Source organism: Centruroides vittatus, unplaced genomic scaffold, assembly GCF_030686945.1.
Source record: "Centruroides vittatus isolate TY-2023 unplaced genomic scaffold, ASM3068694v2 contig_806, whole genome shotgun sequence".
Classification (NCBI taxonomy): Eukaryota; Metazoa; Arthropoda; class Arachnida; order Scorpiones; family Buthidae; genus Centruroides; species Centruroides vittatus.
The window spans coordinates 139,194-272,819 of record NW_027122524.1 but is presented as its reverse complement, the minus strand read 5'-3'; the positions used below and the strand labels follow the sequence as shown (position 1 = coordinate 272,819).

Below are 133,626 nucleotides of genomic sequence, written 5' to 3'. Positions count from 1 at the left end.
AAAAACTCTTTTATAGACAAATCAATAACAAAGCAAACACTGTTACAAAGCACAGTGGCACACCAACAGAAGAAGAACTCACAACATATTGGTCTTCTCTTTGGTCCAGTGCTGTCACGCATAATGCTGATGCAGGCTGGATCGAGGAGGAAAACAGAAACTTGCACAACATACCAACTATGCCCTGTGTTGAAATAAGCATACATGATTTCCAATACACTGTTAACAGAACACACAACTGGAAGACACCTGGTGTAGACAACATTCACAATTTCTGGTACAAAAAGTTTACATCACTGCACCAGGAACTAGCTAAACATCTAACACACATCATCATCAATCCACAAGACATGCCAAATTTTCTTACCCAGGGCATCACCTACATGAAACCTAAAAACAACAATACCACAGACCCCACACAATACAGACCAATTACATGTCTTCCAACACTCTACAAATTATTGACATCCTGTATTGCAAACAAAATATACAAACACGTTGAAGAACACAATATTCTAACAGAACAGCAAAAAGGTTGTCGTAGAAACCACAGGGGATGCAAAGAACAGTTACTCATAGATTCAGTCATTCTACGGCAAGCACACAAACAACACAGAAACATACACATGGCATATATAGACTACAGAAAAGCATTCGACAGTGTTCCACACAGTTGGCTGCTACATATTCTACACATGTACAAAATACATCCATCACTCATTGCATTCTTTCAAAACACTATGCAGCACTGGAGAACAACACTACATCTCAGGGTTAGTAACACTTCCATACAAACAAACCAAATTTTTATTAGGCGAGGAATATTTCAAGGAGATTCCTTGAGTCCTCTCTGGTTCTGCTTAGCCCTGAACCCATTATCCAACATGTTAAACAACACGCAATATGGTTACAATATCAGACACGAAAAAACAACACAGTTTACACTGTCACATCTCATGTACATGGATGACATAAAACTTTATGCATCCACACAAAAACAACTTCATCAACTCCTACAAATCACACATTCATACACCAAGGACATACAAATGGAATTTGGCCTAGATAAATGCAAAACAGTTCACATAGAAAAAGGAATCCTGAAGAAAGAAGATTTTGCACTTGGAAATGGAGACGTTATTGAATCCATGGAAGAGGGCGAGTTCTACAAGTATTTAGGATTCCAACAGGCCAAACTAACAGAACATACACAAATAAAGCAAAGATTAATTAAAGAATACCAAAGTAGGTTAAATGCTATTCTCAGAACACAATTAAATGCAAAACACACAGTTAAAGCAATAAACACATATGTCATTCCAGTACTCACATATTCTTTTGGAGTTATACATTGGACTCACACTGATCTTGAGCAACTCCAAAGGAAAACAAGAACAACACTTACTAAGCATAAACAACATCATCCTAAATCCGCCACAGAAAGATTAACCCTTCCACGTAAAGATGGCGGACGTGGCCTGATCGACATAGTTAACTTTCACTACAAACAAATACAGTCACTGCGAGAGTTTTTCTACAAAAAACAAGAAACATCACAATTACATAAAGCAGTAACTCTAGCAGACTCGAATAACACACCATTAAACTTACACTCACATCATATGGACACAACACAACATATAAAAAGCATAGACACCATTAAGCAATCGTGGGCTCGAAAGGCACTCCATGGCAGGCATCCTTACGATCTGGCCCAGGATTTTGTTGACAAAACTGCGTCAAACAGCTGGTTAGCTCGGGGATGCCTCTTTGGGGAGACGGAAGGATTCATGATTGCCATACAGGATCAGGTCATAAATACTAAAAACTACAGAAAACACATACTCAAAGATGCAACACTCACAAATGACACATGCAGAAAATGTCACATCATGCCAGAAACTATACAACACATCACCTCTGGTTGCAAGCTCTTGGCACAGACAGATTATTTACACAGACATAACCAAGTAGCAAATATAATACACCAAGAGCTTGCAAAGAAACACAAATTAGCAGACATCCACGAACCATACTACAAATACATTCCACAGACAGTATTGGAAAACAACACGCACAAAATGTACTACGACAGAGCCATAATCACAGATAAAACAATTTACCACAACAGACCAGACATCACACTCATTGACAAACACAATAAAATCACATACATTATAGACATATCCATTCCAAACACTCACAATATACAAAACGCATGCACTGAAAAAATTAGCAAGTACACAGAACTCGCCCAGGAAATAAGGCATCTGTGGAGGATGGATAAGGTGCTTATTGTACCTGTTGTTCTCTCCTCTACAGGTGTCATACCACACACACTACACAAAAGCCTGGGCACATTAGAATTGAATAGAAACACATACATCACACTACAGAAGGCCACTATATTGAATACATGTCATATTGTGAGAAAATTCCTGAATACAGACACACACACTGACACACTTCTTTAATTTCTGTTTTGGTTACTATGCCTTGACTTTGGTCCGGCATAGTACTTAGCCACCGGTGTTAACCGAGTATATCTAACTTAACCCAACAAAATAATAATAATAAATTGCTCTCCCGTGGTCACCACCTGGTCGTGGTGGGAAAGCCCAGTAGTTTTACTGATCCATAGGGCAATGCAGGCTGGAGCGCAAGCTCCTGGTAGGGACACCCATGCCAGTAAGGTATATGGGGAGAAATGAAGCTAAGAGTGACCACATCCACATTCTGTGGAGATATTTATTATGGTAATAACCAGATCAAAGTGTGATACCGGCTCGGACGTCGCCGGGTTAACAAGGTCCGCGTTTGTAGGTTAGGCAGAGACTCACGTTCGAAAAATAGGCCACAGTCTCCCTTGGTTACCGGTGGCGAAAGCAGCACCGGCCCAAGCATGGCTACTGCAATGCCCTCAACAGATGTGAGGAACCAACCCAGCCTTGGTGTTTCTGTGGCAATGCATCCACAGACCACAAAGGCTGGAAAACTACTCCAACGGATGAAATGGACAGTAGAAATGAACGAGTTTATCATCCGTAGTTACTACACCATCACAAAACTCGAAACAAACATGACAGCATACAGACAACAACTACACCATAGATTCACACCACAGTATCCTCATCTCACTGTCACCGAACAAAGGGTTGTTGATCAAAAAAAAACAATTATACACAACAACCTTATTCCACAAACAACACTTGAACTTATCAAACAACAGGTTGCTGATCAAATACATCAACAGCCAGAAACATCTAACATTAATGAAGATCATGTAACCTGTCAGGATAATCCAGCAACAAGCATTGATAATAACACACATACAACAATTACCACTAATGATACTACAGACACTTCCTCATCCATCACTGATAACATAGACATGGATTTAGTTAATACGCTCTCACTTATATTTCAGGAAACATTCATTAAATATACAGGCACAGATCCCACACAAAAACCACGAATACCAAAAATCAACACGTCAAAGGAAGTAGGAAAAACACTAAATTATGTAAACACTCACTTACTACCACACTACATTCATTCAATTTCTACACTCGCAGACATTCATACATTAGTTTATGCTGGAGCAGTCACAGTAGTGACACACCATGGACTGAAAGTACAATCACAGACAAATACACAGAAAACACAATTCTATCACAAGCCTGCCTGGCAGAGAAAAATAGAAACACAAATAAATGACATTAGACAGCAATTAGGCAGGCTGACACAATACACTAAAAACAACATAACACCCAAATTAAGGAAACAGCTCAAAAACATTTCCAAGAAAATAAAAACACACACAAAACATGAACATCACAGACACACACATCACAGAATACATTGATACACTGAAACAAAAACTTGCTGCCAAAGCATGTGGACTCAAACGATACAAAACATGTACACTACGAAAACAACAAAATAAATTATTTACAAACAATGAAAAACTCTTTTACAGACAAATTAATAACAAAGCAAACACTGATACACAGCACAGTGGCACACCAACAGAAGAAGAACTCACAACATATTGCTTCTCTTTGTCAGTGCTGTCACGCACAATGCTGATGCAGACTGGATCGAGGAGGAGAACAGAAACTTGCACAACATACCAACTATGCCCTGTGCTGAAATAAACATACATGATTTCCAATACACTGTTAACAGAACACACAACTGGAAGACACCTGGTGTAGACAACATTTACAATTTCTGGTACAAAAAGTTCACATCACTGCACCAGGAACTAGCTGAACACCTAACACACATCATCATCAATCCACAAGACATGCCAAATTTTCTTACTCAGGGCATCACCTACATGAAACCAAAAACAACAATACCACAGACCCCATACAATACAGACCAATTACATGTCTTCCAACACTCTACAAATTATTGACATCCTATATCGCAAACAAAATATACAAACATGTTGAAGACACAATTGTCATTCTTAGGGAACAACAAAAAGATTGCCGTAGAAACCACAGGGGATGCAAAGAACAGTTACTCATAGATTCAGTGATTCTACGGCAAGCACACAAACAACACAGAAACATACACATGGCATATATAGACTACAGAAAAGCATTCGACAGTGTTCCACACAGTTGGCTGCTACATATTCTACACATGTACAAAATACATCCATCACTCATTGCATTCTTTCAAAACACTATGCAGCACTGGAAAACAACACTACATCTCAGGGTTAGTAACACTTCCATACAAACAAACCAAATTATTATTAGACGAGGAATTTTTCAAGGAGATTCCTTGAGTCCTCTCTAGTTCTGCTTAGCCCTGAACCCATTATCCAACACGTTAAACAACACGCAATATGGTTACAATATCAGACATGAAAAAACAACACAGTTTACACTGTCACATCTCATGTACTGTACATGGATGACATAATACTTTATGCATCCACACAAAAACAACTTCATCAACTCTTACAAATCACACATTCATACACCAAGAACATACAAATGGAGTTTGGCCTAGATAAATGCAAAACATCTCACATAGAAAACGCAATCCTGAAGAAAGAAGATTTTGCACTTGGAAATGGAGATGTTATTGAATCGATGGAAGAAGGCTTTTTACACGATATTATTGTGTTTTAGACCTGTCGGTCCGTCATCAGCAGGTTTACGTCCAACAACGTGTAAAAGAAAATTATGAATTTCCGACAATAAAACAAAATAAATTTTGATATACAGTACCTAAAAATTAAAAAGTTGTAAGTTAAGATTTCAAACAGGATCAGTCCTATCATATTTCCAAGATTCCTGTATATAATAACAATAAATATAAGTTACTCTATTAGCCTAAAGGATGGTTTAAACATTTTTAATTTTACATATCGCAATCCTAATATTACTTGAACGATTATCGTATTACGAGATTATTTCCCTTATATGTCTCCACCCCTCATTCCCTCTGTCGATGATCGTGTTCCATGATCGGTGGATTTCTCTTCCTATATTGTTGTTTATTCTGTTCTTTTCTTGTTTGTAGAAATGTTGATATGATTGCTTTTAAAATTATTTTTTTTCGTTTTTCTTTATTTTTACAGTACTCAAAACTATTTCAAATTCTTTTGTATTGCAGTGTTCTGCTACTGCTGAATTTGCATAATTATTTTCTGATGTGTGAATTATATAATGTAAGCGATTTTGTATCGGTACAAGAAATTAAACTCTATTAATTTATATTCATTCACGCAGAAATTGTACACGGGGTGTCAAATTAACTCGAACGAGTGAGCAATGCGAAGGCCCAAAATTTCTGATATATTCGATTGCTTTATCACGTTTAATGCGTGATTACGCATCCAATTTTTACAAACTTGATTGAAGTGATGTCTCAACGATTAAAAAAAGAATTTATGCAGTGGCTTAAGCTAATGACACGTGTGAACTGTTAAAGAAAGCCAAGGCCGGATTTACCAATCCAGGGGCCTTGGGCACAAATTCGGTGGGGGCCCCCTTTAAGAGTAGGCAAATTTGATGATTTAGAAAATTTACACAAAATATTGTACTTTCAACTAGATTTCAACTAGGAACTTGTAAATTTCATTTAAAAATAAGGTTACTGTAAACATACATATATTTTATTGTGTAAAACTAATTATTTTAATTTAATTGAAAAATACCTTTGTAAAATTTTTTCCCGAAATGTTTCATAAGTTTTTCCCGGGTTTGGTTTTCTTTGCCTGTGGCCCTCATGATTAGGCCACACTAGGCTGTCGCAGTAATAGGAAAAAAAATTATGTTTAAACACAGTTTTGTGGGGGCCCCTATTTTGTGGGGGCCCTAGGCACAGGCCCCAAATGTCCTTATGTAAATCCGGCCCTGAAGAAAGCATAATCATACCATATTCTCGTGCAGGTCTAATTGCGTCTAAATTTTTGACGTGTGTGGTAAGGTCTTCTAGGATAAGAAGACCTTGCTTTTTCTCGCATTTTTCCAGTCTAATTCATTTTATAAAATGCTCTATTCCACGAACAATGTGTTCCACTATCATATAGTGTCGGAACCGGTATATTTAGTGTTAGGCTGGTCTTCTGTTATCAGTTCATTTGTATTTTGTTTCTATTGAAAATCAACATTGGCAGTTTGAATTCTCCCGCAGCATTCATAAAACAAATACAAGTTGTATTGACCGCGTTTCTTTATGCAGCGAGAGTTTAGCGAAATAACGTCACGAGCCAGTTTTAGTGTGTTTGCTGTAAAGCGCTTCTTGAGCGCTGCAAAAAGAAATGCAGCCATTCGTACCGCGCTATCCACTTGTTACCGCACCAACTTCATGTTTATCTTTTCGTGCCAACACTTTACATCGCTTATGGACTGTACTAAAGCAAGTCTCATCTACGTCATATATTTGACTTGCTGTGAATTCTTCTTCGTTAAATATGAATATGTCGTTGACATAGGAATCCATAATAATTTTTTTGTTGAATCCTGTAAGTGCCATAGATTTAGATTCGCGAGCTTTTAACGAAATCTCAAGATGATTTTTTATAATTTTGTAGTATCATTTTTATCCAACTTGCTATTATTCTTTATTGAAACGGTGTGAAACGGTCTGTTTATCTATAGAAGATAAACAGACAATAATAGTATGGTATTTAAACTATATGTTTATCGATAGAGAAGAATTCGGCTACTTAAATGTCTTTCACCTGAAGACCCGAACGAATAGCGTTGTATTCAAGTGTTATATATAAGGTAAATATCTTATATATTTACTATAAGAACGTATTTATAATAAAATTTAAGTAAAACGATAATTAAATTTGAATTAAAGAAATGGCAGAAGCAGTAGCTCCGAGTGAGGAGAAGAGTGTCGTCGTTTCTCCAGTTAATTACGAAGTTGCTGAAGTAAGTCGGTAAATTGGATTTCATTTTAATTTAAATTATACATAATTATTTTGTGACTCAACTGTTATTTTGGAATGACTTTACGATTGTATTTAATTTTGTGTAAAAAACTGAAATATGAAACTTCGTAGCCGTAAAATTTCAAAATGCTGCTAATTAAGTGTTGACATACATCTAATATCAATTGTTTATCTGGTAAATTAACTGTTACGGTGTTACGCGTGTTGAGAGGTTACTCAAGTAAATTCTTAGCTGGAACTTTCAGTAAGAATTTACGTGTTATCGACTGTTAAATGATCAGAATAAATTTCGTTATGACAACGAGGATTGCAGTTAATCTGTTTCTGACGTAAAAGTTTAAATATAAAACAGGAAACTTTCTGAAAAGTTAGTTTATTTTCATTTAAGTTCACAATGAAAATAGAAAGAAATAACAATAATTATAGTTAAGTTTTCTTCGTAGTATATAAATTGATTGCCACCACACTAGAATAATCAAGTGATGAGGAATACTTTCAGACAATCGTTCTCAAATGGAGTACCCTCAAAACGTTATAGTTGTGCAATAATACGAAATACAGTTTATGTTCCTAATTTAGCTTTCTATAAACTGTACTGTAGACTAGTTTAAAAGTTGTAATAAATATATATAATTTAATTACAGGTAAATATTGGAATGAGTCAAATTGAAAATATGTGTAAGGAACTTATAAACGGTAAATGCTTTTGTATATCTTACTGTATAAATTAGACCGTAAAGATCATATAATACAAGATATTCTGCAAAATTCCATTATTTGGGTTTATGTCTTTTTTATGAGTTTTATATAACGCCATTAAGATCCTCTAGTTGCATGTTTACAGAATAAAAAAGTATGTTTAATGCTTAAATTTTGATGCATAAGAAAAACTAATTATTTTAATTATTTACGAATAAGTTTGCTATAGTTAAAATAAAAAAAATATATATTATTTTCAATGTTTAATCGCATGACTAAAAGAATGGAAAATAGGAGGACCGCGAAAAATTGTCTTATATATTAAAAAGCAATAATTTACTGTGATTAAATTATTGTCTTCTAAACAGAGATTATCAAGGACGTGTGGAAGTTTTTCAGCCTAAAAATTAGTTATATTAAATTGATTTACACACACAATTTTTATTATCATTTAACTGTTATTTAATAACGATGTACAATTATAATTTGGTAAAAAGTAATATTGAATTCCCTATTAATTTTAGTAGAGAATGATAACCAGTCTCCACCGATGCTGTACAAGTGTAAAAATGTTCACACTGGACCAAAATTCAAAATTGATTTCGATGGATCGAAAGCAAGTTCCACGAAGAAAGAAGATGAAGAAAGAGATGGTAAGTCCTTGATTTAGTCCTTTTACAAATTAACTTTGAATTATCAGTGTTCACTTATGTAAAGAACATGCGTTAAAATTCTTTTATTCGGATTGTACAGTAGATCGAGTTATTGAAAAAATATCCATTGTGAATTATCTATATTTATTGGTTATTTATTGTAAGTTAAAAATTGTAATTATTTAGTTGGGTCTTAGTTTTTCTTAAGAAAAATACTAAAGATACGACAGGAACTGCTAAATTTCCGTAAGCTTGATAAACCCGTTTGGCACAATGCTCGGGAATTTCGACAAAGTAGGAACAAAAAGAACTAAATTTTAATTCTAACATTTCACCCATTTGGGTGAATTATTTAAATATTAAATATTCAATTTAAATGCAACTATTTCATCACTTACACTCAGTGGCGTGCCGTGACATTTGATGATAGGGAAGCTGTGTTTCTGTAAGAAGCCGACTTACAGAGGCAATCAATTAATTGCGCGTCAGGGCCCGTTCGTATTCGTTTGTTCGATAAGCCAGTAAAAACCGTATACTTCTTTAAATGTATTTTTAATAGATTATCTGACGTACTTAATAAATAAGAAAGTTCAATATAATTACCTCCGTTATTAGATTCAATAAATTTCCTACGCCCTCTAAATGCCAATTCTCGCTTTGAGAAAAAACATATAACATCTATTAATCGTAATTATCTCGTTATAATTTTCAATATTTATTTTATATTGTCTACCAATGTTATTCTAATGTCTACTTATTTTATATTGTCTGCTAATGTCTATTCTATTTTGATTTCCAAATTGCTTCAATTTTACGAAAGAATCGTCATTCGTCATAAATTTTATCGTCAAAATGTCGAAATTTTTTTGTTGGCGTATTTATATTTAATTTAAGCATCGGTCTTTCTCTTTTAATAATGTTTTCTTTTTCATTATATGGTCTTGAGACAAAACTTTTTTAGAATAAATTTTTGAATCACTAGCCACGATATACGGACTAAAATAAAAATTATCAGAAAAACTTATTTGGTAAAACAAAATGTGTGACGAGTATACATACCTAGTACAAAAAATTCTTCAATTGTACGAATATACTTTTAGAGAAACTTATAATTAAATATAACTTTGTGAAGAAACGTACATAAAAATAACAAAATATTCTTTACTTTTTAAATCTTAAAACAATCCACTTAGTGAAATAGCTCCCTACGAATGGCTAATGAATGAAATCAGAGACGGTCCGAGGTAGGTGTGTACGCGTGCCAAATCCCGAGGGTGCCGATACCGGTCAATGTCAAATGCCTCTTTTGTCGCATCACTAGTATATTTCAAAGGACGCGACAGGGTTGTTGTAGATTTTAAACGTCCGGCAGGGTCCGACTTTATGACGATTTACTCGTTATTAGCATTTACAATTTTTTTTTATAAAACTCATTTATCAAAATTAAGCTTTTTGCTATTCGATAATAATTGAAAATATTAAAATCTATTACTTACGTAGTCCTTACCCTGGCAAAGCCGAACGAGTTTTACTAATTAATGTACTTATGGGGGCCAGTAAAATTTTTCCACTCTGCCACTGGTCATAAACATATTAAGAAATTGTCTGAATTCTTGTATTATAAAGTAAGAATTACATAGTAACAAAAAAAAAAAAAAATAAAAATATTTAATTCATTAGCCTAAATACATTACAAAAATAACGATTATTTTATTCATAAATTATTAAAAACAAGAAAACATTCCCTAAAGTATTATTACATTATTGTTTACACTCATTTGACTATGAAATCAATACACAAAATCAAAATTTCAGCACGCTTACAGCTTATTTACTGTTATTAAGTTATATTTTTGTAAAATTTTAATAATAGATGGCAGCAGTTAACAGTAAAACCTGTCAAGGTTACGGTTTCCTTTTAGAATTACGTAAAACTATCTGTGTAGTTTGCCTGCAGTTACTACGGTTAGATCGAGATGGCCAACTGCGAGTTTGACAAAAAGGTAATAATTAATGCAGGTATATATTTCTAGTCACTATATTTTAAGAGTAATGTCACAGATAATCGAGTAACTACTATTATTAAAAATACTTCTCATTGTCCAATCGAAGATACTCTCAGTATTGTAAAGTGAGGTCACTAAAGTTAGTGATGACGCGACGCATTCACGTGCTACTCGAGTACAGTGACACAGGCATTTCGTACGCCATGTTTATCGATTGTGTGAGATGTTAACACAAAACTGGGATTTACTTCACTTTAAAAAAGTAAGATATTTTTTAAAATCAACTCATTTAACAAATATTAAAACTCACGTTGTAACTCACTCTTGGCAATTTATGTGATTTTTAATCCATATAATCTACAATGCGATAATCTAATTCCAGCTATTTATAATGCTCGATCTTTCACTATAAATAACATAAACAAGTAATTAATAAGCTTTCCGCAGAAAAAAGTATTGCGCGATTATATGAAATATTCTATACTTTCGTAATGAATTATATTAAAAGTCTTCCTATTGTGTGCGATTATTCGAAATTGCTGCTGCTCGTAATGTATGGCGTAGAGTTGTGAGAAAGAATATTAAATGCCATAACTAACCATATTTTTTTAATCGATTTAACAAACTTTATCGTCGCCGAGAATAATAGAAATAAACGAGTGGATTAAAAGATTTGTCAGTAAGATGGAGATTACTTGGAGCATTTTATTAAATAACTAGTAGCCCGGGACGCCCCCTAGTGGGCGTTTTAGCAGTATTACAAATTTCTATGAGGCATGTTTAATGCACTTAATATATGAAAGTTGTGCGCGCTTAATTTTTAAAAGTTTGATGCACTTAATCTATATATATAACCCATTCAACAGGTGTCCGTCCGTCCGTTCGTGCCATGAAAAGTTTCTATTATTATATTAAAATATTAGCTTAACTATTTCACTTGTCGTTTTATCGTAGCGGTTCAAATCTATCAGGTTTTTCGTTATTCGCCCCCTAGTGAACATTACAGGCATTCCGTGACAGTAATAAATTCCTATTACAAATATACTGAATTATTTATATTGTTATATTGACCAAATAATAATGTATTGGCCAAATGAAGAATAATAATTTATATTGTTAATTTAAATAATAATTAAAATTGTTAATTTAATTTGAATGTTTGAAATATGACATACGATAGGGGCGCCTCTAGTGTCGGTTATCAAACGGTTACGGGACGGACGGACGGAAGGAAGGACGGACACCTGTTGAATGGGTTATATATATAGATTAGAGGAATATTTATACGGGATAAATTGGGAGTAGAACGTGTAGAGGGTTAGACAGAAGCTTATCATAAAAAATGGTTATAACAAATCTCCCAATTTATTTTTTATTACAGACCAAAGGTGGACGAGACAAAAGTTGTGGGTCGAACGGAGATATGTTGGAAATTGGGTGATAAGAGAAAGGACGTGAGATCCTAAGAATGGATTGTTTCATTACGATAATGAGGACGATATTTTTTTACTTGTACAGTAACTATGATGCAGTTGTCCAACAGACTTGTTATATACAGAATTCGTGTGGCAGATGAATAAAGATGAGAGAGAATAAGTATTTAGAAAAAATAATTAACTGATGTATTCCGTGGTTTATACTATTTGTTTGCCGTTCCCATCAGTTCCTTTTATATACAAAAGTAAGCATTTTCGAATTTTAGGTGGATTTTGCTTAAATTTGTAAACTTTCTTTATTTGAAATTCTTGTAATAAGGAAGTTCTTATTACAAAAAGCATTTCTAAGTATTTTGAGTAGCAATGCTACCGGAGGTGTTTAAAGCAGAGTTGTCCGGGTCCCGCTTCCGCTTCAGACAAAAATTCAAATTTTTAGTGTAGTTATTCGAGATAAACAGTATTCAAACTATTTAATTTTATAAATTCATTTATAATCGGTTTCTATTGCTGTATATAAGCTCAAACGATAAAATGGTCTTTTGATTACATAGTAATATGCAATTTCATCGTTATTCTTAAATATATTAAAGTATAATTAACATATAGCTTACATTTCTTGTACAACAGATATAAATTTTGTCTTGTACAAACTTCCATGCTCAGGGAAGACCCTCGGCATCTCTGGTGTTAATGCATCTTTCTTCAAGTTTGCTCCTGTAAATTTCCATTTTTTCGGCAGTTTTCGCTAAAGTTGGAGAGTGTACTTGCTGGACGATCCTTTTTCGCTTTCGAAGGCCAAACTTATAAACAAAACAAAAGAGTTCCGATTTAAAGCCCAATTTCGGGGCTTCTCTGCGAGCTGGTGGTTAGAAACGTTGAAGAAAAAGTGGTGCGTAGCTTCAGAAATGACATTATATACTACGAGAGATATGTAGATGATATCATTTTAATATGGAGAAGTAATCGGGAAATTAGTAATTTTATAGAAAGAACTAACGATAATGAAGATGGCCTCAACCTGAAGCTAGAGCAGGAAAGTTCCCTAAGGATATATTTCTTGGATATTAATATCATCTTTATGAAAGGGCATCTGTCCACCAGCGTGTTCACTAAACCAACACATAGCCAACTCTACATCCCTGCAAAGTCCAATGACCCGTATCGTTATAAATTGGCGGCCTTCCGTGACTTGGTTAGAAGGGCTTTCCTATACTGCGACAATGTTATAGACCGGGTTAAAGTTTACCTAGGGAACTCCAATGGCCGCGCTTCCGGTAATCTCGACGGTAGGTGATGTTCGAAATTCGGTGTAGGTGGCGCAATTTTTAAATAACGTTATCGTATGCAAATTTTTTGTTTTTCGTGACGGCTCGACTGCTGCGAGTGGTTTTTTTTTCACCAGTTAAACAATTTTGAAGAGAAAATGCTACTTTCTGCTATTTTTAATAGTAAATAGGTAAGTTTTTATTCTGTCTACTTTTCGTGATGCAACGTGCAGCAAATTTAATAATTCTATCGTATTCGTAATTGTTGTAAGAAGTTTTTTGTTTTTGGTGACAAAATGGAAACTGCATACATTAATTCTGAAAATTTTTGGATTAATTGCACCTCCGGTCGTTTCTTTAGATTAATGTACTCTGGTTTCGATGATTTGGCAATAGATAAGAAAATACCTAGTGTTGTGAAATTTGCAATATTCTCGAATTTGCAACATGTAGAAGAGGTATGCGACAAATGTGGGAAACGTAGTAAATTAATGTATAGAGCAGATAAAAACTCTGTATCGATGCGATGTAATGTTTGCAAGACGAATTATTCAGCTTTCCAAGGAACCTTTAAAGGGAAATGTGGTCGTTTGTCGTGGGAGAGTATTTTGTCATTTATCTGGCACCTACTGTGTTTAGAGTGTTCGCTAACTGTTGCTGCTGGAGCTTCGGGAATCTCCAAAAAAACAGCAGTCGACTGGGCAAACTTTTTACGTTTTGTTATGATGGTTTCCATTAATAACCTATGTACTTTTAAGATTGGCGGGATAAATGAAGTTGTGGAAATAGACGAAACAGCAATTGCAAAGAGAAAATACGAGAAAGGTAGAAAATTGAAGGGGACGAGGTGGGTTGTAGGAGGTGTGTGCAGAGAAGGGTCCGGAATCGAGCCGAAATGAAAAGAACCGGAGTCCGTTCCAGCTGCTACACAAAGCGACGAGTGTAAGAAGGGGGAAAAAAGTAAGGCACATTCGTGTGGTAAAACTAAAAAACGTGTAAAAATATCAAGTAAAAAGAGAAACATCAGCGATAGGGATCGCAAATCAAGGAAAAGCGAGAAGAAACGGAAAGGAAATGTATGACAGAGCGTCAAACACGTGAGTAACAGTTTGTTTTATATTTCATAGCTAGCTGAACTTGCAAAATAATCTTAAAACATTTATTTTTTACTAATGTAATTATTATTTTTTCAAAAAATTATACTACTAACTAATTTGCATAATTTTTTGAACGTAGTACGCGTGCGTAGTACAGCAAACAAAATGGCGACCGGAAGTGCGGCCATTGGGGTTCCCTAGGTAAACTTTAACCCAAAAGGATTATGCGGATAGCAGAAACCTTAGTATATAAGAGAAGCATTATTGCTGGTATCGTTAGACAATTTGAGAGGAACGACAAAATGTCTCTAGTGCACAAAGTTTACATTCAACAAATGTTTAGGAGGCGTCATGAAGGAAATTGTGGGCATTAAAAATTCAACCTTGGTCTTGAAAAGAGCTCCGAATTTGTTCAAAATTCTAATAAATGATAAAGGGGTTATTAAAAAAGAAATTAAAGCAGGAGTATATAGGATCCCCTAAGAGAACCAACAGTTAGGAATAAAAAAGGAATACATATGAGTTACAACAAGAAACGTCCGGGTAAGGATCAGACAACATAAATATGATGTTAGAAAAGGATCTAATACAACGGTATTGGTACAAATGGCTCAAGCCCAAAGATCCGTGGTTCGGTGGGAGGAGGCGGAGATCGTCCAACAAGTACACTCTCCAACTTTAGCGAAAACTGCCGAAAATATGGAAATTTACAGGAGCAAACTTGAAGAAGGTTGCATTAACGCCGGAGTTGCGGAGGGTCTTCCCTCAGCATGGAAGTTTGCCATTAAAAAACATACAAGTAGCACATGAACTGAAGTTTGATCCGTAATCGCTTTAAGAAAATTAGTAACTACTATTTGGTTTTGGTAGATTGTATTGATGTTTAGCCAATGTAGTATGTTATTTTATTTTTACACTTACGTACCATTTATGTTTTAATTTTTATTATAATTAGTTCAGTTGTTAACGGTTTTTGGTATTATTGAATTTTATACGTGATGTTCCATTTATAATATTAGATCTTGCATAGGAAGACCTGCATGCGTAGCATTGTAATCAGGTTTTATATATAAGGTAAGTATTTATATGTTTAATTTAAAATCATTATTTTTAATAAAAATTGGAGTAAAACGTGTGAAATATTTAAAATCTTATAAGTAAGTTATTAAATTTGAATTATAGAAATGGCAGAAGCAGAAGTTTCGAATGAGGAGAAGAGTGTCGTCGTTTGTCCAGTTAATTACAAACAAGCTGCAAATGTAAGTCGGTAAAACGCATTTTATTTTACTCTATAGACAATTGTTTTGGGAGGTAATTATTACTTCATAATGAGTGAAAGATTGTTAAATCTCGTGCAAAAAAAACTGAAACAAGTAGCTTTGCTATTTAACTTAACAATGGCAATAATAAAAACAAATAACTATGGTTAAATTTAATATTTCTTCATGCATTATGACTAACGAGTAGCTGTTACAATAGAACAGTGAAGTACTTTCAGATACTCGTACTCAAACGAAGTGTTCTCATAATGTTATAGTGCTGCATTAATATAAAATACACTTTTTATTCTTAATTTAACTTTCTTTAAATATTTCTGTAGACTAAAGACTGCAATTAATATATTATTTAATTACAGGAAATGGATGGAGTGGGGAAAAATGAAAGTATGTTAAAGGAACTTCTAAACGGTAAATGCTTTTGTTTCTCTCTTTGAACAGACTGTAAAGATATTCTTCAAAATTTATTTACTTTTTAGTTTTTCTTCTTTCTGAGTTTTCTGAGTCCATGAAAACCGGATGACGTAAACTACGCGTATTATAAATTACATAAAGTAGATTTATAGAATAAAAAGAGTATTTTAAATGCTTAAACTTTACTGTATGTTAACAATTTCGTACTTTAGTTTCTTACGAACAAATTTGTAACGCTTTTCATAGAAATAAGTGATTATTTTAAAATTTTTAGTTGAGATCGGGAACAAAAATAAAGAAATGTAAACAGAAAAATTCAAAAAAAGTGTGCTAAATATTAAAAATTAATAATAATTTACTGCCAGTAAATTGCTATCTTTTATTAATAATTGTTTATTTGAATAATTATCTTACGCATAAACATTTTTTAAATTGTATGCATCAACTTTCATTATGATTTAATTCCTGTTTAGTTATACTTAAAAAAGTAATCTAATACAAAATTATATTCAATTGGACATTAATTTCAGTGGAGAATTGTAATCAATATCCGACGATGCTCAAGAACTGTACACAAGTTCACGTTGGACCGAAAATAGAAATTCATTCTGAAAACCCAAATGCAAGTTGCTTAAAGTCAGAAGATAAAGAAAGGAATGGTAAGTGCTTGTGTTAATAATAAACATACAAAGGGAACCTCGTTGTAATTTTAATTTCTGTCTTCTTTTGTGCCGAAAATCGATATCTTTAATTAATTTATCATATTAATTAAATAATTATTAGTTAATCATATTATAACATTACGTGAAATTCTAAATTATATAAAGTATGTTATATAATTATGGAGAGGTGATGACGTCAAAGTACGTGACCTGTTCAGCGAATTACCGTGATAATGCATTTGTACTTCTATGCCCCGGTCTGTATTTATCGCTTGGGCCGTGTGCATGGCTATTTTTTGTTTCTATAGAGAAACTCTTACGGTACCTGAAACTTATTATTGTTTTATTTTATATCTGCTCAGTATTCCACAAATGTATTACTGTAATACATAATTATTTCTTTACTGAGACTTTCGTTAAGTTTCTACATATTTTTCAAAACTTTACCTAAATAGTCATGTATGTCAGTGTTTTTCAACCGCTGGTACACGAACCAGTATCTCTCCGCAGAAAATATGTTTGCTCAATTGATTACGGGAGACATTTAAATAGTAATGTGCAGTTAGTGTACATACTTTGTACGTACAATAAATTCAAATAATCTATATATATATAATCGAGACGAGTTGATAATAATAATAATAATAATAATAATAATAATCAACGCAGAGCCCAAACGGTTAGGGGTTGAAAGTTGAACTTTGGTACACAGTTAGCGTACGTCACGAGAACGCACACTAAGAAGGGGTTTTTCGAAATTTCTCCCCACGGGGGGAGAGAGGACAGAATTAAGGCTTAACACTTCCATCAACAATGGAAGTGTTAAGTAACAATGAAAGTCTTAAGTAACAATGGAAATGTTAAGTAGCAATGGAAGTGTCAACAATGGAAGTGTTACGTAACAATGGAAGTGTTCAGAGAAAGCGACGTGCAAGTCGCAGATGCAGTTTTTTTTTCGTTTTTGCGGGAAATCGAACATATTTTTAGACCTATCTAAAAATTCTGTAATTAGTCTGGAAGCAGGGAGGACCCAATTCTTGCATTCTGTGAAAACGGGTAAAGTTGACTGTAACGTAATAATCTTAATATTCGCTAAAACGGTTAGGAGTTGAAAGTTGAAATTCGGTACACAGTTAGGGTACCAAATTTAAGTACCAAAGTGTTAAGTAACAATGGAAATGTTAGGTAACAATGGAGAACAAGAGAAAGCGACGTGCAAAATTTACGGGCGCTGCAAAAAAAAAGAAAAAGAGTAATATGTTAGAACACATTCGATTTTCAAATTTAAACAGATTAGTTCGGTTTTTCTCGACCTTTCTTCTTTAAAACATTCAATGAAAATCGAACAATATTAGAACATTCGATTTTCAAATTCGACCTTTCTTTAGAAATACTTAGTTCGTTGATGAAATTACTCTTTCTCTTTTGTGACTATAACGTAATAATCTTAATCTTCGCTATCGTTACTTTTGCCCGAGCAACGCCGGGCCTACCTGCTAGTAACTTATAAGCTAAGTAAATAAGCATAATTCACAGTCACGCATTTTTACTGGTCAGCGATAAAAGTAAGATTAAAAATAAACACTAATATACATCATAGAACTAAGAGAAATAGAGGTAATTTATCATAAACAGGGAAAAAGTTTCTATGTACAGTTGTCCCTTGATAGTCCGACGTTTTGTAATCCGACATGCTTAGTAGTCCGACGCACCTCCTGTTTAGGTCACCGTAGTCCCCGTCCCCGTTACGTGTCTGCTTGCACAGAAGCATGTCGCGACATAAATTTCTCCACCCAATTAGTTAACCGAAATGAGTGTTAATTTCCATATTAACCTAGGCAGCATTTTACTCATAAAATGTAAGAATATTGTAGGCTAATGCTAGCAAAACAATGCCAAATATGTAATCACTTTCGGTAATCCGACACCCTTTTTTCCCATACCTGTTTGATTATCAAGGGAAAACTGTAATTAAAATTAACACGGCGTTTGATTATGATGTTTTTTATTTATAGAAATGTTCGACAATTGCTGCCAGAAGATGAAGAACAAATATATGACTTACTTTTCCTACATGCGATCTTTTTTCTGGGAAGGAAAGAGAAACGATTTTCCACTTAAGGATTACTTTGTAGAATTAACTGTAGAGAAAACAGATTTATTTGGTAACAAAAGCGGGGGGAAAATAAGTCTGAATGAGATATTTGCTATACAACAAGATGGACACCAAACTATTTTAGTGACAGGAGATCCCGGTTATGGTAAATCTACTTTATGCAAGAAAATTGCCTACGACTGGGCATCCACCGATTATCTGCGACACTTTGAATTAACTTTTCTTGTAATTTTAAGGGAATTAGGTGATAAAAGTGTAACAGATGTATTACTCGATAATATTCACGAGTTAACTGATAAAAATTGGAAACTGCAAGATAAAAAATTGAACGTTTTGGTGATTTTGGACGGGTTAGATGAGATTGTAGAAAAATCTAAAATTACAAAATTTATAAGAGAGGAATCTTTCGCTATTTCTCGAACAATGACTATTTTGGTAACGAGTCGACCTCAAGCAGCGGAAGACATCAGAGAGGACATGAAGATGAGGATTTCGATAAAAGGATTCTCTCTAGAATATCAAGAAAAATATATTCAATTAATGTTTAGAAAAGATGAGAGGAAATCGAACGAACTCATTTCTGAACTGACAAAAAATGACTTTTACAGAGAAACAGCAGAATGTCCTCTGATGCTGCACATGTTGTGTTGCCTTCATCGGAATGGAGAAATGGTAGAGCTTGAAACTATGGCTGATTTGTACATCAGGATATTTACTCTAATAACTGAACGTTACGTGAGGAAAACTAATCAGAAAGGTAAATTTAAGAGAGGAAAATATTTTGTGGGAGAAAATTTGCTAATGAAATTAATAAGATTAATCCAGTATGGAAACTGTGTCACATCACAAGATTTGGTGTGTTTATTTCCGAATGAATATGAACACAATTTCATCACTGGACTGGACATTCTTACACTGGATTCCTTTTCTGAATACAATAATATCATTCGATACAGTTTTGTACATCGGACATTTGAAGAATTTCTTTCAGCTTTATCTAGGTATATCGGTCATACTAAATTTTCATATCATATTCCTAATATGGAGTTGTTATTTTTAATGGGACTTTATAAGGATGAACCTTTACCCAAAAAGTTTTTAAGATATGTAGACAAACAAATTTTCATTCCTGAATTCATGCTCCGCGCTCACAAACAAATCAAACTGAAAAGAAATTGGGAAAAATTTTGTTCTCATTCAATAGTGGTATTTCATTATTGGAAATTGCTGATTTATTATCAAGAGCTATTTAACTTGTATGAATTCAAAGAATTGTACTTATATTTTTACGAGACCAAAGGAACGCGAAGGGATTACAAAGAAAGCTTTTCAAACAACTGGAGTCATACGAATAATTTTAAGATTTATCTCGTCCTCTCACTCGAAGGAATGTTTTCGGATAATTTATACGATATCAGAGAATCTGCCTCACGCATTATCGATTTCCTTCAAGTAATGAACGTAATTAACGTAGCCATTCATTTTGTTGGCGTAAGATATCTTTCGGGTGATTATTTCGATAGGTTCACCAATGTAAAATACAATATGAATTCGTCTGACATTCAGAAATTGTTAAATATAAGTGAAGAGGAGAAGTTGGTTGCATTGGAGAGTTTCGACGGCGAAGATGTTCGTAATAGTTGCATCCTTTCATTGGAGCAATACGAAACTTTACGTGATCACATCTTATTTCAGTCTGCCAGTAAACAGAATTTAAAATGTGCAATAATGTAGAATTGTTTGAAAATATATATTTGGGTTTTAAGAAAACAATCGTGTAAACTCTATTTATGAAATTACACGTATTGAAATGGATGAAATGAAATGTTAAACGTTGTGAGTCGCCGGTTAAAACATTTTTGTGAGATTATAAGGCTAGGAACACACATGCGTAAAATTTGGCGTAAAATCTGACATAAAACAGAAAACGTAAAAGTTTTTCTGAAATTTTGTCTGAAACGGAACTGAAAACAGAATAGAGTGTGTCTTTACTTTTTACGCCAGAAAAGTTTTATGTCAAAATTCCTCCAATAAAGAGAAGTATTTTCTGTGACGTCAAAGTAGACACGTGGTTTTTATTATAACAATGGCGGCAATGAGGGTTAACCCTACAATTGTGATGGTCTTGAAAAAACGAAAAATAAATGAAATAGAGGGGTTTATTGAATCCGTTTGTCCACATAAGTGTCAAGTATAAAGACACTGTATTTAAACAACGTTTATGGATGGCTATAAGTGCAGAATTTCAAATAACAGGTAGGTCTAGTAGAATCGATAAATAGGCCTAGTATTTAGATCACACATTCTTTATTTGAATTCGGAATACAAGTGTATTAATTAAAATTTTCTATATTATAGCAGAGGAAGCGGAGAAAAAATGGAAGGTACAAAGGGATAGATATATGAGAGAAAAAAATTAATAAAATTAGCAGTGTTAGTGGCATGGTGTTTCTTATTTGGCCACAATTTTTACGTATGTGTGTTCTGGCATAAAAGCGTAAAACAGAAACTGAACTGAAAGCTTATTTCTGATTCAGTTTTCTGCCACACAATTTTACGCATGTGTGTTTCTGGCCTAACTTAGGAATGAGGTAAATAATTGTATTTGTGGTTGACTACATTTATAACACTATTTTGATAAAATTTAATAAATATTATCGTGTCGATAAGCTTTAATTATTTACACAATTTAAAAACTAAATTTCAGCGGGAGACTTTACGTCATATAAATACAGAAAAACATACAGGCGTTTCAATTAATAATAAAATTCTATAACAGATGGAACAGACACTATGTATTAAGCATTTTGGATTCAAGCGTAAGTTTCAGAGTTTTGATCTGTGAAATATTTGCTGTTACGAATATTGATTTAATACGGTGTTTCCCAAAGTGTGGTACGAGTACCCAAGGGATACGGGAAGAGTTTAGGGTTGTACGCGCTGCACCGAACTTTGGTTGCGCCTGGTGCAATAAGCAATTTACTTTTTTCGATTAAAAACGTAGAACAATAATAAAAAACTTCGTTAATTGTTAGTGGTTTCGCCGGGCGCTGTAATTCTGTGCATTCCTCCACCCTATGGCCCAGACAACAGTGTCACACAAAAATTTCCAGTATCTATACATTGAACTGTTACAGGCGCGAGTGTGTATTTTTAGCTTTTGTACGATTTTTCCATTAGGAAAGGTTTGTTATGTGGTTTAGTATCAATAAAAAACTAAAAATGCCGAATAAAGCAATTTCTCTGTAGACAGTTACTAAAACTAACAATTCTTAGCAGAGACACTCTTCGACAGTGTTTCTGGAAAGACCTAAAATGAGACCTAAAGTCCATCTCGCTATATCTAGAAACGATATTTTCCACATAGCCTTCTATTTTGGCATTTTTCGATTTTTCAGTTGCTGCAGCATATACAAATGGAATATCCTCGTTATCTTTGGTTTTTGATTTAAGAAACATCTCATAACCCCTCTACTCTCAGAAATACTATTTAACAAAACAGTCACAATCGCCACCTTCACGTTACTTAAGTCAGCCATCTTGAAAAGCGACCTCTCAACGAAAGCGTTTCTTTCTTCTACAAAACGTGACGTTAGATCGTTGAACGGAAGGACTCAACGGAAAATTCACTGTTGAGTCAACCGTCGAATTTAGAAACGTACGGTAAATCCAATTGATTTTGATTATTTTTACAAAATATAATTTTTATCTCTAACATTCAAGATTATGGATCGCTGGCTGAAATGTAGAAGTTCTAAACCGAAAGAAAGCGGTGATTATAGTAGCATTCAACAAACAGAAAATAAGGAAATTAACGATGGCGAACCACCTTCAATTCTGAGAGAACCTGTTAAGAAAAAAGCAAGGAAAACTCGCAAGCACGGCAAAGAATATCTTTAATTCGTATTTTCGTGATCTGGAAAAATAACAAATCCCCAAATTCATTTTTTATTACAAACCAAAATTGAACAAGACAAAAGATGTGGGTCGAACAGAGATATGTTCAGAACTGAGTAATAGAAGAAAGGATGTGAGATCCCAAGGATGGATTGTTTCATTACGATAATGAGGACGAATTTTCGTTACTTATATAGGTGTATCTGCGACATCTGTAGTGCAGTCGTCGAAGAGACATTTACATACACAATTCGCGTGGCATATAAATAAATAGCAAACAGAATAAGTATTTAGAAAAAATAATAACTGATGTATTCCGTCGTTTATACTTATTTGTAGGTCGCTCTAATCAGTGTCTCTTATATATAAAAGTAAACGTTTACGAAATTTGTATGGATTTTGTTTCAATTTAAAATGAATTGTTTGTAAATCGTCTTTATTAAAAAATCTTGTAATAAAAAAGTTCTTATTACAAAAACATTTCTAAATATTGAATAGCAATGCCACTGCTTTGTCCTCAGACAAACATTCAAATTTTTTAGTGTTGTATTCGACATAAACATTATTCAAACTATTTAATTTTATGAACTTATTTATAATAGATTACCATTGCTTTATGCAAATTTTTATATAAGCTGAAACGAAAAAAAGCTCTGTTATTTACTTAGTAATATGCAAGTTTAGCAATATTATCAAATGTATTAAATTATAATTAACGCATAGCTTATATTCTTTGTACAACAGATGGAAATTCTGTCTTCTATCTCCGTGATATGCCAATATTTATATTTACAGTTAAGAAACGAATATATTCTTACATGTAAGGAATATAGGGATGAGCTGGAGTTAAGAATTTTATACAGGATATGTCTTCGTTATCACACCAAAAACTCAAGCGCCACTACAATTCAAATAAGTTTTATGACATAGTTGTGCAGGTCCCGGAGTAACTTGCTTTAAAAAATCTCGGACACATTGAATTGGCTGTACTCATATTTATACTAAGGTTGTATATAATTGAACATTTCACATTCCTGAGGAAACCTCGTATACAGTGAAATTTTTTTCTTTCTGATGCTCCGGTTAGTCTGTAGTTAATCTAGGAATGACATGATTTTATCTTCTAATGAGTCTACACACGGGTAAATCTTGCACTATTTTATGCAGTGTTAACTGCCTTTTGTTTCTCCTAAAAAATCTTATTTTTGGCGGTTAATGTGTTTTCGTATGTGAAGACAATATGCTCCGATAAAGACTGACAGCTCGACTCGCTTGCAAATTTGTAATTGAAAGAACGATTTTTATAAAATATATCTACAGAATATATTCTTTGAAGTGTAAATTTTCAAATCTTTTGCATAAATAAATAAGCAGTAATTACACAGACTTCCTGTTAAGTGTCAGTTACCAAGAACTATTACATAAATTTTTAAGCATAAAAAATACAATATTTATACTATATAAGAAATAATTAGCTTTTATATCTACACAATACATATATACAGTGTACAATATTACAGTAGTCTAGCATTTATTAATGCTTATTAGTGCAGAAGAATTCGGCTAGAAGATCTTGCCTAGGAAGACCTGCATGCGTAGAATATATAATCAACTTTTATATGTAAGGTAAGTATTTATATGTTTTATTTAAAATCATATTATTTAATAAAAATTGGAATAAAATGAATAAATCTGTGAAAATTTTAAAATCTTATATGTAAATTCTTAAATTTAACTTAAAGAAATGGCAGAAGGAGTCGTTTCAAGTAAAGAGAAGAGTGTCGTCGTTTGTCTAGTTAATTACGAACAATCTGCAAATGTAAGTCGGTAACATGCATTTTATTTTACTCTATAGACCAGGAGTCAACAAACTACTGCCAGTGAGGTCAGTTCGCCTGTCTCACCGCCGCACTGTGTCACAAATGAGCTATAATATAACTATTTATATGTGAAATATCATCGATAATAGATAACCTTACTATGTAAAATATTTAAAATAAGTAAAAATCCGAAAATTGGTCCAATTTGATATTTGAATCTGACTGTGATATAATATTTAAGCAAATGAGTGAAATTAAACATTCGGCGACTTTTTGTCATTTTGCCACTTTCGATATCAAAGCACTTTTTGTACAAGTACTGTACCTGCAAGTTTGTAGTTGTAGTAACCTTGAAGTTTGTAGGTAAAGTGATTACGAGCTTGCTGAAGCCATCGTATTGGTAAAAAAAATATGTTGCTTGTCTTTATTTTTTGTGTATTCAGTGTTCTGTATTGAACAAAATGGTTAAGCGGCCCGGCTCGTCATTCTCTCAGTTATGTGGCCCGCTGTAAAAAAGTTTGATGACCCCTGCTACAGACTATTATTTTATAATGACCGGAAAACTATGTTAAATCTCGTCCACGAAGCTGAAATAAGTACCTTTGTAATTTATCTTCACTATAGCAATAATAGAAACAATTAACTATAACATTTCTTCATGCATTATGACTAATCAGTAGCCGTTATAATAGAACACACTAGTGACTATAAACCAATGCATGACAAATTCAGTGATTTATGTGAAGCGTTCTCTCCTCCGAACAAAATTTCCATTATAAACTGGCAATTACAAATAGCTGTGCCCAAAATGATATCTGAATGACTGATAATTGAAGAACAATACTTGTCCAGTTCTTATTGTTATTTTGTTAAAGTAATTACTCGTAAACAGATAAAGAAAATATTTTTTACTTGCCATTTCCAATCACCAGGAACAAACTATTTTCCACAGCAGAGACGACCTTTTTTTAGAGACTACGCCTCTGCAGAAATATGTAAAATTGTCTAAAATGGCCGCCGGTGACAATCCCAACACAATTAAAAGTGTTAAGAAATGTTATATTTTTAATGGGATTGTCACCGGTGGACATTTTGGACGGTTTTACATATTCGTGCAGAGGCGAAACCTCAAGAGAACAATCGTTCCTGCAACAGAGAATAGTTGTTTATGGTGATTAGACACGGTGAGCAATGAATATATGTCTAGTATCTGTAACGTCATTTTTACTTTATTAAATTGTAGATTTCGCCAGTTCCTTTTGCAAAGAAACATATTTAATCTTATCTGTATTTTACATTTGACACATTAAATCAGAGAACTTATCATCTGGTATTATTGATTATCGTAAAGGGATATCACGGAATTCGTGGATTAGTGAAATACATGGAAATGTTTTCGGAAATTTGAAAATTGTATTTGTGTTACTGAATGAATTGTTAAAGGGGAATAATAAACTAATGTGTATTTTGATAAAAGTAACAGTACTGTGTTATTAGCAAAAATAGTTATATATATGAAAAATGAAAATACTACTAGGAGAATTACACACATTTTTAAAACGAAAGAAAAAATACATTTATAGTTTTCTTTTACATCTTCCAACTTTATTTACCGAATAAATAAATAAATAAATCAAATAAAAGTAAAATAAAATGAAACGAATGAATTAGAAAAGTTTTTGCTTTTATTTTTTCCGACTTAAAAAATAAAACAGTTTTATTTATTAAATAAAACACATAAGTTCTTTAATATATAATTATACAGTTCATAACACTTTTGAAAATATGAAACCGATACAGAAAATTAACATTTTATCGTGCTTATAGCTTATTTACTATTATCAGATTATATTCTTAGAGAACTTTGACCAGATATAACAGCAACATTTCAAGATTAAAATTTAGATTCCTTTTAGAATTGCATAAAATTACCCCCTTTAATGTCTGGGTGTAGTGTTTGCCTGCTGTTAGTAGGGTTAGAACGAAATGGCCAACTGCTGGTTTGACAGAAAGACAGTGATTAATACAAGTATACTGTACCTTTTAGTCACTATGCGATGATACCGGTTGCCAAGTAACTGATATTATTTATTCTCTAATCGAAGATACTTTCAATATCATGAAGTGTTGTCACTGAATTTACCCATGACGTCGATGCAGTCACGTGCTACTTGATTGACTCGATACATACACTGAATACGCCATAATGGTTAGTTGTACGAAAGTTAATACGAAATTCGGATGTGGCACGAATTTTCACTTCGAAAAAGTAAGATATAAGTTATATATTACTGTACGATTATAGTGAATCTATTATTATATATTTTTTCGTCGATAAAGGGAAGATCGGACTTAACGAATGCATTAACTTTAAATTCACATACTTTTCTTGGTTGTAGTTTGCAAGATTTCAAAATTTCATTGAAGATTAAATATAGTGTAGAGTGTCAACAATACAGAGTGAAACGTTTAGCCCTAAATGTGTAAAATATCTGTATTTATGATATCACAATCTATAGGACTTTACGTGTATTAAAAACGTCGTCACAACTCATAACCTGATCACATTATTATAAAATCGTAGCAATAACTTTTGCTACGTATCAATGTCTTTACAAAAATGTGCATTTTTGGGCTCCTCTTACAAATACATTTTTAGGAATAAGTGATTAATAAGCTTATCAGTTAAATTTTCCTCAGATAAAAAATTCATTGCTCAATAGTATAAAATATTGTATACTTGTGCAATGAAACATTTAAAAATTCTTTATACTGTGTGCGATTATTTAACATTGCTTTTACTCGTATTGCAATGAGTAAAGTTGCTAGTAAAAATTTACAATAACCCAGACGTATTGTACTTGCAGAAAAAGCATAAAATATAAGTATGTGTTTAAGTATTTATCGCGTAATTATAGAATAAACAGAATAGCATGAATATGAAAGTCAAAACTTTAAGAACAAATTAATTAACTGCTTTAAATTTGTTGTATGTACTTATTTGTTTTCTGCTCAGATCAGTAAGTTTTACTTCTCCGACTCTGTTATACATAACAGAGAGAAAGTAAGGTGATCGATCAAAAAATGACCCCCAAAAGTTTTACGTTTTTGGACTTAGGACACCTTGAAACGTCGTGAAATGTAAAAATATTCTGGATTTTTTTCTGCATGTATGGATGTTAGTGTTTGTTCCTGTGTGGGTACTCTACTCTATGAAGCTTAATAACTCCTGATTTTTGTTGAAAACTTCTGCAATTTTTCGCGGACGTTTGCGTATTAGGTGGATTTATACTATTAAATTTTGGTGATTAATGCTCGATAATGTGGAGACATAAAGCAAAGTCACGTCTCATATGACGATTTTACTCGTTATGAGCATTTACAATTTTTCTATGAAATCTATGCCTATTCTCAAAATTAAGATTTTTTCTATTTTTAAATAGTTCAGAATATAAAAGATAAATTTTAATAAAACATAATAACAGATGGCGCCTGCAAATATTACCTGAAAAGTTAAGAAACTCGTTTCTGGATTTTTATAAACTTAAACGTTTACGAAATTTACTATTGCAAATTGTTTGTTAATTGTATTTGTTTGAAACTCTTATAACAAAGAAGTTCGTATTAAAAATAAATGTTTTGAGAACGAATGCAAAACAGGAATGGGCAGCAGTGTGGCCCAGTCTCCGTCCTTAACCAAACATTTAATTTTTCAGTTCAGATATTGTAGATAGGTGTAGGTTATTTAAACCTTTATATTTTGTAACTTCTTTGTAAAATATATCTATCGTTTATATTGCTTAACGTGAAATGCGAGAAAGCATTCCCAGGGGTACGAGTGGTAACAATGACGTTTTAACCTCTCGATGCGTTATATAAAATTTACAGCTGTCTTATGCTATATAAATTGGACAGGACTTACTGAATACTCTGAGATCCATCGAAAAACTGGAAACTTTTCGACCATGTCCAGGACTCTCCCTACTTCCTTCTGTACTTATCCACCTTGAACACAATTATTTAGTGGGTGGGAGTACGAGACAGTGTTTTGAGATTCGATGCGGTGTCGATTATTGAAAACGCTGTTTACTTAAGAAACATTGCTTTATATGAACTTCAGGTAAGCTGAAATAACAAAACGAAGGTATATTTTATTTTTAAGTACATATTAAAGTCAGTATAAATTCTATATTTATAATTTACAATAAAATATTTTACAGACATGTGTGAAATTTGGTATTGGGGTGTTTTAAGAACACGAGTATAAAATTATTTTCAGAAATTCTGATTCTGTTTGCGTATAATTAATTGTTGATTGAAACCAGCACTTTATTATACGAAAAGGCTAAGTATATATAATACTTGTCACTATTCTCTATGAAATATATACTATTAAAACAGAGGATATAATGGAAAACTGAGGGATAAAGAAAGAGACAGACTGACAACGGAGATGAGTTGGATCCAAGCAGTTTCTATCAATGGTAACTGACTCGTAGTGAAACCTTATGTCCTTTTTAAGCTGGGAAGGATTCGGAGTTTGCGTGTTCTGCAAAAATCTCGGGCACATTGAATTGGCTGTATTGTTTCTATTAAGTTCGTGTATAATTGGACAGTCCACATTTTTCAGGAAAACTCGTATAAGATAAATTTTTTTTCTTTCTCTCGTTGAATTTTGTCGGTGGTTAATGTAGATAATTACGTGATTACAACTTATATAAACCTGCACCGGACAGAATGTTGCCGTATTATATGCAGTATTAATTAGGCATGTATTTTGTTGCTGTTGTAAAACTTTTGACTTTATAAAATGATTCTTAGCTCTTAATGGGTTAACATGTCAACAATAATATGGCTTCAGTAAAAGCTGAAAGCCTGGACAAGGCAGCAAGTTTTCGATGCAAAATATTATTTTTATGACGCACACTTAGCAAACACGATCTCTGAAGTGTAATTTCTTCAAACATTTTGCAGAAATAAGCATTGATTGTACATATTTCCTGTCAAGTATCACTTTACAAGAGTTATTACATAACTTTTTGTGTATAAAAGGTAGATAGCTCTCACGTAAGAATTACTTATCATTTATATCTATATAATATATACAGACCATAATGATAGTATCGAATTTAAAATTAATTTATGTTTATCGATACAGAAGAAATCGGCTAGTAAAGTATCCTGTATCTGAAAATCTATAGGCATAGCGTTATATTCAAGGGTTATATACAAGGTAAATAGTTTACACGTTTACTTTAATATCGTATTTTTAATAAAATTGAAGTAAAACGAAGAAATCTGCCGAATTTATGATATATTTCAATTATTAAATTTAAGAAATGGCAGAAGCAGAAGCTTCAAGTAAGGAGAGGACTGTCGTCATTTTTCCAGTTAAAGACAAAGAAGTTGCTGAAGTAAGTCAACAAAATCAAACTTATTTCAATCTAAATTTTGAATTATTGTTTTGTGACATAACTGTTATTTTCGAACAATTCGCAGATTTTATTTTATCTCGCATAAATAACTGAAACACGTAACCTCGCAATCGAAACATTTTAAAGTGCTGCAAATGAAGGATATAAACTATGGATAGAGTTGGCATATACCTAATTTTTAATTCTTTAACTGGAATATTCATCGTTGTAATTTTAAACAGTAACTGTTACGATGTTACGCTTGCTAAAGAAGTTACTCAAGTAAATTATTAACTGAAACTTAAATAAAAATTTACGTGTTAAATGATCCTAATGTATTTCTTTATGGCAGAAAGAATTACAATTGTTGCAATTAATTAGTTTATGACGAAAGATTTAAAATATATAACCGTAAAGTATCTGAAATATTAATTTTTATTTAACTTCACAATAATATGAGAAAGAAATTACAATAATTATATTTAAATTTCGTTCGCAATATATGAATACCACAAGAATAGAACAGTAAAGTGATGAGAAAGAGTTTCAGTCAATAGAACTCAAATCGAGTGCCTCATAACGTTATAGTGGTGCATTAATATTTAATACATTTTATATTGTTGATTTTACTTTTTATAAACTGTACTTTAGAGAAGTTGAAAGAGTGTAATAAATATAATATTTAATTACAGGCAGCTTGTGGAGAGACGAAGTATGAAAAAGAAGTTCTAAACGGTAAATGTTTTTGTATGTCTTATTTAATAAATATAACCGTATATATGATGCAATAGATGAAAGCTATTCTCAAAAATTCATTTATTTTTCATTATATTCTATTTTATTCTTTTATTATTATGATTATTTTATTTATTATTTTATTTTTTACAAAGAACTACGAGAAGAAATTATTATTTTCAGTTTGTAAGTGCATGAATGAAATATGAACAATAGGAAAATCCAGGAAAACGCGTTAAATATTAAAACAAAGTAATTTACTGTCGTTAAATTATTGTATTTTGCAAAAAGATAACCAAGGGCGTATGGAGATTTACTTTAGCCTGAAAATAATTAACATTAAATAGATTTACACAGATAATCTTTATCATTATTTAACTGTTATCGAATTACGGTGTACAATTATAATTCGGTAAAAATAATATTAAATTGCCAATTAATTTCAGTGGAAAAATGTAATCAACCTTCAATCGTGCTGTACAAGTGTATAAACGTTCAAACTGGACCAAAAGTTGAAAATCATTTCGAAGAATCGAAAGCGAATTCCATAAAGAAAGAAGACGAAGAAAGAGATGGTAAGTGCGTGTTTTTACAATGAACATACAAAAGAAGCATCATTACAATTATACTTTTAGTATCCTTTATGAGGAGATAAAATACTCGTAATTAATTTACCACAATAAACACTACTTAAGCACTGTACATAAAGTGCTTTATACCAGGATTGTCGCACCTTATGCACCGAATTAGAAATTTACGTATATTCAGTGGGCCACAAATGTACCTTTTTAAAATTTTTTTCTGCTCTACTAATAGAGTATTACAATACATTAAACACAATTGCAGAAATATTTTCGTTGAAATGTGGTGAATTTACAAGTATAACAATGTTGCGAGCAAATCGAAGTGATTGGCGATTCGAGTAAACATTTTATATACTAAATATATCATATAACTATAAAAGCTTACTATTATTTGCGTATGTTCTCTTGCTATTCATTGTGACAAAATAAAAATAATTCACAAAATATATGAATTATTTCCAAGAAGAGCCAAGAAAAGCAATAGTTTTATAAAGCAAAAGTAATTTTTAGACTGCAATTTAAGAAATTTGTAGATCTATAAATTTTCTATTTTTCTTGTCTGTTCATCTGTCCATCCCGAATCTTGGTGTCTGTTAGGGTAAAGAGACACCAATATAAGAACTACCGATGCGAATCGGAAGTCATGTTATTTCAATTGAAAATATTTCTCGTGAATGGTAGTAGAGAGATGTTGGTCGGAAATTGGAACAAATCACTAACTGGAAGGACCCCAGTCCCCAATTGGTTCCACTTATCGACGCTCTACTGTAATTTCAGTACACATGCATTTGTATAACACGACTTTCGAAAGTCACTTGACTATATTTCATACTGATTTGTGTACTGAAATTTTCGTTAAGTTTCCACGTATTGTTTAATTTTCGTCGGATGAATAAATAATTTTTATTTTTTTTTTTTTTTTTTACAAACAAGAGACAAGTCGCTCTAAAATTTATTAGACGATCACCATTTACACTGATGTTCCAGAACAATTCTATAGACAGCCGGACCTTCCTTTTTAGGCTACTCAACTGCCTACTCTTTAAAAAGTTCCTTTAAAAAACACAGAAAAACCAATAAAGTTAAAAAATCTTTAAAATTGGTATGGTAATCTTACGACATCTTCTTTAGGTCATCCTTATCCCGTCGAGATCTCGGCTCCTTTTATCCACTGAGAATTAGCGCTGTTTAATGTAGATTACGCCGATATATCCCTCTGGTGACGATTTTTAAATTTAAATTTTTGTTTAATTTTCGTCGGATGAATAAATATATTTTTTTTTTTTTACAAACAAGAGACAAGTCGCTCCAAAATTTATTAGACGATCACCATTTACACTGATGTTCCAGAACAATTCTATAGACAGCCGGACCTTCCTTTTTAGGCTACTCAACTGCCTACTCTTTAAAAAGTTCCTTTAAAAAACACAGAAAAACCAATAAAGTTAAAAAATCTTTAAAATTGGTATGGTAATCTTACGACATCTTCTTTAGGTCATCCTTATCCCGTCGAGATCTCGGCTCCTTTTATCCACTGAGAATTAGCGCTGTTTAATGTAGATTACGCCGATATATCCCTCTGGTGACGATTTTTAAATTTAAATTTTTGTTTAATTTTCGTCGGATGGATAAATATATTTTTTACAAACAAGAGACAAGTCGCTCCAAAATTTATTAGACGATCACCATTTACACTGATGTTCCAGAACAATTCTATAGACAGCCGGACCTTCCTTTTTAGGCTACTCAACTGCCTACTCTTTAAAAAGTTCCTTTAAAAAACACAGAAAAACCAATAAAGTTAAAAAATCTTTAAAATTGGTATGGTAATCTTACGACATCTTCTTTAGGTCATCCTTATCCCGTCGAGATCTCGGCTCCTTTTATCCACTGAGAATTAGCGCTGTTTAATGTAGATTACGCCGATATATCCCTCTGGTGACGATTTTTAAATTTAAATTTTTGTTTAATTTTCGTCGGATGGATAAATATATTTTTTTTTTTTTACAAACAAGAGACAAGTCGCTCCAAAATTTATTAGACGATCACCATTTACACTGATGTTCCAGAACAATTCTATAGACAGCCGGACCTTCCTTTTTAGGCTACTCAACTGCCTACTCTTTAAAAAGTTCCTTTAAAAAACACAGAAAAACCAATAAAGTTAAAAAATCTTTAAAATTGGTATGGTAATCTTACGACATCTTCTTTAGGTCATCCTTATCCCGTCGAGATCTCGGCTCCTTTTATCCACTGAGAATTAGCGCTGTTTAATGTAGATTACGCCGATATATCCCTCTGGTGACGATTTTTAAATTTAAATTTTTGTTTAATTTTCGTCGGATGAATAAATATATTTTTTTTTACAAACAAGAGACAAGTCGCTCCAAAATTTATTAGACGATCACCATTTACACTGATGTTCCAGAACAATTCTATAGACAGCCGGACCTTCCTTTTTAGGCTACTCAACTGCCTACTCTTTAAAAAGTTCCTTTAAAAAACACAGAAAAATCAATAAAGTTAAAAAATCTTTAAAATTGGTATGGTAATCTTACGACATCTTCTTTAGGTCATCCTTATCCCGTCGAGATCTCGGCTCCTTTTATCCACTGAGAATTAGCGCTGTTTAATGTAGATTACGCCGATATATCCCTCTGGTGACGATTTTTAAATTTAAATTTTTGTTTAATTTTCGTCGGATGAATAAATATATTTTTTTTTTTTTACAAACAAGAGACAAGTCGCTCTAAAATTTATTAGACGATCACCATTTACACTGATGTTCCAGAACAATTCTATAGACAGCCTAGACTTCCTTTTCAGTGGATAACAGGAGCCGAGATCTCGACGGGATAAGGATGACCTAAAGAAGATGTCGTAAGATTACCATACCAATTTTAAAGATTTTTTAACTTTATTGATTTTTCTGTGTTTTTTAAAGGAACTTTTTAAAGAGTAGGCAGTTGAGTAGCCTAAAAAGGAAGGTCCGGCTGTCTATAGAATTGTTCTGGAACATCAGTGTAAATGGTGATCGTCTAATAAATTTTAGAGCGACTTGTCTCTTGTTTTTCACGTATTATTAAAAACTTTACCTAAATAGTCATGTATGTCAGTGTTTTTCAACAACTGGTAACCAAACCAGTATCACTCCGCAAAAAATATTTGACATTAGTTTGCGCAGTTGATTACGGGAGACATTTAAATAGTAATGTAAAGTTAGTGTACGTACTTTGTTACGTACAGTAAATTCAGATAATCACTTTTAAGCTAATTAAATAAGCATTATTCACAGTCACGTATTTTTACCGGTCACCAATAAACGAAAGACTAAAAAAAAAAAAACACTGATATACATCATAATACTAAGAAAAATAGAGGAAATTTATCATAAACGTCAGATTAGTTTCTTTATAATTATAAATACGATAATTAAGTAAAAGTATTAACACAATGTTTTATTAATTATTATGTTTTTTACTTATAGAATTGTTCGACAATTGCTGCCAGAAAATAAAGGAAAAATATGTGACTTACTTTTCCTACATGAGATCTTTCTTGTGGGAAGGAAAGAGGAACGATTTTCCACTAAAGGATCACTTTGTAGAATTAACTGTACAGAAAGCAGATTTATTTGGTAACAAAATCGGAGAGAAAATAAGTCTGAATGAGATATTTGCCGTAGTACAAGATGGACACCAAACCATTTTAGTTACAGGAGTTCCCGGTTCTGGTAAATCTACTTTATGCAAGAAAATTGCGTACGACTGGGCATCCACCGATTATCTACGACACTTTCAATTAACTTTTATTGTAATTTTAAGGGAATTAGGTGATAAAAGTGTAAAAGATGCATTACTCGATGATATTCACGAGTTAACTGATAAAAATTTGAAACTGCAAGATAAAAAACGGAATGTTTTGGTGATTTTGGACGGGTTCGATGAAATTGTAGATAAATCTAAAATTATAAAATTTATAAGAGAGGAATCTTTCGATATTTCTCGAACAATGACTATTTTGGTAACGAGTCGACCTGAAGCAGCGGAAGAAATCAGAGAGGAGATGAAGATGAGGATTTCGATAAAGGGGTTCTCCCCAGTATATCAAGAAAAATATATTCAATTGATGTTTACAGAAGATGAAAGTAAAGCGAGAGAACTCATTTTTGCACTGAGAGAAAATGACTTTTACAGAGAAATAGCAAAATGTCCTCTGATGCTGCACATGCTGTGTTGCCTTCATCAGAATGGAGAAATGGTAAAGCTTGAAACGATGGCTGATTTATACATCAAAATATATTCTCTTATAACTGAACGTTACATGAGAAAAACTAATCAGAAAGGTAAATTTAAAAAAAGAAAATATTTTGTGGGAGAAGATTTGCTAATGAAATTAACAAGATTGGAGTGGAATATAAAGGGTATCACATCACAAGATTTGGTCTGTTTATTTCCGAATGAAGATGAACACAATTTCGTCACTGGACTGGACATTCTTACACTGAATTCCTTTTCCGAATGCGATAACATCATTCGATACAGTTTTGTTCATCGGACATATGGCGAATTTCTTACAGCTTTTTCTATATATTGCGGTTATATTTCATTTCCATATAGTGTTAATCAAATAGAATTATTATTTCTAATGGGACTTTATAAGGATAGACCTTGGCCCAAAAAGTTTTTAACATATTTAGACAAAGATATGTTCGACCCTTATTTCATGCTCCTCGCTCATAAAGAAATCAAACTGAAAAGAAATTGGGAACAATTTTGTTTTCATTCAAAAGTGATGCTTTGTTTTGGGAATCACCTGATTTTGTTTCAAGTGCTATTTCACTTCTATGAATTCAAAGAATTCTATTTATGTTTCCACGAAAACGAAAGAGAAAACGAAACATGGAAAATTACGTAAATCGCTTTTTGAAATACGCAAGTTTTACTAACAATTTAAAGATTTATCTTGTTCTTCAGTTTAACGGATTATGTTTTTCGAATAATTTATACGATATCAGAAAATCTGTTTCAGTCATTATCGATTTACTTCAAGTAATGAATTCAATTAACGTAGACATTTATTTTATTGGCGTAAAATATGGACTAACGGGTTATTATTTCGATAGGTTCACCAATGTAAAATACAATTTGAATTCGTCTGAGATCCGAAAATCATTAAATATAAGTGAAGACGAGAAGTTGGTTGCACTGGAAAGTTTCAACGTCCTCAGATGTTTGTCAGAGTTTCATCCTGTCATTGGAGCAATACGAAACTTTACGTGATCGTATCTTATTTCAGTCTGCCAGTAAAGTGAATTTAAAATGTGTGATGATGTAGAATTATTTTGAAATATACAGGGTGTTTTTTTTAAACTGACGGTACTCAGAGACATCTGTAGAGCAATCTAACAGCCGGACTGTCGCCAAATTTGGGAGAGTGAGTAAGAACGATATGGGAAAGAGATTTCGCGAAGAAAAAAAGTAGTACCTAAATTCGATGGTAGGGGTGGATTTGGCGCTGTTGTAGTGAAACAGGTAAGAATTTGTTGAACGTTTACAGACTGCACTGGTTGAAGGTTCACAGAGGACCGTTCCTGGTAGTAGCAGCGCCTACGGAGTGGCATGACAATTGGAAATGACGCCTTCGACAGTATGGCAAGTTCTGCGAAAAGTTCTCAAGTTTTATCCATACAAGATAAGCCACTTGCAAGAATTAAAACCAAACGACCATGCTACACGATTGACATTTGCTCTGACAATTTACTTAAATTCAGATAAAAATGGCCGTCATCTCCCCAGAGAATTATCCACGGCCAAGCATCCTCCACCTCTATCCAGGCAAGAAATGTGAGACCAAATGTCAGTGACAAAATTCTGCATAAAGAAAGGGACAATAATAAAGTGTACAGTACATGGATAAAAATATTTGCATATATGTTATTGAAAAAGTAGTTATATACATTAATTTTTTAATTGTCAACTTGGACATTGCTCATTACTACGACTTTACACTGGTTTTTAAAATTGACACAAGAATAAGAATTAGTTCAGAAAAAATAAATTTTCTTTATTAAATAACCTGTAGTAATATTCTCTCTACACCTATTATATGTGTTTTGGGTCAACATGCCCCTCATCATTAGTATTACTACAAACCAATAAAAACAAACAATTAATAAATAAGATATTGTACATTAAATATATAAAATAAAATTAAATGTTTACTTATTTATTTTTTTTAAACTTACAGTAAAGACATATCGTAATACCGTGTACAATTGGATTATATTTTTAATTTTAAATTTACGTGACTTTATTTTTCTGTATAAATAAAAATTAAAACATTAAAACCAAAAATTAGTACCTATAGCAATAAATTAATTTTTTACATTGTTTCACCACTGAATGAATAATTAGCCATTGAATCGTAGCCCGACAATGGCCCCTATTAATGAAAAGAGGGCAAAGTAATTTTAAAAATTTTAGAAAGCCCGCAGTATTCAATACTTAAACAGGAAAAACAGTTTGATTTAACTCACAGACAAATTCTGTGCCCTCATAACATTATACTGGTGCATTAATATTTACTGCAATTTAATAACAGTATACAGTTCTTATTCATCTTTCTATAAACTACTCTGTACACGAATTCAAAGAATGTAATAAATATTATATTATTTAATTACAGGCAAGCAATGAAGGAAGAGACAATAAAAATATATTTAATGAGGTTGCAAACGGTAAATGCTTTTATTCATTTTCCTTTTATGCATTAAATCTTTATATTAATATAATGGAAACATTCTACAATTTTCGTTCGTGCTGGTTATCTTGTTCTTTATGTTTTGTAAGGTGCGTAAAAATGCGCTTTGTTTATTAAAATAAAAGGTGTGTTTAATGCCTAAACTTTGTGGCGTGTGAAGAATTCATTATATCAATAGAAAATTTGAAACAAAATCTAGGAAAATAGGTTTATACGGAAATCCAGAAAATATTATGTGGAACATCAAAAGGTAATAACATAATTTCTCTCAATTATTGTCTATTACACAAAGATAATTAAAGATTTATGAAAGTTTTCTTTACCCAGAAAATTAATCATATTAAATAGATTTACATAAACAATTTTTTTCATCATTTAACTATATTAAAATCACAATACACAATTCTAAATCGGTAAAAAATATCTTCAATTGCCTATTTATTCCAGTGGAGAAATGTAATCAACATTCGACAGTGCTGAAGAGCTGTACAAATGTTCGCGTAGGAACGAAAATAGAAATTAATTCCGAAGAAACTAAAACAAGTATCTTAAATAAAGAAGACGAAAAAACAGATAGTAAGTGTTTGACTTAAAATTAAATACAAAGGACACTTCTTTGTAGTTCAAATTTCCAGGCTCTTTCGTACCGAAAATGAATATTTGTAATTAAATTTATCATATTAATTACTACGCGTATTCTTTAAAAACATAAAACTCTTTACCCAGTATCTTAAACAACTCTAAGCTCTGATACATTTCTTCAATGTAATCTTGTACAGCTCGAATGTCAACTGGCAGAAAAAAGAAGCTTCCCTATATCTGAAAGTATTTCTTTAATCTCAATATAATACCCAAGTTTACTCGGACGAATGACGAAAAAGCGAAAAGTACTACGTTAGGCGATCCAAGATCAAATAGACACAAAATATAATGCCAATAGGCAGTGTGTCGAAAATATGTGGCCTCTTTACACAGTATTCTGTCGACCCACGTTGTGGACCTGGCCAATCTGATGACGTAATATACATAAAATGGTCACTTAGTTCGTACAGAAAGAGCAGAAATAACAGAAACACAGTTTATATCGATAGGTTAATTGTGATTTTATCTCCTGAAAGTGTACGAGCATAATTATTGCTAACAATGGATAAACCTGGCGATTGTAATAAAAATATCTCCAATCAACGTTGTCCACACATCATCATCATCATTATTCTTTATTAACGTAACATTAGAATTACATTACTGGTCCCGCTTTTTGCATAACCAGTTTATAATAGTTTTGTTTATACGAAGTTATTGTAGTACAAAGATATTACATAGATGTATGTTTTTTGATTGGATCTAGTTAAATACAGTAATTAACAGAAAAATTAACTAAGTACCGACAATATTACCGATAGTACCCGCATTGGTATTGACATTCTTTGGGGAGAGTAGTGGGAATCGGTACTGGTGGGTGTAGTTTAAGATTTATCTGCAAAATAATGTACATTAATAAATAATAGGATTGCGTGTTAGTTATTTACAAAAGTAGTATTGCCAGAAGGTTGGTGGAGTACCGATGTCAATAACAGTAGGCTATCTTTTACAAAATGGGTGGTGAGTTGGTTAAATACAGAAAGTAAAAATTCAACATATTTGTTTTCGTTAACAGTAATCGAGGTGTCCACACAGACATTAAGCAGTTTACAGGTTAGTTTACAGTTCAAGACATAAAAAGTGCATTACATAAAGCTGGGAACCGTGTACCAAAACTCGCCACATTTGGAGCTGCAAGCAACGCTGGTTTCATTTGTACCAGATTTTCACGCTACAGTGGACCTATTGACGTAGAAGAGAATGATGAATGTGAAAGCATAAAAACTGAATTCAATAAACAACGTTCTTAACGTAATTACGAACGTTGAGAACGTTCGTAAAGAAAATCTTGCAACATATCCTCGATAAACCGCACTGTTTAAGTGCCTGCACGTGTAAAAATTAGACGAATTACGAACCGGCTAGTTTTAGTTGCGGACAGCACCAAAATCGACATTATGGGGAGTTTTGTAAGTTATTAACGACTATCTTTGGTCTTTCTTGTAATGTCACTACGACTAAATTGATTGCATTTGAACTGGTAAATATCTTTGCGGATAGCGATAAATAATTATACTTTAATCACAATTACAATGGGCATTTTGAATGAAAGCGGTGAGTTCATTTTAATTCTAGCGTATAATATTAAACAGAATACAATAGATTCTCGATATATTTGAGGTTAGATCGATCTGAAATACTAAAATCTGCGCGTGTTTTAAACATAACCATTGCTCTATACAGGTGAACACCGAGAATTACAAACATTTTTACCATAATATAAGTTAGAAGTTTTTATAACTTTAAATACGGAAATAAAATAAAACAAATTAAGATGATCTTTAATAAAATTTCACATTTATTTTACTTATAGAAATGTTTAACAATCGCTGTCAGAAGTTAAAGAACAAATACATAACTTATTTTTCCTACATGAGATCTTTCTTGTGGGAATTCAAAAGGAATAATTTTCGACTAAAGGATTACTTCGAAGAATTGACAGTATAAAAAGCAGATTTTTTTGGGAAGGAAGCAGGAGACAAAATAAGTTTGAACTAGATATTTTCCACAGAAGAAGATGGACATCAAAGCATTCTAGAGACAGGAGATTCCGGTTATGGTAAAACCACTCTATGCAGGAAAATTGTTCACGACTGGCCATCTGCGAATTATATTCAACACTTTCAGTTAACTTTTATTGTCATTTTAAGACAATTAAATGATTGGAGTGTGAAAGATGCCTTATTCAATGAAAAGTATGGAGACTCCTCAATGGATAACGATTGGAAATTTCGAGATAGAGAAATGAACATTTTAGTTATTTTGGACGGGTTCGATGAGATTGTAAATAGAAGTAAGATTCTGAAATTTATAAGGGAGGAATCTTTCGATATTTCTAGTAGAATGACTATTGTGCTTACGAGTCGACCTCAAGCAGCGGAAGACATCAGAGAGGACATGAAGATCAAGTATTCAATAAAGGGGTTTTCTTCTGAATACCAAGAGAAATATGTTTAATTAATGTTTAGAGAAGATGAGATTAAAGCCAACGAACTCATTTCTGCACTGACACAAAACCACTTTTACAGAGAAATAGCCGAATGTCCTCTAATGGTGCATATGTTATGTTGCCTTCATCGTATTGGAGAAATAGAAAATCTTGAAACGATGACTGATTTATACGTCCGAATATTCTCTCTGATAACTGAACCTTATGTTAGAAAAACAAATCAGCAGAACAAGTTTAAAAGAGGAAAATATTTTGTGGGAGAAAATTTGTTACTGAAATTGGGACGGATGAAATACTTTATCACCTCAGAAGAATTGAGGAATTATTTTCCAAATGAAGATGTATATAATTTTATTATGGGACTGGACATTCTTACTCTCGATTTCTTTACTGAATACGATAATATAATTCAATACAGTTATGTACAGTACTGTACATCGGACATTTAGTGAATTTCTTTTAGTTTGCTTAGTATATAGCGATTATCTCCCATTTTCTTCTATAACTTACCCTGTAGAGTTTTTATTCTACTTGGGATTTTTCAAATATGATTTGCTTCTTAAAACATTTTTACAAGCTCTAGAAGAATGGATATTTAGTACCGAATTGATGCTTCAAGTTGATAAACAAATCAAACTGAAAAGGAATAGGAACAGTTTGGTTCTCATTACAATGTGTATTGTTTTTTGTCTGAATTTCTGCAATTCCGAAGAGCTATTGACGTTGTATCAATTCAGAAAGTTATACTTATATTTTACTGACATCGCGATTGAATATGAAGTGAAAAAAATAACCCATCGCTTGAGCATTTGCAAGTGTCCAAAGAATTTTACAATTAATAAATATTATTTTACGTATTCTCCAAAAGGCTTAAGAAATCAATGGAATATCAGAAAATCTGTTTCACTCATTATCTGTTTTTGTCATTATCTCTTACAACCAACGCAATCAATTTTGACGTCTTTTTTATTGGCGTAAAATTGTTTTTTGATTCATACGAAATGTTCAACGATGTAAATTGCAATTTGGATTTATCCGACGACGTGCGGACATTATTACAAGTAAAGACAAAAAATTAGTTGCATTGGAAACTGGATACGATTCAAAAGTTATTGGCAGTTACATTCTTTCATTAGAGCAGTACGAAGTTTTACGTGATCGTATCAAATTTAAGTCAGGCAGTAAACAGAAATCAAAATGTGTAATGATATAAACGAGCATAAAATACTCTATACGTGTGATTTTTAAAATGAGACAATAGTTTAAACTCTACTTATAAAACTATATTTATGTTTCATGACGAAGCCCAATGTAATAAGTGTAAAGCCTAAAATATTAAAACGATGTGAGTCGTGCGATAAAATATTTTTTATGAGATTATCGCTAAGATTAATGTCAGAGTAAATGCTATTACTACTTGTTTGCAGTTGTTTTCCAATCAAATAATGCTCTATGTGTTTGTAATGACAAAATATACAGTGAATGTAGTTGTTGTTTCTCTCATAAATGAAACGGAAACAAGATTTGTATACAGTGTTAAATAGTGAGATAAATTCGATATTCAAAGTATAAATAAATTAATATTATATTTGAACTTGAGAGTTTTTTTATTGTATAACGCTTCACATCCATTGTTTATTATGTATTTTTTACTTCTATTCGTTACATATCAGGTGACGTAGATGTTGATAATACAGCAGGATGTTTAGTCATATTCTTATCTTTAAAGCGATCAACTTCATCGTCATTATTCTAGAAATTACTTTAACGCAAATTGCTGTTATTACTATGTATTATATTTTAGTTTCGAAATTCAAAATTGTCTGGACGTTTTCACAGACAGAAAAGCGTTAAATTCATCGTATATAAAAGAAAACTCTCTCGATTGTAACCCAGTTGACCCTATCTTATAAAGTATATTCTATTTGATAAGATAAACTAAATCTGTGTTTAATACTATAATTAAAACTGTAATATTTTGCGTGAATCATACGTAATAAATAGTGAATTGACATAGGCGAAACCATGTATTTATATTTATCCTATCGAAGTAAAATGTTGACGAAGTTGGAATTTACATAGAAAAAAAATACCAATAGATAGAAGGATAAAGAAGAAAATACCTGAAATAATTTTCCAGATTTAAAATATCAAACGATTAATATATTATTAAATACAAAACATTGTCAAAAGATGGCAGCAGTTAACGGTAAAAACCGTTCAAGGTTAAAATACAGTTTTCCTCTTAGAACTACGTAAAATCACTTCCTTTAATGTCTCTGTGCTGTGTTTGCCTGCAGATACTACAGGTAGGACGAGATGCCCAACTGCTGGTTTAATAGGAAGACAATGATTAATACTGTTATACCTTCGTAATCATTGCATTTTCGGAGTGATATTACCGGTTATCGAGTAGCTGTTATTATTTAAAACACGCCGTATTGTCCGAATTTACTGATAGGTGGAAGCACTCCCTCTCTACTTAAGTGGATTGCAGATTCGTACGCCATGTTTATTTATTGTATGAAATGTTAATACTAAAATTGGATACGGCAGGAAACTTCACTTCCGAAAAGTAAGATATTTTTAGAATGAATCTTTTGAAACTAATTTATAAATTAAAAATATTTAAAAATTAATAAATTATTTATAAGCTATACCAAGGTTGTCGTACCTTTTCGAGTCCACGTGCCATATAGTAAACATAATTAGCATTAAAATACGCATGTACAGTACGGCCTGATTCAAAACCTGATTTTTCGTCACGGCATCGTGCATTTTAAACGACTGTACCTAATGCTGAAAGTAATAACATGTACAAATCAACGTGAATTCACAGCAATCGTAGACTCCATTGATATATTGTACTTGACCAGCTTATAACTCGCAGTCTAATATCTTAGCCCGTAGATCGAATTTTATAATTCTGGATTCGTCACGACATACGACGTATGTACAGTACAACGTGCGTCCCCACTGTTCCCTGTCTTCTGATTACTGGAATAGGAGACGTGCCGCCATCTTGGACTACCTAGGTGCATATTAACCTAAAGGAATAATAAGCGTATTACGAAACAATAGAAAGGAGTTGATCATTGGTTTATTATGATATCATACGACAGTGATAATTTAAAACAAAATAATAGAACAATAAAGTTGTAAATTAATTTTAAAATGTTTTTTTTCTTTCCCGGCTGTTGTAACAGAGGGAAAGTTTAGCGATCTGGCAAAAAATGACCCACCAGGTTTTATACATTTTTGAAAGGTCGAGAAATGCAAAAAATTTTGGGTAATTTCTGTATGTTTGGATGTTAGTGTGTGTGGCACGATTATATCCACCCTGTTTGAAGCTTAATAACTCCTGCACATTTAGTCGAAAATTTCTGAAATTTTGCACGGAGGTTTCTTTATGAAGGGGATTGATGCCATTAAATTTTGGTAGTTAAATGTCGGGGGTGGAAAGACACGTGGATTGTATGTATGGCTCGGACTTAATGGCGATTTTACACGTTATTATCACTTACAATTTTTTTAATAAAACTCATTCCTACTCTCAAAATTAAGTTTTTTGCCATTGTATTACAACTGTATCCAGTTAAGAATATAAAAAGATTTTTAAATAAAATACGATAACAGATGGCGCCACCAAAATTTTAAAAATGCCGGGAAAGTCGAACAACTAGTTGTTGGTTTTTTATTGTTGAAATTGAACTATTAAGAAATGCAAGACTAACGATTGCGAATAAAAATAACACTGTTTCAAAATTTTTCGGGGGTCTATTTTACTTTAAAAAATATTACAAGTATCATTACAATTATGGATTACGTATGTATAGACTCGGTTATTATACGTTTTGTAGAATAAAATCTTTTACCTTTCAGATACTTGTAATTGATGCGATGGTAATGTAATGGTTAAAGAGGAACGAATGCATACCGTAGTTACGAGAAATATATATTTAATGTTCATCATTCTCTGAGTAAATTCTTAAGTCCTATAGTGCTCAGATAATTAACAATAATGAGACAAGAAACACAATATTAATTCACGTGATTTCTAAAGTCGTGAGTAAGCATATTAAATGCAAATTAAACAATAGATAGAGCGACACGGTTAATACTTATCGAGAAATGTTATGATTATTTTGTTGATTTTATTTTTATTGACATGTCTTTCAATTTAATTTAATTTAGTGTTATTTATTTTATGTGATCTGAGCCCACGATAAACTGGAAACTCTACGACAGTCTTTACTACCCTCTGTACCTTTTCCTTCTTGAACACAATTTTCAACAGGGGGTGAGACAGTGTTTTAAGATTCACAGCTGTCTCTATTACAAAAAATGTTAAGAAATATTGCTTTATGTGAATGTTATATAAGATTAAGAATGCTTTTTCGGATGGTTTCACCCTACAATATTTTTCAGACCGGAACTCGGTAAATATAATTAAATGTACAGTACAATATAGTAACGTGGGTGTATGTAAATAAATTTTTATGTATAAAACGTATATTTATATGATATAAGAGATCTTAAGCCTTTATATCTATAGAATATGTACAGATTTCAATAATAACATAGTATTAAAAAATTATTTATGTCTATCGGTGCAGGAGAATTCGACTACTACACCTTGCATATGAAGACCTAAATGGCTGGAGTTATATGCACGTGTTATAGTAAGGTAAAGTTATACGTTTACTTTAAAATCATATTTTAATAAAATTGAAGTAAAACAAAGAAATCTGTCGAATGTTTATATTTTATACAGAAATTATTGAGGTTGAATTACAGAAATGGAAAAAGCAGAAGTTTCGAGTAGGGAGAAGAGAGTCGTCGTTGGTCCAGTTAATTACAAACAAGTTGCGAAAGTAAGTCGGCAAAAGGCATTTTATTGAGTAAATAATAGAATAGTAAACAGGAACACTTTCTGTCAACCGTAATCGAATGGAGTGAACATAACTTTATAGTGGGGCATTAATATTAAATATAGTTTATGTTCTTAATTTTACTTATAGTTATAGTTCCAAACGCACTATATTCATTATCATTTAACTGAATTTAAGTTAAACTTAAAAGATAATCACATAAAAATATGTTGATTATATATTAATTTCAGTGGCGAATGGTAATGAATATCCGGTGATGCTGAAGAACTGTAGAGAAGTTCATGTTGGTCCGAGAATAGAAATTCACTTTGAGGAACCGAATGCAAGTTGCTTAAAGAAAGAAGTTGAAGAAAGGAATGGTAAGTTCGTGTCTTTATCATTATAATTTTAACTTCTGTGTTTTTTGTGCGGAGAATAAATATTTGTAATTAATTTACCATATTAAAAATTACGTAAATTGTTTAATTATAGAAAGTACTTTATACAGAATTTACATCAGAGAAAAAAGTTGTAATTTGCATCCTCTCGGCATATCGTTCGTTGGAAAGTTTACCATTGTTTTTAACATATTTTTCTATTTTATGAATTAAATTTTATATACAAAAATTAGTTCTTTATACATAATAACATACATTAAATGTCTTTCTTTAATTTTACACACAAAATCTAGTTATTCAAAAAAATCTTCCTACTCAATTCTCTTTGTTTATGTGAAAATATTTACAGTATCTTAAAAGATTCATACAATAGTGTACAGCAGGAGTCCCCAACCTTTTTGTACCTAAGAGCACATTCTAGAATACCGGCCGGACGGCGGGCACCATTTATTTTTTCAAAGTGAATTTATACTTGGACATAGTTAATAATACATACACATAATGTACAGAAAACATTTAATTCCAAAAATGTGCTAAAACATACACAAGACTATTAACAATAATTTTTACAAAACAAGTAATTACTAAACAATGCATACAAATTCTACAAAGTATAAAAATTCTTTATAAAAAATATACCGTATTAGCCCGAATATAACGCGACCCCGAATTTAACGCGACTCCAAAATTTTCATAAAGATATTTAGAAAAAAAAATAATACTCATAAAAGAATTCAAAAAAAGTAAATTTCAATTAGATAAGCATTTATTTAGGTATTTATAGCTAATAATACAGGTTACATTCATGTCAATGATCGAGTTAAGCCTAACACACGACTATATCACATAAAAAATTAAAAATAAAATTCAAGTGAAAAAATGTAAAGAAAATATCTGTTAAATCTTAAACACAACATTTTTCTGAGTAAAACAAAATAAAAACTTAGTCAATTGGTCGATTTACAACTCAGAAAAAAGCATTTGAAAATAGGGTTATAAAACAATTAGCGTTTATTGACTTTCGCGTTAGGGGGTAAAGCGGGTCTATTGACAAATTTTCTCGCAGTAGTACGAAATTTCTACTGACTTAACTTGAATGAGTCATATTTCTTCCCCATTTACAAACAAACCCGATGGCAATCGGTGAAACATGAGATAAATTACAGTGAGTTGAAATTTGATATGTTTATTTTTTGCGTTTTACGTATCAAATTACATTAAATTCGACACAAATAAAGCATTTTTGTCAATATAGAAATATTTTACATTGTTTAAAGGTAGAGAAAATAAAGAAAAGAAAGATGTAATAATAATTTTTCGAGCAAAGCCAAAAATTTCACAATTTTAAGATAAAAAATGGCGTCTGTGAGAGCCCCGTGACTAAAAGGAGGTCGAAAAATCACGTGACTAATGAACTTCGAACAAGCGGAGACATAGCCTTACTATAGTAGCGCTATGCAAACAAAAGCGCAGGCCTACTAACTAGATCACATGGTTGTTTTGAAGTGGTCGGTCGAGCTAGGTCTGACGTTCAGTCGCGTTTTAATCTCTGTAGGAAAATGTCCTTGTTTATATTACATTCCATTACTTAAACCCCGAATTTAGCGCGAGTCGATTTTTTAACGGAAAATAAATGGTCGAAAAATATCGCGTTATATTCGGGCTAATACGGTAAATCTGAAAGTAAATGTGATTTTTGGCATTGCATTTCATTGGCCATTGCTTCATAATTAGGAGAGTATGATGATATTCCTGCTCGTAAGCAATCGTCAAGGTGTTCATCTGTAAGTCGTGATCTGTACTTTGATTTTATGATATTCAGAACGGACCGGTTTATTTCATTTCAGGTATGGGAAATTTGGTTGGTGAAGATTTGGCGGAGGGGAAAAAGAGATCGGTCGCATTTCGCTTTGTGCTTTTATCTGTGTTGGAGGCCATTTCTACTTTTGAGTGGTTAATCATTAAAAACGAAAAAACTTTTACATAGCATTTTATTAAAAACCGAAATATTTTTATTTTTATCGTGGTCGCACAGCGGCGGGCACACGTGAAACGATCGGCGGGCGCTATGGTGCCCGCGGGCATAGGGTTGGGGACCACTGGTGTACAGTTTTCATTAATTTAAGATTATTATATTGAATTTCTGAAAGGCAAACTTATCTAAAGTAAAGTATGATACAAATTTTACAGTATTACAAGTTCGAAAAATTTTCGACATAGAGGAGTGTAATTTTCTGATATTTGAATACAAGGCTACATAACTTATTGATAATAAATTCTACAAGTAGAAAAGGATGAAGTTACTAATCTAGAAATACAAGTTCTTGTCATTTCTAGAACTATGTGATTAGAATCGATGGTCCACAGAAGAAGGCTGCGCTGGACTATCAGAGAATAAAGTTGTTTCTCTGATTGTCCTTTTCCAAGTGTGAAAATAGGTGGCCGAAACGAACGTATGGTCTGCTTGCCGCAAGCTGCCATGTTTAATTCTGCGATTCCTAGCTAAATCGCAGAATTAAACATGGCAGCTTGCGGTAGAGAAGAATTAAACATGGCAGCCTGCGATAGAGAAGTTGAGAATTTCGCAGTTGCTTCAAAGCTTGTTCTACAAGACATATATTGACAGATCTTCTTCCTAATATACTCCAATATTGTACAATAAAGCCATTGAAATTATCACACTGGGCAGATGATCTATCTTACCGGTAGGATGGATTAGGAAGTACTGATATGATTAGTGGCATATGGTATAATATAGGGCCTAACCCTCATATTGACTGGAATTTTTACGATAAAAACGGATGAAATTTTTAAGTATTACTAATTTGAAAGTAAAATAAAAACATCTATTATGTTATTTCATTAAATAATAGTTTTTTTTTCCTTTTTTTCCCTCTAGAAGTGTTCAACAGTTGCTGCCGGATGTTGAAAAACAAATACATGACCTACTTTTCTTACATGAGGTCCTTTTTGTGGGAAGGCAAGAGAAACGATTTTCCATTAAAGGATTATTTCATAGAATTGAGAGTAGAAAAGGCAGATTTATTTGGAATGAAAAGCGGAGAGAAAATAAGCTTGAATGAGATATTTTCCATACAACAAGATGGACACCAAACTATTTTAGTTACAGGGGATCCCGGTTATGGCAAAACTACTCTTTGCAAAAAAATTGTGTACGATTGGGCATCAACCAATTATCTGCAACATTTCCATTTAACTTTCGTTGTAATTTTAAGAGAATTAGGCGATAGAAGTGTAAAAGATGCATTACTCAATAACATGCGTGAATACTCATCAATTAATAAAGATTGGATATTTGAAGACAGGCAACTGAATATTTTAGTGATTCTGGACGGGTTCGATGAGATTGTAGATAAATCTAAAATTATAAAATTTATAAGAGAGGAATGTTTTTATATTTCTCGTCGAACGACGATTGTGGTTTCGAGTCGACCTGAAGCAGCAGAAGACATCCGGGAGGACATGAACATGAGGTTTTCCATAGAAGGATTTTCTCCAGAATATCAAGAAAAATACATTCGATTAATGTTCAGAGAAGACGAGAGTAAAGCGTATATACTTTCTTCGGTACTCAGAGAAAACGAGTTTTACAGTAAAATGGCAGAATGTCCTCTGATGCTGCACATGTTTTGTTGCCTTCATCAGAATGGAAAGATGACAGAGATTGAAAAGATGACTGATTTATACATTCGAATATTCTCTCTTATAACCGAACGTTATGTTAGAAAAACAAATCAGCAGGGCAAGTTTAAAAGAGGAAAATATTTTGTGGGAGAAAATTTGCTAATGAAATTGGGAGACGTTCACTTTATCACCTCAGAACGCTTGAGGAATTATTTTCCAAATGAAGATGAATATAATTTTATTATCGGACTGGACATTCTCACCCTCGATTCCTTTTTTGAATGCGATAATATAATTCGATATAGGTTTGTACATCGCACATTTGGCGAATTTCTTTCAGCATTATCAATGTACTTCAGTTTTCAATCTACCAATCAATGTGTATTCTCACCTGCAAATAGTATAATTGGTACGAAATTTTTATTTTTACTGGGATTTTATAAGGATGAACCTTTACCCGAACAGTTTTTAACATATATAGAGAAAGAAATGTTCAAGCCTCAATTTATGCTTCAGGTTCACAAACAAATGAAACTGAGAACGAACTGGAAACAATTTTGTTCTCATGCAAAAGTGGTTTTTTATTCTTGGAAAGACCGTCGTTCTTTAGAAGAGCTATTGAAGTTCTGTACATTGAAAGAAATATATTTCTATTTTCTTGAGAGAAACAATGGATGTTTGGAAGATCATAATTACGCAATTTACTACTTGATCAAGGATAGTTTACAGCATAATATGAAGATTTATCTTATACTCTCGCTTGAAAGATTGCCTAGGGAAAATAAATACGACATCAGAGAACCTGTTTCACGCCTTATCGAGTTGTATTATGAGATGGACACGAGTAACGTGGACGTTTTTCTTATTGGCGTAAGTAAACCTTTGGATGATTCTTTCGATACATTTACGAATGTAAATTTCAATTTGAAGTTATCTGACGACATGAGGAAATTATTAAAAGTGAGTAAACGCGAAAAATTGGTTGCATTGGAAACTGGAGACGAATTAAAAGTTTCTGGTAGTTACATTCTTTCATTGAAGCAATACAAAAGTATACGTCATCATATTCTTTGTAAATCTGCGAGTAAACACAATTCAAAATGTGTGATGATGTAGACGAGTATTAAATATATATTACAGTTTTGAAATAAGAGAATAGTATAAATTCTATTTATAAAATTACATGTATTTTTCAATGTAATGTTCATTTAATGGCGAAGCGCAATATAATGAAATGGGCGCTGAATTCTTAAAAGATGATACTCGACAGACAATAGATTACAGATTAAATACCACGTAAATGCAATTGTGTACACGAAAAACTGTTAAATTTTAAATTGTGTTCATTTCCTAAATATTTATGCACGTTGTTCAGTGTCGTTTTACACTGAAATCATGTGGCATAATTTTGTTTTTAATAATAATAATAAAAAGTAGTGTATTGAATTATTCTTCCATTTAAGGATGGAAATGGAAATGAAATTTCTTTTGTCTGTTAAACAGTACGGTAAACACGAACGTTTGCTATTGCAAATACCGTATTTCGAAATATACTGTTCCTATATTAAATTAGGAATTAAGTCACCAAATTTGAAAGTTTTAAGGATTTTCTAACCTTAATAAAGTAGTGAAATAAAGTTTATTGAAAATTTGAATGTTATTTTATTTTTAATCAACTTTTATGCCATGAAATTTACACCTCGAGTACTTAGATGTATCGGCATATATAATTATTTTAAATAAAAGAATATTAAAAATTTTAATACGATTTACGGTATCGATACCATCTGTGATTAGGTACACAGAATACCTTTCGTAGGCGCTCGTGGTCAATTTACGGGTAAAAGAAGGAGGTGAAAAAAACAGAGATAGAGAGCCCTAAACGTGATGCACTTTAACACTAAAACCAATTGAACAATATACATTTAATTTAGCATAAGTCGATAATACAGGATAACATAGATTTATCTATATACATTACTATATCCTGTACTAGTTTGTGTTCAATTCACTTCTAATTTCGCGGGAGAGAAAGAGAGAATTGACATAAATACCTGTAGAGTTAGTTCCTTTGTAGATACATGTTAGACGAAATGAGTATTTATTTAGTTAAAATAAAAATTCTTAGTATGATAATAGGAGGCCGAATCTTCTCAAGGTAACAAAGGACTTTCTGACTATACTGGTCTGCTACCTTTTTTGACCTTTTTGTAAGGTTCTGTCTTCTCTCTGAGTTGGCATGTTTCCAAATACGGTAGAATCGGATGGACCGACCTGAAATTTCTCTTCTGTTTCCCCGGGAAGAGATGTCGTTCGTTCGAAAGAAAGTGTTTCACCAACGGGTTCTTGCAACTTCCTCTTCGATCGATTCTCCCAGATTTATGCTTTTCGTTAAACTTTGTTTAACAGGTTATTTACATAAAATATATGAAATTATCATATTTTCAGAAACAGTAGCCCGGGCAGTGCTTAAGTTTTTTAAACGTAGAAGTGGAAATTACATATCTCACAGATTCTGTAAATTGTTAGGGGAATTCCCAAATGTTAAGCATTAGATATGATACTTCATTATTAATAAAATATCTGATTAATGACTTGAAACCGTGTCGCGCTTGATTCTTGTTGACTACGAACACAATGTAGTGCTTACGACGATCACTTGGCTTTTCTTCTCCCTGTTATTTAGTTGACTATTGTCGGATATTCAAACTTATCTATTAGATTTTTATGTTTGTTAACAGCTTACCTCTTCATATTTCTTTTATGATTCTTGTTATCCTCAATTTGTATGTCGTTGCTCTGTGTGCTCTGTACCAAAATCAATTTCAGAATTTATACCCACAAGAGATAGAATAAATATTAATTTTAAAATATTAAGATATGCCATAAAGTTTAAGTATATAAAAATTAGAAAATTAAAACGAACCTTAAGAAAATTTTTAAAAGAATCCAGTACACAGAGCAACGACATACAAATTGAGGATAACAAGAATCATAAAAGAAATATAAAGAGGTACGCTGTTAACAAACATAAAAAAATAATAGAAAAGTTTGAATATCCGACAATAGTCAACTAAGTAACAGGAAGAAGAAAAGCCAAGTGATCGTCGTAAGCACTATATTGTGTTCGTAGTCAACAATAAAATATCTCTTATATACTCTATAGATATTTTACATAAAGATAAGCAGAAAATACACAATGTGAGGGCCCGGACTTGAAAAAATGTTAAACGATACGATTATATCTTTTATCCCGGAGTCACGTCACTTCCAAGGTGACACATCTTCGAATTGTGTCACCACGAACTTCACGACTGAAGTCCATCTATTACTCTCAACCTTTCACAGTACCAAAGACGGGCATGAGAAAAGAGCGGGAGGACCCCTGAATAAAAGAGAAATCCCGGTGCCGAGAAGGCAGTTTGTCTGTCATCGGGAGTTGGTCCACCATTAAGAGTTCGCCGATCATTACCACCTCGTCGTAGACCGAGGATTCTGCCGCACTCTAACATTACGCAGTTCTGTGCCGCCAATAATAAAATACCTAGAATAATTTTACCAAAAAAATGTCAAAATTACCTGCGCTAATTGAATAATAAATGAATGGGTATGTCGAAAATAGTACTTTCTTATTTCAAAGAGTACTTATATTCTATATTAAGCTAAATAATGTACATTAATGTCAGAATTAAAAGTACTGTCAGGAAATTAAATTATTTAGGCCTACACTATGCACACCATTAAAAAAATGTAAAAGCAAATAATTTATAGGCTTTTTCACACGTTTTAATAAAATTCGGGAAAAGAAGAAAGAGAAAAACAAATCAATTAATTGGAATACTTTTAACTTTTATACTGTGTAATCGGTACATACCACAATACATAGTTTTATTAAGCTGTACGCAAAATTTATGAATTTATAGTTTCGCAGAAGTTTGTCAAAAGATGGCAGCAGTTAACAGTAAAACTGTTCAAGGTTAAAGTACAGTTTCGTTTTAGAATTGCGTAAAAGTACTTCCTTTAATGTCTGGGTGAAATGTATGCAGTTTGTCTGCTGTTACTACAGTTAAGACAAGGAGATCAACTGCTTCTTAGTAAAATATTTCGAAGGGGATAAAGGTAGACCTTTCTAGTCATTACTTCTGTTGTCGGTTATCGAGTGGATAAGATTATTTATAAAAGTACGAATTCTTCGATCAAAGTTACTTCAGCGATGACGTTGATGCAGTCACGCGCTACTTCAGTAAGCGGAGACATTTATTTGGTATGCCATATTTTCAATTGTATGAAAAGTTAATACAAAAATCAAATACAGCAGGACCTTCACGACTTCAGTTCACATTAAGAAAGTAAGGTTTTTTTCGATATTTTTTAAAATGAATTCATTAAACTATTTCTTTTGAAACTAATTTATGAACGATAGCCTAAAAATTTAAATATTTACAAATTATTTATAAGCTTTATATTACTATAAATCTATTCTTATATCTAATAAATTCTTATCGTTAAATAAAGGAATATCGGGCATAGCGAATACTTATAATTTTAATCGTTGTATTTGCAAAGCTTTCCAATTTTCTCCGCAGATGCTCTGCAATTTAAGATTTTAAGTATACAGAATAGGTCTTTTTATCTGTAAAATGACTTATTTTATACTATTAAAATCTAAAACTCACGTCATAACACACTTTCTCGAACCTCCTTTCGCACGTGTCGAATTACGTTCTATTGGTATTGTATGCACACTGCCTGTATATAAACAGTATTTTTCCATCTATCAAAGATCTGCATATTGATAATGTCGACCTTCTCCGTAAGCAGATCTACAGTAGTAAATGACTAATACGCTTATTAGTTAAATTTTCCTCGGATAAAAAAAGTTGTTTCTCTTTCGTATGCCATTTAATATGTTTATTTACTATGAATCATTTAAAAATTCTTCTATTATCAGCGAATTGTACTTTCCCGCCTGTTATAACGGGAAAAGTACGGCGATCTGGCTAAATTGAATTCCAGATTTTAACATTTTTAAGCTTAGGACAGCTTGAACTTCGAGAAATGAAAAAATTCGGGGATAATTTTTGCATATATCGATGTTTGTATGTGTCAGGCACAATTATGTTTACCCTGTTAAAAGCTTAATAACACCTGTGCTTTGTGTCGAGAATTATTGAAATTTTGCAGGAATGTTTGTTTGTTAGGGTGATTGAATTCATTAAACTTTAGTGGTTAGAGGTCGAGGACGTCGGGAAAGAATCGGGATCGGGTGTATCTGTAGTAGGGTCGAATGTAATGACATTTATTCGTTATTAGCATTTATCATTTTTTTATAAAACTCTTTCCTACTTTCAAACTTAAGCGTTTTGTCATTTTATAATAGTTAAAAATATAAAAATGTTATTTATATAAAATATGATAACAGATGGCGCCACGAAAGTTTTAAATGTTGCCGGGAAAGTTGATCAACTCGTTTCTGGTTTATTTAAACTAGCTGCTCTTAATGTGATCCGTAAAGCCGTGAGTAAGAATATCAAATGTAGACTAAACAATACATTAAGCGACACGGATTAAACTTATCGAAAAATATTATTACTCTTGATTTTACGAGAGGCGTACCGTATTAATTTACACTTTCGAATATACCGCAACCCACATTCCGTCATTTGCCTTGTTATGAAGTTGTGAGGCTTTGGGGGTAAAATAGATTTGAGAAAAAAATAATAACGATTATAACAGATGTATCGTTATCGTCTCTATTATTGTCTGGGCTGCCGTGGGTAACAGTCAACGACACATACGAGCGGTTGAGTAAGAGATCGATGCTTCGTTCACAAGCAACACAACCCATTTATTAGACAATTGACTTACAATAAAAGTCCTATTGTCTCGAAGGGCTGAAGTCTTTCGAGACAATAGTTAAGATACGAGAATTTTTCAATACTTTGTATATTTGTATACAAGGTATTGAAAAATCCTCGTATCTTAACTAACATTTTTGGTTTTTTTTTTTTTTTTTTTTTTTTGCTTATCTTGTCTTATAAAGAATTTCATTTACTAATTTTCTTCCTTATTTACCGTTTGGTTTTAATACTAAAATAATTTTATTTACCTTCTTTTCTTTGTAAAATAGTTATTTTAATTTTAATTAATCGCAAAGATCAAGATTCCTTTTTGTTTGAGTATATAATTAAAAGAATGTTTTTTATCCCAGCCCAGGATCTCACAAAGTTTTCCATTAGCTAGGGCACAGCTATGCGACCAGGTGGCAAAACTAGCCATGGAGTTGAAATGCGTGGAACGGCACAACACGTTTATTCAGCCTATGGAACTATAATTCTAACTGGAGCGGGAATACTCTGTCGCAACCAAACCATATTAACATAATTGTTCTTCACTGTAGAACAAAGCGCCATATTGCGAGGAAAGACTGTTTACTTTCTAAACTCGACGTTAGAAAAAGAAGGTAAAGTTAAAGAATAACATAAAAGTAACAAAGAAAACCATGGGTTAATTATATACAGTGCAGCCGCATTTACTGTAATATGTTTTATCCGTGTAGCCCTCACTTTCAAGTAAAGCTTCGAACTCACTTTACTCGATTTCTACTTAACCAATCTCCTTAAAATTTATTTTATTGGACGGGAAACACTATTATAACAAAAACTATTTATCCGACATTCTAATCAAACCTCTATTATCAGTAGTTTTTGATGCTCCATCTGATTTTTAACACAAAAGTTTCTATGTTGCGCGTATATTCAGTTACATCTTATTAAAAATCTCAAGATCTTTTGAACTCACACTTAAAATAAAAAAATATTATAAATATATTACAATTACCCAAAAGACATAAAATTCTAGTTAGGTATTTAATTATATAACACTTAATTATAAACAGAGAAGCATGCCTAAAAAGGAAGAAACTTCATGAGTGTACAGAAAAATTTTAACTCTTTTATACAATCGTTTATAATTATTTTATGGCTGAAGTTATATTCAAGTGTTATAGTAAGATAAATAGTTATATGTTAACATTAAAATCATATTTTAATAGATTTGAAATAAAACGAACGAATGTGTCAAATGTTTCTGTTTTATACAGAAATCATTCAGGTTGAATTAGAGAAATGGGAGAAGGAGGTGTTTCGAGTGAGGAAAAGAGTCTCGTCGTTTATCCTGTTAATTACAAACAAGTTGCAAATGTAAGTCTGCAAAATTATATTAAATTACAGCGATAATTTCATAACGATCGAAAGTTGATATTTAATTTCGTGCAAGAAACAGAAATATGTAACTTCGTAATTAATAGATTTTAAGTATGGGAAAATATTTAAAACTACTGAAAAGTAAGTAGGGTAAATCAGAGTTTCGTGGTGAGAGCGTGTAATTAATACATAAAGTGGAAAAAATCTTCAGTTATAAATACGTTACATTATATAAAATTTAGGCTAGCTGTCTCTGCTGTTTACGCAGATTTGCTGTAAAAATAGGCGAATAGATAGAATGTTTCTCTTTCTTAATTGGAAAATTCTTTACTCATGTTTACGTCTAGTGTAGCCACGAACATCTCAAGTTAATATTAGCAGACGAATTCTGTTTATTGTGTTTAATACTTCGTGTAGTTTAATAATAAGTCTAACTGCAATCTGTCAAAAATAACAGAATACGTTCTAATACTGAGACCAGTCTGCACTGTTTATCAACTAACCAACACTTGTAATAGTGAGATTATAATTTAGGAAAATATTATATGTTGTTTTATCAAAACTATTTTTCGGGAACCAGTATTACGTCGCTTTGATTTTCTGTTATGATAAGGAAAGAATCTAGCAAGGAGTTACGTAACTTTCCCGGCTTTTGTGAGATAATATTCTAAGATTAACATATTTATTGTTAATCAAAATAAATAAGTAAATCCATATGTGGAGACATCTGATATAAAAATTTAGTTATTGAAATTTCCCATATTATTAATTATTATGAAATAGCAAAAGACTTCATTTTGAGGGTAGAAATAAGTTTAATAAAACACTGTAAATTCTAGCAAGTGAAATCTTCAATGAGTCTGACCCTCGAGAGATATGACACTTCACCATTCTCTGTCTCCCTTGACCTGTCACAAAAAAATTTAATAGAATCAATTCCCATTATATACAGGCTACCGTGCCAAATTTCGTTTCTGTGTCTTCGCTCCATCCTCAGATATTAAGCGAAATAGACACCAACACACATACACATACATTTGTTTGACTTGTTTAGGGTGCAGGAGGTATCGAAACGTGGAGGTTTGCAAAATCTCGGAGGGTCAATTTCACACGATTTCCATTTTTTCTCTTGATACGTATACATAGCAGCCGAGAAAATAACACCAGTTCAGTCAGTTTGTTTAAATAAAATGTATATTCAAACTGCACAGTTCCAGAACATTTATTCACCATTTAACCCTGGTTTATCGTTTAAAAATGATAAACTATAAGTAGTGTTGGAATATACATGATTTAAGTTGTTGATCTGTTGTAATTTCAAACAGTGTATATTAAAATGTTCCGTGTCTAAAATAGCTAATGCAAGTAAACAATTAGCCGAAACGTAATAAATAACTCTTAATGAAGTGTTAAATATTCAGAATGTTTCCTTATATATTAACACGTTACACTGGTGCATTAATATTAAATACAGTTTATATTCTTAATTTCACTTTCTATTAACTGTACTGTAAATTAATAACAAAAAAATAATGTATATATATATATTACTTAACAGGCAACGTATGGAGTGACGCAGAATGAAAATGTATTGAAAATGAAGATGAAGAAAGAAAAGGTAAGTGAGTGTCTTGAAAATAAAGACACAAGAGCATAATAATTATAGTTCTAATTTCTGAGTCACCTGTGGTACCAATATCTGTAATTAATCTATCATTTTAAATACATTACTAGATAATTAACTATGTTTTTATTACAATATAAACAATTTAAAGCGTTATAACAATTAAATAATAGAATATGCTATTAATTAAGTCAAAATTAAAACAATTGATTAAATTAGACGAATTTAAACAGTTTCTCGAAGACATGGCTTCTGTACCGATTCATTCAGCATACAAATCACTTGTATTTAGTATTTCTTTCTAGTGGACAAAATGTCACGTTAATTTGTGTATTTACTTGTTTTATTTTTTACATACTCACGTCGATACGTAAGAGCGATACGACAGTGAACTTTATAAAAAATCTTACCATAAAAATGGACGGAATTTTCTTATAATTCTTAATTCACAAACAAAATACAAACAAGACGAAATTTTATTAATTATTATTATTTTTTTATAGAAATGTTGAAGAGTTGCCGCCAGATGTTGAAAAACAAATACAGAACATACTTTTCCTACATGAGATCCTTTTTGTGGGAAGGCAAACAGAACGATTTTCCACTAAAGGATTATTTCGTAGAATTGATAGTAGAAAAGGCAGATTTATTTGGGAAGAAAAGGAAAGAAAAAATAAGCTTAAAAGAGATATTTTCCATTCAACAAAATGGACACCAAACTATTCTAGTTACGGGGAATCCCGGTTATGGCAAATCAACTTTGTGCAAGAAAATTGTGTACGATTGGGCATCCACGAACTACCTCAAACACTTTGATTTAACTTTTATTGTGATTTTACGAGAATTAGGTAATAAAAGCGTGAACGATGTAATACTGGACAACATGCATGAACACCCGACAACTGACAAAAATCTGAAATTACAATATAAACAACTGAATATTTCAGTGCTTTTGGATGGATTCGATGAGATTGTAGAAAAATCTAAAATTCTAAAATTTATAAGAGAAGAATCTTTTTATATTTCTCGTCGAATGACGATTGTGGTTACCAGTCGACCTCAAGCAGCAGAAGACATTAGGGAGGACATAAACGTGAGATTTTCCATAGAAGGGTTTTCTCCAGAATATCAAAAGAAGTATATTAAATTAATGTTTAGAGAAGACGAGAAAAAAGCAAACGAACTTTTTTCTAAACTGAATGAAGACTACTTCTATGCAGAAATAGCAGAATGTCCTCTAATGCTGCACATGTTGTGTTGCCTTCATCAGAGTGGAGAAACCGAAAAACTTGAAACTGTGACTGATTTATACATCCGAATATTCTCTCTCATAACTGAACGTTATGTTAGAAAAACAAATCAGCAGGACAAGTTTGAAAGAGGAAAATATTTTGTGGGAGAAAATTTGTTAGTTAATTTTGCATTTATATTCGCGGTGATGTACTTCCCTATCACATTAGAACACTTCAGGAAGTGGTTTTCGAAAGATGAATATAATTTTATTATGGGACTGGACATTCTGACTCTCGATTCCATTTCTCAATGCGATAATGTAATTCAATACAGTTTCGTACATCGCACATTTAGCGAATTTCTTTCGGCTTTATTCAGATATGTCGAAGATTCCCCATTCCCAAGTCATAATTGTGTTGTGCAATTATTTTTATTGGGATTTTATAAGGATAAACCATTAGACATAAAGGTCTTAGAAGATATAGAAGGGACAATGTTCTCTCCTGAATTCCTGCTTCGCGCTCGCAAAGAAATTAAACTGAAAACAAACTGGGAGCGATTCTGTTCTAATGCCAATGTAATTCTTTATTCTCCGTACTGTTTTATTTCTCTCCGAAAGTTACTGAAGTGGTATGAATTCAAGACGTTATATTTTTATTTCGATGAGACATTTGAATGTATGAGGAAAGAATACAATGATGCAATTCTCTATTTGAACAACTGTAGTTTTTCGAATAATACGAAGATTTATCTTCTTCTCACACTTGACACTAAGATTACGCTGGAGAGAAATATATGTGATATTAGAGAAATTGTTTCGCACGTGATCGATTTCATTAATGTAATAACCACGAATAATTTGGACATTTTTCTTATTGGTTTCATATTTCTTGACTATATATATATGTTCATGGAACTCCATGATGTCAAGAGATTCACGAATGTAAATCTCAATTTGAATTTGTCTGACGACCAGCTGAAATTATTAAATGTAAGTGAAGACGAAAAATTGGTTGCATTGGAAGTTGAAGTAATCGAAGGTGGTCCTGACAAATATATTATATCATTGGAGCAATACGAAACTTTACGTGATCATATTGTACTTGAATCTGCGAATAAACAAAATTCATATTGTGTGATGATGTAGACGAGTGTAAAATAAACGACAGAGTTTTGAAATGACAGAATGGTATAAACTGTATTTATAAAATGGCGTGTAATTTTCAGTGGCGAAGCTCAATGTGCTGAAATGAGTAAGCTGAAACATTAAACGATGAGAATCGTCAGGTAAAGCAATTTTGTGAGTTTACAACAGGGATATCCAACCCGCTCCCCGCGTGCCGTATGCGGCCCAAGGCAAGTTCCAATGCGGCCCAATAAACTTGTAAACAAAACCGAGAGATTTTTTATTATTTATTTATTTATTTCAATGGCATAAACCTCAAAAAAGAAGTTACACAAAGCCATAAATATTTATGCATATTTTATTTTTGAGTGGAAAGGAAATATTTTCAAATACTTGGAAATGTGTGAATGGGGAAGGAATATTAAATAAAGCTGGAGTTGATTATACACCCAAATTCGGGGAAAGGAGACAAAGGCAAAAAGATAAAAAGTAGTGTGAAAGGTTAAATAGATCTTCTGTTCTGAAAATATTGACCCTTAATTTTTCAACCTTTCTTACTTTATCTTTTGGCCTTTCTCTCCTTTCCCTGCATTTAAGTCTATAATCCTTTGAGTCCCTACTCCAGCTTTATTTAATATTGCTTCTAACGTTGCAAGATTTGGCTACTTTGCGCCAAATTCCTTTTTTTCGTTTGGTGTAAAAAATATCATTTGGCGCATTGGCTAATTTTTGGGGTACATGAGGTCGGGTAATCTTCCGTTGATCATCTACTGACTCGCAAAATTTCCAAATGGGAGAACTACGAACCGAGAACGTCACGTCCTGGTATCGCGCGTTTTTATACATTTAACCCTCGATTTCTCCTTTTGATTGTCCTCTTCTCGAAAGGTTTTGAATTGTCACCTGGTGATAATTCAAAACCTTTCGGGTGCGCGAGAGAAATAAATTTCTTCCTCACGATTCCTCTTTAACTACATTTCCCTCGACTTTTGCTTTTTCTACACAATTCATCTTTTGTTTTCGTTTCTTATTGAAAAATTAGTTATAACAGTCTATAATAATGTGTGGCCTTAAAATACTGTTACGAATTCATATACATTAGAGGCTGTTCATAAATTACGTCCACACTGGACGGGAAGGCGAAGATTATGACAAGTGGGACAAAGTCGAACAAGGGGTAAAGGCAAGGGGTCGAGTTCAATGGACATTCGTTTAATTTCTTTAAATTCTATACAGTGTACGCATTTTGTTATATTTATTTCCAACTTTTTTCTATGTTTCCTTTGTACTTACAGCGTTTGTCATTGATAATAAAAAAAAAAAAATTGGGGACAAAGGCAGAGAAAGAGTAAAAATTTGAAGAAAAATGGTGACGGAGTTTTTGAGCATTCCCTTATATAAAATTACATTGTTTTTGGAGTGATGTTACCGATTATTGAGTAACAACAACTATTTATTAAACTTGTTATTTTCGAATCGATAATGCTTTCAACGTCGCAAAGTGATGTGACGAAATTTACTGATAACGTCGTTCAGTCACGCGCTACTTGAGTGAACCGACACATATTTTTATAGGCCTTAACACTTCGGAAAAGTAAGTTATTTTGATATTTTTTAAAATGAATTCGTTAAACTATAATATCTTTTTTGTGTAAGTTATGCATAAATATTTAAGTATTAAAAAATTATTTATAAGATATGTATTACTTTATAGCTAATCTGTTACTATACGCAATACACATTTTTCGTTGAATAAACTAAACTGGAACATAGTGAATGCGTTAGATTTAATACTTATACTTCTCCCGATTGTAATTATTAAGATTTCATACTTTCACTGAAAATTCGAAACAGTTTAAGAATAGGATTTCAACTGTACAGAATGTAACAGTTTCATTTGTAAAATGTCTGACTGTGTTGTATGAGAAACTTCCACATTTCACAAGTAAAAAAATCACGTCGTAACTCACTGGAAACTTTTATCACATTGTCTTGAAATTGCAAGCATGCAGTCTGAGCAGCAATAATAAATTTTCAAGACCTATTACTGTATAAAACGTAGAATTATATCATGAAAGTATTGTTTAGCCTTTACATCTATACAATATGTACCGATTACAATAATACTCTAGTATTAAAAAATTACTTGTCTATTGGTGCAGGAGAATTCGACTACTACAACATCTTAAAGTCCTGTTTACGTTCAGTTATATTCGAGTGTTATAGTAAAGTAAATAGTTATATGTTAACTTTAAAATCATATTTCAATAGATTTGAACTGAAACAAACAAATGCGTCAAATGTTTATATTTTTAACAGAAATAATTCAGGTTGAATTTCAAAAAAATGTCAGAAGCAAAAGATTCAAGTGAGGAGAACAATGAAATCGCAGGAGCAGAAGTTTCAAGTGAGGAAAAGAGTATCGTGGTTTATCCAGTAAATCACAAACAAGTTGCAAATGTAAGTCCGCAAAATACATTTCGGTTTAATTTAAATTATAGTTTCACTTAAATTAAATTATATTGATAATTTTATAGTGATTAAAACATTTTGTTTCATTCCTTGCAAGAAACTTAAATATGGAACTGCATAATTATAAGATGTTAAATGTGAGAAAATGTTTTTAACTATTAAAAACTAAGTAGGGTAATTCACAATTTCGTGGTGAGCACGTGCAATTAGCGCATAAACTGAAAATAATATCCAGTTATGAATATGTGTTAGTTAAAAGCCATGCTTGCAGTGTCTTCTGTTTACGCGCATTTGCTTCAAAAATAGGCGTATAGATGGAATGTTTCTCTCATTGACTTGCAAAATTATTTACACATATTTACGTTTCAAGACACTTATTTTAGGATATTGATGCCATGCAAAAATAAAATATTTACTTTTTAATGAGTTGCATTCATTTAAAATATATAAATATATACTGTATATAATAGAAGACAAAAGAGCGATGATTTCTTTATTCTTTCACTCTTTCTGCTTTGTCGGCACTACGAGGCCATTTTATCAAGCCCGTTACGTGTTTGGACTGGTCCGATATGGGACGTCCAATGGTGAGAAGTAGAGACTGACAAATTAGGCTCAAACCATCCTCGAAAAGTTCCTGGTGTTGTTCGCCCGGATCCAATCCCGGGTACACCAGAGCGATAAAATGACGTTCCGCTATTCGGCCGTCAAATAGAAAACAATGATTTTCAAAAATAATAGACATTGTTACTTTAATAACTATTTAATTAGGCTAAATTTTAACTGATTTAAAATAATCTAACAATAATACGTAATAAATAATAATTGTATTACTAATAAAACTGAATTTGAAATAAAGAAAACACAAACGGCTTTCATGAATATTTTGTGGTATTATCGTCTTTTGAATCATGTTGTGGAAAATAATAACTTTTTCTTATTCGAAATTGCAGAAAACCAAACCAATTGCTAACAAGTAAAATCTTCATTGAGTTTGACCCTCTTGAGATATAACACGTGACCACTCTTTATCTCTCAATCCTTTTGACCTTCTACAACCAAAATTTAATCGAATCAATGCTAATATATACTGCTTCCGAAACTTTTATTCTCATTTAACCCTGGTTTATCGTATAAGGATGATAAACTAAGAGTAGTGTTGGCATATACTTGATTTCAGTTATGATCTGTTGTAATTTCAAACAGTGTCTGTTAAAATGCTCCGTGTCAAAAATAGCTTATGCAAGTAAATTATTAGCTAGAACTTAATAATTGAATCTTCTTATAAACTATTAAATGTTCAGAATGTTTCCTTATACAGCAACACGTTACTGTGGTGCCTTAATACAGTATATATTATTAATTTACCTTTCTATTAACTGTACTGTAAACTAATTACAAAAGAATAATATATATGTATTACTTAACAGGCAGCGTATGGAATGATGCAAAATGAAAATATACTTAAAGAACTATTAAAGGGTGAGTGTTTTTCAATATCTTATTTTATAAATGAAACTTTTTCGTTGTTATAATACAAGAGATTCTGAAAAATTCATTTGCTTTCTGGCTATACCCTTTTCTTTGTCAGTTTCAAATATGGCCTAATAATTGATCAGTTGTATTGTTGATAGAGTAAAGAATATGTTTAGTGCTTAAATTTGTTTAACGTTCGTCATTTTATTTTCTGAAGAAAAAGATAATTATCGGAAATAACTATTATTTTCAACTTTTAAGTATAAGGACAGAGATTTGGAAACAAATATGCCAAAAATGAAAACACCGATATTCACATAAATTGTTGTAGATAGATAAGACAATAATTTACTGATATTAAATTGTAACGTTTTAATATATTTGTACAGAGATTTTTTTAAGAACAAAAATGTTCCCTATTATATATTTACACAGCTTAATTTTTAATATCATGTAACTGATATTAGGTTAAACTTATAAAATAATGAATAATAGCTTAAATTTATCTATGTATACTAGTACATTATCAATTAACAGGACTTATTATACTGGAAACTATGGATGCAGATATTTAGTCATACTGATCAGAAATAATAATTTTTATTTAGTTCACCTGTACACATACACTTTAAGCTTGTGTTTCGGACTTGTTCGTCCCTCCTCAGCAGGCATTCAAATAGCACTTTCTACAAAATTAACAATTAAAATGTTTTTTGTTACAATTACAAATAAAAATAAAAGAAGAAAATTATGACATAACAGAGGAAAAAAGGTGTCGTATATTCATTTAATTGCAATTGTAACCCAAAGAAAATTAAAAATTAGATTAAGCGAGCATATTAGAGCAATAAAAGGAAATTATGCAAATTCAGCAGTGGCTGAACATTGCAATAAGGAAGGTTGTGCAATAGATTTAAACACTGTTAAAATAAGGAAAAAAGAAGAAAATAATTTTTAACGACAGTTATATGAACATATAAATATAATCAGACAAACAGAAAGAATAAACAACAACACCGGAAGGGAAATCCACCAATCCTGGAGAAGCATTATAGAAGGGGGAGGGAAGTGAAAGCATAAAAGGAGAAATTTAAAATGAATTGTAATCATAGTTTAAGTAGAAACGAATAACACATAATGTAAGTAGACAATGTAGAAGCAAGCTTAAACACAAGCTTAAAGTGTATGTGTACAGGTGAACTAAATAAAAAATATTATTTCTGATCAGTATGACTAAATATCTGCATCCATAGTTTCCAGTATAATAAGTCCTGTTAATTGATAATGTACTAGTATACATAGATAAATTTAAGCTATCATAAAGGACACAAAGGCATAATAATTTAATGAATAATAATTTCAGTGGAGAATTATAATCAATCTTTGACGATGCTCAATAACTGTACACAAGTTCACGTTGGTCCAAAAATAGAAATTCATGTAGAAGAATCGAAAAGAAATTTTTCAGAGAAAGAAGATGAAGAAAGGAAAGGTAAGTGAGTGTCTTTAAAATAAAGATACAAGAGCATAATAATTATAGTTCTAATTTCTGAGTCACTTGAAGTACCAACATCTGTAATTAATCTACCATATTAATTATATTATTAGATAATTAACTATGTAACCGCATTACGTGAATTCTTTAATTTTATAAAGAGTTTTTTTATAAAGTTTACATTCATAAAAACAAGTTGTAATTTGCGTCGACGATTTTACTATTAATTAAATATTACAAGCAAAATGAAGTGTTGGACGATTCGAGCAAACTTTTCCGTTTGTATTAAAATATGAATAATTCACAGCGAACTATTTATTGAATTACAATTAACACATTTCTTCAAATAATATTAGTTATCTGAGTTCATTTGAAATCAGTTTCAGTATCTATTTATGGGTTCCTGCAGAGGAACATAAAGGGCCATATCCTAATGACTGTTTTATAAAGTAAATGTACTTTTTTTCCTGTAAATACATTTTAACAGTTGTACCAGCGCTCGAAGACATGGCTTCTGTACCGTTTTATTTAGCACACAAGTCATTTTCATTCATTATTTTTTTTTTATTGGAGAAAATATCACGTTAATCTGTGTATTTACTTGTTTCATTTTTCGAAGCCCTTAACGATTTTCGTTAAAACTTCGTTAAAACGTATAAATCACAGGACGATAGAATTTTTTTAAAAATTTTACAATGGAAATATGTGAAAGTTCTTATTAAAAATAATTCCTAATTTGCAAATAAAATATGTAAACATGATATGTTATTAATTATTGTTTTACTTTATAGAAATGTTGAAGAGTATCTGCCAGATGATGAAACACAAGTACACTACCAACTTTTCCTACATGAGGTCCTTTTTGTGGGAGAACAAGAGGAAAGATTTTCCATTAAAGGATTATTTCGTAGAATTGACTGTAGTGAAGGCAGATTTATTTGGAAAGAAAAGTGGAGAGAAAATAAGCTTGAATGAGATATTTTCTATACAACAAGATGAACACCAAACTATTTTAGTTACTGGAGATCCCGGTTATGGTAAAACAACTCTGCGCAAAAAAATTGCGTACGATTGGGCATCCACCAATTATCTGCAACATTTTCAATTAACTTTTATTGTAATTTTACGAGAATTAGGTAATATAAGTGTAAAGGATGCATTACTCGATGACATGCATGAATTGTCACCAACTAATAAAGATTGGATTCGACAAAACATGCAACGGAATATTTTAGTGATATTAGACGGGTTCGATGAGATTGTAGAAAAATCTAAAATTATGAAATTTATAAGAGAAGAATCGTTTTATATTTCTAGTCGAATGACGATTGTGGTTACCAGTCGACCTCAAGCAGCAGAAGACATCAGGGAAGACATGAACACGAGGTTCTCCATAGAAGGGTTTTCTTCAGAATATCAAGAAAAATACATTCAATTGATGTTTACTGAAGACAAGAGTAAAGCAAGCGATCTTATTGAAAAAGTAGAAAGTAACGACTTTTACAGAGGAATAGCACAATGTCCTCTGATGCTACACATGTTGTGTTGCCTTCATAAGAATGGAGAAATTGAAAAACTTGAAACTATGACTGATTTATACATCCGAATATTCTCTCTCATAACTGAACGTTATGTTAGAAAATCAGTTCAGAAAGGTAAGTTTAAAAGAGGAAAATATTTTGTGGGAGAAAACTTGTTAGTGAGATTCGGAAAACTATGCGAAGGTGTACACACCATCAGTTCAGAAGACTTGAGGAAATGTTTTTCGAAAGAAAACGAATATAAATTTATTATGGGACTGGACATTCTCACACTCGATTCCTTTTCTGAATATGATAATACAATGGTATACAGTTTTGTACATCGTACATATAGCGAATTTCTTTCAGCTTTATTCAGATATGTGAGTTTTACTCCATTACCGTATAATATTAATATTATTGAATTGTTATATTTATTTGGATTTTATAAGGATAAACGTTTACCCGAGAAGGTCTTAACACATATACACGAAACAATATTTACTCCTGAATACCTGCATCGCGCTCGGGAAGAAATCAAACTGAAAACAAATTGGGAACAATTCTGTTCTAATGCCAAAGTAATTGTTTTTTCTTGGTATAATTTTTTGAGTCTCCGGGAGTTATTAAACTACTATGAATTCAAAACGTTATATTTTTGTTTCGATAAATCACTGCTACTTTCGTTTTACGAACAAGATGACAGTATCAAAAAAAAACTTGCCGATTCATTCTTCTATAGTTTGTCGAATACTAGGACGATTTATTTTGTCCTCCCCTCTGAGTTTCTCAATATGGAATTCGTAGTCAATATCAGAGAAACTGTTTTGTACGTGCACGATTTCATTAATGTACCAGTGCTCGTCCGTCGATTTTATTAATGTACCAGTGCATGTACCAATCACAAATAATTTCGAATTTTTTCTTATTGGCACAAAATTTTTCATAGAGTCAAAATTCCGCAGATTCACAAATGTAAATTTCAATTTGAATTTGTCTGACAAACAGTTGATATTATTAAAAGTAAGTGAAAATAAAAAATTGGTTGCATTGGAAGTTGAAGAAACCGAAGGAATTACTGAAAGATATATTATTTCTTTTCAGTAATACGAAACTTTACGTGATTATACTGAATTTAAATATGCGTATAAACAGAAGTCATTACTCGAAGTCTGCGAGTAAACGAATTTTTGGACAAATTTGAGTATTTTATAAATATAACGACAGTGTTTACAAGACAACAATACCTTGTGTTTAGTTCCCGAGAGTTCAAATATACTTTGCTAGAGGATAATTTTTTAATAGTAATTATTAAAACAATGATTTTTCTAACGTTGGAAACATTATATTTTCAATTATTCTTGCATTCCTAAACATAAAACAATAAAATGTATTTGTTTTGTATTAAGACGAATACGCACTAGGGTTTCTCCAACGGGATCCAGGATTCTGGCTGTATTTTTAACACGGGAAATATCTCGAAAAAATTTTTTTATCCGGTGAAATCCCGCAAGATTTTTAAAAATTCACTTATTTCTCATTTTGTGTTAAAGTTGAAAAAATTTTGCAAATAGAAAGTATAATTAATCCAAAAACTGTCAAAATACATTTGAATTTATTAACTTTAAGCGTAATATCTGGAATAATTGTGCTTATGCTGTCTTAATTTTTAACCATGCCCAGTAGCTTTAATTACTGCGTAATGCCAGGTTGTGAAAATTGGGCAAGGATACAAACGAGTACAAAGTATGCAAGTATGAGGTTTTCTTTCATAAACCTGACTATTAAAGTCAAACGAACTGCCGAATTATCGGGCTGTAAGCTCGATGCCGCTATTCAAGCAGCCAAGGTAAATAGATCAAGAATACTTGAGATCAAAAGAAGTACTGCAGCGCATTTCGAAAACCAACTAGAAATCTTCCGGGAAACAGATGAAAAAGCACATAAACATGTCTTCTCTTGAAAGCATTAAAGACGATTCCACTCACATCAATTGAATGGAAAAGTGCATTCTCGGTAGCGGGACTTTTTATTACTAAAATGGAACCAGAGCGAGTGATCAAAGTAAGTATCGACTATCTTTGCTTTTTAAAATCTTATTATAAAAATTCACTATAATATTTTGTATTACGTGTTATTTAAATATCGAAAGTTAACTTATAACTTAGAAGTTTGATCTAACAAGTAAGTTCATTTTTTTCTTTAAATTTTCAACTCAATTCAAAGTAATTTTTTATATATATTTTACACAGCATTATTAATATTATTGTTTTGGAGGTTGCAGAACTCGGAACAAGCAAAAGACCTGGGAAATGAAAAACCCTTATACGCACTGATTGTAGCTTAAGATATACATTAAGAAGACAACGGCGATGGTAGCAGAAAAGAAAACCGGGAAGACAGAAGCTAACAGCTGTATTGATAAGAACGAGATGTAACAAGTAGAAATTTCAGTTATTTAACGGTAGAAGAGATTAGAAAAACGAAACATGACGAACGAGATATCCACGGAATCAAAATCTGCTAACGCAAAAACATTTAATTACAGAAAAAAAGAAATCACTTATTAAGACATTTCTCTGGAGCATTTTGCTTGACTAAAGTGAATGCTGAACACTAGGTAAGCAGGAGACGACCTGTCTGGACTCAGTAAAAATATGGATATGAAAAGGAATGAACAATAAAAACTGAACTGAACAAAAAGAAATGAAACAATTCGGTGGAAAGTGCCAGAGCACAGGAAGATAATACAATAAACAGAAAAAACGAAAATTAAATTTATAGGTTATAGTACTATGCACAATAATTTCGTAAAAACTATCGTCGAACACGAAATTCTCGGAAAGAAAGAGGAAGACAAAGAAAAAATTATCTGTGACAGGTCAAAGCTTATGTGGGGTTCCGAAATTATTTATAGGGTTTGATAAAAGCGAGAAAGATCTGTTCACGTTGTGAGAAGTGGAGGGAATGTGAAGAGCCAAGACTATCGATAGAAACTCAAATCGTTTGGTATGTGGCTTGGGTGGAAATCTCCTAGGTATGGAAAATCCGGGAAATACCTGGAAGATTTATTATAAATTAAATAGAACTCTAGTCTAGAGAAAGCACTTGTTTCATCGACGACAAATAGCTTTAGTAATAGATAAAGTAAGATACTATAATTTTAAAGTGAAGTCTGCCATACTTTGCTAATTGATAATTATAAAAGTTGTAGCAAATTCGTAGAAAATTATTTCATACGTGTTTGAAAATTCTTAACCGTGCGTTAATAGTAGATTTAACAGAAATTGTAATAGAAAAAAGTCACGTTAAACTTCTTACGTCATCTGCTAGACAATACGTGTATCACTAAACACAATACAGTCGGCCTTAAACATTATGACGAAGTGAAAAAATGACGTATTAATGAAAATTTTAAAAATACACAACAAGCAAGGTTGCATGCTAATAATTTTATTTTCTTAAATACGTTAAATTCATATTACATAGTTTAAATTTATAATAATGATGAAATCGATTTGAAATTACATTATGTATTTAATATTTTGTATTATCAGAATATTATTTTTAATCGTCGGTTGTTCCGCAGAATTCTGGCATTTCTGGATTTACAATGCCTCCAAGTAAACCAACTATAATGCTCCCAAGAAGCTGTAGAACACGTTCAAGATCTCTATATAAATCGCCGCAATCATAATCGGGGTCGTTATAAAATCTGTCAAGAAAATATGCCAGGCATTTCAAAACTGCCCTAAGAGCACCGTTAATATAATCGAGGCAATCGAAATCTTTTAGCTCTTTCATGACGCAAGACAAATAATTCGTAATATTATCGAGAAGCCCGCATTCGTTGCTTGCCAATGAATATTCTTTTTCCCAATCCCAATCTTCATCGTCACACGAGTCGCATCTGTCCTCTCGACGAATTGCGCCACCTGCTACGTAGTCATCTAAAAACATTACAATTGCACTAACGTTTAAGCCAAGAAGTTCAAGTTGCCTATAGCATTTTTCCAAATTAGCCCCAAGCTGAGAAAAGAAAAAGGATTATTTTCATATTTAAAACAAAGGAAAAAAAACAAAATAATAAGTTGAGATTATATTAAAATAGAAAAATATATAAAACTTACCTTGTTTTCAGTACAGTGAAAAAAGTCATCCAAACTCAAGTTGCGGAATCCATTCAATATGCCTGATAGGGATATACCTGCTAGAGGCTCACTAGGCCTACCTGATAAAATTCCACTCAAGTGACCTATTCGATTTGAGTCCTTTCTAGAATTGTATTTGTCCTTCACAATTCTTTCTCTCCTCACATCGTCGACAGACTTTTTCTCGCCTTTGTTAAATGAGACATGTTTCTTTATTTTTTTCTTAGATGCTTCGCTGTTTGCTACGATTGAAATTCCTAACAGAATAAATAATCTTTTATTAATTATAATTTATGTCAATTACAATTAGCATAATATTAATTAAAAATTTAACAACATATCTATATTTATAATCGAGACGGGTCGATGATAATAATCAGCGCAAACGGTTAGGAGTTGAAAGTTGAAATTTGGTACACAGTTAGGGTACGTCATGCGAACGTACACTAAGAAGAGAATTTTCGAAATTCCCCCGGGGGTGAGGGACAGGGACCTCATACATCTTTCTTTAACAATACAGCCGGTCATCTATATAACATCTTACAGGGGCAAGATTAAATTGAAATAAAATGAGTCTCGGTTATCATCGGAAGTTCTTATGTAATTGATCAGGACCTCCTGCAATCTTGGATCGCCGTATGTGATGATAACGTTTATCCATCTAACTCCTTTTTCGACATTAAGAAAAGACAGACAGACGACAATATACATTTATAACACAACAATTTTTCCAAATTGCAGCTCACTTATCAATTATAAATTTAAAAATTACAGAATATACTCAACTTACCAACAACGACCAGTAGAAAGAAAGTGGTTTTCATGTTGCTTTCGGTTTGTTGATCGCCGAAATGTGCTTTAATACTAGTCTTCCGTGCCTTTTAACAGCTAAATTCCGCGTAGAATTGTCTGAATTCACCGCTATTTCGCTTCCTTCCTGTCATTCGGAATGTTTGACATCGCAGATGGTATTTTGAATTTAGAATCCAATGAAATTACTTCATTTAATTTACGTAGATTTTGCCCTTCCTTTTACGTTTCATTTCGTATCCGGTCGTAAGCTTCATTAATGATTTTTTTATAATACAGAAAATCTTAAAGTGCACTTAATCGAATTTTTATTAGCAAAACTATTTTTCGTATCGTTAATAATTTAATTGCTTTATATAACATCGTCACCTCTTCTTTCATAGGTACGATGCTGTGTTACACTTTGAATGTTGCCTTACCAGTTCAGAAAATATAAACTGTTTATTAAAAAGTAATTACAGAATGTATTAAGTTTAACTAATTTAAATTAATTTATATTTACAATTAGGGCCTATTTAATTAGAAATTTATTATCTTCTACTTTCCATTTATTGGATTTTAAATTTTCAAATCTTCTATATTAGACTTGTTAATTTTCCAATATTTTGAATAAAGTGAAAAATTAGAAAATTCAATTTTGGCTTAATTAAAATAATATTTAATCGAATTATATTTAGAAATTATTTTAAATCGAATTTTTCAGACAGTTTTCCAACGTTTTCAGACAGTAAACAACAGGTGTTTGTTAACAACTGCTTTTACAGGTTTTCGAGTTTGCATCTATAAAAATCGAAATTTACAATCTCAAATTATATTTCTTAACGTTCTAATATTTTAAACTGAATCAATAATTTAAAACTTCAATAATTGTGGATTAAATAAAATTATTTTAAGAGTTATTTAATTTAATTTTAAATTATTTTAAATCGATAGTTTTAGTGTTAGATCTTCCACGTGTGTAACAGATGTTCGTTAATAACTGCTTTCACATATTCCGAGTTACACCCACTTTGCATCGATAGAAATCGCCATGTTTAATTATTCGAATAAATGCAATTTTTAATATTTAAATTATATTATTAAAATACGAATTAGGCCGAAATATCAATATAAATTAATTTTGTCCTAATTACTTTTAGTAGAAAATACTCGTAATAACTTTCTTTCGTATGTGTTTCGTAGTTTTAAAATATACATACGTTTATATCTTATTTTTTTATTTCTTTTTATTTATTTAAGCATACTGGTTTGACCCATGATGCGGGGGATACAAATATTGATAGGGCAATTAAAACACATTATGTAGTTCAGTGAATTCAACTCAACAATATACACGTGTTTTTTTTAACTGACGATACTCAAAGACATCTGAGAGCAATCTAACTGCCGGACTGTCGCCAAATTTGGGAGAGTGACTAAGGACGACATGGGAAAGAGAATCCGCGAAGAAAAAAGTAGTACCCAAATTCGCCGGTAGGGGTGAATTTGTCGCTGTTGCAGCGAAACAGCTAAGAATTTGCATAACGCGCTGATAACACCTGAAAATGCAAATTCACAATAACGTAATCGACAGCAGCACCACCTAATTTGAGCTTAAAAGACAAGGACAAAAGTCTGAAGCGCATTCCGGATGTCAGCAGAGTTCAACATGCATCTTTCGTTACCTCAACGTGCGTTGCTTGTGAAACTTTATTATCTTGACCAATCGAGCGCACCGTGCGCTCTTCGTAAGTTTAGAACCCGTATCAACTTCCGAAAAGGTCCTCTATCAATTAATGGACTGAAAGACTTGATAAAGAAATTTGAAGAGACAGGATCATGAGCAGTTCGGCCTGGTAGAGGGCGGATACCAATGTCTGCACAGACAGTTAGTGATGTTGCGACTGCACTCGTTGAAGGTTCACAGGGGAACGTTGCTTGTAGTAGCAGCGCCCGGGGAGTTGCACGACAATTGGAAATGGTGCCTTGGACGGTATGGCAAGATCTGCGAAAAGTTCTCAAGTTCTATCCATACAAGATAAGCCGCCTGCAAGAATTAAAACCAATCGACAATGCTACACGGTTGTCATTTGCTCTGACATTTCTTGATGTTTCGCTGCAACAGCGCTAAATTTACCCCTACCGGCGAATTTGGGTACTACTTTTTTCTTCGCGAAATCTCTTTTCCATGTCGTCCTTGGTCACTCTTCCAAATTTGGCGACAGTCCGGCTGTTAGATTGCTCTTTCTCTGCCCTTTTATTGTATCCCTTGTATGACTAACAGCATGTATCTACTATGTACTTTTTGTATCTCTGCCTGGCTGTGCTCAGCAGTGCCAGAGAATAAAGATTATTTGACTGACTGACTGACTGTTAGATTGCTCTACAAATGTCTCTGAGTACCGCCAGTTAAAAAAAAAACACCCTGTAGCCTATAATTGCTATAGTGTTACTTTTATTTAAACGTTTATTTTATTTAATTTGCATATTTATAAAACTAAATTAATTGTTTTCGCTGGAAACTGGCCAGCGCTATCTTCCTCCTCCTTGTTTTCTAATATCCGGATTCAAAGACTGAGAACAATCTTCTTTATGACAGATAGAAGTTTGTCAGTTAGTCTTGATCTGTAAGCCGTTTTATTTCATTTCAGAGCATCGTGGCTGCGGGCCACGGAAAACCACATCGGGGGCCGCTAGTTTGACACTCCTCCTATTATAAATATAACTTCTAAGATACTTACTGTTTGACATTTTCATTGTTGTATTCTTGAACAGATTCAATACAAATCAGAATTCCAGAGCATAAAAAGTTTGTACGTTCAGAAAAAAGAATTGAATTCTTCCTGTTTTTAACCTGTATCAAAGTACACATCGGCCAAGTTTCCTTTTGGCACTTTTATACGACTTCTTCACCAGTGATTTTTCCATTTCCAATTAATAACTTTCCCATAAACCTTTTTTTTCCATTTTAATTTGGGTTAATGTATATCCATACCATAAAAGTATTTAATTAAATTAATGGTGTCGTAAATATTCAGAATGACTACCATCGGACCCCATGAAAACAGATGTAAATTTTAACGTAACTTCCAAAATAATGCTTCAATTTTTACAGGCTGAATTGAGGAAAAATATTAAAAGTCACAAAAAATAATTTAATTTTAAAATCAATTGAAAGACGTGTGTACATTAAATAAATAAATAAACAAATTTTTTTTAGATTCAACGGAGTGACATACAAACAAAAGAAAGGTATTGAAATGGGAAGACCTAAGTCAGGATTACTGTGCGAACTAGTGCTACGTGAGATGGTTAAACAAGGAAATATACACACCTGTGTGTATTTAAAACCCACACATGCTCCTCTGTGAATACCATCTTGGTCCAACGATCCGTATAAATATAAATTATCAGCATTTTTATATTGTACCAACGTGCAGGACAGTCTCAATGAGATTAATAGAATTAAAAGTGTTGCAACATCTGTGGGTTAGAAAACCGTTACGATTGAAGTAATGATCGAAGACTACAGAAGAAATAAAGGCAAAAAAGATACCACCTCAGAAGGAATTAACAAATTCACATACGATAGGCATTTAGGGGGTGTGGTGAATGAGTTAGTTTCTTATAAAATTTCGAGAATGGTCTATAAATGAGCATCCAGTATTTATAGCTTACTATGGAACGATAAAGACGGCGAAAAAAAGGAAGAGAAAGCTTGGGTATATAAGAAACCATTTGAAAATCAACAGAAATCGAAAAGATTATGTGGGTGTGAGTAGAAGAAACCTGGCAATACGTCTACGAGAGCATAGATACAACGCTGACAAAGGACACAACATAATATTAACGATTATGGAGCAGACTGAAGGAGTGGATGTAAAATGGAAAGAGGCGAAAGTCATTAAAACGGTGCACTCTCCATCCATTGCGTTGGAAATGGAAAAAGTGGAAATTTATAAAAGTAAAATGAAAAATCGTTGCCTAAATGCTAGGGATGCTAATGTGCTTTCAACAGCATGAGAATATATAATAGAAAAAAGAATGGGACTTAAAAACCCTTGGAGCATGTTTCTTTATAGTTAGCTTTGTTTACTGTTTTATTTGTTTATTGACGAGACTATGTCTTGTCTTTAAAATCGTGCTGCTGTCAACGGCTGGGCACCTTAGAAATATGCTGGAGTACATGCCCGGAGTTGCTATTTGGCACAGATTATTTGGTACCCGAATCATGCGCGCATAAAACAAACCAGACATGTAGGTAGTCAGGGGACCGAGAACCGAGTCAAAAAATACAAAATGGCGACACTGTTCCAACAGGCGCTAGTGCGAGATTTGCGCGTGTGTTGCTCGTTAAGAATTTCGAACTGGTTAGTGCTTATTTTTCCCTTTTCTTTAGAAAACGAGCCCTTAGTCTCCGAGACGTAGTCTTGTCCCAAAAATGGCCTTGCCTTTTTTCTTGTTTATTTAATTAATATACACACTTCTTTCAATTTATTTTAAAATTAAATTATTTTTGAATTTTAAAAATACGCTCTGTGTTGGAACATTTACAGTAAACCTGACGATGGCCTATAGTAAATAGGTTGAAAACGTTTATAAAAATAAACGAATTTAAACTCAGCAAAAAATTAGGTGTTGGTGAAACTAAAGTGAATGAGTATGTCGACAATAGTACTTTCTTATTGCAAAGAATACTTATATATTAATCGAAATAAGGTATATTTATGTAAGAATTAAAGGAACTATCCGGAAAATATCCGGCTGTACATTATGCACACTGTGAGATCTCGGACTTGAACAAAAAAAAATTATTAACACAATTTTATCATACCTGCTTTGATAACCGTCGTTGATGATTATCGTCCACTATCTGAGAAGTTCTGATTTTTCATGCTCATGTGCTTTCTCGTGTTCTGTTGACCTCCCGGCCGTGCGCTACCGATTTGAATATCAGAACTGACGATCGAATGAGTCAGTCGTCGCCAGTTCCTTAATTCCATGTGCTTCCCCACATGGAATTACCTCATCTTCGCTATTGAATAACCTCAATATCAACAAGAACGCCCCCCATTCTGACTTCGATTAAATCATCATCCTAAACGGGAAATTTATTAAGTGTAAGACGTCGCCGCATTTCGAACTATCCTAAACTACCAACCTTCTCCAGTGTAAAATCAAACTAACGGACAGTTCGAACCATCGCCTTCGTCTGATCTTCCAGAGCATCCCTTCAAACTTCAGGTTATATACGTCTACGCGCGATTTGATGTAATCTCTCTTATTAAGCTGCTTACTGCTTATTTACAGTTATCAATTTATACTTTCTTAGAACAATGTCAACAGATGGTAGCAGTTAACACTAAAACTTCTCAAGGTTATAATAAGTTTCCTTTTAGAATTACGTAGAACAACTTCCTTGAATGTCTGGGTGGTGTTTGTCTACTGTTACTACAGTTAGGACGAGGTGATCAACTGCTGCTTAGTAAAACAGAGATAAAGGTGGACCTTTCTAGTGACTACTCTCATCGGAGTGGTGTCATCTGTTATCGACTGGATACGATTATAGATAAATTCTTCGATCAAACTTACTTTCAATATCATAAAGTGATGTCACTGAATTTACCAACGACGTTTATGCAGTTATGTGTTACTTTAGTAAGCTGAAACATTTATTTCGTACGCCATATTTTCAATTGTATGAAATGTTAAAACAGAAATCGGATACACCAGGTATCTTCACTTTACGATTTCAGTTCACATTAAGAAAGTAAAATTTTTTTCGACTTTTTACAAATGAATTCATTAAATTATAATATGTTTGAAACTAATTTAAGAAAGATAGCCTAAAAATTTAAATATTAACATATTATTATTAAGCTTCATATTTATATAAATCTAATAAATTCTTTACGTTAGATAAGGGAATATCGGGCATAGCGAGTACAGTACTTATAATTATAATCATTGTAATTGGAAAGCTTTCCAATTCTATCTGGAAATTCAGTACAATTTACGATTTGAAGTACATGGAATCGGTAAAATATGTGATTTTATAACATTAAAATTATTAAAACATTAACATATTATAACATTATAAACATGCTAAAAATCACGTGATAAATCATCTCTTCCAAGCTTCTTTCGCAGGTGTCAAATTACAGTTTATTGGTATTCTATGCACACAGCCTGTATATAAACAGTATTTTTCCATCCATAAAATATCTCACAAAAATATCCATACCCATAATCTCGACTTTCCCCCTAAGCAGATCTACAGGAATAAATGACTAATAGGCTTATCAGTTATGTGACAACCTGGTCATCAACATGAAGAAACTAACACGATTTCATCATACCTATTGTGATGATTGATGTTGATAATTATCAACTACCACCTGAGAACACCTTATTTCATCTGTTCTTTTCATTCTTTAATCTCCCGGTTCTGTGCTACCGATTTTAATATCACAATTGACGGCCCAATGAGTCAGTGGTCGACAGTCTCTCGCCCCATAACGTTAACTTTAATGCCTCTGAAACGGATTATATTACCGATTCTGAAGAGGAACATTAACCCTGTTGGTCTGTTAAAACTATAAAAGGATAGTCTTGAAAAATTATATTTTTACGTAAGTCTTTTAAAGCTTCAAATATGTTTACGGAGATTTACGTGTTAGAAAAATTGATGCTATTAAATTTTGGTGGTTAAAGGTCGAGTAGATATACAAAGAATTGGAGTCGGGTGTTTCTCTACTAGAGTCAGACTTAATGATGATTTTACTCGTTATTAGCATTTACAATTTTTTCATAAAACTCATTCCTACCCTCAAAATTAAGCTTTTTGTCGTTTTATAATAGATAAAAATAGAAAGATGTTTTTTAAAATGAAATATGATAACAAATTTTGTCACCGAAATTTTAAATGTTGAGCAACTTCTTGCTGGTTTATTTAAACTAGCTGCATATAATGTGGTTCGTAATATTCAGAGTAAGATTATTAAACAGAGATTAACAATACATTAAGAGACACGGATTATACTTATCGAGAAATATTATTATTGTTGTTGCTTTTACGAGAGGCTCGAATATACCACAAACCGCATTCTGTCATTTGGCTTGTTATGATGCTCTCCTTTACCTAGGACACAGATATGTGACAAAACTAGCCATGGGGTGAAATTTCGGAACCACAACACATTTATTCGGCCCATGGAACTATAATAATTAACTAAAGCGGCAATTCTCAGTCGCTACCAGCGGCGTACTGGAAGCCTCAGGTGACTTCACTGTGGAACAATCCGCCGTATTGCTTGGGAAAGACAGTTTGTTTACTTTTTAAACTCGAAGTCGGAAAGGAGAAGGTAAAGATAAATGATAACATAAATCGAGTGCGAGACCCTGTTTTAGTGTCACTTGTAATAAGGTTCTATATAATTGGGTTGTCCATATTCCAGAAGAAACCTCGTATAATACCAAATCGTATTTTTCTGTCGCTGAGATTATTCACTGGTTAATCAACTTAATTACATATTTTACAACTTATGACAAATTTTTACAAGAGAAAAAGTTACGCTATTATATGCAGTTTTTTTTTCTAAGCTACAATATAATAGGCATAGAAAATAGAAATGAAATGCCAAATGAAAAGCCTGAAGTTAAAAATAAGCGCTACCATTGTTCTGTTCATTAAACGGTGTAGGGCCGTAGGCGAACTCGCAGACTGACGTACGGGTTTTACCTGGTAAAAATCACGATTGTGCTGAAAAACGTTTTTGCAAGTTTTGGGGTTTCAGTCGTCTGCAAACTTTTTCGACAGTCGACCCCTTTAACCTTCCTACTTACTGTTAAGCTACGTAATCATAATAGGACAAGCAAACAAGAATTTTATTGGCCTGCAATTGGAAAAAAATAAAACTGTAGACTGTCCGTCTTTTCCTTATCTCGAGAACGGAGTTAGATAGACGAAAGATATGGGCAACAGGAGACCCGACTACGTACTAACTGTGTCCGATGCAAAACAAAAGTCACGTTATTTCAATTGAAAAATTCCCCTTCCCCTAAAAGAGTTAGATAGATATGACGCACAGGAACTGATTTGGGATGGACAACATATATTTTAAATGAAATAAATGAAAGCTTGCAAGCCGGCATTGTGATCATGTGACAATAAAAGAATTGCCGATGTGATCTTTCGATTGTTTATCATTTATAATATTACATATAACCAGACAGATGCATTATATAATAGGGCCTAAGTCTTATTAAATTAGTAAAATTGTCAATGTTTAATAAACTTTTTTCCCATCGATTCCTGTCGAGCGCTTTCAGAAGACCTGGTTTAAAGTGTACTTAGCGTGAAATGCGAAGGGAAGTGGGACGAAAAGCGATATTGGAAGCGCGAATTAGCTACGAATATGCATAAGTAATGCTGTAAAGGTGGTTTGTCTTCGACAGCGGCCATACCACGCTGAAAATACCGGTTCTCGTCCGATCACCGAAGTCAAGCAGCGTCGGGCCCGGTCAGTACTTGGGACGGAGACGACCTGGGAATACCGGGTGCTGCTGTCACTTATCTTTTTGCTTTCATTCTTCAACCTATCTCTTTTTCTTTGGTCTAATAAAATTTATCACTTGGCGCAGTAGTTTCTGTTTAATCAAGCAAACATTTCTTTTCTATACCCTGTACATTGCTTTAAAAATTCCCACTGTCAATTACAAAGGTACACTGGGCGTTTAAATGCCTTTATCACGTGTAAAACAACATACTACAGACAGCTATCATCAAAATCAAGCAACGGCCTATTATATATATTTATATTTACTAAAAATTCGAATGGCACAAGTCATTAAATGTGAAATATATTAATAATGTAGGTTTAGAATTAAATAGAATTCGTATATACTAAACAGATAAAAAGAGAGCGACGGTGGCGACAATTCGCTGTTCAATTTGCATAAATTTGAGCTTCTGTTATTCTGGGCAACATTTCGAATGAAAATCATTCGTTTCGTTTGGATGCAATTTTTTCCTAGGAAGCGATAAAGGTAAAAGATCGGACCCCCCGCCAACTTTGACCTATCGACCCGCAAGTTTCGTTAGCTCCTCACTGATAACGAGAAAGGCTTAAGTTTAAAATTTGAGCTCTCTAGACCCAGTAGTGTTTTTTCTCTAGGAGCATCTGCACCGCCAAATGAATAAGTAAAAGAAGAAAAAGAAAGAAAAGAAGAAAGAAAGAAAAATACAGCTTTTATGGCCATCTTTGCACTTTTAAATTGCTTATATTTCGGCGACCCCTTTATAGAAAAACCTGAAATTTTGCACGCTACCTAAGAAAGCAAGTATCTTCCGAACGAGATATTCACATTTACTACAGACGTTTGGAAGACGGAGAAATCGACCCCCGACAATCGACAACTCTGATTCCTGTATACGTAGTCGGTCAGTGAATTTTCCACTTGGCGCTGCGTGACTGCCGTGACTCTCGATACTGCAGAACGGCATTTTTGGTGAATTCAGCGCTGTGAAAGCAGGAGAGCGGTTTTGTTGGTGAATTTCCGAACACCTATTATATTTTTTAGTTCATTGCCAAACTGTCGTACTCATTTTAATTACTTTATCACGTTTTATCGTCTGTTTCTATATTAAAAATGTTTCCATGTGGATGGAAATAAATATCAATAGAAGTAGAAACGTTTTTAATGGATCTAAAAGTGTGCAATTTTAATATTTATCGAATTTTTAAAAATTAAATTTCATTTTAAACGTTTTGTTTTATGCAGTTAACGATTTGGCAAGTGAGATGCTCATATATTTAGAGAAATCAGCTTCTACAAATTATACAATTCTGTCCATTGCCATAACACAAAACCTTTGTGAAAATAGAGAAAACGCGCTGACGAATAACCTCGAATTATTTCGTTTAATTAAAGTTCAGACTATATAACGGTGCGAGTTTCATATGGGATGTGATGCGCATGTAAACTGTAGCCGGGGAATACCAATGTAATGTATTTATTAATTTCCGTCTTGTTTTAACAATTCCATTGGATTTGGGCCTAAAGAAAATTAATTAAGAGTGAAAAGTATGTCCCGAAATAAGAGGAAACACCACATTCGTCGTCTCTGTGAAGAAACCGCGCGACGATCGATTAATTCTTATGCAAATAGAGATTTGTCCGATAGCCATTGACACTAATTGTCAAATTCGACTTAAAATCTTCCAAAATACCTAAATTTAGAAACATCGTAATTTAAACTTACCAACAGAATTGCAGAATACGAAACAAATCTAAAAAAGAAAAAAAAAACGCTTGAAAGAAGCAAATTTTTTATCGCACCGACCGAAAATCAAACCGTTGGCGATAACAATAATCGTCCGCTCGAAGTATTGTCTTTTGTTGTTCCCATAAATTTTTTACTGTTTAACACATTCCATGCGGTTATACGCCTTTAGGCGTATGTCACGTGATTTGCCGTTAATTTGTGATGTGGCATACGCCTTTAGGCATAATTAATCAAAAAATTCGATTATTTTGCGTTATATTCGATTTTCCAGCGATCTTAGCTTTGAATTCGCTCTTCTGTAGGTCGATTGACTTTGTTTAAGCCAAAAAGTGTTTTGTGACCACCCCTGGGCCATAAATATTTCGGTAAAATGGACCCCCTATCATTCTACAGCAAATCTTCCCAGTTAACTACACAGTTGACTGAAAACAATCAAAGGAAAACTCTTTCTACAGTTTTATTGGGTATGTTCTGTCTTTGTTGACATTACTTTAACTAATCACAGTCTTGTGAAAAGAAAATTTGCCGCGAAAAGTCCCGTGTTCAACCTTCCAAGTAAAATGTGAACAATCGCAATAAATCCGCTTTTTAAATCGTTTTTTAGCATTAATTAACTAATTTAATGTATTTAGACATTAAATTAGCTAATTCTACAATATTTTGGCTAGTAAATATGTTTTTAAAACTATCTAGAAATAAATATTTCCAGGAAACTCCACCTCCCTATAGTAAATCTATGGAAGATCTTCTTGCTGTTAATTGGCTTTAAAAATTTTGTTTCTACGCCTATTACGCTCTAATTGGTAATTTATATTATGACTGAATCAACTTCAGCGAATGAGAGTTTTTTTTTAAAACCACTTGGTCGGGATTTTCCCTCGAAGAACCAATCAACGTGATTAAAGTCACAATGTAAACAAACACTAAAAGATAGCTATATTCATCATTTTAGAGCCGTAATTCTACTAGTTTTCATGTCATTTGACTTTATTTAGACAAGAAGATTTCTTATCAAAAGCTTCTATCTGAAAAATTTACCGAAAAACTCATTACTTCCGGATATTGCGTAATTGCAGGAAAAAATTAACTAATCGCTTATTTTAGTGTATTATTGTATAAAGCATTGAAAGAATATAAAAATGTGTCAAATATTCACTATTTTAAGCATAAATATATGATGATAAACTTTAACCTGTTGCTTTACGATAACAATCGACTTTTCTCCCTGCTAAGTAATTAGAGACATAGTGTAAATAATGGCAATAACTTCTCCCCCGCTCTAGCTAGAGAGCTGCGGTTTCTTTTATTTAAATTAAGACAGATGTATCTAACTAACAAATGTACAAAGTTTAGCGATTCTCTGTAAATTAATAATTTTTTTCTTTTGTTCGTAAGCTTAAAATTTTAATATTATTTTAAATTTCTATTAAACTAAAAATTAAACAATCGTAAATTGTAATATTTTCTTAATCAAACACAAGAAAACAGATTAAACCTAGCGCGATTTTGAAGCGAAATATCGCGATTTAAAAATTATCCAAAAACTGCAAAAAGTGCGCCGCATGACGAATTTCACTCAATTATTTGCTGTAGATCGCCAGCATGGAAACGGTTAATTAATAAATTTTAGGGTCTTACTGAGTTTCACGTGTCAAGGAACAAATGACAACAATAAAAACTGGAAGCCTTGATTCGAAATATTCTTTTTATGATTCGCATCTACAGAACTTCAGCGTTGAAATGAAATCTTTTTAAACATTGTGCATAAATTAATAAATATTATCTACACAGACTTTCTGTCAAGTGATAATTCCCAACACCTATTACTGTGTATAAAACGTAGATTTATATCATGTAAGTATTGTTTAGCTTATATATCTATACAATGTGTACAGATTACAGTAATACTATTGTATTAAAAAAATACTTGTCTGTTGGTACAGGAGAATTCCACTATTACAGCCTCTTGCATATGAAGACCTATATGCCTAGAGTTAGTGGAGTGTTATAACTTCATGTACTCCAGGCGAATTTAAATTAGGTGGTCCCGTGTACAGTGTTGACTTTAGACATTTTAGTTCGGGGAGTAATTTTTGTGGAAATATTTTCTTATAATAGATTCGTTTGGGGTTCCTTATCGGTGGGTACCCCAAGCAATAGCGGGTCACTGACGTTATAGCACGCGATTACGATATCTTTAATACAAGTTGCAACAGAACATAATGTTCCTGGCATCTAAATATAATAATGATAAAATTTAGCTATCTTTTTTTTATTTCCCCATAATATTCTAAAGTGGAATAAAAGTAGTATTAATTGACATTTCTTAAATAAATTTATTATACAAATAAATAACACTACAATAATTTTATACTATATTTAAACATTTTTACATTTTGCATTTCTATACGTTTTACGTAAATACGCATATTTTTTTAAAAGTTATTGTTTATTATTAATTAATATATTTCTTTTGTACATTTCAAGTCATTTTGAAAGTGTTATCGTCCTGTTATCGGCCAGCTTATTATTTGTAGTCGTCATTTCATCGTGCAGATACTATTTTTATACACGTACAAAACCATTCTTAGTATTTTAGTAATACATGTATGTAATCAGAATGTATATATATATATATAATTTACGTACGATGCCCTTTATTACAGCTGGTTCTCCACTTTCTTGTAGTCTGCAAGCGCCGTCGTGTTACATATTAATACATGTATTAACATTTTAATATTAACATTTTAATGTTAACATTATTAATATAAAAATATTGATAAGAACAATCATCTTTCTAGTGTATGATATTTGTATCGATAACACTTCTCTAAGAAACCCGCACACAAAATTAACATTTCACCTTGCTTACTGCTTATTTGCAGTTATCAATTTATATTTTCGCAGAACAATGTCAATAGATGGCAGCAGTTAACACTAAAACTTCTCAAGGATAAAGTATAGTTTCATTTTAGAATTACGTAAAAGTACTTCCTTCAATGTCTGCGTGAAGCGTTTGTCTGCTGTTTACTACTGTTTTTGCACATGATGATCAACTGCTTGTTAGTAAAATAATTTGACAGGGATAAAGGTAAACCTTAGTACTTTCTAATTATGTCGTTGGAGTGGTGTTTTCGGTTATCGAGTGGATACGATTATTGATAAAAGTCTAACCTCGCTGACTAGCCGATAGCTTCCAACCGGAATCCGATGGCTACCCCTCACGTGACCTAGTTAGTATTCGCGATCGCGGCTTGTGTCGAATGGGACATTCTGACGTGGCATCGTAGAGGTGCCAACCTTCTTCCGGTCACAGATAAATTTTCCTCGGATAAACAACTTTGTTACTCTTTCGTATGTTATATTCGTTTGCAATGAGTCGTTTAATAATCCTATTATCCGCGAATTTTACTCTCCCGCTGTTATATGAACAGTATGGCGATCAGGCATAGTTGATCCCCCAGATTTTCCTGACTTAGGACAGTTTGAACGTCGAATAATGCAAAAAATATTCGGTGTAATTTCTGAATTTATGGATGTTACTTGTTATAGTTACTTGTAATAGGGTTTTGTATAATTCGGTAGTCTATATTCCAGAAGAAAACTCGTATAAACCAAATCGATTTCTTTCTGTTGCTGAGTTTAGTCACCGGTTAATTAACGTAATTACGTATTTTACAACTTGTAATAAATGTACACAAGAGAAAATTTTACAGTATAATATGCAGTATTAATTGGCTTTTGTTACTTCTATAAATTTTTTATTATATAATAAATTTTAGATCTATCTGAGTTTCACATGACGAGGATCAAATGGCTCCAATAAAAAGTGGAAGACTCAACACTGCCGAAAAGTCCTGATTCGAAATATATGTTTTATAATGAGCATCTAGAGAATGCCAGCTTCCAAATGCAATTTTTTAACATTGTGCATAAATTAATAAATATTATTTAAACAGACTTTCTGTCAAATGTTAATTCCCAACACCTATTATTGTGTATAAAACATATTTCTATGAAGTAAGTATTGTTTAGCCTTTATATGTATACAATATATACAGATTACAATAATACTATAGTATTAAAAATTACTTGTCTATTGGTGCAGGAGAATTCGACTATTAAAACTTCTTGCATATGAAGACCTATATACCTGGATTTTAAGTGTTATAGTAAGGTAAATAGTCACAAGTATAATTAAAAATCATATTTCAATAGATTTGTAGTGAATCGAAGAAATGTGCAAATTTTTATATTTTATTCAGGCTATTTAATTATTAAATTATTAAAGTTAAATTAAAGAAATGGAAGAAGCAGGAGTTTCAAGTGAGGAGAAGAATGTCCTGGTACCTCCAGTTAATTATAAACAAGATGCAAATGTAAGTTTGCAAAGTACAGATTCTTTTAATCTAAATTATTAATTTACTTGAATTAAATTATATTAAATTACAATGATAATGACTAAACATTTCGTTTTATTTCGTGTAAGAAACTAAAATATGTAACTATTAGATTTTAAATATGAAAAATGTTTTCAATTACTGAAAAATAAGTAGAGTAAATCATGGTTTCTTTATACGATAACACGTAAAGTACAGCGGTGCATTAGTATTAAATACAGTTTATATTCTTAATTTAACTTTCTATAAACTGTACTGTAGACTAATTACAAAAGAATAATGTATATATATCTATTACTTAACAGGCAACGTATGGAACGACGCAAAATGAAAATATACTTAAAGAACTATTAAAGGGTAAGTGTTTTTTGCATCTTTTATCTCATAAATAAAACGTCTTCGTTGATATTCTAAAAAATTAATTTATTTCTGGTTATTCGCTTTTCTTTCTCAGGTCTTAAACATAAATTAGTTGTATTGTTGATAGAATAAAGAATATGTCTAATGCTTAAACTTGTTAAATATTCGTCATTTTATCTTCTTAATAAGAAGATAATCATAGAAAAAAAGTATTATTTTCAGTTTTTATGTATAAAGACAGAGTATTGTAAATAAATATGCCAAAAATATAAACATCGAAATTCACATAAGTTGTTGTAAATATTAAAAGACAATTATTTACTGACATTAAATTGTTATGCTTTAATATATTTTTACAGAAACTTTTTTGAAAGACGAAAATGTTTCCGATTGTAACAGTTACACAGCTTAATTTTTACTATTATGTAACTAATAATAGGTTAAACTTATAAAATAATAAATAATAATTTCAGTGGAAAATTGTAATCAATCTCCAACGATGCTCAAGAACTGTACACAAGTTCACCTTGGACCAAAAATAGAAATTCATTCGGAAGAATCGAAGAGAAGTTTATTAAAGAAAGAAGATGAAGAAAGGAGTGGTAAGTGGGTGTGTTTACAATAACACAAGAGCATCGTAATTATAATTTAAATTTCTGAGTTATTTTCTGGTACTAATATATGTAATTAATCTACCATATTAATTACATTATTAATAAATTAATTATTAAATTAGTAATTAATTTTTTATATTACAGCATTATAGAATGCTTTAATTAGACAAAGTGCTTTATTCAGAATATAGGCCTACATTCAGGAAAATATTTGTAATTTGCGTCGATGATTTTACTATTAATTAAGTATTTGAAGCAAAGTAAAATAATGAGAGATTTAAGGAAACTTTTCGTTTTTATTTCAATATAAACAATTGAAATCCCACTATTCATTTCGAGTGAATAGTGGATTACAATATTGTATTCTCCTGCTATTCATTGAGTCAGAATTAAAAGAGTTGATTAAATAAGATGAATTATCTAAATTCATTTGAAATTAGTCTCTCTCGTTATTTATGGGTTCTTGCAGAGGAACAGTAAGGGCCATATCCTAATAACACATTTGTAAAGCAGAGGTATATTTTTAATGATTAATAAAATAGAAAAATAGATAAAAACGGCACTTTCATCGTGTTATAACTTTTTTTATAATTCCCAATTCACAAACAAAATATTAAGAATAGGAAATTTCTTTAACTGTTGTTATTTTTTTTTAACAGAAATGTTGAAGAGTTACCGCCAGATGTTGAAAAACAAATACATGACATACTTTTCCTACATGAGATCCTTTTTATGGGAAGGCAAGAGGAACGATTTCCCACTAAAGGATTATTTTGTAGAATTGACTGTAAATAAGGCAGATTTATTTGGAAAGAAAAGCGGAGAGAAAGTAAGTCTGAATGAGATATTTTCCATAGAATATGGACATCAAACTATTCTAGTTACGGGGGATCCCGGTTATGGCAAATCGACTCTTTGCAAGAAAATTGTGTACGACTGGGCAACCACGAATTACCTCAAACACTTTGACTTAACTTTTATTGTAATTTTACGAGAATTAAGTAATAAAAGCGTCAAGGATGCATTATTCGACGACATGCGTGAATTCTCACTAACTAATATGAATTGGAATCTACAAGACATGCGGCTGAATATTTTAGTGATTTTGGACGGTTTCGACGAGATTGTAGAAAAATCTAAAATTATAAGATTTATAAGAAAGGAATCTTTTTGTATTTCTCATCGAATGACGATTGTGGTTACCAGTCGACCTCAAGCAGCAGAAGACATCAGGGAAGACATGAACATGAGGTTTTCCATAGAAGGGTTTTCTCTACAATATCAAAAGAAATATATTAAATCAATATTTAGGGAAGACGATAAAAAAGCAAACGAACTGTTTTCTAAACTGAATGAACACGATTTCTATGCAAAAATTGCAGAATGTCCTCTAATGCTACACATGTTGTGTTGCCTTCATCAGAGTGGAGAAACCGAAAAACTTGAAACTATAACCGATTTATACATCCGAATATTCTCTCTCATAACTGAACGTTATGTTAGAAAAACAAATCAGCAAGACAAGTTTAAAAGAGGAAAATATTTTGTGGGAGAAAATTTGTTAGTGAAATTTGGAGAAATACACGATTCTATCAGCTCAGAACACTTGAGGAAGTCTTTTCCGAAAGAAGATGAATATAATTTTATTATGGGACTGGACATTCTGACTCTCGATTCCATTTCTCAATGCGATAACACAATTCGATACAGTTTTGTACATCTCACATTCGGCGAATTTCTATCATCTTTATTTATGTATATCGGAATTGTTTCATTTCCAGGTAATATTGGAGAAACGGAGTTATTGTTTTTATTGGGATTTTATAAGGATAAACCTTTACCCAAAAACATCTTAGAAGATATAGAAGGGAAAATGTTTTCTCCTAAATTCCTGCTCCGCGCTCGCAAAGAAATCAAACTGAAAACAAATTGGGAACAATTCTGTTCTAATGCCAAAGTAATTCTACGTTATTGGAACTGTTTTGCTTATCTCCGAAGGTTGTTGAAGTGGTATGAATTCAAAACGTTATACTTTCATTTCAGTGAGACATTTGCATTTACGTGGAATGAACTGGATGAAACTGAGTATGACGATCTGTTCTATTTAATCAACTATACTTTATCGAATAATACGAAGATGTATCTTCTCCTCACACTTAAAAGTACATTTACGGGAAATGTGTACGATATCAGAGAAACTTTTTCACACATGATCGATTTCATTAATGTAATAATTACAAATAACTTGGACATCTTTCTTATTGGCCTAATATTCCCTATGCAAACAGAAATCCATAGATTCACGAATGTAATTCTCAATTTGGATTTGTCTGACGACCAGCTGAAATTATTAAAAGTAAGTGAAGATGAAAAACTGGTTGCATTGGAAGTTGAAGTATTCCGAGGAATTTCTGACAGATATGTTATTTCTTTGGAGCAATACAAAACTTTACGTGATCATATCTTATTTAAATCTGCGAGTAAACAGAATTCGAAATGTGTGATTATGTAGACGGGTGTTTTTGAAATAAGAGAATAGTATAAACTGTATTTATAAAATGGCATGTAGTTTTCAGTGATGAATTTCGATGTGATGAAATGAGTAAGCTGAAACTTTAAACGATGAGAGTCATCAGGTAAAGCAATTTTGTGAGTATACAACGTAGTAATATAAATGTGTTTATGCACATCGTATCACGGTTATGTTTTAAACTGTTTTCCTTAAAAGTAAAAATGCACGTTTTTAGTGTTATAGTGTAGTATACAGCCGTTTTAAAAATAATATTGTCTCATATATTTTCTTCTAATGACAAAATCTATAGTGAATTCAAATCATTGATAGACAAGGCAATTAAATTTGTATAGTTTGTTTAACAGTACGAAAAACAGGAAAGTTGGGTCTTTCAAATAGACTAATACATTTCGAAGTACTTTCGACTTTCATATAGGAAACACTGTAAATAACAAATTGCGCTGTTTTTTACAGCCTACGGGTACAGTTATATTTAAAAGTATTAAGATTTTATGAACGTTTTATCTTTCATTGACCTCTTTTAAATTCGTTCGACGAGTTTCGCATGGAATCTATTTAGTAGAGAAAACATATATTAAATATTTGGGTATAAGTGTTATTGATATTTAGTAGTCGAATAAACAAATATAAGTATAGTAAGAAGTAAGAATGAATAAAGATAAGTAAATTAAAGGAAAACACGTTATCTCCTATTCGTTTTACTTAAACATAATCAAATCTTCAATCGCTTTGATAGTATTAATACATAGAAACTGGTGTGGTGTCCGGAAATTAAAATCGATAAATTTTAAATTCGAACTAAAGTGTAGGGAGGTGCTAATATTCATAACATTATCTAACTAATAACATTTATAAGCTCTTGTTTATTGTACTTAACATGCAAATTGTTGTGTTGCAAGTGGTAGCCTGAACAATTATTAACGCTACAATATGCAAACGTTCAACGTGGTAAAGAAAGTTGCTATAGAAATCGCAGTGATTTCTGCAGAAGATCATCAGCAGACAGCAAGTACCGTTCTTTTACTTTTTCATCTTACACTTAAGGTAATATACTGACACACATATTTAAGAGGGAGGAAAATGATTGCCACGACTATTTTATTTATAATTTATTTTTTAACTTGGATGACGAAATAAAAGAATTCGTGCAATTATGCGATTTTTACATGAACACATTTATAAGTTTTCTGCATTGAGATCTGCTACTGTAGCAGTTTTTAACCATTGATACACTTATTACTGAAGAAGTTCTTTTGTGCAAAATTATTATTGTTATTTACATTTTAATTACTAAATGAAATTTCCTTCAAACTGAATGTTTTCTTTATTTCAAACTGGAAGCTTTAAAAGCATCTTTTATAACAACAAACTTTGATAAGTGTCACTTGTAGTTAACACTACATTATCGAACATTTTATTTTCAAAAATACATCATGTCATATAACGTTTGTTTAGTATAAAAATACGGGCTTATTTTTCTTGATCTTATCTAATCTTTTGGGAATCGGTGTGTCATAAGACTGCAATTTAAAGAAATTATAAATCTAAATATTCTCACTGTCGTTCATCCGTCTGTTCGTCATTCCTTAATCTAGAGAACGGAGTTAGATAGATGAACGTCGAGACCATATGTGGAAACCGTACGTGCAGTAGGCTCAAACTAACTATATATATGAACGTCTGAAGTCACGTTTTTTCAATACAAACATTTTCCCCTGAAAGATATTAGATAGATGACCGGAACGACTTTGTTGTATAGGGACAAGCTAATACTAATTTGAGGTGAAGAGCATATATTTTAAATTAAATAGATTTTAAATATGATTAAAATTGCTGCCTGGCATTGTGATGATGTCACAATAAATAATTGCTCGTTCTTTTTGTGTTTTCTCTTTGCATCATGGTTGTACCGGTATGCTTAAATAACCAAATAAATAATTTTAAATGAACAGAATATTCAAATTGAATAATTTTTACTAAATCTTAGTATAAAATATATATATACACTATATAAAAGATATTTTTCGATAGACTACCTTTGATACCTTTAAAATTCGCTGACAGTTTACAGAATCTGTGAGTTGAAGTATATAATTTTGACTGAACTGTGTTTTTTCACTCAAGTGTACACACTTCATGTGCCAAAGATAAAATAAAGTAGTACATTCTTAAATTCTACGAATGCCAAGACATTGTATTGGTTTTCATAGAAGGAAAACAAGGCTCAATGCATACCTGATTTAATAAAATCCGCCGTTTCTTGATGGCTTTGACAGCGATTGTTCTGTCGGAAGTTTCACACCGACCCACATAGACTGTGCCAAAAGATCCATTACCAATTTTTTGGAATTCGTACTTCTCTTCTAAATTGTTTAAACTTTTGATGAAATTTACCTTTCTCCCTTCATTTTCTCACTAGCAAATCGCAAGCAAATATTTTCGAAAGAACGCTTCATTTCGCCTTGACAATTGAAGCAATTCGAAATTGTTACATCGAGAACATTGTTAAAAAGTGACATTAAAATTAATGTTGTTTTTTCGATTTATACGAAATTTTCTGATACACGTAATTGTGTGTGAAAACAATTTCAAATCTAAAAGGGAGTTTCTTAACTTTCTCCTTAACATTTACAATTGCTTGTGGCGTTATCTCTTATAATATTCTTTTGAAAATCTTTTATATAAAAGATATAAAACAATTTATTATAAAATGTCGAAAAACTTAATTTTCTGGGTAGAAATGAGCTCTTATAAGGTAAGAATAAAAGTGTAAGTACCAATAACAATGAAAATCTTTGTTGAGCCTGACCCTTTTCGAGTTATGACACACGACTTTTCTATCATTTCGCACCCTCAACCTTTAACTAATAAAATTGAATAGCATCAATCTTGAAGTACCCGAACTTCTCTGAAAAACTGTAGACATTTTCGATAAACGCACACGAATCGTTTCCATGAAAGTAGGTGAATCAATTCATTGCTCATTCAGACATACAAAACAAACCCGCAGTTTTTCCATTTATCGACGTTTAAAGATCTCCTGAGACCAAATATGTATACAAAATTTCAGGATTTGCTGGTTCTTTAACGATCGCCATTCTTTTTCTCTGTTATATACAACCAAAAGGAATATAAAAATGGTTCAAAAGAATACGTGGGTTTACAGCAAACAAACTTTTATTTTTCCGGACGAAACAGTAACGTCTTTATATTTACTATAATCTTGAGAAGTGGCTCCGTTATATATAAAAGAAGCGCTTCAGTGTTTGAATGAATTAAACCATCGAGCACGTGGTTCGCGCCTCACCAATGAGTTACCGACGTGGAAGTTTCCGAATTTTTTACACTTGTCTCGCACCCAAACAAAGACCAATTTTCTGCAGAAAAAGACATTCTCATCGATGTTTATCGATGGCGGGTATGAATAAATCAAATCTGTCATAACCTTTCGACAAACTTTGAAACACTACGACCATGTGGGTCAGTGAACGACCCCTTTTATAAATACTTTAATTAACGTGTAATATAAAATAAAACACAACAATTAGCTTTATATGCATTTATGTGTTTCACTTCATTTCCTATGGTAAAATAGCTTCCACTAGTAAATGAAGTGAAACACTCAAAAGTATTATGCAACACAGTCACTCAGAACGAATAGATGTTCATTTCAATTTCGTTGGTTATTGCATGCTTTGCATATTGTTGATTTTATGACAGTAAGAATATTATTACAAACAAATCGATTACATGTGTTACACTTCTTGGCAGTTTTTTCAAGTATTCTGCAACACTCAATGGTCATGGTTTCACTGCAAGATCATTGAGTTGTTCTGCAGTTTTGCTTCTGAGTGAGCACTGATAGAAGAACAACGTCGCATGAAAAATTAGTAAAGTAAATAAATATAAATTTTAGTTTATTTGTCTTTTAATAATATTGCTTAATATATAGTATATAATATTAAATATGTCGATGAAAAATGATGTTTCTTAAAAGGGATGGATACAAGAGAATGATTGGCAATCTCTGAACTAATTTTAAAATATATATACAAAATTAAATATTGTACTAATTATTAAAAATATTACACAATAAGTAATATCAAATTATTGTTTGTTTTTTACACAATAAACTTATTCTGCTCTTGTTCTTAAAGTTTATCTTTTAATTATTAAAAATAACCTCTTAATCTAAATACAGTAATTGTAGGCATATGGGTTCATATAGATTAAGAGGAACGAAGAGGTTGAGTAGTTCGAAGCTTTACATAAATATAAACATGAGGAAGAATTTTTTATCTGTGTTTTTGCATTGTCTGTCTAACTGCTGTTTTTCAATTGCTAGAACTTTTTGCCGAATTTAGGAAAGGATTTGCCCTTTCTCCCCGATAAAGAAAAGTAATAATAAATATCACGTATCGTTAAGCAATCTACTACATGGATAATTATTGAATAATTAGTCATTTCTATTTTAATTCTTATATTAAATTTATTGGAATAACGTACTGTTATTGATTCTGTTAAAAACTCACTTAAGATCCTTGCTTGTAAGATTTACGTCTTATTCAGATCGTTTAGAAACTCTCTGTATAATTCATAGGTCATCAGTAACACGTGTGAAGTTCAACATCACTCGTAATTTCCCAGTGACAATGAAATGAAAAAATAATAATGGTGGTCACTTTTCTTGGGTATTCATATTCAAGCCTTAACAATTGTTAAGAATACAACACACCTTAAGAAACACAGCGTTTATTTTTATTATTCATTAGTACATTACAAAAGTGCTTGTAATTGTTATATGTCAATTATTATCATCAAAAATACAGGGACCACGGACGGTAACTTGCGCCAATAAGAAAGATGCCCAAATTATTTGTGTTCTTTTTATGAAGCAACTCGATACGTGAAACAGGTTTTCTGGTATAATTATTTTTCAAATACGATCTATTAACTTGGAGGATTAAAAAAATCTTGAAATTATTCGGAAAAGTACATTTGTTCAAGTAGTAAATTGGGTCATTCATAGTTACATCGTATTTATCTACTTTCTCACTGAAATAGAAATATAATTCTTTGAATTCATACAGCTTCAACAGGTCTTGGAAATAAGTAACGTGTTTACAATAATAACACATCACTTTCGAATGAAAACTAATAGTTTCTCTGTAACTATTTGTTTTCCGGGATGCTCTGTAACTAAAATAGTTTGGTGTTAATCTTTCTGTATAGAAAACATCTCATTTAGGCTTAATTTCTTTCCGTTATTCTTTCCAAAAAGGAAGAAGACAGGTATAAGAATAGGTACTTTAAACATCGGAACATCGAATGGGAAGAGTAGAGAGTTGGTGGAATTTATGCAAAGAAGGAGAGTGAACATTTTGTGCCTGCAAGAGACAAGATGAAAAGGAAATAAAGCTAAAGAACTTGGTGAAGTGTACAAGCTGTTTGTGAGTGGAGCGAATAAAGGAGGGAGGAATGGAGTTGGTATCGTAATTGATAAAGTTCTGAAAGACAGTGTATGTGAGATTAAATGAAGGTGTGATAGAATTATGAGCGTTAAGTTGGACGTTGGTAGAAATTTAATTACGATTATGTGTGTGTATGTTCCTCGTCCAGATAGTGCAGAAGAAGAAAAGACAAACTTTTGGACAGATCTTGACCAAGTTATAATGTGTGTTCCTATGAACGAGAGATTAATCTGTGGGGCGATTTAAATGGGAAGAAAAAGAATGTGAAAAGTTCTTGTGAAGAGAGTGTGGGAGAATGGAGAGGGAGAAAGACTAGTAGATCATGCTGTGGCTTTTGACCTTGCGCTAGTTAACACCTACTTTGAGAAGAAAGCGAACCAACTGGTTACATACATTAGTGGAGGTAGATCCAGCCAGATTGAGATTTTCTTGTGCCGCAGAAGACATCTGAGAGAAGTGAGAAACAGTAAGGTGTTAAATGGGGAAAGCGTTGCTGCACAACACGGAGTCCTCCTGGTGGGTGGATTGTGACTTTCTTATGGGCCATTGTAAGAATTGGGTTAGCCACACGGGACGAAAGATCAAATAGTGGGGATTGAAAGAGGAGGAATTAATTTATTTATACATTAAATATCGAATTTATTTCACTGTTTAACAATTTATACAAATCTTGTTTCCGTTCCATTTATGAGGAAAACAACATCTACATTCACTGTATGTTTTGTCATTATGAAAACATAAAGCATTATTTGATTCGAAAACAACTGCGTACAAGTAGTAAAAGTAGTAATATCACTTACTTTCCCATTAATCTTACCTATAATTTCACAAAAATGTTTTATCACACGACTCATATCGTTTTAATATTTTAGGCTTTACGACAGACTTCGTCACTGAAAAATAAATGTAGTTTTATAAATAGAGTTTAAATTATTATCTCATTTTAAAATCACGTATATACAGTATTTTATGCTCATCTACATCATCACACATTTTAAATTCTGTTTACTGCCTGACTTAAATTTGATACGATCACGTAAAACTTCGTACTGCTCTAATGAAAGAAGGTATCTGCCAATAACTTCTGAATCGTCTCCAGTTTGCAATGCAACGAAATTTTCGTCTTTACTTACTTTTAATAATTTCCGCACGTTGTCAGATAAATCCAAATTGCAAATTACATCGTTGAACATTTTGTATGAATCAGAAAACAATTTTACGCCAATAAAAAAGACGTCAAAATTCATTGCGTTGCTTGTTTGACAGAAATAGATAATGCGTGAAACAGATTCTCTGATGTCCCATTGAATCAAAGGTTCGTGGTCAACACACAAAATAATATAAATTGTAAAATTCTTTGGACACCCGGAAATGCTCAAGCGATGCGTTATTTCTTTCACTTCATACGCAATCGCGGAGTCAGTAAAATATAAATATAATTTTCTGAATTGATACAATGTCAATAGCTCTTGGAAATGACCGAAATTCGAAGGAAAACAATACACATCTGAATGAGAACAAAACTCTTCCCAGTTCCTTTTCAATTTGATTTGTTTGTAAATTCGGAGCATGAATTCAGGAGTAAATAATTTTTTTTCTAAAACTCTTAAGAATCTTTTAGGTAACAAATCATGTTTGTAAAACCCCAATAAGAATAAAAACTGTACAGTGTAAGTTATACGTGATAATGGGAAATAACCGCTACATGCTGAAAAAACTGAAAGAAATTCACCAAATGTACGATGTACAAAGCTATATACAGTTATAATGTCATATTCATAGAAAGAATCGAGAGTAAGAATGTTCAGTCCCATAATAAAATTGTATTCATCTTCATTTGGAAAATAATTCCTCAAGTCTTCTGAGGTGATAAAGTATTTCTCCATTCCCAATTTCAGTAACAAATTTTCTCCCACAAAATATTTTCCTCTTTTAAACTTGTTCTGCTGATTCGTTTTTCTAACATAACGTTCAGTTATCAGAGAGAATATTCGTATGTATAAATCAGTCATCGTTTCAAGTTTTTCCATTTCTCCATTTTTATGAAGACAACACAACATGTGCAGCATCAGAGGACATTCTGCTATTTCTCTATAAAAGTCGGTTGCTTTTAGTACAGAAAAAAGTTTATTTATTTTACTCTCATCTTCACTAAACATTAATTGGACATACTTCTCTTGGTATTCTGGAGAAAACCCCTTTATTGAAAACCTCATCTTCATGTCCTCTCTGATGTCTTCCGCTGCTTGAGGTCGACTCGTAACCACGATCGTCATTCGACTAGAAATATCGAAATGATTCCTCCCTTATAAATTTTAGAATTTTACTTTTTACTACAATCTCATCGAACCCGTCCAAAATAATTAAAATGTTCATTTCTTTATCTTGAAATTTCCAATCGTTATCCATCGAAGAGTCTCCATGCGTTTCATTGAGTAAGACATCTTTCACACTTCTATCATTTAATTGTCTTAAAACGACAATAAATGTCAAATGAAAGTGTTGGAGATAATTGGTGGATGCCCAATCGTATACAATTTTCTTGCACAGAGTGGTTTTACCATAACCGGGATCTCCTGTCACTAGAATGGTTTGATGACCACCTTCCTCTGTGGAAAATATCTCGTTCAAACTTATTTTGTCTCCTCTTTTTTTCCCAAATAAATCTGCCTTCTCTACTGTCAATTCTACGAAATAATCCTTTAATGGAAAGTCGTTCCTTTTGCCTTCCCACAAGAAAGATCTCATGTAGGAAAAATAAGTTACGTATTTGTTTTTCAACTTCTGACAGCATTTGTTGAACATTTCTATAAGTAAAAGAAACGTAAAATTTCATTAAAGATCATCTTAATTCATTTTATTTTATTTCCGTATTTGAAACTATAAAAATTTCTAACTTATACTATGGTAAAAATTCCTGTTATTCTCGGTGTTCATGTGTATAGAGTTTTAAAAGAAAATCTGATCGTAACGTTATATATATAAATTTTGTATATATTTACTAATGTAGTATGTATAGTATAAGTATATTAATATATATATATTAACGTAAAAAGAGTTACATTGATTTAGGATACTTTACGGTTTTTATAAATTTGGTGTTATATCGACTCCATGCTATTCCGTTACAATGCATTATAATTGAATTTCGTGTCCTCTTAGAATACAACAAAAAATAAATGTTAATTACTTCTACGGCTAATTTGTTTTTGCAATGTCGAACTACCAGTGTTTATTTTCAGGTACAATTCATTACTTTTTTACTAGATGAACGGATTCATATATTATCAAATATCGTCGGATACGCATCGCTGAAGAATACCATTGATATTAAAATAGCCTGTCCCGTTTTACTAGGTTTACCTCAACACCAGAAAGATATTAAAGTAAAAAAATTCACAATACTTAAATTACAATGGTTATATCCAGAACAGGCGCAGATTTTAGTACTTCAGCTCGATCACACCAAAAATATATAACACTTCAAATTCAATCAATTTTGAGTAGTGAGATTACAAGAAAAGCCCAAAACTAGTCGAAAATAACTTACATACAAAACTCCTAACAATGGCAATTTTGGCGCTGCCAGTAACATAGACTAGCCGGTTCGTAATTTGTGTAATTTTTACACGTGCAGGAACTGAAACAGTGCGGTTTATCGAGGAAATATTGCAAATTCATTACGTTAAGCACGTTGTTTATAGTCTTCAGTTTATACACTTTCACATTCAGCATTCTGTAATATGTCCACTAGCATGAAAATCTCGTACAAACGAAACCAGCGTCGCTTGCAGCTCCAAATGTGGCGAGTTTTAGTACACAATTTCCAGCTTTATACAATGCATTTCTTATGTCTCGAACTGTAACCTGCTGTAAGCCTGTGTAGACAACGTTGAATGGAGATATTTTTAGTACAATCGCCAGGTTTATCCATTGTTAGCAATAGTTATGCTCGTACACTTTCAGGAGATAAAATTGCAATTACCTATCGATGTAAACTCTGTTATTTCTGCTCTTTCTGTACGAACTAAGTGGACATTTTATATATATATTCGTCATCAGATTGGCCATGCCGACAACGGTGGTCGTCACTCGGCCCAGTAAACTGGTGTATTATGTTGAGATTAAATAAATCCTTGTTTCAGATATAGCGAAGCTACTTTTATCTGCCAGTAGACATTCGTGCTGTGCAAGATTAGAGTGATACAAATATTTATTTTCGGTACGAAACAGCTAGGAAATTTGAATTACAAAAATGTGTCGTTTGTATTTGATGTTAAGTCAAGCACTTACCATCTCTTTTTTCGTCTTCTTTATTTAAGATAGTTGTTTTAGTTTCTTCGAAATTAATTTCTATTTTCGTTCCTACGTGAACATTTGTACAGCTCTTCAGCACTGTCGAATGTTGATTACATTTTTCCACTAGAATAAATAAGCAATTGAAGATATTTTTTACCGATTTAGAATTGTGCTATTGTGATTTTAATATAGTTAAATGATGAAAAAAATTGTTTATGTAAATCTATTTAATATGATTAATTTTCTGGGTAAAGAAAACTTTCATAAATCTTTAATTATCTCTGTGTAATAGACAATAATTGACTGAGATTATGTTATTGCCTTTTAATATTCCACATAATTTTTTCTGGATTTCCGTATATTCCTATTTTCCTAGATTTGTTTCAAATTTTCTATATATATAATGAATTTTTCACACGCTACAAAGTTTAAGCATTAAACACACCTTTTATTTTAATTAATAAACGTACCGCATTTTTACGTACCCTACAAAACTTACAAAGAACAAGATAACCAGCACAAAGGAGAATTGTAGAATATTTCCATTATACTAATACAAAGGTTTAATGCATAAAAGGAAAATGAATAAAAGCATTTACCGTTTACAACCTCATTAAATATATTTTCAATTTGTCTCCTTTCGTTGCATGCCTGTAATAATATAATATTTATTACACTCTTTGAATTCGTTTACAAAGTAGTTTATAGAAATATGAATATGAACCGTATACTATTATTAAACCAATGTAAAATTTAATGCACCACTATAATGTTATGAGGGCACAGAATTTGTCTACGAGTTGAATCAAACTGTGTTTCCCTTTTAAGTGTTGATTAGTGCGGGCGTTTTTAAATTTTTTATTATTATTTTGCCCTCTTTTTATTAATAAATGCCATTGTGGGTCTAGCCATAATCTCTCCTGAGTTAGCCTAAATTTTACTGATTTGCACAGACTTATCATACCTAGTTTACGATGCTATTTAATTCAGTTTGTGGGACGAGATTAAATAAAGTCTAAGCCCTTCCGAAATATTAGTTGTATCTCAAAACAATATACTGTTATTTGGATTTAAATAAAATGTATTTTGACAACTTACTTTTGCAACTTCTTTGTAATTAACTAGAGAAACAACTGCAACAACGTCACTTGAAACTGCTGCTTCAGCCATTTTCGTAATTCAACTTAAATTATGTACCTGTAAGATACAAAAATTTAATGAATTTCTTCTTTTAACTTCAAGTTTATTAACATTATTATTTTAAAGTAAACATAAGTTTATTTATTTTACATACAACAGTTGAATGTAACGTTACTCGTGTAGATCTTCATATGCAACACGTAATAGACTAATTATCCTGCACCTGATAAACATAAATAAACTTTAAGACTATACTATAATGAAGTCTGTATAAATATGTACAGTAATTTACTTTTTATTACTTTTACTGGCAAAAAGTTTGAAAAATTACGCTTGAAACAAGACCATTTTCTGTAAGTATGCGTCATAAAACAATATTTTAAGTCAGAAATTTCAAGCCGAGCATCGCATCTTCCATATTTTTATTGACTGAAGAAAGTTCACAATTTGCCAAAAATGAAATTTTACTGCAGAAACAAAAGGCATTTAATATTTTATAAAATAGCGTAAGATTTCATGAATATTCGTTATAAATTCTTATCATGTAATCATGTAAATTTATCACAAAACTGTTCACAGATTTCTTCACAGTGCAAAGTGCCCTGTTATACAAGTGATAGTATAGCCAATAGTATTGGTTAGTTCTATGGTTTTGTGAAATCTGGAAGTTAAAAACCTAGAAATTTCTGAATTTGTTCACTCCAGTTATAAACGACTTAATCAACAACATTCCATACCCGGGAAATTGTTGACCCTCGAATGGCAACGATTGTCCCCTAACTATCAACAAACCGTTATTCCTTCGGAGCAGGTAGATCATCTTGCACGATGGTTTATAGTTAGCGTCCGAACTAGTCGTTTATTTAATATCCCGGGAACACCTATGGCCCTAATAGTGATTCGTTTTCGCTCACGTGACATGTTTTCCCATCCAAAACTTATAAAAGACGCTTCCTTCCCCCCTAAAGGGCTCTCCGATCGTCTCTCCAGTACGAATCGCACGGTATCGTCGACCGAGCCCGAAGTCTCTACGTTGCCCAGTGCCACTGACCCGCCTCGAGTTTTTAAGGTTCTACGTGCCAGCGGCCATTATTTTGACTCTCCGTCATCTCGAAGATTTCTATCCCTTCGAAGTGAATATTTACCTAAGGGACCTTCGCTGGACTCCGACTATTACGCTATTTATAGAGGTATGAACCAATATTTGTAAACTCTCTCTCTCCGGCCCCTTTGTGTATATGAGAGTAGACGTATAGTTTTGTTCGTTTCGATTTTAATAAATCTTGTTTTGTTATAAAATGGTGTCTTTCTTGACTGTCGGCTTCGCCTTATCGTCGACCCCATCCTTCCTCCTCCTCCACTCGCGTAACGCGTAACGCGCCGTCGACGTAACAGCCATCCTGGACACGTGAGTCGCCGGAAAAAGAGGTACGACAAACTCTTACCTCCCCGGGATCTCACACATTGGTGACAATCGAGAGGGGTTCCGACTTATTCGGCACCCCCCCGATTTCACAGTTTCATAGAGTTTGATAGTTCACGTATACCCCGAGGGCCAGCACCCTGTTTCCCGATTAAAACATACTCGGGATTTTCATATCGCCACGATAATATTTATTAAATTGCATAAAAATCTTAAATTTTTACTATAATTAATATTTATTTTCATTTAAAATCATTGTTATTTTAATCTAAAAACGTATATAAGTATAAAAATTATAATTGATAAGAGTAGTGTTATTAAATCTATGGAAAATTTTCACACATTTGTTAATGCGGTTGGTAATATAATTGTATGTATGAAAAGTTCAGTCATTTGTTTTCCATTTATTTACATTCGACCTGGATCCAGCACGACAGAAATATTTTTAAATGACTCATTACAGACGTGCAAAGTATTTCATAACACTGAGCAATCAAGTTCTTTATCTGCGGAAAATTTAACTGATAAGATTATTAATCATTTACTCCCGAAGATATACTTGAAGCGAAGGTTGCGTATTAAGAATATGTACATTATTTAGAGAATATTGAGAGATGACTACATACTACTTACACGCAGGCTGTGGCCTATGTTATAGCAAGAGAATTTGACACGTGCAATAGAAGTTTGCAGATCGAGTTATGACCTGATTTTAATGCTTATAAAATTCTTAAATTTGGTAGAACACAATACACTTGAATATGTTCAACACCGAATACATAAATGTGACTGTGTAACGAATCTGCAGTGAAATTTTAAAGCTTAAGAATTTGTAATTATTAAGCTTTAAAATTTTACTTATTTATTTATTGAAAAATTTAATAGTACATATTTACTATAAATAAATAGTAATATATCTTTAATTATTTATACTTTATAAATTACAGAAAGATTTTACCTACGTGCACCGTCATTGCCGCACCAATCACCTTATAAGTAGCGCGTGACTGCATCGACGTCGTAAGTAAATTAAGTGACACCATTATATAATATTCAATGTATCATCGACCAGAGAACACGAAGATTTTTTAAAAATAGTCACATTCAGTCGGTAACCTGTGACATCACTACTAGAACATATGTGATAACTACAAAGGTATACCTCTATTAGTCATTGTCTTTCTATCAAATACGTTCACTAATTAACAGGTGAGATCTTCTAACTGTAATAACTAAAAGCAATCTGCCCACCAGCAAGGTGAAAACTTTACGCAATTCGAAACTGAAACTATATTTTAACCTTGAAATGTTCTATTGTTAACTGTTGCCATCTATTGAGAAAATTTGAAAAAATATAATTTGATAAGTGTAACCGTGCTGAAATGCTAATCTTGTGTATTGTTTTATAGTGAGAAGAGCGTTATCTACAGCACTTTGCACTTTGCAATCGGTATGCTGAATGAAATAGAAGAATACAGTATTTATGACAAGTTTTATTGACAAAACAGTAGAGTACAATCAAACTGTACATCGAATTAGTGGTTGCACTACTTTAGAGTAAATGTTCAATGTGACGACCACCAACTTCGGTATATCATGTGCAACGACGGCCGACGTCCATGTTTTGTCCGACTCTCTGTAAGATGCCACGCTCCCTTCTGATGGTATTAAATGCTGTAAAGATGCGCTCCGTAAGCTCATGAACTGTTCCTACAGGTGTTGCGTACACAAAGGACTTTACATAACCCCAGAGGAATTTGTCAAAAGCAATAACATGACGTCAATGGAGGAAGGGTAGCTACCTAAGTGAAGGGCGGTCAAGCACTTCCTACCGCTTTAGAAACTTTATATCGCATTTCCGGCTATAGATTCCTTATATTAAAACGTTCAAAATTTTATCCTCTACAATCCCCCAAATTTTTAAAACGTCATTCTGATACACCCTGTATAATGTTATCATTTCCCAACAGTATATAACTAGTTTTTTAATAAGAAACGACCGATATTTTTATCAATGTACACTTTCTAATTATTTATTTTTCTGCATTTTATTCAGTAGCGCAGGTATAATTTTTATATTATTTTCCAAAAATATTCAGTTATTTTACTAATCCATATAAATGTAAATGGAATTATTCTTTATGAGAGAGTAAGGTGGAATTCACATGCTTTAAGAATATTAAAAACCTAATATATATTTTAAAAAATTTCTACATTATTGCACATTTTAAATTCCGTTTACTGGCAGACTGAAATAAGATACGATCGCGTAAAGTTTCGTATTGTTTATGAGCGCGGAGCATGAACTGAGGCGTGAACATTTCTTTGTCTAAATATGTTAAAAACGTTTTGGGAAAAGGTTCATTTTTATAAAATCCCATTAATAATAATAATTCTATTTCATGAATAAAATATGGAAAGGAAATATAACCGATATAAATAGATAAAGCTGAAAGAAATTCACCAAATGTCCGATGTACAAAACTGTATCGAATGATATTATCGCATTCAGAAAAGAAATCCAGTGTAAGAATGTCCAGTCCAGTGATGAAATTGTGTTCATCTTTATTCGGAAATAAAGACTCCAATTCCTTCGATGTGATAACGTTTATATCTTGTTTTCTGCTTAATCTTGTTAATTTCATTAGCAAATTTGCGCCCACAAAATATTTTCCTCTTTTAAATTTACCGTTTTGATTAGTTTTTCTGACGTAACGTTCAGTTATAAGAGTAAATATTTTAATGTATAAGTCAGCCATAGTTTCAAGCTTTTCGATTTCTTCATTCCGATGAAGGCAACACAACATGTGCAGCATCAGAGGACATTCTGATATTTCTCTGTAAAAGTCGTTTTCTGTCACAGCAGAAATAAGTTCGTTCGCTTTTCTTTCATCTTCTCTAAACATCAATTGAATATATTTTTCTTGATATTCTGGAGACAACCCCTTTATCGAAATCCTCATCTTCATGTCCTCTCTGATGTCTTCCGCTGCTTGAGGTCGACTCGTTACCAAAACAGTCATTGTTCGCGATATATCGAAAGATTCCTCTCTTATAAATTTTATAATTTTAGATTTTTCTACAATTTCATTGAACCCGTCCAAAATCACCAAAACGTTCAGTTTTTTTATCTTGCACTTTCCAATTTTTATCAGTTAACTCGTGAATATCATCGAGTAATGCATCTTCTACACTTTTATCACCTAATTCTCTTAAAATTACAACAAAAGTTAATTGAAAACGTTGGAGATAATTGGTGGATGCCCAATCGTACGCAATTTTCTTGCATTAAGTGGATTTTCCATAACCGGGATCCCCTGTAACTAAAATGGTTTGGTGTCCATCTTGTACTACGGCAAATATCTCATTCAGACTTATTTTCTCTCCGCTTTTGTTACCAAATAAATTCGTTTTCTCTACAGTTAATTCTACAGAATAATCCTTTAGTGGAAAATCGTTTCTCTTTCTCTCCCAGAAAAAAGATCTCATGTAGGAAAAATAAGTCACATATTTTTCCTTCATCTTCTGGAAGCAATTATCGAACGTTTCTATAAGTAAAAAACATTGTGTTAATTCTTTTACTTCGTTTTAGTATTCCTAATTATAAAGAAACTTATTTCGTGGTTATTATAAATTTTCTCGAATTTTTTTAGTACAGTGTTCTTTTTAAATACTACTAGTTTAGGCAAAATATATAAGCATTTACCATTCCTCTCTTCGTCTTTCTTTAAGCAAGTTGCATTCGGTTTTTCAGAATGAATTTCTATTTTCGGTCAAATGAGAACTTGTGTACAGTTCTTGAACATCGTCGGATATTGAATGCAATCCTCAACTGAAATTAATTAATGTCCAATTGAATTATTTTTGTAAGTTTAACTAAACAGGAATTAAATCGTAGTGAAAGTTGATCCATAAATTATATAAAATGTTCATGCTTAAGTTAATGATTCCAATAAACAAATATCTCTGTGAAAAATATTAAAAGATAACAATTTACTGTCAGTAAATGATTATTAAAAGTTTATTCAAAGAGAAAAAAGAGAGAAACAGAAGCATTTACCGTTTAGAAGTTCCTTAAACATTCTTTCATTTTGCCTCACTCCATTCGTTGCCTGTAATTAAATAATATACTGGTTATAGGGTTTAGTCTACATAACAGTTTAAAGAAAGTTAAATTAAGAATATAAAGTGTATTTTATATGTATGCAGAACTATAACGTTATAAAAACATTCCGTTTGAGTACGAGTATCTGAAAGTACTTCTCTTCACTGTTCTATTGTAAGAGCTACTCATTAGTCATAATGTATGAAGAAACATTAAATTTAATCATAGTTATTTGTTTTTATTATTGCTATTGTGAAGTTAAATAACAAATCTACTTATTTCAGTTTTTTGAACGAGATTAAACAGTCCTCCAGTCATTATGAAGTGATACTTATATTACAAAACAATTGTTTAGAGCAGGGGTCATCACACTTTTTTCACAGCGGGCCACATAACTGAGACAATTTCGAGCCCGGTCGCATAGTCATTTTTTTCAATAACGTACACTGAATACACAAAAATAAAGACAACCAATATATTTATTTACCTACAATATTTACCTACAACATCTTTACATATGAAAATATCATAGAATCTATGATATTTCCATATAAATAATTATATTTTAGCTCATTTGTGAGGCGATGGGCCGGATAAACTGACTTCGCGGGTTGTAGTTCGGTGATCTCTGGTCTATAGAGTAAAATAAAATACATGTTATCGTCTTACATTTGCAGCTTGTTCGTAATTGACTGGACAAACGACGATACTCTTCTCCTCATTTGAAACTTCTGCTTCTGCCATTTCTATAATTCAAATTTAATAATTTACATATAATATTTAAAAATTTTCACAGATTTATTCGTTTTATTCCAATTTTTATTAAAAAATATGATTTTAAATTAAACATAAATATTTACCTTACATATAAAACTCGTTTATAATGCTATGCATGCAGGTCTTCCTATGCAAGATCATGTTGTAGCCGAATTATTCAGCACTAATAAGCATTAATAAATTTCAATGACTACTGTAATATTTTACTCTGTATATATGTATTGTGTAGATATAAAAGCTAATTATTTTTTATATTTTATAAAGATAGTATTTTTTATGCTTAAAGATTTATGTAGTAGTTATTAGTAATTGACACTTAACAGGAAGTCTGTGTAATTACTGCTTATTTATTTATGCCAAATATTTGAAAATTTACACTTCAAAGATCATATTATGTAGGTATATTTTATAAAAATAATATTTTCAGCTAGAATTTGCCACCGATTCGAGCTTTCAGTTTTTACCGGGGGCATATTGTCTTGACATATGAAAACACAGTAACCACCGAAAATCAAATTTTGTAGGAGAAACAAAAGGCAATTAACACCGCATATAATAGTCTAAGATTTTCCCGTGTGAAGACCCAATATAAGTTAAAACATGTCATTCCCTAGATTTATCACTTACTAATGTGAGCAACAGAAAGAAATAAAGTTTGTCTTAACTTAAATTAACTTAACCCTCGGGGTGCCTGGTGGGGTCTGAGAGTCCCGACTAATTTTCAAAAGTTCATAACTATTTTAATATTTGATTTAGCGACTTGAGGTTATTAGTAGCTTCAGTTCTCTTCATGCGCTTGCGATCCCCACAAAATTTTTAGTTCATCGCGCGATATCCTGCGAACAAGACGTGGTCGAATAAGTGCCGGGCCTCACAGACCCCACCAGTCGCTCCGCGTTGCAAAAGTGTAAGTAATATTTTTTGTGTAAAATTCGTATTTTTTGTGTTTGCTTGATTTATAACACGTTTACGTTGTCAGTAGATAAACGTTTAAGCAGCTACTGAGCGTCTGTAAAAAATGATTCAGATTTATTTGCATGAGACATGCGATATTACTATGGGAAAAATGCCTGAATTCTCAATTTCAAATTTTAACAGAAGAAGCTTAATTTTTATGCCTTAACAAATAATTATATTAAGTGCCATTAAAATGAAGCCAAAATACTTAAATTATAATGATATTACATCATGATTTCTAGAGAAACAAAGTTAACATTTTTGTTACAACAAAAAAGTTGATGTTCTGTATTATGTAGTCGCGTGAATAAATATTTCACGTAAATCAATGATTGTTTTATTCTAAATATGTCTTAATAAACCTATTGTATATATATATTAACATAACATTGAAATTATCTTTACAAGCCATATAATGTAGTGTTTTATTTTGGGGTCTGTGGGACCCCACCAAGCGCTCGGCGGAAATTTCTTCACCAGGCACCCCGAGGGTTAATTATAAAGGAAAATTACTTTTTTACTAATATAAATATACTATGTATACACGTATACATAGTATATTTAACTGAATACATAGTATATATAACTGAACTCTCTGTTATATTACACATAGTATAACAGAGAGTTTAGTTATAGCTTTTATATAGTTTCTTAAATGATATAAAGCTATATAGCGTAACATAATTGAGTAGACCTTACGAAGTTAATGGGTTCCTAGCCGAGACAAAGACCTTACATTATTACTAAGGTCCAGATCGTTGGGTGCCGCACCCACTTTGTTTTTGAAAGGGACAGAGTGTAAAAAGATAAACTACGTCGTTTTTGTGCAGTAGACCTACTCATTGCCAAATTGTTTAGTACCCAAATGCACCCGAAACGCAAACATGTCCCCAAAACGATGACTAGAACCCAAACTACATATTTTGCACCCAACTTTCCGCTTTCTTTACATTTTCAAAGAATATGTTGACAATTATCTCTTTTTTTTTGGTAGTTTTTATTCATGAACTTGAGGGGGTAAAAGAACAAATTCGTTAAATCGGAGCACATATGCTGAGGAAAAATACGATAATCACTTACTCTCTTCTATTGTCGATAGAAAAAAAGAAAAAAGGATTTTTCTGGACTAAACAACCAAACCCTGGGCTTGTTCTAAGAATGAAACAGATTCACTGAAAATCTGCAATAAGTGCGAAAGCTTGTCTTCGACAAAAGCACGCTTAGAAAAAACTACGTGAAACCAGTTTATGATCAAACCACATCTAAAAAGCCATGAACGTTGAATCATGAACGTTGTCGGTGACAATTCTGTAGTGTTCATACCGGACGAAACAACGGATTCCACAAAACGGTACGTGTTGTACGTTCTTGATGCATTTCTGACCGGTGCTATGTACAGTACAGTACAACCAATGTTGTTCAAAATGTACCAGCTTGAAAAAACGAACTCAACTGCAGTGTTCCAAGCTTTCAAAGATGTTTGCGTCAAGTTATGGCCAAATTGTGTCTAGTAAGATATGATTTGGCTTGTCGTTACGGATCAAAAACCTTACATGTTGTCAGCATTGTCAAATTTGAAGAGCATCTACAACTAGGGTTTCTCAAACGGGATCCTGACTCTTTTATTAACTCGAAAAATTTTTTAATCATTCAATTTTAAGATATTTTTTACACTATTTTTTATACAAAATAAAGACATTCTATCCTCCAAACGAGAAAACTTCACTTTTAAGAACATTGAAATGGTTACTGTTCTAAATTACAATGCTCATCTTTATATATAAATTGCAATAAGCAACTATGTAGTTTGCAAATATAATACTCCTTGTTGGTTTTTGTTTCAATAATACAGCATTTAAAAGCACCCAAAACAGGAAAAAAGCACCCGAACGAGCACCCAATCTATTCTGAAAATGCACCCAAAAATCTGGACCTTAATTATTACGCGCGATGCGAAATACCTTGATCGGCTTGATTGAAGTCTTGAGATCGCGATGGCGAGATGGAGAATTTGGTTCCTTGATGAGGGCAGTTCACTATCAAATGTTCGTAGCTGAGGGCGCCTACGATTAACGGATCGGTGAAGGGAGCAGCGAAGGAACACAGTTAAATAACGCTGATAGGAAGGAGCTGGGTCGGCGAACGCTCGTGTCAATTTCGATGTTAGTCGAAATTGTACCCTTTGATCTCGATGCTCATTTTAGGCAATGCTAAGTTTTTAAATAAACAGATGAAAGTTCCTGGTGACACATACATTCGGAAGATGTGTCACCTTCGGAAAGGAAGTAAATCCGTGGTAAGATACGATCACATCCGTTTTTTTATTAAGTGTCGTGAAAATTTTTCATTATAGAATATATGAAATTTAAGCGTTATTCTAAATAAATTTCATATATTTTGTTGTGATTACTTAAAATTTCCATCTCATCAGGGCTCTAAGACTTATATACAAAATTTGTATAAAGCGGTAGAAATCGATTATAAATACGTTAATAACATCAAATGGTTTGAACAATGCACTCCCTATTTCGAATAACTACACTAAAAAATTCGAATGTTTGTCTGAAGACGAAGCAGAAGCGGGCCTCTGCCCTTAAAGATCAGATAAGTGCTTTAAGCATTTCGATAGTGAGTTACGACGTGAGTTTTAGTCATTGTAAAATAAATTGATTTTAAAAAATATCAAAAATAACTTACTTTTTTTTAAAGTGAAGTAAATTCTTAAAGTTTTATTTCACATTCCAGTTTTGTGTTAACATCTCATACAACATCAGATGTTAACACAAAACGATTAGACATGTCGCTGTGTTTTAAATAGTAGTAATTAGTAACATCGGTAACATTACCCTAAAAATATAGTGACTAGAAAGGTATACCTGTATTAATTACTACCTTTCTATCAAACTAGCAGTTGGCCATCTCTAGTACAGTGGCGTGCCGTCATTGGAAGCGGTAGAAGCGCCGATTTCACTTTCCAATGACCTTCCCTTGTATTTTATAAAATATAAATGTTTATATTTTAACGTACTTTGCATTAATTAAAATTAATATTTTATTATAACTGCATTATGTATCTTTTACCAATTTCTATACTACATGTGAAAAAAAAACAATAAGATTGCTATTGTATATTCGAATAATTCGGTGACGGAAGGAGTGTCGAAACCGAGTCAGTTTCCAATCAGCCAGATTATATAGGCATTGGCGCATGCAGTTTACAGAGCACCAACCTCACCCGGTTTAGCTGGTAGAAGCAACACACGCATAAAGCATCTAATTTTATATCCCGGACCGGTTCTGAGCTGTTAGCCGCCTGCCTGCTAGATGTTCGGCCGCCCTCGCCCGATTATGTGAATCGTGAGTAGACTAGATCAACGGCAGGCAACCCCCGGCCCGCGGGCCAGCTACGGCTCGCGAAAAGTTTCTATCCGGCCCGCGAGATCTTTAATAGATTATTAAATTGGAAAAATAACTAATTAATAGTTATTTTTCCAATTCTTTGTAATTTTCGAAAACGATAAGAGAAATAAATGTAGTAATTAACTTTTTATTTATTTATTTCGTATTTGCAGACTAAGAAAATTACAAGTCACAAGAAGGCGTCAATTAACTACTACGGCCCGCGGAAAAAACGTAAAATTTATTCTGGCTCATGTTATAAAAAAGGTTGCCCACTCTAGACTAGATTTATAACTTAACCCAACCGATAGGAATTTACTGGCATGTTTTTATGATAGTTCTGTATAGTTGACGGGAGTTAAAAAAAATCCATTAAAATATTTGATATATTTATTCCGCGTTTATTCCGCTCTTCCATCTTATATTACTTACGGATTTCAATTTTAAACCGGTGATATTGCGATTTAGTACGTCCCAGCTGTAAGGGGATGCAGAAAAAACGTGTACACTTCTAGTATAATGTTAAAAAATTAACTGTTACTTTGGCAGCATCATTTACAACCGAATTTAATAAACGAGACGTACAATAGTACAAAAAAAAGCTCTAGAATTTATTTTCCTTAAATTTACGATTTATGTATCTGTTGTCATAAAAATTTCTTTCCACTTCTTTCCCAAGACTACAGATATCCAAGTACAAAGTAACTAGTTTCGACTTATTTCTACTTAAGAAGTAGTTAAATAATTAAGCGATTAGGAAATTAGAAACATAAATAAAACCCTGATGAAAGAGCCGAAATTTTACTTAAACAGAAGCTTAACCGAACCAATCTCTTGCCGAGTACAGTGGGGTCTGATCTCTTCATAATATTAGATGTAATAAAGACAGAAATTTCTCCAGTTCAATGAGAGTGACCGAAAAGTTGTAAATTTTGGAAATTTCCGTAAACACTTGGTCTTAAAACGAATTAGTTAGAAAACGAACGACAGACAATCTGTTAAGTTTAACATATTTAGATTTTTACAGCTATGGTGAGAAACGTTTAAAATCTACAACAACCCTGTCGCGTCCTTTGATATATACTAGTGATGCGACAAAAGAGGCATTTGACATTGACCGGTATCGGCACCCTCGGGATTTGGCACGCACACACCTACCTGGACCGTCTCTGATTCCATTCATTAGCCACTCGTAGGGAGCTATTTCACTAAGTGGATTGTTTTAAGATTTAAAAAGTAAAGAATATTTTGTTATTTTTATGTACGTTTCTTCACAAAGTTATATTTAATTATAAGTTTCATTAAAAGTATATTCATACAATTGAAGAATTTTTTGTATTAGGCATGTATATTCGTCACACATTTTGTTTTACCAAGTAAGTTTTTCAGATAATTTTAATTTTAGCCTTTATATCGTGGCTAGTGATTCAAAAATTTATTTTAGAAAAGTTTTGGCTCGAGACCGTATAATGAAAAAGAAAACATTATTAAAAGAGAAAGACCGATGCCTAAATTAAATATAAATACGTCGGCAAAAAAATTTCGACATTTTGACGATAAAATTTATGACGAATGACGATTCTTTCGTAAAATTGAAGCAATTTGGAAATCAAAGAGGAATAGAATTTAACATTGGTAGACAATATAAAATAAATATTGCAAATTATAACGAGATAATTACGATTAATAGGTATATCTAAATTAATAGATGTTATATGTTTTTTCTCAAAGCGAGAATTGGCATTTAGAGGGCGTAGGGAATTTATTGAATCTAATAACGGAGGTAATTATATTGAACTTTCTTATTTATTAAGTACATCAGATAATCTATTAAAAATACATTTAAAGAAGTATACGGTTTTTACTGGCTTATCGAACAAACGAATACGAACGGGCCCTGACGCGCAATCAATTGATCGCCCCCTGTAAGTCGGCTTCTTACAGAAACACAGCTTGCCTATCATCAAATGTCACGGCACGCAACTGCTCTAGTAACTGCAGGCAAACACAACAATCAGACCAATAAAGGAAGTAGTTTCACACAATTCTAAAAGGAAATTGTATTTTAACCTTGAGAGGTTTTACTGTTAACCACTGCTATCTATTATTAAAATTTTTAAAAGATATAAATGAATAATCTTAAATAAACTTGACGAAATTTTGATTTTGTGTATTGGTTTTATAGTCAAAAAAAGTGTAAATAATTTTATAATGTAATCGATATTTTTATATCGACATATTCAATATTTACCTTATATTATTTAATTTTCTGCAATTTATTTCATAGAGCAAATACAATCACAGTTGATTCCGCTTAATGGAGACACCTTGGGACTAATTCATTTTGGCCCAATTAACCGGCTGCCCCAATTAAACGAACTAATAATAAATTCTAAAATAAAATACGTAATACGTAGGTGAATAAACAAGTAGGTAAAAATCATAATTAGGTACCTATTTTAATGCTTTATTAAACCAAAATATAAAAGATATTTGTACTATAAATTTGCAAGTCCCATGACGATAGATAACTTATTCGCATCACGTGGTGTTGCCAAATATTAGTAGTGACGTAAACAAAGGTTGACCGTTCAATCCGTTCCTGATTGAACGGTCTTTCCTTTCTCCCTTTTTAGTTAGAGCGTGTCTAGATTCATCCGAAAGTAATTTTACGGCCTTTATTGTCAACATTGCGTCGTCTAAATCACTCGTAGTCTCGTCTCTGTTGGATGAGAGAGATTCCAAGAGATTCTCTCATCCAAACTGTTGGATGAGAGAGATTCCAAGGAATCTCTCTCATCCAACAGTTTGTCTAAAAGTCACCTTACGGTGTTTCTTTGAGCACAGTTTCCCACTTCGGCGGGAACATTCGTACAATTCTCTCCGGATACTGGTCCCAATGATCAGGTGGTTGCTGTTCAAGTCTAGACGTAATCATGCACTCAAGACCTTCCAAGGAAACTCTAGCTGTCTTCCAACTCAATCGAGAGACCTCGAAAAATTGTCCAGGAGTCTTTGTCTCTTCACTTTTAAGAAGATTGTCCGGTCCAATCCGGAGCAGAGTCAGTAGCTCGCATTCAAATCCGCCTCAGATGGGATCCAAGTGTGATACGTCCCTCTAATCCCATCCGGAAAAACCGATCAACCCGAGCGAAAGACAAAATTGCTTTGTCTCTGCCAATCGTTAGGCCTACATGACAATAGTATTTGTAGTGTTGATATATTTTCACTAAAATACATCAAAATTTGCTAACTTTCTTTTCTGCTACTGTCCCAATTAAGCGTTTAAATTATGTATTAGTTTATTAGTTTGGTTTCCGTTCTTCGAGATTTGGCCCAATTTACCGGTGGCTCAATTAAGCGGAATCGACTGTACTTATCACACTTGATTTGAGTAAAATTTATACTTTCGGGTAGTTTGATGTATTTTATTCTTTGTTTTCGTATGTATTTGATAATAACCGTATATTTAACGTGTTGCCGAAACATCTATTAAAGTAGTATTTGCTAATTCTGTTTAATTACAAGACCAAGTTCATCATCTTTAACTCAAATTTAATACTTTCGTAAAATCTATAAAAGCTAAAATATTCAGAAAATCCCGAGTACTTACAAATTTCACTGCACTTATCATTTAATTTAAAATTTGAAAAACAATCTATTTCGAAATATAGTATTTAGTAATGTAAACAATCTTGTTTACCGTACTAAACGATAGAAATTTCATCTTTATTTCTACTCACAAATAGTACAATTGAATTTAATATACCAGTATTTTTGATGCTTAATTTAACAGGAAAACTACTATTACAATCCTGTAACACTGCAAAACATGCATAAATATATATATATATATATATATATATATATATATATAATCAATTTGAAACATAAGACTCATACTATGCATATAAACACAATTATTTATTTTTTACATATGTTATAATCTTACAAAAATGTTTTAACCGACGACTCACAACGTTCAGCAATCGAGTCTATCCGTTTCATTATGCGAAGGTTTGTCACTGATAAATACGTGTAATTTCATAAATAGAGGTTACACGATTCTTTTATAGAAAACCAAATATATATTTTAAAAGAATTCCACGTCATAACACATCTTAAATTCTGTTTTCGGTTAATGTGAGGCTAGGTATACAAAATGGCGGCGCTTCCGGTAACCTCGATGGCAAGTGTTTTTAGAAAAGAAATGCAGATGGCGCTGACAGTAATGATGCATTCGTATTCAAATATATATCAAAAAATTCCGTACAGGAAACATGAAGAGTAATGTGAATTTCGAATTTTGGTTACGATGTAGACGGGTTATGCACGTTGTTTATTTTTTTAAAAGTGTCTGTGTTTTTTTAAAGTTTGTACAATTTACTCGAAGTCTAAAGTTATCGAGGAGGAAAGTTTGTCAATGGTAATTAACATGCTAAACGTGTCCTTAATGTGTTTAATGCATGTTAAATATAAAAATGTATTAAAGGTGTGTTAACATTGTGTAAGTGAGGTAAAAATTTTGTAAAGGGTTTATATGTGGTTCAAATTTGCATTTAAAGTGTGTAAATGTGTTAAATGTGTTTAAAAGTGTGCAAATGTGTGTTAAACGTGTTAAATTTGTCATAACCAAGGATATGTAATAGTGATTTCCGACCCGAAAGACGACGTGAACGACACATGGAAGGCTAGGTGGCCGTGGATCGCAGGTGCCACCCTCTATGGAGACGCTGCCTATCGTAGATGAAAAGGCGAGAGATGTGAATCGTAAGACTGCAGTTCTTAAGAGGAGTAAAATTTATGTACAGGTACAATACAGGCAAATTTTGTTCGAACCACTGATGTATAGAATCTCGTAATCCACTTCGTCCATGCATCGATTAAATTTATAGGTAGTATGATGACTTTTTTATTTTTCGTTTCTGGTCCAAGAGTAGGAAAAGTAACCAAAAGCAGGGGAAAAAGTAAGTAGCAAATTTACGTTTTAAAAATGTTTTAGTTTTAAAAAAGTTTAAATATAGGCGCGTTTAGGTTATTGTCGACGGTCGCCATCTTGTTTGCACATTTGCGTGTGCAAACAAGATGGCGACCGGAAGCGCCGCCATTTTTTATACCTAGGCTCACATTAACCCTGATTTCTGAATGACTATAATAAGATACGATCGCGTAAATTTTCGTATTGTTCCAATGACAGGATGAAAGTTCTAGAATGTTTGAAAATGTCTATAGTTTCCAATGCAACCAACTTCTCATTTTCACTTACATTAAATAATTTCCGGATTTCAGACGAATACAAATTGTATTTTACATTGATGAACCTAATGAAATAACCACCCATAAGATATTTTACGCCAATAAAATAAATGTCTACGTTAATTACATTCATTATTTGAAAAAAATCGATAATGCCTGAGACAGGTTCTCTGATATCGTATAAATTATTTGAAAATCCTTTGTGAAGAGAAAGAACAAGATAAATCTTAAAATTCTTCATAAAACCCCCGTATTTCGAGAAGTAATGTATGTAATCCTTACGTTCTTCGTGTCCTTTTTTGGCCTCGAAATATAAATACAATTCTTTGAATTCATACAAGTCAAATAGCTTTCGAAAATCAAACAGTAATTTCCAATAACGAAATATCACTTTTGAATGAAAACAAAATTGTTCCCAACTTCTTTTCAGTTTGATTTGTCTGTGAGCGCGGAGCATGAATTCAGGTGTGAACATTCCTTTGTCTACATATGTTAAAAACTTTTCGGGTAAAGGTTCAGCCTTATAAAATCCAAGTAAAAATAATAATTCCATATTATAAGTGTCATCTGGAAATGGAATATAACCCATATATAAAGAAAAAGCTGAAAGAAATTCGCCAAATGTCCGATGAACAAATCTGTAACAAATGATATTATCGCATTCAGAAAAGGAATCCAGAGTAAGAATGTCCAGTCCAGTGATGAAATTGTATTCTTTTTCATTCCGAAAGCAACCCATTAAATCTTTTGACATGATACCGATTATACGATTGTTTAAACTTGTTAATTTCAGTAGCAAATTTTCTCCCATAAAAGATTTTCCTCTTTTAAATTTATTTTTTTGATTTGTTTTCCTAATGTAACGTTCAGTTATAAGAGTAAATATTCTGATGTATAAATCAGCCATCGTTTCAAGCTTTTCCATTATTCCATTTCGATGAAGGCAACACAACATGTGCAACATCAGAGGACATTCTGATATTTCTCTGTAAAAGTCATTTTTTGTCAGTGCAGAAATGAGTTTGTTCGCTTTCCTTTTATCTTCTCTAAACATTAATTGAATATATTTTTTTTTTATATTCTGAAGAGAACCCTCTTATCAATATTCTCATCTTCATGTCCTCTCTGATGTCTTCCGCTGCTTGAGGTCGACTCGTTACCAAAATAGTCATTGTTCGAGAAATATCGAAAGATTCATCTCTTATGAAATTTATAATTTTAGATTTTTCTACAATTTCATCGAATCCGTCCAAAATCACTGTTTGTCGATCTTTAATGGACTGTATAAATATGAAAGAAAACACTTGCGGTTTGATAAAAGTTTAATGCGGTTTGCGGGTCGTTACACAAGAACAAGAAAAAAAAAACAATATGGCTGACGCCCTTGGCCGTTACTTGGCCGTTACAAAAAACTCTCGTCTCCAAACGTTTTTTAATTATCATTTTTTTTCTTCTCACAAAAAATACGGTGGCGCTCGAGGCGGCAACATCCCGGCCCGCATTGAAGTAATACTTCAATAAACAATGTTAAACATTAAATTTAAATTTAACAATTACAACAGAAATGACGCGTGTAGGTCACCAAGGAGAATCACATTTTCTTTCTAGATGGATGGTAACAGCACAATTTTGTTATGTAGGCGTTTCAACTCCGCACTGGCACCCACAAAATTTGTGGCATTATCTGTCCAAATTGACGCACTTTTACCCCTTCTGCTAAAAAATCTTTTCAAGGTTGCTATCATTGCCTCGGTTGTTAGGTCGGTAACTACTTCAAGGTGAATTGCCCTAGTCACAAGGCAAACGAAGATTGCGACGTAGCACTTCTGATAGGTGCCCTTTCTTTGTCCCTTATATTTAATAAGAAAGGGACCACAAAAATCAATCCCTACATGTTTAAAGGGGGGACTTGGAGTCATTCGCTCCGAAGGAAGATTTCCTAGGATTTGTTCCATGACTTTGGGTTTATTTCTAAAGCAAACGAGGCACTCATGTACCACCCTTCTGGCCAGGTTTCTTCCACTTAAAGGCCAGAATTCTTGTCTGACGAGGTAAAGTAAAGTCTGTGCACCAACATGCAAATTTTTCAGATGATAATATCTCATAATCAAGTGGGTTAACTTGTGATTTTTAGGTAGCAGAATTGGAAACTTTTTATCAAATGATAAATTTGAATTGCTCAATCTACCGCCGACTCTCATTAGACCCTGTTTATCTAGAAAGGGATGTAATCTGCTTAATTGACCCTTCGTTAGATTCCTTCCCATTTGCAATGTTTTTATTTCCTCAGCAAAGGCCATTCCTTGTACTTTGCCGACCAAATAGATTTTGGACTCTTGGAGTTCTTTCCTTGATAAAGGGCCAAATCGACGAGTTACGTGTTTTATGTTATGTAGAAACCGGAAAATATAACTAAGTATGCGAATTAATTTGATGTAATTATTACTAAGTTCAAACAGGGTATTGTCAAGGTCAGAGCTTGACACTGACACCAAATTAACATGCGATTGTTTTTTAAGCTCAGATAGATATTTTTCATCGGAGGAAGTGTCGATGGCATATTCATCCTGACGTTGAACGGTTGGTGCTACTTGAGACTGCACTCCACTCCACCATAATTCCATGGATAGTAGATCTTGCGGATTTAAACCCCGAGAAACTACATCTGCAGGATTGGAGTGGGAAGTTATATGTTTCCAGTGGCAGCCTTCAGTAATAGATTGGATCTTTTCCACACGATTCGCAATAAAGGTCTTCAGGCGATATGCGGGAGTGTTGATCCAAGCGATGGCAATAGTTGAATCTGTGTGTAGGATCACTTCAGCTATATCCATTTGCAGACATGAGCGTACTTTTTTGACAAGTTGAGACAGTACTAGACAAGCTGATAGCTCTAATCGAGGGATTGTCATAACCTTAAGAGGAGCGACACGAGATTTACTAGCAATAAGTCGTGTCTTGCCAGTTCCATCTTCCTTTATGCAATGCATGTAAACTACTGCTCCATGAGCTGACTCCGAGGCATCTGCATATCCTAGCAAGACAGCCCTTTGAAGTGGATCTGTTAAAATATATCTAGTGATCTTAAGATCGTCCAGGGCTTTCAAGGACGACACAAAGTTCACCCAATCATAGTTAAGGTTTTCTGGTAGAGTATCCTCCCAGTCGAGCTTAATGAGCCACAGCTTTTGTAGAAAGATCTTTGCTCGAGTTATAACTGGTCCCAGAAGACCCAAGGGGTCATAAAGTCTGGCGATGACACTCAATACTTCTCGTTTTGTATAAAGCAATTTTTCTGGAATCGATACCCTGAATATGAACTGATCTTCAACCGGCTTCCAAATAATGCCTAAGGTTTTTACTGTTGGTTCCGCACTTGAGGAAAAGCAATGTTCCTTATTTTCTGGTGAACTACTGTTCATCAATTTCATTGAATTAGAGTTCCATTTGTGTAGTGTCATTCCACATGTGCTCAACATGTTGCACAACTGAGATTGTAGTTCGAGGGCAGCATCGAAATCTTGCTCACCTGACACAATGTCATCCATGTAGACATCTCGTAATATGGTTTTAGAGGCCAGAGGATATCTTGCTGCTTCATCGTAAGCCAACTGCTTAAGGGTTCTCACTGCCAGAAAGGGAGCACTGGCGGTTCCATAAGTCACAGTTTTCAGTCTGTAGGTGACTGGCATCTCTTCTTCCTCGTTCTTCCAAACAATTCTTAAGAGATCTCGTTGCGAGGGCTCAATTAGAATTTGACGAAACATTTTCTGGATATCTGCTGTAAAAGCGTACTTGTATTTTCGAAATCTTGTCATGATCTCGAAAACATCTTCCTTTACTTCACCTTTCAAGAGATGATCATTTAGACTCAGCCCAGAAGTTGTGGGAGCAGATGCGTTGAAGACTACCCTTAACCTTGTAGTGGTTTTGTCTGGTCTAAACACACCGTGATGCGGAAGGTAGTAACATATATTGTATGCTGTCTGATCAGCGGGAGGTTCCTGCACCCTTTCCATGTGGCCCAAGTCCAAATACTCCTTCATGAAGTTCTGATATAACTCCTTTAATTGTTTGTCCCTTGATAGTCTCTTCCACAATTGATTCAATCTCTTCAATGCTAACTTCCTTGACTCTCCCAAGTTTTGTATTTCCTTGGTTGCCATCTGCACAATGTATCTCCCATCTTCATTACGTCTGTGAGTTCTTTGATAATGATCTTCGCAATACTCTTCTTCTTTACTCATCAAACTTGGAGCCTCTGTAAGAGTTTCTATTTGCCAGAACCTTTGTAAACATTTATCGATTGATTCAGACTCTGATATTAGTCCACAATATTTATCTTGATCATTAGAGTCTGTGGACCCAGTAGCGATGTATCCAAAAACTGTGTTGCGAAATGTTAGGTTATTGTTGCACGATAGACGAATTTGATCGTTCTTGACTATTTCAAAAAATGCTTCAGCTCCAATAAGCATGTCAATCTTGCCTGGTGTAGCAAATCTTGGATCAGCTAACTGACGGGGTATTTCTGTTTTGCTGACGTGTAGAGAGGAAACCGGAAGTAAATCCGTGATCCTTGGCACCACTAAGAACTCTAGCGTCTTAGAAAAGGATCCATTACCGTTTATTATTGTAGCAGGCAGCTTAAACTTGACCGAGGTTTTATTTCCGCTTATACTAGAGACTGTGAGGTCGATTCTTTCTTGCGGTGTGCCCAGACGACTTGCGAAATCTCTAGTTACGATATTTGACATACTGCCCGAGTCCAATACTGCGCGCGCTTGAATGCTGGCTCCGGTAGTATGATTTAAAACCCAAACCATGGCTGTCGAGAGAATTACTGTCTTATTTCCCTTGTCAATACATGATAGTGAGTGAGGTATACTCTCACGAAACTCTATTGCGTCGGGATTAAGATCCTGCTTGGTTGAAATCGGTTTGCTGTCGATCACTGGTGCATTTGAACCAATTATAGCTTGTTTCTCTTGGTGCAGTAATGTATTATGTCGCTTTCGGCATATCTTACAGCAGCTTTTGGAGTTACAATGTGATAACTTATGCCGATCACTTAAGCAATTGAAGCAGAGGTTGTTTTTGGCCACAACATCGTTTCTTTGGGAGACTTCCAACTGTAGAAAAGAATCACAATTGTAAACAGGATGATTCTGCTTACATAAAATGCAACGAGACATAGAATTGTTACATTTCACAAATAAGTTTCTCGGTTTAACTCTATCTTGATTACACCTTGGCTTCACGAACGTGGCCTTATTAATATTTTCTAAAATCTGAGAACGCTTTTCCAAAAATGAAATCAAATTATCTAGCTTAGGAACGTCATTCGAACTAATACTGAACTCGTACTGTTTTAGTGTCTCCTTATCCAGTTTCTGAAGTACAATGTTTAGAATTAAGATATCGGAGAGCTCATTCCTTTCATATCCCAGGACCTTTAGAGCTCGCATATTCCGATTCACAAGATCAATTAAGTTCCTCAAACCCTTTGCTGACTCATAAGCTAGTTTTACAGAGTCCAGAATCGCATTAACATGGGTTTCTACTATTAATTTCTTGTTTTCGTACCTCTCTTGTAACGCTTGAAACAATGAAGCAAATGAATCATTTAACGTTTCTAAACTCTTAGCTTCCCCTATGAGAGCAGCTTTCAAATAATGTAGTTTCTGTTCAGCCGATAGTTGCTCGCTTGACGAAATGATATTATCAAATTGCATTTTAAAGTTACTCCATTCTTCATATCTTCCAGAGAATTTCGGTAGAGGAATCTCTGGTAATTTAATATTAGCGGAGTTATTTCGACCTACGGGGGCCTGACTCACCATAACGACGGACGAATCTGCTTCTAATCGTTTAATACGAGACTGGATCTTAAATTTACAACTTATAATTTTGTCCTCATATTCTTCACTATTGACTATCTCAGTGTCATAGTCAGTTGGGCTAGTAATGAGGCCCTCAATCTCCCCGTTTAACGTTCTCAACGACTCTTCCTTTCGACTAAACTGATCCAATATTTCTAGAAAGGTTTCTGTCTCTCTATCGTCGCTTTCAACTAGACTATCGACTTTACTAATTAATCTCGTCACACTAGCTCTTATCGAAGCGCGTTTTTTCCTTAATTTCTCGAGCTGATCCATTTTAAACTCTCTACCACGTGTAACGGACAAATAAATTCTTCCTACCTTGGATAGGCGACTTAATGAGGTTTGAACTCAATCTTATTTGCTTGCGAAATTGTCTCTTTTCTTCTCATCCGCCTCGACGGACCAGATGTTTGTCGATCTTTAATGGACTGTATAAATATGAAAGAAAACACTTGCGGTTTGATAAAAGTTTAATGCGGTTTGCGGGTCGTTACACAAGAACAAGAAAAAAAAAACAATATGGCTGACGCCCTTGGCCGTTACTTGGCCGTTACAAAAAACTCTCGTCTCCAAACGTTTTTTAATTATCATTTTTTCTTCTCACAAAAAATACGGTGGCGCTCGAGGCGGCAACAATCACCAAAACGTTCAGTTTTTTATCTTGCAGTTTCCAATTTTTATCAGTTAACTCGTGAATATCATCGAGTAATGCATCTTTTACACTTTTATCACCTAATTCTCTTAAAATTACAACAAAAGTTAATTGAAAACGTTGGAGATAATTGGTGGATGCCCAATCGTACGCAATTTTCTTGCATAAAGTGGATTTTCCATAACCGGGATCTCCTGTAACTAAAATAGTTTGGTGTCCATTTTGTTGCTTGGAAAATATCTCATTCAAGCTTATTTTCTCTCTGCTTTTGTTACCAAATAAATCTGATTTCTCTACAGTTAATTGTACAAAATAATTCTTTAGTGGAAAATCGTTTCTTTTTCCTTCCCACAAGAAAGATCTCATGTAGGAAAAATGAGTTACATATTTTTCCTTCATCTTCTGGCAGAACTTGTCGAACATCTCTATAAGTAAAAAACATTATAAGTAATCGAACATTTCGTATTTCCTTTATTTTATTTCAGTATTTCTAATTACAGTGGTACCTCTTTATACGTCTAATTCGGAATACGTCCTGTTCGGACGAAACAAATTTTGCTCGGGATACGACTTTTGTTCGGTATATGACTTAATTCAATTATACGCACCATCTATGAACAAGTAGCACTATCGGTATACTAGAGCAGACTAGACGTTCGCGGTGCCACGGTCTATAACTTTGTTAAATTTGTTCTGATTTTAATTTGTAAGTAAAATTTTATTATTTTTATTAATCATGAATTGCAAAAAAGCAAATGAGAAGCAACAGAAAACGAAAAAATGACTGGAATCACGATGGAACTGAAAAAAGAGATTGTTGAGAAATATCAAAGTGGCATGGGTGTTTGAGATTTAGCTGTTGCATACCGTATTCCGAGAACGATGATATCGACAAACGTTAAAAATAAAGACATTATTAAATCTGCTAAAGTTGCAAAAGGGGTTAAATCAATTTCTAAACAGAGATCGGAGACATTAGATCATGTTGAGAAATTGCTTTTGCTTTCGATAACTGAAAAACTATGTGCTGACGACAGCGTATCAGAAGCAATTATTTGCGATTATTACTGTAATAAATTTAAAAATCTATAATAAAATTTATCCTCTATTAGTGTGCTCAAACAGTGTTTCAATTATTTTACAACCCCATTAATATACCATATCAAAAGGAGTTTCTTTTTTACGTGACAACGGATTAATCATTTTTACATTACTTATGGGAAAGGTTGGTTTGGTATACGTCCTATTCAGTATAAGTCTAAACATCAGGAACGGATTAAGATCGTATACCGAGATTCCACTGTATAAAGAAGCTTATTTCGTGTTTGTAATAAATTTCCTTTAATTCTTATTGTACTATGATGTATATCAGTGTTCTTTTTAACTTTTCCTTTATCGAATACCGGTAAAATTACAAATAATTACACTTGACGGTCAACTATGCTTATTTATAGGCTTATTAGACGTACCACTTTGACCGTGACTGTCCCGGTTGAACGATGTTTTGTCCCTGCGTCACGGCCAATTTGTGATCTTGTCTCGGTTATTTGGTAAAATTTTAAAAGTGCCGAATATACAAGAAGTAAAAATAGTGTAGCCTCTGGTAAAATAGCGATATATTAACTAAAACATCCTCTCTGTTACACTCACTGTTGCCAATCTAAATATTTCGCATCTAATCTAAGTATTTTTAATGTTGTCTACATGTTTACCCCAAAATTTATAGCATGCTGCCTAATGAATTTGGATGTTTTATTTTTTCATTCAGGTATTTTTTCACAGACCTTATAATAGCAAGTAGCCTATGAGATCCGGATATTTTTATTTCATATTTTAGATATTTTGCTTTAAATTAGAGTTGGCAAGACTGAAACTTACATTGGCAACGTCACTGTTGACCAGGTCCTATCTTAGTCGAGTTCAAATTGATAGCTGGCATTTGTTATTATTTTGTACTGTACAGTACAGTACTGTACATCAGTAAACAAGCAGTTTCTTCCTCGCATTTTGCAGACTAAATTATACGAAGAAGAAACAGCTTGTGTACTGATGAATGAAATAAGGATTGTCTGTTGTTTTAAAAGGTTTGTGATCGTGTTGACAAATTAAAGATATTGATTCTTGGCACAAAAGAATAAAAATTAAAATAGCACAGATATTCCCTTTCTATGTTTATTATGCATGTTATTGTTTATAAGGAACAAACATACAAATGTAACTGATTTCTGTACTTAAAATTTAATTTAAAAAATCGAAAAAAATCTGTTAAAATCAATGAAAAGTTTTCCAATTAAACAGGACTTTATCATGCTTTTACCAAGGTGCTTTTTCTAATTAAATTAAGCTGAAAAATTAACTGCATTTTATTATTTTTATATCAAAATATATTATGCTATTTTTAAGATATAAATTATAATCTATATATATAATCGAGACGCGTTGATAATAATAATAATAATCAGCGCAGAGCCCAAACGGTTAGGAGTTGAAAGTTGAAATTCGGTACACAGGGTACCTCACGAGAACGCACACTAAGAAGGGATTTTTCGAAATTCATCCCCACGGGGGGAGATTAAGGCTTATCACTTCATCAACAATGGAAGTGTTAAGTAACAATGGAAGTGTCAAGTAACGATGGAAGTGTTAACAATGGAAGTGTTACGTAACAATGGAATTGTTAAGAGAAAGCGACGTGCAAGACGCAGATGCAGTTTTTTTAGTTTTTGCGGGAAACCGAACATATTTTTAGACCCATCTAAAAATTCTCTAATTAGTCTGGAGACAAGGGGACCCAATTCTTTAAGTGAAAACGGGTAAGATTGACTATAACGTAATAATTTTAATCTTCGGCTTTTGCCCGAGCAACGCCGCCCTGCCTGCTTGTTTTGAATAACTTAAAACGTTACAAATTAAAGGTGAATATCAAATATTCACTCTTGGCACACAAAAACAAAAAAAAAAGAATTAAAATTACAATGATGTTTCCTTCGTACATTTATTGTAAAAACACGAGCTTACCATCTCTTTCTTCGTCTTCTTTCTTTAAGGGTCTTGTTTTCGGTTCGTCGGAATAAATTTCCACTTTTGGTCCAATGTGAAAGTTTTTACAGTACTTCAGCATCGTTGGAGATTGATTACAATTCTCGACTGAAATTAATGTCCAATCAATATTTTATTTTTGTTAAATTATTTTGTAAGTTTAATTTAAATGCATTTAAATAATAATGAAAATTGTGCATGTGTATCTCTATATAATACGAATAACTTTCGTGTTTGAAAAACTTTCGATAAATGATTATCGGCGTTAGAAATATTAAAATACAACCATTTAATGTCGGTAAATTATTACATTTTAATATTTAGGACATTTTCCTAGAATTTTCTGTATTCGTTATTCGCATATTTGTTCTTAATACTCTGTCCTCGTGTTTAAAAACGAAATAATCACTTGTGTTTAATAATCATTTCTGTCTATTTTAAGTATGACAAACCTCTCTTTAAAAAACTACAATAAAGAATTCTTCACATTCAGGATAGCTTAAGCATTAAATACAAAAGTATTTACCGTTTAGAACTTCCTTAAACATGTCTATATTTTGCCTCATTTCATCCGTTGCCTGCAATTAAAGTATTATATTTATTACACTCTTTAAACTAGTCTGCAGTACAGTTTATAAAAAATAAACTAAGAACATAAACCGTATTTTATATTAATGCACCAATATAACGTTATGAGGGCACTCGATTTCAGTTAGAAGGTCTGAAATAAATTTTCGTAACTTTACTGTTTCTTTGTGGGGATATCCATTATAACGCACGAAGGAAGGTTAAACACAATCATTGTTATTTCTTTCTCTCATTATTGTGAAGTTAAATTTAAAAAATAATGGATTTTGCCGACTTACCTTTCCAGCTTGTTCGTAATTAACTGGATAAACGTCGACACTCTCTTCCTCACTTGAAACTTTTGCTTCTGCCGTTTTCGTAATTCAACGTAAATAGTTTCTGTATAAAATATAAATACTTCAGGAATGTAGACTGCTCCATTACATATGAGTTTATAAGAGTAACAGTACAGACAATTCCATGTGCGAACCTGATTATTCAACCTGATAACCTGAACATTGTGCTAAGAAAATACATAATAGTATTTTGTATTATGTTTTATTTAAAAAACGAAAATTACCTTTTAAGTTAGAAGTTTGATCTGTTTAGATTTAGATTAGATTTTCGTCACTCGAAAATTTTTGTAATATCGTAAATAAAAATCAGACGATATTTTTTTCCCTAGAAAGTTGATATTAATGTTTAAAGTCTTCTACGTAATTACACATTTTCAATTCTGTTTATTCATAGAATGAAATATGATACGTAAAGTACACGTAAAGTTTCGTATTGAGGCAATGAAAAATTAAAAATTATGTCCAATGTCCAAATTGTGTGTGGTTTTCTTTACGAAGCAAATCGATAAAGCGTAAAACGGGTTTTCTGATGTCGTATTTATTTTCCGAAAACGATCGGTCAAGTGGAAGGATAAAAAAAACTCTTCAATTTATTTGGAGAAGTACAATTGTTCAAGTAGTAAATTGCGTCATTCAAACTTTAAACGTGTTCATTCTTTCTTTCTCATAGAAATATAAATACAGCTCTTTAAATTCGTACAGTTTCAATAGGTTTTTGAAATAAATAAGGTCTTTCCACGAATAAAATATTACTTTCGAATCAGGCCAAAACGTTTTATCGAGTATAGATCTGAAAAAGATTTTAGGTAAAGGTTGCTTATAAAATCTTAATAGAAATAATAATTTCATATCTATGATATTATGTGGAAATGAAACATATTCGAGATACATTAATAAAGCTGAAAGAAATTCGCCAAATGTCAGATGCCCAAAACAATATTCAATTATATTATTTCATTCAGAAAAGGAATCGAGAGTGAGAATGCCCAGTCCAATAATAAAATTGTATTAACATTTCATACAATCGAAAATATGGCATACGACAGAAATGTCTCAGCTTACTGAAGTAGCACCTGACTGCCTAAACGTGATCGTTAAATACAGTGACATTACTTAATGATATTGAAAAGAACTTCGATTGAGGAATTGTATCTATTCGAAAACCGATAACATTACTCCCATACATAAGTAGTGACTAGAAAGGCTTACCTTTATCCCAGTCAACTTGTTGTACTAAGCAGCAGTTGATCACCTGGCCCTAACTGTAGTAACAGCAGATAAACACTACACCCAGATATTCGAGGAAGTATTTTATGTAATGATAAAAGGAAATTGTATTTGAACTTGACAGGTTTTACTGTTAATTGCTGCCATTTATTAGCAATTGCATCGAATTTCAAAACAGGATTTCGCACTCGATTTAAATCTGTGTTAATGGTGACAAAGGTACAGAAGGTAGTGGAAAAAGTCCCGGATATCGTTGAGTTTCCAGTTTATAGTGGCGTCTGAGAGTACCCACTAAGTCTAGTCAAATTTATACAGCATAAGACATCTCGAAATTTTATGATACGCATCGAAAGGTTAAATCCAAACTCTACCACTGTTAATCCCTCTGGAAACACTTGCTGTTTCCAAGTTACCACACGCCACTGCTGTCTCCTTTGTCGTTTTTATGTTATTCTTTATCTTTACCTTCTATTTCCCACTTTCGAGTTCGAAAGATAAACCTGTCTTTCCCTCGCAATATGGCGGATTGTTCCACAGTAAAGTCACTTGCGGCTTCGAGTACGTTCCTGGTAGCGACAGAGCATTGCCGCGCCAATTATAGCTGCATGGGCTGAATAAACGTGTTTTGGAGTTTACGGATTTCAACCCCCATTGCTAGTTTTGCCTAGAGGCTTTTGCCTGATTGTCATACTTTCCCTCTATTTTAACATCCCCGGAAGTAAAAGTCGCGGATAATAAAAGGATTTTTAAACGACTTATTGCAAATGAACATATTATAACATACGAAAGAGCAACAAAGTTGTTCATTGGAGAAAAATTTATTTGTGACCAGAGGGTCGGCATCTCTTCGATGCTACGTCAGGATCACACCACTGTGTCACACAAGCCGCGACGGCTAATTGAATTTAGTTACTAAGTAGGTCACGCAAGCGGCAGCATGCTTCGGCGATCGGAATCCGATTGGAGGTAGTGGGCTAGATAGCGAGGTGGAAATGACTCACTTCGATACCAGTTAAACAAACAAATACCTGTTTATTTGATAAAGATAAGATTTACATATATATATATTGTGCTATAGCGAAATAAACATACATACATACATACATACACGCAAGACATCGGCCGTACACAAGGTGTTCAGCCGGCGGAAAAATAGGTAAGGGAAAGAAGAGGGAAAAAGGTAAAAGAGGAGATCCCTCTGAACGGCATACATACGTCTATTGTACTCTTTACGTTTGTTGTTGATATGCAATTTTTACGCTGCAAGGCCATAGTCTTCCGAAAGGTCTAAAAGAAAACCTGAGTGTAGCGAACACCAATAATCGAGTGCCGCCACGAATAGCTAAGTGTAGAAGTTAGTGCCAACTGGCTGTTAGTAGGAAGACTCATATATACTTAATAAAACTGAACACGAGCGCGAATATCAATTCTATTAACAGCTACACAGACAGTGTGAAAACAAATGAACACAACGACAAACTAGACAAGACAAACGAGCAAGACCCCAATTATTTATTTATTATTATTTTCTTAAAACATGAACTTACTCACTAACTAAACTAACCTACCATAACCTAGGACGAACGTAACAATCCTAGTCTAATTTAACCTAACCTATCATAACCTAACCGGAAACCAAGCTAACAGTCCCTAATGCTAACAGTCTGCTTACTGAAGTAACGCATGACTGCATCAATATCATCGGTAAATCAAGTGACATCAATTAGAAAAGCCTTACTGTCCTTACAATTTATTATTATTTAAAGTCGTCTACGTGGACGTTATTTATTAATAGGACCTTGTACTGGTGTATTGGCACAGTAATGAGAGTTAATTCAGTAAAATTTCTTTATTTAAGAAATAATAAAGAAAGAAAGAAATAAAGAAATTAAATAATAAATTAAAGAAATTAAGAAATTAAGAAATAAAGAAATTTTACTGAATTAACTCTCATTACTGTGCCAATACACCAGTACAAGGTCCTATTAATAAATAACGTCCACGTAGACGACTTTAAATAATAACAAGTGACATCAGTTTATGATATTGAAAATAAATTTGATTAGAGAATTCGAACTTTTATAAACAATCGTATTCACTCGATAAGTGATGACAGAAACAGGGACTAGAAAGGTCTGCCTTTATCCGTGTCAAATTATTTTACTAACAAGCAGTTGATCTCCTCGTCCAAACAGCAAACACTTCACCCAGATATTAAAGGAAGAACTTTTACGTATTTCTAAAAGGAAACTGTACTTTAACCTTCAGGTTTTACTGTTAGCTTCTGCCATCTGTTGACATTTTTCTGCGAAAATATAAATTGTTAACTGTAAATAAGAAATAAGAAAGCTGAAAAGTTTATTTTGTGTGCGGAGAAGTATTATCGATACAACTATCACACACTAGAAAGATGATTGTTCTTATCAATATTTCTATATTAATAGTAGAAGTTATATTTACTGTATGTATTTTTTGTAATACAGCGGGGCGCCCACAGACTATAAGAATATCGAAAACAAGCTGTAATAAAGGGCATCGTACGCATATACATTATAAATATACAATATATATATTGATATACAGGGCCCGCTCTAGGAGCGGGCAACCTAGACATTTGTCCGGGGCGCCAAAGTTTAGGGGCGCCATTTTGGCTGTAAGTGTGAGAGAAACATTGATGTGTTAAATATTCAGTTAATAGAAAATAGGCGTTTTTAAATAAAATAAATATTTAATTTATCCAAAAAGGCTGTTTATTAAATCAATAAAATATGTATTAAATTTGAATGTATTCTATAGGTATAATTATTTATATCTTTGTTTTATGAAAATAACTATTTGAATCAATAATATAAGACATTTATTAAGTTCATTGTTTCGATAAAACGTGTTTTATAATAATATAGTCGAATAATTGAACTGAATAAAATCTCAAAATCAAGAATTATAAAATTGTTTTTAATGACTATTTATAATTTACTGGAATATTTGTTGTTATAAAAAATTTATATAAAAACACTACACTTTATTTACGTTAACAGGATACGAAAAATATTGTGTGCCAGCCAAAAATATTTTTTATGTCCATTGACAGAATGTAATTTTGAAGTTATGTTAATTACGGTTTTAACTTATTTAGAACAAAGATAAATCTTTATTTTTTTAAAATATTATTTTATAGTTTACATTGTTTAATTTGAGTTATGTGCGAGCCTCTTCTAGAATGTCTAACGGTGAAAGAAAACTGTCCGGTTACCAGTACGTAAAAAAAAAAGCTGGAAGAGGAAGCCGAAAGGAGTTTTTTAGTAAGACGAGGTCCACCTCAACCATTGCATTATTACAAAAATCCTTCCAATGACACTGGTCGACATTTTAGCGTAAATTATTATACAGGAACTTTAAGCAATGAAGAGCAAGTTTTACGAGACTGGCTAGTGTACTCTCACAAAACTGCGTTTACCGCTTCTGTTGCAAAATTTTCGGCTGTATAGTTAGTTCTCTTTCAAAGGAGGGTTT

At 32.6% G+C, this 133,626-nt stretch overlaps 6 protein-coding genes, 1 long non-coding RNA gene and 1 other non-coding gene across 15 annotated transcripts; 5 read left to right on the top strand and 3 right to left on the bottom strand.

Moving 5' to 3' along the window:
• The first annotated feature begins 8,090 nt into the window (after positions 1 to 8,090).
• Positions 8,091 to 20,830, top strand: LOC136982088 (NLR family CARD domain-containing protein 4-like). 4 transcript variants are annotated; one of them, XM_067278509.1, is made up of 6 exons: positions 10,771 to 10,787; positions 15,608 to 15,662; positions 15,771 to 15,847; positions 16,225 to 16,276; positions 16,810 to 16,938; positions 18,957 to 20,830. In XM_067278509.1, exons 3-6 carry the CDS (start codon positions 15,773 to 15,775, stop codon positions 20,789 to 20,791), a joined length of 2,091 nt encoding a protein of 696 aa, XP_067134610.1. In that variant the 5' UTR covers positions 10,771 to 10,787; positions 15,608 to 15,662; positions 15,771 to 15,772; the 3' UTR covers positions 20,792 to 20,830. The 4 variants fall into 4 exon arrangements, with proteins under 4 accessions (XP_067134613.1, XP_067134610.1, XP_067134611.1 ...); XM_067278510.1 differs by lacking the exons at positions 10,771 to 10,787; positions 15,608 to 15,662 and having other exon boundaries at positions 15,754 to 15,847; XM_067278512.1 differs by lacking the exons at positions 10,771 to 10,787; positions 15,608 to 15,662; positions 15,771 to 15,847; positions 16,225 to 16,276; positions 16,810 to 16,938 and adding exons at positions 8,091 to 8,128; positions 8,656 to 8,784.
• Positions 20,831 to 30,113: 9,283 nt separating this feature from the next.
• Positions 30,114 to 37,357, top strand: LOC136982082 (NLR family CARD domain-containing protein 4-like). The gene is made up of 7 exons (XM_067278496.1): positions 30,114 to 30,188; positions 30,881 to 30,923; positions 31,370 to 31,498; positions 34,995 to 36,420; positions 36,484 to 36,558; positions 36,633 to 36,739; positions 37,281 to 37,357. Exons 1-7 carry the CDS (start codon positions 30,114 to 30,116, stop codon positions 37,355 to 37,357), a joined length of 1,932 nt encoding a protein of 643 aa, XP_067134597.1.
• Positions 37,358 to 43,858: 6,501 nt separating this feature from the next.
• Positions 43,859 to 51,929, top strand: LOC136982090 (NACHT, LRR and PYD domains-containing protein 2-like). Its single transcript, XM_067278515.1, has 5 exons — positions 43,859 to 43,935; positions 45,977 to 46,047; positions 46,135 to 46,234; positions 46,483 to 46,611; positions 49,529 to 51,929. Coding segments are annotated over exons 3-5 (1,992 nt in total). The 5' UTR covers positions 43,859 to 43,935; positions 45,977 to 46,047; positions 46,135 to 46,233; the 3' UTR covers positions 51,391 to 51,929.
• Positions 51,930 to 54,287: 2,358 nt separating this feature from the next.
• On the top strand, positions 54,288 to 91,721 carry LOC136982085 (NACHT, LRR and PYD domains-containing protein 3-like). 5 transcript variants are annotated; one of them, XM_067278503.1, is made up of 7 exons: positions 86,662 to 86,744; positions 87,436 to 87,673; positions 87,762 to 87,830; positions 87,956 to 88,032; positions 88,359 to 88,410; positions 88,887 to 89,015; positions 89,687 to 91,721. In XM_067278503.1, exons 4-7 carry the CDS (start codon positions 87,958 to 87,960, stop codon positions 91,537 to 91,539), a joined length of 2,109 nt encoding a protein of 702 aa, XP_067134604.1. In that variant the 5' UTR covers positions 86,662 to 86,744; positions 87,436 to 87,673; positions 87,762 to 87,830; positions 87,956 to 87,957; the 3' UTR covers positions 91,540 to 91,721. The 5 variants fall into 5 exon arrangements, with proteins under 5 accessions (XP_067134605.1, XP_067134606.1, XP_067134604.1 ...); XM_067278502.1 differs by having other exon boundaries at positions 87,945 to 88,032; XM_067278501.1 differs by having other exon boundaries at positions 87,919 to 88,032.
• Positions 72,308 to 72,672, bottom strand: LOC136982080 (uncharacterized). Its single transcript, XR_010881848.1, has 2 exons — positions 72,556 to 72,672; positions 72,308 to 72,454 (listed from the first exon to the last, which is right to left on the bottom strand). It is a non-coding gene; the product is annotated as an uncharacterized lncRNA (long non-coding RNA).
• LOC136982095 (5S ribosomal RNA) lies at positions 81,818 to 81,936 on the top strand. Its single transcript, XR_010881849.1, has one exon. It is a non-coding gene; the product is annotated as a 5S ribosomal RNA (ribosomal RNA).
• Positions 91,722 to 98,018: 6,297 nt separating the features above from the next.
• Positions 98,019 to 119,629, bottom strand: LOC136982091 (uncharacterized). The gene is made up of 2 exons (XM_067278516.1): positions 118,265 to 119,629; positions 98,019 to 98,032 (listed from the first exon to the last, which is right to left on the bottom strand). Exon 1 carries the CDS (start codon positions 119,439 to 119,441, stop codon positions 118,281 to 118,283), a length of 1,161 nt encoding a protein of 386 aa, XP_067134617.1. The 5' UTR covers positions 119,442 to 119,629; the 3' UTR covers positions 98,019 to 98,032; positions 118,265 to 118,280.
• LOC136982093 (NACHT, LRR and PYD domains-containing protein 9-like) lies at positions 99,150 to 128,666 on the bottom strand. Its single transcript, XM_067278518.1, has 3 exons — positions 128,490 to 128,666; positions 127,943 to 128,071; positions 99,150 to 99,838 (listed from the first exon to the last, which is right to left on the bottom strand). Exons 1-3 carry the CDS (start codon positions 128,527 to 128,529, stop codon positions 99,312 to 99,314), a joined length of 696 nt encoding a protein of 231 aa, XP_067134619.1. The 5' UTR covers positions 128,530 to 128,666; the 3' UTR covers positions 99,150 to 99,311.
• Between the last annotated feature and the right edge of the window lie 4,960 nt (positions 128,667 to 133,626).

Excerpts from the sequence above, each read along its gene's own strand:
- LOC136982091 (XM_067278516.1), bottom strand. The coding sequence starts at position 119,441 with ATGTTTAGAGAAGATAAAAGGAAAGCGAACAAACTCATTTCTGCACTG.
- LOC136982082 (XM_067278496.1), top strand. The coding sequence starts at position 30,114 with ATGGCAGAAGCAGAAGCTTCAAGTAAGGAGAGGACTGTCGTCATTTTT. Across the intron at positions 36,559-36,632 it reads TCATTATCGATTTACTTCAA|GTTCACCAATGTAAAATACA; the intron begins GTAATGAATTCA and ends TTATTTCGATAG. Across the intron at positions 36,740-37,280 it reads AAGTTTCAACGTCCTCAGAT|ATAAAAATGGCCGTCATCTC; the intron begins GTTTGTCAGAGT and ends ACTTAAATTCAG.
- LOC136982093 (XM_067278518.1), bottom strand. The coding sequence starts at position 128,529 with ATGAGGCAAAATATAGACATGTTTAAGGAAGTTCTAAACG. Across the intron at positions 128,072-128,489 it reads GTTTAAGGAAGTTCTAAACG|TCGAGAATTGTAATCAATCT; the intron begins GTAAATACTTTT and ends CATTAATTTCAG. Across the intron at positions 99,839-127,942 it reads AGAAGACGAAGAAAGAGATG|AAATGTTCAACAAATGCTGT; the intron begins GTAAGCTCGTGT and ends TTTTACTTATAG.
- LOC136982085 (XM_067278504.1), top strand. The coding sequence starts at position 57,402 with ATGGGAGAAGGAGGTGTTTCGAGTGAGGAAAAGAGTCTCGTCGTTTAT. Across the intron at positions 65,417-88,886 it reads ACTTAAAGAACTATTAAAGG|TGGAAAATTGTAATCAATCT; the intron begins GTGAGTGTTTTT and ends TAATAATTTCAG. Across the intron at positions 89,016-89,686 it reads AGAAGATGAAGAAAGGAGTG|AAATGTTGAAGAGTTACCGC; the intron begins GTAAGTGGGTGT and ends TTTTTTTAACAG.
- LOC136982090 (XM_067278515.1), top strand. Across the intron at positions 46,612-49,528 it reads AGAAGTTGAAGAAAGGAATG|AAGTGTTCAACAGTTGCTGC; the intron begins GTAAGTTCGTGT and ends TTTTCCCTCTAG.
- LOC136982088 (XM_067278509.1), top strand. The coding sequence starts at position 15,773 with ATGGCAGAAGCAGAAGTTTCGAATGAGGAGAAGAGTGTCGTCGTTTGT. Across the intron at positions 15,848-16,224 it reads ATTACAAACAAGCTGCAAAT|GAAATGGATGGAGTGGGGAA; the intron begins GTAAGTCGGTAA and ends ATTTAATTACAG. Across the intron at positions 16,277-16,809 it reads GTTAAAGGAACTTCTAAACG|TGGAGAATTGTAATCAATAT; the intron begins GTAAATGCTTTT and ends CATTAATTTCAG.